Source organism: Oncorhynchus clarkii, chromosome 8 (genome assembly GCF_045791955.1).
Source record: "Oncorhynchus clarkii lewisi isolate Uvic-CL-2024 chromosome 8, UVic_Ocla_1.0, whole genome shotgun sequence".
Classification (NCBI taxonomy): domain Eukaryota; kingdom Metazoa; phylum Chordata; class Actinopteri; order Salmoniformes; family Salmonidae; genus Oncorhynchus; species Oncorhynchus clarkii.
This window is the reverse complement of record NC_092154.1, coordinates 17,400,802-17,530,754: the sequence shown is the minus strand read 5'-3', so window position 1 is coordinate 17,530,754 and position 129,953 is coordinate 17,400,802. Positions and strand designations below refer to the sequence as shown.

The 129,953-nt window shown below is 42.3% G+C and overlaps 4 protein-coding genes, 1 long non-coding RNA gene and 27 other non-coding genes across 39 annotated transcripts; 30 read left to right on the top strand and 2 right to left on the bottom strand.

Annotated features, from left to right (window-relative positions):
• Window positions 1-33,701: 33,701 nt before the first annotated feature.
• LOC139415034 (mitotic checkpoint serine/threonine-protein kinase BUB1-like) lies at window positions 33,702-41,691 on the bottom strand. Its single transcript, XM_071162791.1, has 23 exons — window positions 41,669-41,691; window positions 41,410-41,469; window positions 40,697-41,035; window positions 40,581-40,624; window positions 40,395-40,474; window positions 40,236-40,282; window positions 39,958-40,142; window positions 39,591-39,727; window positions 38,958-39,487; window positions 38,711-38,757; window positions 38,479-38,598; window positions 38,135-38,251; window positions 37,815-37,896; window positions 37,630-37,705; window positions 37,316-37,484; window positions 37,035-37,104; window positions 35,953-36,872; window positions 35,744-35,844; window positions 35,380-35,541; window positions 34,904-35,061; window positions 34,511-34,688; window positions 34,315-34,421; window positions 33,702-34,189 (listed from the first exon to the last, which is right to left on the bottom strand). Exons 1-23 carry the CDS (start codon window positions 41,689-41,691, stop codon window positions 33,994-33,996), a joined length of 3,948 nt encoding a protein of 1,315 aa, XP_071018892.1. The 3' UTR covers window positions 33,702-33,993.
• Window positions 41,692-41,967: 276 nt separating this feature from the next.
• LOC139415035 (uncharacterized) lies at window positions 41,968-51,071 on the top strand. The gene is made up of 4 exons (XR_011634928.1): window positions 41,968-42,079; window positions 42,482-42,517; window positions 50,768-50,819; window positions 51,012-51,071. It is a non-coding gene; the product is annotated as an uncharacterized lncRNA (long non-coding RNA).
• Window positions 50,361-50,432, top strand: LOC139415728 (small nucleolar RNA SNORD50). Its single transcript, XR_011635003.1, has one exon. It is a non-coding gene; the product is annotated as a small nucleolar RNA SNORD50 (small nucleolar RNA).
• LOC139415714 (small nucleolar RNA SNORD50) lies at window positions 50,609-50,680 on the top strand. Its single transcript, XR_011634990.1, has one exon. It is a non-coding gene; the product is annotated as a small nucleolar RNA SNORD50 (small nucleolar RNA).
• LOC139415726 (small nucleolar RNA SNORD50) lies at window positions 50,861-50,932 on the top strand. The gene has a single exon (XR_011635001.1). It is a non-coding gene; the product is annotated as a small nucleolar RNA SNORD50 (small nucleolar RNA).
• A 37-nt stretch (window positions 51,072-51,108) lies between the features above and the next one.
• LOC139415725 (small nucleolar RNA SNORD50) lies at window positions 51,109-51,180 on the top strand. The gene has a single exon (XR_011635000.1). It is a non-coding gene; the product is annotated as a small nucleolar RNA SNORD50 (small nucleolar RNA).
• Window positions 51,181-51,356: 176 nt separating this feature from the next.
• Window positions 51,357-51,428, top strand: LOC139415713 (small nucleolar RNA SNORD50). Its single transcript, XR_011634989.1, has one exon. It is a non-coding gene; the product is annotated as a small nucleolar RNA SNORD50 (small nucleolar RNA).
• Window positions 51,429-51,603: 175 nt separating this feature from the next.
• Window positions 51,604-51,675, top strand: LOC139415724 (small nucleolar RNA SNORD50). Its single transcript, XR_011634999.1, has one exon. It is a non-coding gene; the product is annotated as a small nucleolar RNA SNORD50 (small nucleolar RNA).
• A 176-nt stretch (window positions 51,676-51,851) lies between these two features.
• LOC139415712 (small nucleolar RNA SNORD50) lies at window positions 51,852-51,923 on the top strand. Its single transcript, XR_011634988.1, has one exon. It is a non-coding gene; the product is annotated as a small nucleolar RNA SNORD50 (small nucleolar RNA).
• Window positions 51,924-52,103: 180 nt separating this feature from the next.
• LOC139415723 (small nucleolar RNA SNORD50) lies at window positions 52,104-52,175 on the top strand. Its single transcript, XR_011634998.1, has one exon. It is a non-coding gene; the product is annotated as a small nucleolar RNA SNORD50 (small nucleolar RNA).
• A 176-nt stretch (window positions 52,176-52,351) lies between these two features.
• LOC139415711 (small nucleolar RNA SNORD50) lies at window positions 52,352-52,423 on the top strand. The gene has a single exon (XR_011634987.1). It is a non-coding gene; the product is annotated as a small nucleolar RNA SNORD50 (small nucleolar RNA).
• Window positions 52,424-52,603: 180 nt separating this feature from the next.
• LOC139415710 (small nucleolar RNA SNORD50) lies at window positions 52,604-52,675 on the top strand. Its single transcript, XR_011634986.1, has one exon. It is a non-coding gene; the product is annotated as a small nucleolar RNA SNORD50 (small nucleolar RNA).
• Window positions 52,676-52,850: 175 nt separating this feature from the next.
• On the top strand, window positions 52,851-52,922 carry LOC139415722 (small nucleolar RNA SNORD50). Its single transcript, XR_011634997.1, has one exon. It is a non-coding gene; the product is annotated as a small nucleolar RNA SNORD50 (small nucleolar RNA).
• A 176-nt stretch (window positions 52,923-53,098) lies between these two features.
• On the top strand, window positions 53,099-53,170 carry LOC139415709 (small nucleolar RNA SNORD50). Its single transcript, XR_011634985.1, has one exon. It is a non-coding gene; the product is annotated as a small nucleolar RNA SNORD50 (small nucleolar RNA).
• A 175-nt stretch (window positions 53,171-53,345) lies between these two features.
• Window positions 53,346-53,417, top strand: LOC139415721 (small nucleolar RNA SNORD50). The gene has a single exon (XR_011634996.1). It is a non-coding gene; the product is annotated as a small nucleolar RNA SNORD50 (small nucleolar RNA).
• Window positions 53,418-53,593: 176 nt separating this feature from the next.
• Window positions 53,594-53,665, top strand: LOC139415708 (small nucleolar RNA SNORD50). The gene has a single exon (XR_011634984.1). It is a non-coding gene; the product is annotated as a small nucleolar RNA SNORD50 (small nucleolar RNA).
• A 180-nt stretch (window positions 53,666-53,845) lies between these two features.
• LOC139415707 (small nucleolar RNA SNORD50) lies at window positions 53,846-53,917 on the top strand. Its single transcript, XR_011634983.1, has one exon. It is a non-coding gene; the product is annotated as a small nucleolar RNA SNORD50 (small nucleolar RNA).
• Window positions 53,918-54,081: 164 nt separating this feature from the next.
• On the top strand, window positions 54,082-54,153 carry LOC139415720 (small nucleolar RNA SNORD50). The gene has a single exon (XR_011634995.1). It is a non-coding gene; the product is annotated as a small nucleolar RNA SNORD50 (small nucleolar RNA).
• Window positions 54,154-54,326: 173 nt separating this feature from the next.
• Window positions 54,327-54,398, top strand: LOC139415719 (small nucleolar RNA SNORD50). Its single transcript, XR_011634994.1, has one exon. It is a non-coding gene; the product is annotated as a small nucleolar RNA SNORD50 (small nucleolar RNA).
• Window positions 54,399-54,574: 176 nt separating this feature from the next.
• Window positions 54,575-54,646, top strand: LOC139415705 (small nucleolar RNA SNORD50). The gene has a single exon (XR_011634981.1). It is a non-coding gene; the product is annotated as a small nucleolar RNA SNORD50 (small nucleolar RNA).
• Window positions 54,647-54,826: 180 nt separating this feature from the next.
• On the top strand, window positions 54,827-54,898 carry LOC139415704 (small nucleolar RNA SNORD50). Its single transcript, XR_011634980.1, has one exon. It is a non-coding gene; the product is annotated as a small nucleolar RNA SNORD50 (small nucleolar RNA).
• A 175-nt stretch (window positions 54,899-55,073) lies between these two features.
• LOC139415730 (small nucleolar RNA SNORD50) lies at window positions 55,074-55,145 on the top strand. Its single transcript, XR_011635005.1, has one exon. It is a non-coding gene; the product is annotated as a small nucleolar RNA SNORD50 (small nucleolar RNA).
• Window positions 55,146-55,321: 176 nt separating this feature from the next.
• LOC139415703 (small nucleolar RNA SNORD50) lies at window positions 55,322-55,393 on the top strand. Its single transcript, XR_011634979.1, has one exon. It is a non-coding gene; the product is annotated as a small nucleolar RNA SNORD50 (small nucleolar RNA).
• Window positions 55,394-55,568: 175 nt separating this feature from the next.
• On the top strand, window positions 55,569-55,640 carry LOC139415717 (small nucleolar RNA SNORD50). The gene has a single exon (XR_011634992.1). It is a non-coding gene; the product is annotated as a small nucleolar RNA SNORD50 (small nucleolar RNA).
• Window positions 55,641-55,813: 173 nt separating this feature from the next.
• LOC139415702 (small nucleolar RNA SNORD50) lies at window positions 55,814-55,885 on the top strand. The gene has a single exon (XR_011634978.1). It is a non-coding gene; the product is annotated as a small nucleolar RNA SNORD50 (small nucleolar RNA).
• A 178-nt stretch (window positions 55,886-56,063) lies between these two features.
• LOC139415701 (small nucleolar RNA SNORD50) lies at window positions 56,064-56,135 on the top strand. The gene has a single exon (XR_011634977.1). It is a non-coding gene; the product is annotated as a small nucleolar RNA SNORD50 (small nucleolar RNA).
• Window positions 56,136-56,310: 175 nt separating this feature from the next.
• On the top strand, window positions 56,311-56,382 carry LOC139415715 (small nucleolar RNA SNORD50). The gene has a single exon (XR_011634991.1). It is a non-coding gene; the product is annotated as a small nucleolar RNA SNORD50 (small nucleolar RNA).
• Window positions 56,383-56,558: 176 nt separating this feature from the next.
• On the top strand, window positions 56,559-56,630 carry LOC139415699 (small nucleolar RNA SNORD50). Its single transcript, XR_011634976.1, has one exon. It is a non-coding gene; the product is annotated as a small nucleolar RNA SNORD50 (small nucleolar RNA).
• Window positions 56,631-56,810: 180 nt separating this feature from the next.
• LOC139415727 (small nucleolar RNA SNORD50) lies at window positions 56,811-56,882 on the top strand. The gene has a single exon (XR_011635002.1). It is a non-coding gene; the product is annotated as a small nucleolar RNA SNORD50 (small nucleolar RNA).
• A 4,198-nt stretch (window positions 56,883-61,080) lies between these two features.
• LOC139415033 (heterogeneous nuclear ribonucleoprotein Q) lies at window positions 61,081-71,056 on the top strand. Of its 7 annotated transcripts, none has more exons than XM_071162790.1 (12): window positions 61,081-61,256; window positions 61,998-62,175; window positions 62,927-63,045; window positions 63,137-63,244; window positions 63,495-63,608; window positions 63,885-64,061; window positions 65,321-65,456; window positions 65,629-65,834; window positions 66,260-66,409; window positions 66,516-66,637; window positions 66,814-67,195; window positions 68,778-71,056. In XM_071162790.1, exons 1-12 carry the CDS (start codon window positions 61,254-61,256, stop codon window positions 68,808-68,810), a joined length of 1,728 nt encoding a protein of 575 aa, XP_071018891.1. In that variant the 5' UTR covers window positions 61,081-61,253; the 3' UTR covers window positions 68,811-71,056. The 7 variants fall into 7 exon arrangements, with proteins under 7 accessions (XP_071018891.1, XP_071018890.1, XP_071018889.1 ...); XM_071162789.1 differs by having other exon boundaries at window positions 68,775-71,056; XM_071162788.1 differs by having other exon boundaries at window positions 66,814-67,337.
• Window positions 71,057-71,340: 284 nt separating this feature from the next.
• LOC139415030 (sorting nexin-14-like) lies at window positions 71,341-93,540 on the top strand. 2 transcript variants are annotated; one of them, XM_071162780.1, is made up of 30 exons: window positions 71,341-71,552; window positions 71,734-71,884; window positions 72,105-72,225; window positions 72,535-72,608; window positions 72,840-72,918; window positions 73,045-73,088; window positions 73,211-73,298; window positions 73,492-73,576; window positions 73,710-73,866; window positions 74,086-74,161; window positions 74,445-74,489; window positions 74,578-74,658; window positions 75,017-75,131; window positions 75,408-75,563; window positions 75,684-75,808; window positions 77,656-77,714; window positions 78,073-78,099; window positions 79,100-79,229; window positions 79,572-79,758; window positions 80,010-80,093; window positions 80,262-80,362; window positions 80,887-80,998; window positions 81,294-81,334; window positions 81,521-81,637; window positions 86,108-86,228; window positions 88,543-88,707; window positions 89,016-89,111; window positions 89,395-89,486; window positions 89,599-89,655; window positions 93,372-93,540. In XM_071162780.1, the coding sequence occupies exons 2-30, from the start codon at window positions 71,748-71,750 to the stop codon at window positions 93,408-93,410; spliced, it is 2,811 nt and encodes a 936-aa protein (XP_071018881.1). In that variant the 5' UTR covers window positions 71,341-71,552; window positions 71,734-71,747; the 3' UTR covers window positions 93,411-93,540. The 2 variants fall into 2 exon arrangements, with proteins under 2 accessions (XP_071018881.1, XP_071018882.1); XM_071162781.1 differs by lacking the exon at window positions 78,073-78,099.
• Window positions 93,541-94,300: 760 nt separating this feature from the next.
• Window positions 94,301-103,312, bottom strand: LOC139415032 (5'-nucleotidase-like). Its single transcript, XM_071162782.1, has 9 exons — window positions 102,918-103,312; window positions 101,593-101,815; window positions 101,100-101,288; window positions 99,870-100,067; window positions 98,730-98,884; window positions 98,529-98,637; window positions 98,192-98,341; window positions 96,063-96,263; window positions 94,301-95,725 (listed from the first exon to the last, which is right to left on the bottom strand). Exons 1-9 carry the CDS (start codon window positions 103,245-103,247, stop codon window positions 95,559-95,561), a joined length of 1,722 nt encoding a protein of 573 aa, XP_071018883.1. The 5' UTR covers window positions 103,248-103,312; the 3' UTR covers window positions 94,301-95,558.
• Between the last annotated feature and the right edge of the window lie 26,641 nt (window positions 103,313-129,953).

Below are 129,953 nucleotides of genomic sequence, written 5' to 3'. Positions count from 1 at the left end.
CATGACAACAACACGGTAGCAACACAACATGGCAGCAGAACAACATGTTAGCAGCATGGTACAATCATGGTATAGCAGCATGGTACAAACATGGTACAATCATTGTCAGGCACAGACAACAGCACAAAGGGCAAAAAGGTAGAGACAACAATACCACATGCTAAGCGTCGTCGGAGTTTGGAGTCGTATGCGACCACGCTGTCGTGGGTGAACAAGAAGTACTGGAGGGGACTAAGCACGCACCCGTGAGGGGCCTTCGTGTTGAGGATCAGCATGGCGGATGTGTATTGGCTTACCCTCACCACTTGTGGGCGGCCCGTCAGGAAGTCCAGGATACAGTTTCAGAGGGAGGTGTTCTGTCTCACGGTCCTTAGCTTAGTGATGAGCTTGAAGGGCACTATGGTGTTGAAAGCTGAGCTGTAGTAAATTAACAACATTCTCCCATACACTATATATACGAAAGTATTATTTTATTTTTTTACTAGGCAAGTCAGTTAAGAACAAATTCTTATTTTCAATGACGGCCTAGGAACAGTGGGTTAACTGCCTGTTCAGGGGTAGAACGACAGATTTGTACCTTGTCAGCTCGGGGATTCGAACTTGCAACCTTTCAGTTACTAGTCCAACGCTCTAACCACTAGGCTACCGTGGACACCCCTTCAAAGTAATGGCTCAGACGTGAAGTGGTAGGCTACACAAGCTGACCAGACGGGACCGTGGAGTGCTGAAGCGCATAGTGCGTAGAACTTGTCTGTCCTCGGTTGCATCACTCAGTACCGAGTTCCAATCTGCCCCTGGAAGCAAAGTTAGCACAATAACTGTTCATCAAGAGCTTCATGTAATGGGTTCTCATGGCCGAGGAGCTGCAAACAAGCCTAATATCACCATGCGTACTGCCAAGCGCCGGCTGGAGTGGTGTAAAGCTCGCTGCCATTAACCTCTGTAGTGATGAATCCTGCCTAACCACCTGGCAGTCTGACGGACGAATCTGGGTTTGGCGGGTGCCAGGAGAACGCTACCTTCTCCAAAGTTTGGTGGAGGAGGAATATTGGTCTGGGGCTGTTTTTCATGGTTTGGGCTATGCCCCTTTGTTCCAGTGAAGGGAAATCTTAACGCAACAGCATACAATGACATTCTAGACGATTCTGTGCTTCCAACTTTGTGGCAACAGTTTGGGGAAGGCCCTTTCCTGTTTCAGGGGGAATGCCCCCATGCACAAAGTGAGGTCTATACAGAAATGGTTTGTCAAGATTGGTGTTGAAGAACTTCATTGGCCTGCACAGATGAATTGGAATGCCGACTGCGAGCCAGGCCTAATCGCCCAACATCACTGCCCAACCTCTCTTGTGGCTGAATAGAAGCAAGTCCCCACAGCAATGTTCCAACATCTAGTGGAAAGCCTTCAGAGAAGAGTGGAGGCTGTTAAAGCAGCAAAGGGGGGACCAACTCCATATTAATGCCCATAATTTTGGAATGAGATGTTCGACGAGCAGGTGTCCACATACCTTTGGTCATGTAGTGTAGGTGTTCCTCTTGTCTAGTTGGGATAGGGCAGTGTGGAGTGCAATCGAGATTGCGTCATCTGTGTATCCACTCAGGTTTCCCCTTTAATTTGTTGAAGTACTTTATAAACACTGTACATGTACAGTGACACACATTGAAAAACTGATAGAATGATGACTCACTTGCATACTTTAAATTCGCAGAAGTGCTTTATTACAGTGGTGTAGGCATTGTGGAGTGAAGGTGGAAAAACATTCCTGATGTTCAATGGACTAGACTGAGTAGATTCTCTCTCCGGCTGTAGAGATTTCAATCTAACACAATCACTCTACCTACTATGCCATCTCTTCCTCCGGAACAGCCTTGCCATTATACTTCCTGCTCCAGGTGGTATTTGCACTGCGTAAGTTATTGGTGCTCGAAACTGACATTGTACTACTACATGACTTTGATGAATGCTGTTACAGCAATGACGTCACATAAAGATGGAGGTCTGAAAGGGAGATGTACCTTGAGGTCTGAAAGGGAGGGAGCTGAGGGCGACAAGTTGTGAGTGCGTTCCAGCAGGTCGTTAAAAGCCCGGGCTTGCGTCCCAAATGGCACTCTATTACCCCTGGGCCCTGGTCAAAAGTAGTACACTATGTAGGGAATAGGGTGCCATTTGGGACACAGACCAGGGCCATTGATCAGATCAGAACACATTAATCCTACATTGGTGACCCGACCCGGTGGCGTAGCGGCTGTGTGCTGAGTGCTCCAAACAGGAAACATCCCCTTGGGAGTGCCAGGGGAGTAGGGGACTTGTCACCATTAATCGATGTTGTGTAACGTTGGATGATATGATGCTATCCAGAGTGTTTGGTGTAGTAGGATATTCATTTCAGGCTGCTACAGGTTGGAATGTGGACTGAGCTATTGTAACTCTTCACAGATTATGAAATAAGGTTAAAAGGACCCAAACGATTTGACACGGCACTAGATCCAACTCAGAATAGAAGAACTTTACTCCAGTATCTGTATTTTTCAGTTCCAATTCAGAGAGGAGATAGAAGATTACTTTATTGTCCGTTGTCCACAGAAAAAGTAAATGTTCCTCTCTGCAGTATACCATCTCCACCGAGACACACACACATACACCACCCCCACAAATAGGTTGGAGCACAAGGTCAACCACAGTGCAGCACCCCTGCAGCAGCTTACTGAATACCAAACGATTCTTGGAAGCAAACATGTCACCATTGAAGGGTAACATATCTGATGTGAGGAGACTCTATTTAATAGGTTACCCAAGGTCAAAGACACACAGCAGCAAGAGAGAGAGATGCTACGACCAAACCACTGTGGGAATGTAGAGATGAGACAGAGCTGCTGTGCAGTGCGAAGAGGAACAATTTCTAACACAATGCCTGGAGGGTGTTCAGTCATCAGAACCTCTACTCAGCACTGTTAGCAGACTACCGAGTCATCTTTAGGTGTCTGGCAGCGAGCCATCCCCCATCCAACTTAATGAAGCCATCTGGCATGTCGCCGGAGTGTGAAACAGTGAAACGGCACCCTGCACAGAGAGATAATTGGACAAATAAAGATCTGTCGTCTGCCAGCCTTTTGCACATCAGTCCTGGGTAGACTCTATGCCAGGCTAGCTGAGAAGATGTGTACTGTATGTCACATCACGGCCCTGTACATACCACAACAACAACAACACTAAGACAGTTTCAATCATTAGCAGAGCAGTAAAGCTGTGTACCGGAGACATGGATTTTGGCATTAAATAGTCTGGTTTTCTTAGAGACCGTTAGTTGGCTGTAGCTTCTGTAGTGCACCCCACTCCTGTACTAAGACAAAGCTCGCTAGGTTACTTGAGGCTGTGGAGTTGTTTCAACAAATTGGTGTCTGTGAAGCAATTTAGCTTCCCCTGAAAAAACCTGTGTGAGGAATCTGTCATTACAGAGAGCCCTCTGTCTTCTCCCTGTTTCAGGATAAGGGCTTTTATGCTGATTGCTCTACCCTCACTGCAGACAGATGGTCAAATTGGCTATGAGAAGATGAGACCCCCGTCAGCCTCATGGTAACAAATACTTTTGCAGACATCTTCAGTGACTGGGCTGGGTCACGCAGTCTTGGAGACAGGGGCATGTCGGCTTGATTGGATCAGTTGTGACTGGTATAAGAGGGATATTTCCGCTGGGTGGTGTGTGTGTGTGTGTGTGTGTGTGTGTGTGTGTGTGTGTGTGTGTGTGTGTGTGTGTGTGTGTGTGTGTGTGTGTGTGTGTGTGTGTGTGTGTGTGTGTGTGTGGCTCTCTCTGCCTCATACTGAGTAAAGATTCCTCCAGATGGTAGAGTTGTAATCTGTTATGTCTCTCTTTGCTCTGCAATAATAATTTATGTCTGAAGCTTAGCAAACAGCCATGAGGCAGGTTCAGAGTCAGATGTTCAGAATGAGACTAATGTATACTACAAGAACGTATCTCAGTTCAGACACTGCCAACACACTGCCTGCTACTGTGATTCAGCACTACAAATATAGGACTTTTGGTATGAATTCAGATTTTCACAATGTCCTTTTAAATGACCATTGCCTTTAGTCTAGTGCTGCAGGCCGGGTGTTAACAACCAATCCCCATTCACTAGCTGATAAAGTGTGACACTTTCGAGGTGGTACATCCATAGGCATTCAATATTGCCCTGTCACTGGAGGACCTTTGATAACACTTTCCTCTTTAACATGCAAATTAGACTGTCCAGGATTTATTTATTTGGCACTGGGGAACAAAAATAACACATACTGTATGTTTATTTACTGAGAAGCAAAGCTCTAGACCAAGTCTTTGAAATTAATGAATCTAGAAACACAGTAGGTTTATAGAAAATGTTAATCCGGCAACAGCCTAGTAGTTAACCAACAGCTGGTGGGAGATAGTATATTGGAGCAAAACAAGAAGACCATTATTAATGTCATGGCATCATCTCATTATTGAAAAATAATCTTTAAACAGGTCTTCACATGAGTGGGTGTTAACAGTGTGAAAATGAAATAGCTTGAGATTGTGTGAAGTGACTAAGCAAAGCTCAAATCAAATCAAAGCAAAGCTCATGTTTCCTTATTTACCAACCTTAGACAGTGAGTTAAAGTGCATCTGTGGTACTTCCTCTACCTACAGTATTACCATTAAGATACAGCCCATGTGTGGGCAGAGGATGCAGGAAAATATTCAAGCCGCAAAAAGACGAGACAGTGGGAAATGTTGGTTGAAATACTAAACAGTAAACTTTTTAATCATCTGGTTACAATTGCAAATGAGGATTTAAAGGTATTTTCAAGTGAATAAAAGAAAATGCTGCTTCCCCCTGTAATATTGAAAATCAATGGAAGAGGAGAGGAGAGGAGAGGAGAGGAGAGGAGAGGAGAGGAGAGGAGAGGAGAGGAGAGGAGAGGAGAGGAGAGGAGAGGAGAGGAGAGGAGAGGCAGAAAGCCCTCTTAGTCCATCTCTCATATGAGATTCTCATGATCATGTCTTGGTGATTATCTGAAGCAAGATTGCTTTTGCTAATGAAAAGTGCTATATTATGTCCCAATATTTCACATATTACGCAATCCAGTCAAGGAAAACAAGTTAATGGTGTTATGAATATCTTGGTTTAAAAACTCTTAAAAGCATCAGTGATCCAGCTGGTTCGATCCAGAAAATTGCTTCAGCCCCATCCAATTAAGCTTATTGAAGCACATCTTGGAGGGACTCCAGGAATCCCTATTTCCAAGTAAACCAATATCAGAGGAATGAAAAATCTGGGTTTGCATACATTACCCATGGGGCCATGTGTGTTATGTGCCACCAGCATGTGCATGGTTGAATTACCTTGGTGATAAGATCCCTTGGGAGATACTTTCATTGGAAAGCCGTATCAGGAAGTCAATTTATGGCATCTTAATTCTCTCACAGTTAAATGTATATTAACTTCCCTTTCGAAACTGGATATTAAAATTGGAACACAATATGCTGCAAAGTATTCAATAACAGTCGTCTAAGAAGTCACTGTCCATCTTGAAATAGTTCACATGGGGACAGAGTAAGCGAGGAGTTAGTTGTCCACATTGGGACCAGACTGCAGTGATGCCTTTGATCCCTTATTAAGAAATAATATAAGCCAGTGAGCAGACACTTTATCCAAAGCAACTTGCAGTCATAAGTGCATGCATTTTACATATGGATGGTCGCGGGAATTGAACCCACTGCCCTGATGTGAGCAACATGTTCTACCAACTGAGCTACAAAAGACTGATCATAGCATGTTCTAGTTGACGTGGACCAGATGGAATGGAGAGATGTTGCAGTGGAGCAGACAGTCACCTTTAGTGCTCCATCTGGTCTAGTGGGTGTATGACGAGCTTGGGCTTGGAATGGGCTTGTGCTTCATAGCGATAGCTTTGACAAAGAGCGAGTCTGACATTAAGAGTTTTTCTCAATTGCTAAAACACAACTTCTGAAACCTTGCTCCATTTCCTGAAAACATTTAACACAAAACCTTATCTTCAAGCACTATTTACATAACCTCTGACTCCTCTTGCAAAATGAAACATTCGCCTCAAAACACAAAACATACAATTCTCAGGGAGAAGTACATTTTTAATCTAAAAAAATATTCATATTTTTCCATCATTGCCTTTTGAAGAACGAAAACATGTTCTATCATAGTAGCTCAACATTGATCAGAAATTACTACTCTGCTTTGCTCTTTGCAATTTTGTTTTTTGTTCTTCCTCCTCCTTGTACCCCTATTTTTACAGTACTGTACCCTGCATCTCACAAACTTGTCCTTTGTCTCTGTGATACTGTAATTCTTGTTCTATGTTGATATGAACCTGCAACCAGTCAAAATCTATTGAGCAGTCAGTACTGTTACAATTTTTCTCAATTGCTAAAACACTAAAACCCATTGGATGAACAAAGTTCTCAGTTGCCTGGACTCATTTAGCTAATTATACAGTCTGTTGTCAATACCTTAAACCATTTCACCATTTCCCACCTTCAACAACCTGTTTGCTCTCTGACCTGGCTTATATTGGTTATGTCGCATCATTTGAAACAGGTTAAATCAATTTTGAGTGGTTGTGTTCAATCCATGACATGTGTTTTCTATTTGTATTTGACTGTTGCCACTTGTGTTTACCAGTATGGATGACATGTGCATTAGAGTGCAGAATGTTTTTTGAGAATGAGAATGTGTTTAGAGTTTTGCTGAAAAGTTTAAGTGAGATCTGCAAATTGTGTTTTACCATGTGAAATGGTTTAAGGTATTGACAACAGACTGCATAATTAGCTAAATGAGTCGAGGCAACTGAGAACTTTGTTCAGCCAATGGGTTTTAGTGTTTTAGCAATTGAGAAAAACTGTAAGTAGACCCTCATCCATCCCTATCAAGTGAATTGATATTTTTTATGGTTCATTAGGTCAGCGACAGGTTTCCTTGCATCTAATTGGGTGCCTAGGGACAGGAGGGCCATGTGGGGATAAATGCCACCTGTCGACAGCAGGTTTCTATTAGTTATCCATGGGTCAACAATCACAAGGATTCCACAGAACCATAAACCTCTGGCAGGGCAATCAGACCACACTCTGTGCATGAGTGATTGCGTGATCTAAACCCATTTCTGGGTCCCAAAATGCACCCTATTCCCTATGCATTCCCTATAACTTCTGCCCAAGGCCCTGGTCAAAAGTAGTGCACTATGTAGGGAATAGGGTGCCATTTGGGATACAGATCTTAACTCCACATCAGGGATGGCATGCTGAAGAGAGCTCATTACATCGATTAGATTGTTTTATTATGATCTATGATGTAATGGCCATACTTTACATTGATGTGATGTAACAGAAGAGGAACATACTTAAGGCATAGACATAGAATGAGTAGAAAAGGCTTGGAACCTCTGACCATTATGGTATAGTTGACCTGAATGGGGACACCTGTTCTATTTACTCTAATTCTATGTATTTAGTAACCCTCCTCTGCTGAGGATTAATCAAAAGAAGTCACATGTAGAGCAGTGGCCACAGCTGTGTCATCATTGGTGCTGCCATGCATCATGTTTCCATGGAGATTGAATGAAACTATATTTCGAAGTTGAAACAGTAATACTGTCTGACAACATCACCAGCATTTGATGCAAATAAACTTGGGGTTTTACAAAAAGTCCACCACTAACTGAGTCATACCAAAGTAAAGGTCTCTTATCAAGCTTATTTTTTATTGGCTTTAGTCATTTTGTGCATGAAGAGCCCTTACCTAACCTATAATTATTATGTAAGATGTTCAAACATGGCTTTTCTTCACCTTTAAAAACCTCAGTTGAATTGATCCTAAATCTGATCAGCTGTTCTCTTGTTCTCTACTCTCCCTCCTCCTGTATCCTTGCATCACCCAAATCTGCAACGATCTTATTACATAGAACAGGACGTCCAGTGTAGGATAATCGATTAAGAATGACCAGGCTAAAACAAAACCACAATAATGGTAACATTATCTAAACACAACCAAAACAGCCCATTGTCTATTGCACAAGTATTGCCTTGATTATCTCTCAGGAACTAGACTAGAGCTGCTCAACTAGACTAGAGCTGCTCTACTAGACTAGAGCCCTTGAGTGCCAGGACTGCTCCACCCAGCTCCCTTAGAACTCCAACTTTGTTTTGAACAGTAGGGGTCTTTAATATAAATCACGCATTTAGATATTTTGAGTTAATTTATCTTCTGTCTTGTGGCCATCACTGATAAGCTTCTGGCTCCCCAGGGGGAATATGTCATTAGGCTACAGGTCTGTTACAGGTCTGACAGTCCCCCTTTTTCTGTCATTACCAACAAACCATGGCACTACTTGACAGTGGAATAGATCAGTGTGCGAGTAGAACATCTAACAAGTGCATCAGATGCAGATAGAAAAATAATAAGTAGGTTAGCATAGTAAATGTTGTTGCATTATTCACATGGATTCAGACCCACGACCTCTCAGTGTGTGAAAATAATATTAATTTTACTCGGGAAGTCAGTTAAGAACAAATTCTTATTTACAACGATGGCCTAGGAACAGTGGGTTAACTGCCTTGTTCAGGGACAGAACTACACATTTTTACCTTGTCAACTTGAGGATTCGATCTAGTAACCTTTCGGTACACTGGCCCAATGCTCTAACCACCAGGCTACCTGCCGCCCCAAATAGGAACCTATGTAGTTAGTAATTGTTGCTGAATTATTTGAACGGTTTTAGACCCACAACTTCTCCGAGTGTGAAATGAATATGAACCTATGACATTTCCTTACTAAAACATTTAAAGGAAAAGTTCCAAGTAGATTAGAAATGTTGTGTTATATTTTCGATAGACGGGAGGTTTGGAACTCTTGATCAGCCACCTGTTGGAAGGAAATCAGGAAAAGAGTCATGAGCACAGTACAAGGACCTCAGCAGATAACATAATGGGGAGCAGTACTCCTCTAGATATGGAAGTCTGCATCAGACAGATGCTACACTAAAAAGCATGTGGAAACCCCTGAGTGGATTCGGCTATTTCAGCCACACCTGTTGCTGACAGGTGTATAAAATCGAGCACACAGCCATGCAATCTCCATAATCAAACATTGGTAGTAGAAGGGCCTTACTGAAGAGCTCAGTGACTTTCAAAGTGGCACCGTCATAGGATGCACCTTTCCAGCAAGTCAGTTCGTCAAAAAACTGTAAGTGCTGTTTTTGTGAAGTGGAAGCATCTAGGAGCAACAATGGCGGGAAGTGGCAGGCCACACAAGCTCACAGAACGGGGCCGCCGAGTGCTGAAGCGCATAGCTCGTAAAAATCGTCTGTCCTCGGTTACAACACTCACTACCGAGTTCCAAACTGCCTCTGGAAGCAACTTCAGCACAAGAACTGTTTGTCGGGAGCTTCATGAAATGGGTTCTCATGGCCGAGGAGCCGCACACAAGCAAAAGATCATCATGCGCAGTGCCATGCATTGGCTGGAGTAGTGTGAAGCCCGCCGCCATTGGACTCTGGTGCCGTGGAAATGCATTATCTGGAGCGATGAATCACACTTCACCATCTGGCAGTCTGATGGACAAATCTGGTTTTGGCGGATGCCAGGAGAACGCTACCTGCCCTAATGCATAGTGTAACTGTAAAGTTTGGAGGAGGAGGAATAATAGTCTGGGGCTATTTTTCATGGTTCGGACTAGGCCCCTTAATTCCAGTGAAGGGAGATCTTATGATACAGCATACACTGACATTCTAGACGATTATGTGCTTCCAACTTTGTGGCAACAGTTTGGAGAAGGCCCTTTCCTGTTTCAGCATGACAATGTCCCCATACACAAAACGAGGTCTATATAGAAATTATTTCTCAAGATCGGTGTGGAAGAACTTGACTGGCCTGCACAGAGTCCTGACCTCAACCCCATCGAACACCTTTGGGATGAATTGGAACGCCAACTTCAAGCCAGGCCTAATCGCCCAACATCAGTGCCCTACCTAACTAATGCTCTTGTGGCTGAATGGAAACAAGTCCCCACCGCAATGTTCCAACATCTAGTGGAAAGCCTTCCCAGAAGAGTGGAGGCTGTTATATCAGCAAAGGGGAGGACCAACTCCATATTATTGCCCATGACTTTGGAATGAGATGTTCGACGAGCAGGTGTCCATATACTTTTGGTCATGTAGGTGCACCCTGATAGAGTAGTATGTCCTCTTCCAAGGAATGCAAAGAAGAAGATCACTACACACGCAATACACAAAATAAGCAGTAGGTCAACAATCTCCACAGACCCACTGCATTGTGGGTAAAACAATAGTTTCCTGGATATTTACTATGTATTGAATGTGCTTAAAGACAATAAGGCCCTATTCAGTCCCTGCCTGTTAAAGAAATGGAGTCTGGGAGAATTATGTCTGCCAACAGGTCAGACAAATATTTATCTGTTAACAGCTCTCTGAGCCATGCAAAACACAGTGGGGATGAAATATGATGCCGTTCTGAGATATATACCACCACAGCACAAAATATAATCCTCCTATTGTTTGGGGCACCGGGTAATGTTGTGGAAAAATCTAAAGAGAAAATGGTTGATATGTCTGCTATTGTCCTGTTCATTAGACTGTGTACAATTTATTCACTACATTAATTTATAGAAAACAAAGGTTGGTAGTGGTCAATATTAATGTAGTGTAGCAGAAGGGCAATTCATAGACGTTAAGAGAAAACATTAATCATATGAGTTCAAAATGCATCTCTATGTAAAGCAGAACAAAATCTATGAGCATAAAATAACCACTTTAAAAACCAAGCAAAGCATGACCAAAGAATTTGAATGATTCTATTCTATGATTCTAGCAATCAATTTATATGGCTTTGACACACTTCACTTTGATAAGCAACAGCATTGTCTCAGTGATGTCACCTGCTCAGTGAGTCATCGTATTTACTGTGCCCTCATATGCAGTCCATTCATTCACTGTGTAGACATATTTCATTCAGACTTGAAAGCTGAATGCTGAGGTAGGTACAGTGCCTTTAGAAAGTAGTCATACCCATTGACTTATTTAAAAAACATTTGTGTTAGCCTGAATTAAAAATGGATTAAATAAAAAAAAATCTCAACCATCTAATAATTACTAAGTGAAACATGTTTTTAGAAACTTTAGAAATTATTTTGAAAATTAAATCAAATTTAAATAAGTATTCACACTCCTTTGCTATGACACCCCAAATTGAACTAAAGTGCATCCAATTGGCTTTGATCATCCTTGAGATGTCACTACACCTTGATTGGAGTCCACCTGTGGCCAATTCAATTGTTTGAACAGTGCATGTCTTAGCAGGGACAATACCATGAAGTCCAAGGAACAGTTCGTAGAGCTCAGAGATAGAATTGTGATGAGGCATGTGAAAGTGTTAAACGTTTCCAAGAGCACAGCAGTCTCCATCATTGAAGAAGAAAAAATGGATCTAACCAGACTCTGCTTAGAGCTGACCTTCTGACCAAACTGAGCAACCGGGCAGGAAGACCTTGATCAAGGAAGTGACCAAGAACCCAATGACCACTCTGACAGAACTACAGAGTTCCTTGGCTGAGATGGGAGAACCTGCCAGAAGGACAACAGTCTCTACAGCACTTCACCAATCTGGGCTTTATGGGAGAGTGGCCAAACGGAAGCCACTCATGAGAAAAAGGCACTTGACAGCATGCCTGCAGTTTGAAAAAAGGCACGTGAAAGACGGAGAGCATAAGGCAAAAGATTCTGTGGTCTGATGAGACAAAGTGTTTACTCTTTGGCCTAAATGCAAAGCGTTATGTCTGGAGAAAACCAGGCACAGCTCATCACCCATCCCTACCATGAAGCATGGTGGTGTCAGCATCATACTATGGGGGATACTTTCAGCTGCAGGGACTGGAAGACTGGTAAACGATAGAGGGAACAATGAATGGAGCCAAATACATGCAAATCTTTGATCAGAACCTGCTTCGGAGTGCAAGCACTCTTAGACTGGGGGGCAAAGATTTTACGTTCCAACAGGACAATGACCCTAATCATACAGCCAAAGCAACGCTGGGATGGCTTCAGAACAAGAATGTGAAAGTGCTTGAGCGGACCAGCCAAAGCCCAGACTTGAATCCCATTGAAAATCTGTGGAAAGACTTGAAGACTGGTGTTCACAGCTGTTCCCCATCTACACTGAACAAAAATATAAACGCAACGTGCAACAATTTCAAAGATGTTACTGAGTTACAGTTCATATAAGGAAATTAGTCAATAAAAATAACTTAATTAGGCCCTTATCTATGGATTTCACATGAATGGGAATACAGATCCAGAGCATCCCAAACATGCTCAATGGGTGACATGTCTGGTGAGTATGCAAGCCATAGAAGACCTGGGACATTTTCAGTTTCCAGGAATTGTGTACAGATCCTTGTGAGGTGGGTCCGTGCGTTATCAGTCTATAACATGAAGTGAATGGCACGACAGGATCTTGTCACGGTATCTCTGTACATTCAAATTACCATCAATCTTTTATTTAATCTCATGAAACATGGGACCAACACTTTACATGTTGTTTTTCATTTTTTTGTTCAGTGTATCTTACAGAGTTTGAGAAGATCTGCAAGGAAGAATGGGAGAAAATCCCCAAATCCAGATATGCAAAGCTGATGCAGACATACCCAAGATGACTCAAAGCTGTAATCGCCTCCAAAGGGTCTTCTACAGAGTATTGTCTCAGGGGTGTAAATACTTATGTAAATTAGATATTTCTGTATGGGGCGGCAGGTAGCCTAGTGGTTAGAGCATTGGACTAGTAACCGAAAGGTTGCAAGATCGAATCCCCGAGCTGACAAGTTAAAAATCTTGTCCGTGAACAAGGCAGTTAACCCACTGTTTTTAGGCTGTCATTGAAAATACAAATGTGTTCTTAACTGACTTAGTTAAATGAAGGTCAAATATATATATTTTTTAATTTTCAATAAATATTCAAACATTTCTAAAAACATTTTTAATTTTAGCATTGAGGTATTGTTTGATGGTGAGAAATAGAAATGTTGAATTCAGGCTTTAACACAACAAAATGTGGAATAAGTCATTGGGTATAAATACTTCTGAAGGCACCTCACTAAAGTCGCTGACTGTGCTGTTGGATGGAAGCTCTGCAGCGATGATGAGTGAGCGAGAGCCTTGGTCAGGATGGACAGGAGGCTGAGTGCCATGACACTGGCTGAACCCCAAATGGCACCCTATTCCTTTTTTTAGTGCCCTACTTTTGACCAGGGCCCTGTCAAAAACATACTCTAGAAAAAGGGTCCTGTGGCAGTCCTCATATGAGAACCCTTTTTGGTAGAACCCCTCCTGTGGGGACAGACGAAGAACCCTTTTTGGTTCTAGATCTGCACCTTTTTTTCTTAATAGGATATAGCACCAGGAATTGGGTTCCATTTGGGATGCAACCCTCAAATGGCTACTGCTGAACAGGATGAGGTGCGGGTGAGGTCATCCTCACTGTTTATAACCAGTCCACTGTGATGTCAGATTAATTTACCTTCATGTACTGTACATGGGATTTCTAGACATCAGATTATCATGAGGAGGCATACCCTACCCTCAGAGTAATACAATAAGATTGTCAAAACAAAAGTTCTCAAACATCTATACAAGAAGTCTGTTTCACTCCAAACTTTGCCCGAGGTCATCAGATGATCAGTTGTCCAAGTTGGCAGTGTTATGAAGGCAGAGAATGTGTCCCAAATGGCACCCTATTCTTTATATAATGCACTACGTTTGACCAGGGACCAAAAGAAGTGAATTAAATAGGTCGTACTATAGTGCACTATATAGGGAATAGGTTGCCATTTGGGACGTAGCCTTGGTAGATTTGTTTTGGCAGGTTCAGCAGGTAAAACAAATCTGTCTCTGATTGCTCAGCTCAACAAACAGACAATTAGGTATTTCTTTTTTATTAAAATGTTTTTAACCTGTTTAATTTGTGCTCTAAATTATTATTGGAATGAGAAACATTGTTTTTGGCAGCCAAACATCATCTTCCAGACTTAATTTCAGAAAATCATAATTACTCACACGTTAGGCCTGAGAGTGCTACACTTTGGGAGATAAAAAATAAATAAACAGATTGCAGAGTAAAATTCAGAGTGGGTCTCTTTTTATAGCATGTTGAAACTATGTCAAAGAGAAGAAAAAAAAGCATTACACCATACGACCTCTCTGTCCTTGTTAACATATTTTGAGCAAATTGTGTATGACAGAAGCACAGTAGCTTTGCAATACAGCAGCAGTGTTTCCCCACATGTTTATCTGCAGGGGTTCTCTGGCTCTGTTTGTCCCCAAACTTTAAACCGCTGAGCTGTGCAGGGTCCTTAGACTCCAATAATCTATCCCAAAGGGCACACTATTCCCAATATAGTGCACTACTTTTGATTAGAGCCCTATAGGCCCTGGTCAAAAGTAGGGTACTACATAGGGAATAGCGAACCATTTGGGATGCATCCCAGGGCCATGCTACTGTACATCTCCACATCCCCATATCTTGCCCAGAACTCCTTAGGGCCTAGCTACGTGGAAAAATTCTACATTTTACTATAGAATACTACAGTACTTACTATAAAATGATATAGTAAACTGTTGTATACTGTAGAATACCACACTACACACTGTAGTGTCCCTCAATCATGTGTAGTACTTACTATAGAATGTTGTAGTATACTGTAAAATACTATAGTAAATACTACAGTATTATCTACACAAAAAATACTGTACACTAATGTCTGCAAAAACACTACACCCTTTTTTAACAATAGTAAATACTACAGTATTAAATTTGCATATTTTTTAATTTACCTTTATTTAACTAGGCAAGTCAGTTAAGAACAAATTCTTATTTTCAATGACGGCCTTGAAACAGTGGGTTAACTTCCTGTTCAGGGGCAGAACGACAGATTTGTACCTTGTCAGCTCAGGGGTTTGAACTTGCAATCTCCCAGTTACTAGTCCAATGCTCTAACCACTAGGCTACCCTGCCGCCCCATATACCCTTTCCCCTCCCCATATCACAATTTGTGCCACCCGTAAGCTAGAAACCTGCATGCCGAGTATAGTCCATATATTGTGTTCCTACAGCTTATAGAAAAGAGCAGAAGCTCTGAACTATCTGTTCAGATGCCAGACCTATCTACGTACAGGTTATGGAACATTTTATCTTTTAGTATTTCTCCAGTATGTTTCTATGTGAAAGATAATAAACAAAACACTACAGTAAATACTACAGTATAGTATAGTCCACAAATACACTACAGTATAGTACAGTCCACAAATACACTAAAGAAAATACTAGAGTATACTACAATCTGCAAAAACACAACATTAATTACTATAGATATAACCCCACCCACTTTGCCAAAGCACAGCCCCCACACCACTAAAGGGATATCAACAGACCACCAACTTGCTACTCTGAGACAAGGTTGAGTATAGCCCACAATTGGACAGGAATATCACGTCAGTGACTCAACCCACTCAAGTCGAGTATAGTACAAAAAATGCCAGGCACGACGTGACGCACCCCTCCTAGAGACATCATTGAAGAGCACCAGTAAGGCAGTGACTCAGCCCCCGTAATAGGGTCAGAGACAGAAAATCCCAATGGAGAGAGGGTAGCCGGCCAGACAGAGACAGTAAGGGCGGTTCGTCATTCCAATGCCTTGCCCTTTACCTTCACACACCTGGGCCAGACCTACTGAAGACATGAGTTTTCATTGAAGACTTAAAAGTCGAGAAATAATCTGCGTCTCTCACATGGATAGGCAGACCATTGCATAAAAATGTAGTTATATAGGAGAAAACCCTGCCTCCAGCTGTTTGCTTAGAAATTCTAGGAGCAATAAGGAGAACCTGCGTCTTGTGACCTAAGTGTACGTGTAGATATGTACGACAGAACCAAATCGGAGAGATAGGTAGGAGCAAGTCCATGTAATGCTTTGTAGGTTAGCAGTAACACCTTGAAATCACCAGAAGCATTAACAGGAAGCCAGTGTAGAGAGGCTAACACTGGAGTAATATGATCAGCCATATCTAGCACTAACTAAAGTTTATTTAGCGACAAAAAGTTTCAGATTTTTGCAACGTTACGAAGATGAAAAAAAGCTGCCCTTTAAATATTCTTGATACCTTCGTCAAAGAGAGATCAGGGTCTAGAGTAACGCAGAGGTCCTTCACGATTTTATTTGAGACGACTGTACAACCATCAAGTGTCACGCCCTGATCTGTTTCACCTGTTCCTGGGATTGTCTCCACCTCCTCCAGGTGTCGCTTATTTTCCCCAGTGTATTTATCACTGTGTTTCCTGTCTCTCTTGTATGTTTTGTCAAGTCAACCAGCGTGTTTTTCCCGTACTCCTTTTGCTATTCTCCTTTTTCTAGTCCTCCCGGTTTTGACCCTTGCCTGTTTCTGGACTCTGTTCCCGCCTGCCTGACCATTCTGCGTGCCTTGACCACGCCCCTGTCTTCCACTCTGTACCTCCTGGACTCTGATCTGGTTTTGACCTTTGCCTGTCCACGACTATTCTCTTGCCGACCCTTTTGGATTATTAAACATTGTAAGACTCCAATCATCTGCCTCCTGTGTCTGCATCTGGGTCTCGCCTTGTGCCTTGATATCAAGATTAATTGTCAGATCAAACAGCAGATCTTTTTGTTTTTTGGGACCTAGAACGAGCATCCCTGTTTTGTCCGAGTTTAAAAGTAAAACATTTGCCACCATCCACTTTCTTATGTCTGAAACGCAGGATTCCAGGGTAGGCATATTTTGGGACTTCAACATGTTTCATTGAAATTTAGCTGTATGTCGTCCGCATAGCAGTGACAGTAAACATTGTTTCTGAATGACATCACCAAGAGGTAGAATATATCGTGAAAATAAGTGGTCCTAAAACGTCACCTTGAGGAACATCAAAACAAACCATCCAAAGAGACTGATATATTTCCGACAGATAAGATCTAAACCAGGCACGAACTTGTCCGTGTAGACCAATTAGGGTTCCAAATTTCTCCAAAATAATGTGGTGATCAATGATGTAAAAAGCTTCACTAAGGTCTAGGAGCAGGAGGACAGATGCAGAGCCTTGGTCTGATGCCATTAAAAGGTAATTTACCACCTTCCCGAGTGCAGTCTAAGTACTATGATGGGGTCTAAAACCAGACTGAAGCGTTTCATATATAATATTTGTCTTCGGGAAGGCAGTGAGTTGCTGCATAACTTATTTTTATAACATTTTTGAGAGGAATGGGAGATTTGATATAGGCCAATAGTTTTTAACATTTCCGGATCAAGATTTAGCTTTTTCTAGAGAGGCTTTATTACTGGCACTTTTAGTGAGTTTGGTACAAATCCGGAGGATAGGGAGCCATTTATTATGTTTAACATAGGAGGGCCAAGCACAGGAAGTAACTCTTTCAGTAGCTTAGTTGGAATAGGTCCAGTATGCAGCTGGAAGGTTTAGAGTCCATCAATATTTTTGTGAATGTGTCAAGAGATACACGATTAAAAACCTAGGGTGTCTTCATTAATCCTAGGTCCTGGCAGTTCTGTGCAGACTCAGGACATCTGAGCTTTGGAGAAATATGCAGATTCCAAGAGAAGTCTTTAATTTGCTTTCTAATAATCATGATTTTTCATAACTTTCATGAATTCATCACTGCTGAAGTGAAAGCCATCCTCTCTTGGAGAATGTTGCTTTATAGTTATCTTTGCAACAGTATCAAAATGATTCTCCTCAATTAGGTTGGAAAACTAGGCTGATCGAGCAACAGTGAGGGCTCTTTGATATTGCATGGTAGTGTCTTTCGAAGCTAGTCAGAAGACTTCCAGTTTGGAAGATTTTCTGGAAGATTACTTCAGGGCTTGTGTATTTTCTGTATAACAGGGAGCTAAGTTATTGTGACAAATATATATTTTTTGTTTGGGGGGGTGCAACTATTTTTCTTAACAAAGCAGAAAAGGAAGACATTTCATCATTACTGTCTGAGCAGAATAATGGGGGATGAAATGTGGTTTCAGAAAGTGGATCCTCACATTTAGCATTTTGAAACATTCCATAGGCACAGAGCCATGAATTTAGATCTAAATATGTGGTTCTGCATAAGAATTGTTAGGCACAAACCTTTCATCTTCACTGCATTGAAGATGAAAACATTCCTTAGGGATATGTTTTCCATATTATGTTTGGATAATATGACCTCAGAGTAGAGAGGAACTTGTGACTACAGCGAGAATGTGATAACGTGCTAACAGTAACTAGCTAAGACAGCGCCCGTCAGGGAACAGCAATAGCCCCTGCTTATTAAAGGTGTTGAGTTTATGTCCACTGCAGCTAATGTTCCAAACTGGCAGCAGTCCTGTGACTGGGACTCTGTCTGCTCCAGGATCCGTCATCACTGAAAGCGGCCACAGAAGGCCAGGCAGGAGGCAGGGCAAGTTCATTTCTGAATCACATGTCTGACATACAGTATCTTAGACCTCTGGCTGTGCCCAGAGAAGGGAGTCTGCCAGGCTGCCACAGCTAAAGGTGGTCACACCCACTGTTACAGTGATGACGGGCCTAAGAAGGTAATTAGAGGCCTAGTCTGTCATCTTTGTGTAGTTTTCACACTGTGTGCGTCTCAAATGACAACTTATTCCCTATATAGTGCACTTTACGTAGTGCACATATTTTGACCAGGGCCATATGGGCTGCATCTCTGAGGAATGCTCCATCAGGCTGATTAGGCTCTGTCTCGGGGGACCTGGAGAGGGAGTCAACAGTCAGCTAAATATAGACATTTCTGTAAGTCAGCCAGCGCAAAAGAGGAAAAGTGTTGGGATTATGTTTAAGGAGTGCCAATCAGCTTGTCCATTTTCAGTTCAGTGGATTGATTTATGTAAATATTGGTAATATTTGTGTTATTTAAAAAATGAAAGGTGTGAGAGGCAATAGAACAACAAGTTCTCAGAGATCATTGTTTTAGAAGTCTCTCTTTAAAAATCTACCTACGCAGAGATGTATTCAAAAATATTCTTGAGCATTATTTTTCAGTTCACACACTAAATAATTCCTAAAAATCCAACCACAAGTAAAAAAGTGAATTTCAAAAGCTCCTTTCCCAGAATTAAACATACACTATATATATACAAAAGTATGTGAAAACCCCTTCAAATTTGTGTATTTGGCTATTTCAACCACACCCGTTGCTGACAGGTGTATAAAATCGAGCACACAGCCATGCAATCTCCATAGACAAACATTGTCAGAAAAATGGCCTTACTGAAGAGCTCAGTAACTTTCAACGTGGCACCGTCATTGGATGCCATCTTTTCAACAAGTCAGTTCATTACATTTCTGCCCCGCTAGAGCTGCACTGTAAGTGCTGTTTTTGTGAAGTGGAAATGTCTAGGAGCAACAATGGCTCAAAAGCAAAGTGGTAGGCCACAGAAGCTCACAGAACTGGACCGCCAAGTGCTGAAGCGCGTAGCATGTAAAAATCGTCTGTCCTCGGTTGCAACACTCACTACCGAGTTCCAAACTGTCTCTGGAAGCAATATCAGCACAAAAACTGTTTGTCGGGTGCTTCATGAAATGGGTTTCTATGGCCGAACAAGCATAAGATTACCATGCGCAATGTCAAGCTTTGGCTGGTGTGGTGTAAAGCCTGCCGTCATTGGACTCTGGAGCATTGGAAATTCATCTGAAGAGATGAATTACACTTCACCATCTGGCAGTCCGATGGATGAATCTGGGTTTGGCGGATACCAGAAGAATTTTACCAGCCCGAATCAATAGTGCCAACCGTAAAGTTTGGTGGAGGAGGAATAATGGACTTGGGCTGTTTTTCATGGTTCAGGCTAGGACCCTTAGTTCCAGTGAAGGGAAATCTTAACGCTACAGCATACAATGCCATTCTAGACAATTCTTTGTGCCTATAGTTTGGGGAAGCATGACAGTGTCCCTGTGCACAAAGCGAGCGTCATACAGAAATGGTTTGTCGAGATCGATCTGCACAGACTCCAACCTACACCTTGCGAGCCAATTCTAACGATGAACTTAGCTTTAAGATGCTTTTGGGCTGGTTGTGTAAACACAGCTGATGACACTGAATTGTGCGTCATCTTAGAAGAACGATTTAAGTCTCATTTAGAGGTTCAATCTATTGGCTTTACATTTGTTCTACTGGACCCTGTCCCTATAGCTTTGCACAGATATACTTTCTGTAACAATACAGAGATGTGTGGTTTGATGCATACAACACCACATGGTATTTAGAGGAAAAAGAAGCAGAGAAAGGAAGTTCTAAACAGTGGTATAGCGGTCCTCTGTAGCTCAGTAGGTAGAGCATGGCGCTTGCAATACCATGATAGTGGGTTTGATTCCTGGGACCACCCATATGTAAAATGTATGCAAGTTTAACATTTCTCATTTTCCCTCCATCTTTTTGTCTGGTTTCTGCTGGATTTTACACTCATTCTGTTTATTCAAACCCCCATGAATTATCCTTGATTCCAGAGCTTGTGAGGACAAAATGAGGCAATCACACAGAGGATTTAGATTTATGTAATAAAATACTGTCTTACAGAGCCAAATGAGTAAAGATCCTGAATTTAACAACATTGAATAATTAGCTCATCCAGATATGGGGTTTTGTCCAAAATTGAATTAGCCTGTGTTAAATTATCCATTCAGAAATTGGCAGTAGAAAAGCGTTATGGATCGATGATATTAACAGCCTCTTTGCAGCCCACTTCCATGAGTTTCCTTCCAATTCTGACAAGTTCTCCTCCAAGAGCAAAGAATAATGTCCCCAAACAGACATTAACAGTATGACCGTTTCTATGCCATTTGATGTTGTGGCTCTAAAATGTTTTACTATCTTTTGAAAAAAAATATTTGATTCAATGCAATTTCATCTTTGAGAACCGACAGTGCAGTAGCTATCACATAATCTGATAATCAAACTGTGTTGTTTATCCTCTTAAACTAGTTTGGTATCAGGATGCTGATATTCTAAATTCCGGGTGAACTTTGTCCCAAATTTCCCCTGGGATCATGGAACTTGCTTTCCCTTGGGAATTCAATGATTTGACAGGTCTAACATGAACCCTTTTTTACCCACAACATGAAGCACACTCATGTAGTAGGCCTATATCCTACACGATAAAGTCAAGTACAAGTGAGCAAAACAAACATTACAGTCACAGCAAACGAGTTGTCCTGTCTTCAAGATGTGTTCGAGCCAAGGCCCTAGCCTAGATTGAGGTAGCTCATTCCAGAGATGATGAGAGACTCAAGCAAAAACCCGGGGATATATTAAATGATCAAGGGTGTGTTTGTAAATTCAATCTGGAGTGCCAGAGTGCGCTCTGGCCGTTCGTAAATTCCTAGCGTTGTCAGATTGTCCGTTTGTAAATTATGAGCGTTTCACTCTCGGAGCGTTAAGAGCGCACATTGGACGCTCTGGCAGAGGAATATGGTTGATCTGAGCGTTCTGACAACACAACGGCCGTCAAGCACCCAAGCTAACTGGCTAATGTTGGCAAGCTTGCTATCTACTTCCAGACACAAATGAGAGAACACCTCACTCTGACAATTTTACTTCCACTAGCAGAGCTGGTTAGGCTGTTTTCATGTTATCCAGAGCGTTGGTGACTGTAACTGTGCTCCTGGCAACAATTTAATTATGCTTTTTTTCTCCGACATTAGGTCCCAACTGTCATATTCGTTTACTCTATTACTGTTTGAGACCTGCAGTGTACATTTTAAAAGTGTCCATTGTTGGTTGGGCTTTCCTCTTGGTGATCCAGTCGAGTGTGGTGACTGATGTCATGCTTTGCGTTGGTGGCTTGGGCCTTGGGGGCTAAGGAGCACGAATGGTCACGCAAGAATCATTAGCTGCTACATCCATTTTTTTTAAATAAAAAATGATGATACCCATTGATTCTTGAAGAATATCACTTATAAATGCACCATGAGCAAAGTTCAACTGTCATATCCCATCAGAATCCAAAATAGAAGCTTGTTTTAGGTTTGTAAAACAAACACTGTATAGCCTCAAACATGGTTAAAACTGTAATGATGATAGTCAGTCCTTGCATCCACTCTGTCTATGAATTTAAGAGTGGTTACATTTCTTCAGGCCTATACCTCAGCTATTTACCAAAACAGAGGCAGAGTGCCTGCTTTGTCATTGTTCCAACAATAGCTTTAAAGGGTCATGATCCATCATCCAATCATTTTACATCGAAACAAATCCCTTGTTGTATTTTAAGGCTTAGAATCAAAGTTCAATCTGCAGCTGGATTTTGTGCATGAGCACTTATTGGTTGTTAAACATAAATAATGCCATTACAACATGCCAAACCTCGAAAATATAATTAGAATTAATCAAAACAAAGTCAAACAAAGTAAAAAAACAAACATATAGCTGTAGCTAAGAAAGCTGTTGTATTTTAAAGCTTAAAATTGAAGCTGAGAGAATTTGTGGTTGGAATTGCAGTATGTATTTAGTTTGAGAAATTTGATGTGAGCTAGCAACTTATGTGAGCTAGCAACACACAGCCTACATCGTTGTTACCATATTAGCTAAAGTAACATCATAGTCAGCATAGCTAATAGAACTCACGGGTTAGTAAACCTGCTGCAATCATGCAGTACAGTGTACAGTCAGTAAGCAGTTTAGCAGTTACACCGGCGGGCCCCGGTGGCAATAAATTAGTAAAACCAAAAGCTTACATTGACTTGGAAGAGTACCAGTGTTGTGTTGGATATAGCCAGCTAGCTAACATAGCACCCCTCTGTTTGAGCATGGTGTTTGAGTAGGCTAAACTAGCTAGCTGCATTTGCTAGCTAAGTAAGTGAAAATGAAAAGAAATGACAAAAATCTCTCTCTTGCTTCTCTTTCATTTTTGAAGAAATTAATTTGTTCAAAATGTTTAAACTATTGTCTTTCTCTCTCTTTGAGTCAACTACTCACCACATCTTGTGCACTGCAGTGCTAGCTAGCTGTAGCTTATGCTTTCAGTACTAGATTCATTTTCTGATCGTTTGATTGGGTATACAACATGTGTTAATGCTGCAAGAGCTCTGATAGGTTGGAGGATGTTCTCCGGAAGTTGTCATAATTACTCTGTAAGTCTATGGAAGGGGGTGAGAACCATGAGCCTCCTAGGTTTTGTATTGAGGTCAAGTCCTCCCCTTCCTCCTCTGAGGAGCCTCCATTGCCTCAGACTCACAGGTGAAGAAGCAGAACAAGTCTGAAGACAGAAGTGCTAGGGGAATAGATATGCAAACGCTTCATGGTGCACACTAGTTCACAAACAATTTGGAAAACAGGCAAGCTGAAAAGTTCTTGCTTGACCTTAGTCAACTCATTATGACAAATAACTCACTTCCCTTCAGTGTAAAATAGAGTTCTAGATTCTCCATATGCAGAAGGCATTGCATGTAATGTACAAGAGGGAGATTTCTTTGCTGTGATTCTGCAGCTCAAACAGCCTCAGGTTTGGTTCCTGCATACAGTAGGCTTCTACTATAATCAGTCTGCATCTGCTCTTAGAGCAAAAGGTTAAAGTGAGCTTGGGAAGCATGTTTGACTTTTTGTTACATTTGCACTTTAATGTATTTATCGACATTCAACTCTATAGTCCATAAATACAATGCTAAATGTAGGTCTTCATTCTAATGGGAATGTGGAGTATTAATATTTGTTGGGAAGTGGGAAGTGCCACAGACAGTATAATGGAAAGGTCTCTCTGAGGTTTAAAAAAAAAAGTATCCTCGCAGCATGCCAGGATAAATGGAGATTTTAGTGGGTGTTACAATGATTATGGTTGCATCCCAAGTGGCACCCTATTTCCATAGGGCTCTGGTCAAAAGTAATGCACTATATAGGGAATAGTGTGCCATTTGGGATAGCATGAAATGGTTTTTTATTTAGTTTCTCCTCTGTAACACAAAACTATTAAGGTCATGACCTTTAGAACAGAATTTGACTACCCTCACCCACTTCACCCATACTTCACCTCTGACCCACTTCACCGTTTCAAGCATGATATTCCAATAACATTTATCTTGGTTAAACCTGTATCATTTGATCATTTCATGAAGGCTGTTGATAGATTAATAACACATGTGTTGCTGTGATATAAAAAGTTGTTAATCTCAAGTGATGCATTACCATTTATATATTTGAAGGGACCAATTGTATTGCATTAATACAAAACATTAGGAACACCTGCTCTTTCCATGACATACAGTAGACTGACCAGGTGAATCAAGGTGAAAGCTATGATCCCTTATTGATGTTACTTCAATCAGTGTAGATGAAGGGGAGGAGACGGGTTAAAGGATTTTTAAGCATTGATACATGGATTGTATATGTGTGCCATTCAGAGGGTGAATGAGCAAGACAAAAGATTTAAGTGGCTCTGAACGGGGTATGGTAGCAGGTATGTCAAGAACTGCAATGCTGCTGGGGTTTTCTCACTCAACAGTTTTTATTTGCATTAATTTTTTAATTTCACCTTTATTTAACCAGGTAGGCCAGTTGAGAACAAGTTATCATTTACAACTGCGACCTGGCCAAGATAAAGCAAAGCAGTGCGACAAAAAACAACAACACAGAGTTACACATGAGATAAACAAACGTACGGTCAATAACACAATGGAAAATCTGTATACAGTGTGTGCAAAGAAAGTAAGGAGGTAAGGTAGTAAATAGGCCAAATGTGGCAAAGTAATTACAATTGAGCAATTACCACTGGAGAGATATATGTGCATATGAGGATGTGCAAGTAGAAATACTGGTGTGCAAAAGAGCAGAAAAACAAAAACAAATATGGGGATGAGGTAGGTAGTTGGATGGATGGGCTATTTACAGATGGGCTTATATCTGCAGCGATCGGTAAGCTGCTCTGATAGCTGACACTTAAAGTTAGTGAGGGAGATATAAGTCTCCAACTTCAGTTATTTTTACAATAACAGCACTTGAATTAATGGTCACATTAAGCATATTTTACTGTGATTGTCAAAGGAAATTACAACATTTTAACCAGTTTTGCCCACTGAGAGGTACTGTTAGTGAGAATAAATATGTGTGTTCCTTAATGGATAAAAAATCAGTTCATATGCATTACCTTACAATTATCTCCTTTTTTAGGGGGCTCCTCTTTTTTCTTTAAATGACATTGGGGATGATATCATAACATTTAATTTATATTCTGTGGCACCTCACCTCTTTATTTACTCTTTACCCAAACAAACCCCTCAGCCCACTTAGTTTTAACAGCAGACTTTATATTCTGCATTGCAGATCAGGTGTGAGCAGCTTCTTAATCTGTTTTGTGATCGCAGCGGGGTGGTAAACAAACTATTGAAAGAGATTATTAGTTTGGAAATGAAATGCAGAGGTGGAACAAATACGATTGTGACTTAAACACACATCTCTAGTAAGTTAGGAAGCATGAATATGAAAATGTTTCTGCAGTTGTTTGAAGGGTTTTGAAAAGCAACGAGGGTTCAATAAAATAATGTGTGGCCTGTGGGAGATGACCTATATCAACAATCTTCCAAATCAGACTGGGTAGCCTAGCAAACCCCAAGCTGAAAAAAAACATTCTAGGTTGGTGATGTTTTGCTTTAACTTGTAGAATTCTCAAACCCCACGACAAAAAAATATAGACTATTGCTGTGTGTTCTTAGGGTATGACATACATTGTCCATAGGGTTAATTAGAGTGGCATATAGAGGGGCACAGCACGGGAATTTGTCTTTGAGGCATATTGGGCCATAGAGATTTCGATTAATGATGCTTCGTGGTACCTCGCAACTGTTTACTTTGATTGCGTGACGCACTACACACCATGATTGAGTCATAATAGCGTGACGCACACATGCAGCTTATATGGTTCACAACAACCTGTAACGGTCAGATACACTTTATCAATCAGGCAGAGCAGTAACATTGTAATGTGGCTTCAACCCCACGCTTGCTCTTGGAGCGCGCAACCACCAGAACAGAAATGGATCGAAGCTACATTCGTGGTTTCGCGGTAGAGCATTAAATAACGTTAGGGTGGTCATCATGGCGATATGTGACTGAAGTATGAAGATGTTAACATGTTTGCCACTGCAGTAAGTTACATGGGCCTCTGTGTGCCCAGGCTCCTACAAGTATCCGAGGAGGAGTTCGGTTCTGACGGGGTCATCGGGCTTCACCTTTTCCTGATTCTCCTCTCCATTCTCCTGCTCCTGTTCTGCGCCATCCATTTGTGTAAGGACGATGTAAGTGCGCGCCACCAGTAGGGAGGAGTTACTTCTTTATATAGTCTAATTGTGTTTGACGCGTGTGTGACAAAGTGTCAGGGTGTGACAAACTGCCCACAAACCAAGGCTATATATTTAGAGAATTTAGAATATTCTAGACATTCAGTTACACAGTTTTTTAAAAATAAATATCCCCCATATAATTTTAATGGGGAGCTAACATTGCTGCCATAGAATGTTGAAGTGTTATGTAAATGCACCATAATGCAGAAACCGCATTGGCCCAACTCTCTAAATACATGGCACTGCCACAAACTGCCCCACTTCCCACAAACATTACAACTCTATAGCTGGCTAGACAGTGGCGCTGTCCATTCAGCACTGCAGAGTGACTACCACTATTTATAAAGCAGGTGGTTGGAGCCCTGAATGCTGATTGGCTGAAAGCCGTAGTAGGTATATCAGACCATATAGACCACCATCAGACCACGGGCATTTATTTTTACTGCTCTAATTAGGTTGGTGACCAGTTTATAATAGTGATGGCACCTCTGGGGTGTGCCATCATTTGGACTCATCAGACCAAAGGACAAATTTCCACCAGTCTAATGTCCATTGCTCATGTTTCTTGGCCCAAGCAAGTCTCTTCTTATTATTGGTGTCCTTTAGTAGAGGTTTCTTTGCTGCAATTTGACCATGAAGGCCTAATTCACGCAGTCTCCTCTGAACAGTTGATGTTGAGATGTGTCTGTTACTTGTGAAACATTTATTTAGGCTGCAATCTGAGGTGCAACTAACTCTAATGAAGTTATCCTTTGCAGCAGAGGTAACTCTGGGTCTTCCCTTCCTGTGGCGGTCCACATTCACAGCCAGTTTCATCATAGCGCATTATGGTTTATACAACTCCACTTGAAGAAAGTTCTTGAAATGTTCCGGATTGACTGACCTTCATGTTTTAAAGTAATGATGGACTGTCATTTCTCTTAGCTTATTTGAGCTGTTCTTGTCATAATATGGACTTGGTATTTTACCAAATAGGGCTATCTTTTGTATAACAGCCCTACCTTGTTTAACACTTTTTTGGTTACTACATGATTCCATATGTGTTATTTAATCATTTTGATGTCTTCACTATTATTCTACAATGTAGACTTTAGTAAAAAATAAAGGTTAGGTGTGTCCAAATTTTTGGCTGGTACTGTATATACAGTATACACGAGTGCTCTCCATTCAGTGGTGCTGAAGGTCGGCCATCTTAACTTCCTAATTTTGCCATTGTTTGCAATGTGTCATTGTACAGAATTTACAATTTATATATATTTCAAAATCCTTATCGTATACACATTTTTTTTTTAACAGGATGTCTTCGGCGACATTGACCAGTAAGTTTCATCCTTCATAATTCATTGGGATTTCAAAGAGATCTTTCATGTGGTTAAAACTTTTGTAAAAATCATGAAAATGGCTTAATTTTTTGGCCTTAATTTTTACCCAGTCTTTACCCATATGTAACTTAATTTTAACCCAGTCTTAAATGTTCTTTTGCAGAGCGCTGGTCAATAACTTCACAGAGGGAGTTCATCTCTACTACAGCTACCTCCAACGACTGGAGGAACTAACGTTACATATGGAGGACCTCACCTCTGAGGTGGACCTGGAATCCTGCTCTGACCCCCAATTGTGCTTTGACTCATGCTCATCCAGATCATCTTCTAGATCACATTCTAGATCACATTCTAGATCTTCTAGATCCTCCAGATTTAGTGACTGCAGCACATGCCGAACCTGCAATAAACGGCGGAAACGGCATCCACCTGACAGGTTTAATTTCCTGAAAGGCGGTCGTCCAGATAGTCGCTGTTCTTCAAGTAGTCCCAGCCCACTGGCTAAGCCCTGCCTCAATCTACCAGGAGGTGGTGATGTTAAGGACAGTCACCATGGCTCCACACGCGCCTCCTGTAGCTCCTCTAGGTACGTGACTCCTTCTGGCTCCCCTCAACCTCTGGAATACCAGCACTGCCCTCGTCAGCGTACTGCTATTGGTTGGAGGCTAAACTGGACTCTGATGGAGGCCAAACTGGACTCTCCTGTCGCTGTGCCTGTTGCTGCTGCTTCTACTGTCACTGGCTGTAAAGACAGAGCTGCCGGCCGCACAGACCTCTCCAGGACTCCGACTGTGAGACATATTCAAATGGTGAGACAGCTGTTTGAGGTCGTGCCGAGGAATGGAGACCCGGCCGTCCTGTGCCGCTGGCACCGCAGACACTTGGAACTCAACGTGACACAGAAGGTCTGTAAAACAAAAAACATTTTTACTGACCCTATTTCCTACATAGTGCACTATATAAGATATAGAGTGCCATTTGAGACATCCACTTCTGTTAAATGTCTAGTTGATGAGTTGCTGGTTAGGTGTTTGTCTGTCTAATTTCCTCCTTTGAGTTGAATTCATCTAATTGAATCTATAATCTAAGGTGGCCCGCAAGCGCTGGAGGATTGCCATGCTGATGATCTCCATTGTTAGGTGGCTGATCCCAGAGAGACTGAAGAGGGGAGGCACCACCAGCTCAACCACCTCTGCGTCCACCCCGACCACCACCACTACCACCTCTCAGGCTAAGAAAGGATTAAAGATCACCAGGAAAACTGCCAGTGTTCCAGCTTTCTGCCCTCAGGGTGCCAGCCCTCCATCTCCCTCCAAGGCTCCATGCCAGTCTCCAGGGTTAGAGGGTAAACCCAAGTCCATCATGATGTACGCTCAGGGCACCAGGATCCCCTTCATTTGCCAGGAGGTCCGAGAGAAGCTTGAGTCTCATGTTTGCCGCAAGCAGAGCCAGCTCCTCTGGGGCTTCCCCAAGCTGGTCACCAGGTACGTGGGCAACCTTGCGCTCCAGCAGCTCCCTACCTCCGGCAGCGCAGGTGACGGGAAGATTATGGGCAATGTGACCGACCATCAGGCGGTGTTCTCTGGACGAGTGCACCGCAACACAGAGTTCAGGTTGAAGAATAAGACTACAAGGCCAGCGGAGGAGCCGCAGGCTACTGCAGCCGTATCGAAGGACAGCTTACCAGCCACCAGACCTGTGGAGAAGACTACCACCAGCACCGTGCTCCAGCCAGCCGAGACCCACGCTACCAAACCCTCCCAGACCAGACACTCTCTGAACCAGACATCCCCTGTGAGGAGCTTGACCCCGGAGAGATGCTGGCTGGAGGAGAAGGTGAGGAGTAAGTGTATGGAGGTGAAGCTCAAACACTTTCCTGGCATGGTGGCCCAGTCATACCACTCCGCCCTTGCTTCGGCAACCAGCCAGCCAACTAGGAAACCCACCCAGGTGGCAGGAGCCCCCGCTGTTGTTCTGAAACGCACTGCCCCACTCAGACGGCGGGATAAGGTGTTGTTCATGGGCCAGGAGGAGCTCAGGCACCTGGAGGACAACCTGATCATGAAACACATGGAGCACCTTCAGAGGCAGGGAGTGACGACTGCCTCGGCCCCCTCGGCCCACACTCAGGGAGTGACCACCGCCTCGGCCCCCTCGGCCCACTCCCAGGGAGTGACCACCGCCTCGGCCCCCTCGGCCCACACCCAGGGAGTGACCACCGCCTCGGCCCCCTCGGCCCACTCCCAGGGAGTGACCACCGCCTCGGCCCCCTCGGCCCACTCCCAGGGAGTGACCACCGCCTCGGCCCCCTCGGCCCACACTCAGGGAGTGACCACCGCATCGGCCCCCTCGGCCCACTCCCAGGGAGTGACCACCGCCTCGGCCCCCTCGGCCCACACCCAGGGAGTGACCACCGCCTCGTCCCCCTCGGCCCTCACCCAGGGAGTGACCACCGCCTCGGCCCACGCGCAAAGCTCACACAGCCTGGCTCTAGAGACCTCGACCCACACAGCTACTGTCTCACAACCCCATCCTGCCCTCATTAAACAGCTGGTGCTGATGAATGGTTTGGAAGGAGGCTTCGTGGAGTTCAAGACCCTGCTGGCTCCACAACAGCACGAGGTGAAACCTAGCTCAGCCACAGCCAAGGTGGTATCCGGACCAGCTGATTCTGCAGTATCATCCAACACTGAGGACCAAAGCTCCAGTGGGCTCCCTCTGCCTCCTTTGATTAGGCTTCCCTCTCATTTTATTTCTGCATATTTTACCTAAAGATGTATTCAGAAGTGAATAGTATGTATTCTTTCTACCAAATACATTGTTTTGCATTTCACATGATTTGACTCTGTTTGTTCTATGAATACAGTATGTGTCTGTTCCTAATGAATACATTTGGTATGCCTATTGGTTTGGGCTTATTAAATTTGGTTTGTTTTAAATACAACATGCATAGTTTAAGCTACAGAAAAAAGTAAATATCATGGTGCACTGTTTAAAATACACAATGTCAAAACGTGTCTTAGAACAGACACAAGCGAAACACAGCTGAATGGAGGTGAAATGGCAGCGATGTTGATGCTATAATACACTTTACAGTAACAAACTGACATGCTATTTTGGTCTGAGGTGGTGCCTCTTGAAGTATTACTGCTGCTTACATTTCCATTGCAGAGGCCTTTACCCAGTTAGCCTATGGGAATGACACTTGTAGATTCATTCCCCTGTGCTATTTTTCAGTCTATCTATGCTTGCGGATTCCTCTAGATGTCAGAAGAAAGCGAGACTACCTTGGAGACGGGGAGAGCAGAGATACAGAGCTATACTCCCATGCACTGACGCATAGCCCTACATTATACTACATGTCAGGCACATGGAGCAATACAGGAAGGAAGAGAGGAGCACATGCTAAATTATACCTGAACGCTATAATTGGGGTGTTACTATAAATAGTCAGGATGCATCCCAAAATTGCACCCTATTTATTTTATAGTGCGCTACTTTTTAACCAGGGCCCCTGGCTGCATCACCGCTTTTTATGGCAACTGCTTTGCCTCCGACCGCAAGGCGCTACAGGGGGTGGTGCGGATAGCCTAATACATCACTGGGGTGGAACACCCTGCCATCCAGGACCTCTATACCAGGCGGTGTCAGAGGAAGACCCTAAAAATGGTCAAAGACTCCAGCCACAAGTCATAGACTGTTCTCTGCTACCGCACGGCAAGCGGTACCAAATTCTGAAACCAACAGGACCCTGAACATCTTTTACTTAAGCCATAAGACAGCTAAATAGCTATTTAAATAGTTATCCAAAAAGCAACCTGGGCTGTATAAATTTACCCTTTTTTGCACTTGACACATCGCATATGCTGCTATTGTTAACTATCTCGTACCCCGTGTATATAGCCAAGTTATTGTTACTCAATGTGTACCTGTCATTATGTTTTTTACTTATCTATTATTTCTCTATTTTATTGCTCTCTCCGTTGTTGGGGAGAGTCCGTATGTAAGCATTTTACTGTTAGTCCACACCTGTTTTTTACAAAGTAGGTGACAAATACATGTTTATTTGACCTCCCCAGCTGTGTCACAGTTACAGCTTCTTCTCTGGCAGACAACGAGGCTGACACTGTCAGACAGGATGATGCCTGCTGCACTCCACAAGGTGGAGCTCTGCAGGGTTAAATGGGTGTTTAGATGGCTGCTGAGAGCCCAACTGGGACTGCTGAAGACCAGTGGTTTCTCTCACCACTGTGCATGGCACCCTATGGATGGGCTGTCACTGCTGCTGTCACAGCAATGGATGTTCAACTAACCTGAATATAAGGGGATAATGGGCTCTAGTCAAAAAGACAGACGACTGACATTGACGCTTGTAGTATGAACAGGTTTGCTGGCTGTTCTCCTCATGGAAGCTTCTTATAACAAATAATAATCACCTGCAAGCATCAGATTGGATTTGTGAAATAATCAAACTGTTGAGTCTGAATTAGTCACCTCAGAGTTATTTTTTATGTTGGATTTATGTAGGAAAGTAATGAAGTGTCCTTAATGTGACGATATACCCCATGGATATCTCACTCAATATAAAAATAAATAAAAAAGCAGATAGCAGATAGCTAGTAAATTGTGTTATCGTAAACAAACAGTGCATGTTAAGGCCACCACACAACTACAAACTCCATTTTCAGTTTGTGACATTTAATATCTCACACACCGGAATACACCAAATAAAAAAGTAATTGCCTCGATTCATATTCAATGTTACGAGGTTTATTCTATGTGTAAATCCTCCCTATTCATTAGGGTGTCTAGGTTCTCATTACAAGGTGTCAGATCAGTGGCCTGATCATGGGTCGTGTCAGCCAGGCTAGTATTGATGGTCTCTGATATCACTCTCGCCTGAGGGGATGGTAAAGGAAAAACAGATTGAGGCACGCTTCTATCACCCTTTGAGAGGTTTACTCTAGCGTCCACCCTAAAAGTCTGGTCTGTTTCAGCATCACCGTTCCAGCTGCGGGGATATCTCAAATCTCTGCTGCGCCCTGCTCTCTTTTCATATCACAGGCTTCTGATTGACAATGCTAATGTCCCAAATGGCACCCCATTCCCTCTCCTGTGCACTACTTTTGACCAGGGCCCACAAGGGAATAGGGTGCCATAGAGGGAATAGGGTACCATTGGGGACAGAAAAACTGTGACCAAACAAAGAAGCTCATTAATAATGCTGAGGACATCAGAGGGCAGAGCTGTTAAAGTGGGAGTCAAACAGGGTGCCTAGCAATGGAATAGACAGTGGCAAAACTAGAGGCACCTCTGAGGGAACTGTACTGTAGAGGCACAGATTGTGGTAATTACATATGTAGCCTGGATCCAAACTGAATTGTAAGAAAGCCTTGTCCAAACCAGAACAGATCACCTCCTGGGCAGGACACTAGCCTATCACAGGGGTTCATCACCCAATCCATGTCCTTAATGCCGAGCGCCAAGCAGAGGCATCGGGTTCCGTTTTAAGTCTTTGGTATGACTCGAAACTGAATTGCTCCGACGCTTGGAACCAGTCAAGTATTTTGTGCTAATTTCGTACATCACCTCCTTAATTTGTTTTGATCTGTTGTTCTGGATGAAAAGTCATTTTTGATTGCTATATTCTGCTGATGCATTAACCTAGCTACTATCATCAAACATCTGGCAATAGGTACTGAAACATAAATAATTGCCTCGCCTTCATTTATCTTGCATTGTAGTATCAAGGGAATACACAACTATATACTGTGTTAATATCAAATACTGTCCTTAAAATTACACACTAAATTCACAAACTAGAGCATGTTGCTCAACTTCTTGAACAAGGGTGACACCTAGTGACATATTTCTGCATGAAGTTAGAGCCAAAAGAAATTCAAAGGCCATGATAAACTACACTTGCAAGACAGAAATGTTAAATTTTTTATTTATTCTTTACAAATGTAAATACACCATAACATCGCCAACCTCACAATTTCTGTTATTTAAATGGACAAATGGTTGTCACTAAAAAAACATTAAAATGCATAAAAGGTTATCACAGTGCCTGGACCCGATTTAAGGTCAATCTTTTGTGTTTACAAATGGATTAGAAATTCGACATCGCAGTAGTATCCATCCAGGGTCGTGTTCATTAGGGTTGTTCATAAAGTCCAGATAGTATCTCCCAAGTTCCACTCAGTTTCAGACCACTTTCTTTAATTGTATACCTACTGAACAGGACCCAGGAGTAGAAATGTTCTCAGGGAGTTCTATCTCCGTGTCGTCCTGCTCTCTAACAGCTGGATAACCAGGCGGGTCTTCAGTGACAGCAGCTTGTTGCTGTAGTTCTGTTGGAGCACAGTGCTCAGTCTACTGCGCAGGCTCCGCAGGCAGGGCAGGGAGCTGCAGTCAGGTACATTCAGCAGAGTGTGGAAGAACTCTGTCCACAGATCACTGTGGGGATTTCTGGAGGAGACAGACAAGGGGAAAGGTAATATAGTGTGAATTTTAACCATTTGCGGTGGAGTGGAGAGATGTTTTCAAAATAACAACAAATGTAGTCAACGAGTTTGAGAGCAAAAAAGGGTTACCTTCTAAATACTGCATTTGTCTTCCACACGCCACCCTCCTGTGTCACTTGCATGTATGTTCCAAAAATCATGCAGTACACCGTTCCAGCTATACCAAAGTAGTCCGTCTAAAACAAAGAAACTTAATATCCTCAAAAGGTATTATCAGACATCCACCATCATTACAGGAGCACGCACACAAACAAGCAATCTTTACCTGGTAGTTCCATGGTCTCCCACTCTGCATCTCTGTACACTGGAAGCCAGAGGTCATACACTTGGCGTTGAAAGCCGTGCCCTCTGGGAACAGAGTCATGTCAATGCTCTGACCGAGGTCAATTAGGGAGAGGCCATGATCCAGATAATCTTGGTCAAAAGACTTTTTCTCCAGGAACCTAAAGAACAACAGGCAAACAATTAAAACAGTTAAGAGGAGACATTGGAAATCCCTGGTAGAGTACTGCATCCACCCACTACTAAATGATTGGAAGGAAAATACTCAAATAAAAAAAGATGTTCCTCACTGAAATGACACAGTTGAACATATTAAGTTTAGCATTTGATACAGGATTCCTATCGGTCTCCTTTACACACTCAGGGACGTCACTACCTCTCTCCCAGCAGGAAGTTGTCTGGTTTGATGTCAGCGTGAACGATGTGGATATTATGCAGCTGTTCCACCATGTGCAGGATGCAGACAGTGAAGTAGATCACCAGAGGCTGGGGAATCACCTTGTCACGAAGGTTCTTGTACAGGTTTACAGCATTCTAGAGGGGAATAATAAAACATGTTTAACTCCTTTCAGTGCTCTGCTGTGGCCTCTCCTTGGGTGCATCCCAATAAGATCGCCTTTCTCCTATAGTGTAAACTTGTTCACCACTTCCCACAAATCTAAAAGCATTAGATTGATACAGGCATGAGCTAGAGTGAGTTTCCACTATATTTTTTATACCAGTCCTTTCAAATCAGTGAATGGAAGTGAAACATTACACACTTTGGGAAGAAAGGGATATAATTGGGAAGTATCCTTGATCTTTAATTGATTGACAAAGTCTGGTGGGTGATGAAGAGGGGTTACTACCCACCAATAGGGTGCCACAGTTGTAGAGCTCGCCCAATAGCACACTACCGTTCTGGAAGAGGTGGGCAGAGTGGATGTTATTAAAGAGGTGGCGCACGCTGGGCTGCAGCCGGGCATTCAGCTGAGAGTTGATGTAAAACTCCCACGGATTGGCTGGTTTCTGCACCTATAGATCAAGAAAGACACATTCAAGCATTGAGAATCAATCACCCAATAGGAGCGCATTCATTGTGAGGGCCAGCTCCATAAAAACATGCCATGTTCTCTGGCCTTAGTAATGGCAGAGGCAAAATAATTACTACTAATTTCATTGAAGGGTCAGGGGAGTCAACTGTTTTAAATTAATATAAAGTCAAGATCCATCTTACCTTTAAAATCATCTTCTCCGAGGTGTTAAGGTCAGTTGCCTGGTAGACTGTGGCAAAGGCACCCTGTCCGAGTACACAGTCAACACGTAAGGAGCCTTCACCTGTGTGACGACCATCAAAGCCATTTTCAGATGTCTTTTTTTTTGGGGGGGGGGGGGGTTATTTTTTATGTCACTGCTTGTAAACACAAAGATAGACGACTTTCTTACCGATCTTGATGGTCATCTTGGGTGCAATGCTGGGGACTTTGCACTGCCAGGTGATGAAGTTAGGCTGCGAGGTGAGTGGTGTGGACAGCTTGGAGAGCAGGGAGGAAATCAGCTCCTCATCCCAGGGGTCGGAGACCAGCTCTACAGCCGCTGCCCCTTGAGCTGCTGGACTCATGGGAACATCCATGTTCACCTTTGAACCTTGGTCTGGGCTCATAAGAATATCCATGCCAAACCTCACCTCTGGAGTTGGGCTCATAGGAATATCCATTCTGAACTTTGATGACGACTGGAATGGACTCATGGTCACATCCGAGCCAAATTTAGGTGGATCTGGATTCATGGGGATGTCCACGGTCTCCAGAAGGATGCCGACTGTTCTCTGACCCTGACGGGCACTCATGAAGGCATCCAAGTCAGGTTCAACCACAACCTCTGGGCTTTTGACCACTAACCAGTCTGACTTGGGTGCACACTCCGGACTCATGGGGATATCGAAGGCAGCCGTTGGGGCTTTCTCTGGACAAGTTGGAACATCAAAGTTGGATTTGAGGGCATAGATCTGGCTCTTTGAAATGAATGCTTCTGCCACAGGTGCACGCTGTGGGAGAGGAAAAGCTGGCTTTGAGGACTGCTCTGGGCTCACATAGACATCCCAGTCTGGCTTTGAGGCCTTGGAAGGAGGGCTTTTGGCCACTGCCACCTCAGCATGGGTCAGGGGGGCAGTCTGGTCTCTGAAGGACAGTGCGGCCAGGGCATGATGCTGCACTTCAGTCATGGAGCAGGTAGCCAGGCTTCGCTGGGCCAGGGCTAGCCCTTCTCCCACGATGGTGCCCTGCTCAGCAAAGCCCTGAGCTCTCATACAGCACTCCGTGCCAGTCTCAGGTAACCCATCAGGTGGGCTCTGCTCTATGATAGGGCTGAGGAAGGAGGTCATTATCACCGCCATGGAGGCAACTACAATGGTTTGACCCTCACTCTTGACTACACATCAAAAACGTGGACCAACAAACATTCAACGTGAACACATACAGTACACTGCAGTTACCGGTAGTCTACAATAGGGGGTTACTGTTAAGTACCTGAGTTTTGTGGGCTGTCGTAGGAAAGGGACTTCTTCCAGACCCCCAAAGCCTCTGGGCTGATCATTTTCTAGAGAAAAAAGAAAAAAAAAAGAAAAAAAAAAGTACTTGCTATAGACAGCATTGTTGTTCTGAACTACAGACACGTTTTGCCAGGTGAGGGCATTTGATTTATGAACTGCCAAATGGCACCCTATTCCCCTATATAGTGCACTACTTTTGACCAGAGCCCTATGGTACCCGTTAGGATGCATCCTGTATAAGCTCAGACAGAGGGCTACCTTGATATTGATCAAAGTCCCAGGAGTAAGGAGCTTTGTTTTGGAAGGGCGTGGAGACCAGGTGAGCCGACAGTGAAAAGTCTCTGGTGCTGTTGGGGCAGGCGGCCAGGGAGTTGTAGCGTGCTTCCCACATAGTGCTCTCATCTGGCATCAATTCCAAAGGAGATTCCTGATTTTTTTTAAATGTAAATGAGCAAACACACAAAACGATAAAGGTTTGCATTGTGTACTCAACTTAAAATAACCCAAACATCAACAACATTGAGTCCTTGTTGAATCAACATGGGTAAGTCACCATGTAATTGTGCACTTACATTTTGTTTCCCTGGTTTAGATACAGGGATTTCTGCTAGGGCCCTTGGTGGCTTTGCATTGTCCACCATAGCAGCACTAAATGGAGCAGGAGAAGAACAATAATGCATTGTTAATAAATGTCCTTTGTTGAATTAAAGAGACGGCAAAGAGAAAGGGATGCAGGCGAATAAATGCAATGCTTCACCTGCATTTCTCCTTTATGTCATTCTCATCCTGAAAGATGGCAAAAGGGACTGTATTGCGGGGCTTGCTGAATGACGCGTCGCCTCCATTACATAATACAACAAAAACATTTATAGAAAGACCATTTAATCACTGTATGTAAAATCAAAAAGGGCGACCCGCCATTATGTGTCGCTTTTATTGTCTGTTGTTGGCTTTTACCTCTTATTTTATTTATTTGTTTTACTGTAAAATGTGATGCGATTTTTTTTTACATGCACTTTGACCTACAGTCTGAAACAAAGATTTTGAGAAGTTCCAATCAGATGGGAATTGAATTACCCGTTCTCTGGTAGCCAGCATCAAAGCTGTTCTCTGTCTGATGTGGATGCATTGGCATGATGCGGAACTGGTCCTCCTGCAGGAGGGTTGGAGCCTGGAACATGTCCATGATAGCATCTGGAGGTGAGGGTAAAGAGCGGTGAGATACTAAGGACTCCATTGGTTGTAGCGTCTTTCCCATACACAGGTATGGTAAAACATTAGAATATATCCACCAAAAAAAGGGACTGGGTGTAGTAGATAGCACCACAGTGGTTTTTCTGCATTTTAGACATCTAAATCACCAATATGTAAACACAACATGGTTTATGACTGAGTCATCAATAAAAGTATGCATTTCTCACCAAGTGCCTCCCGTGTGTTGACTGTGGGGGATGGGAGCACCCTGGACGGGGTGGCTTGCCCCAGTCCCAGAGAAGTGTTAGGAGTGATATGGGACACGTTTCCAGCCCCTCCCTGTGACACTGCCAGAGAGAATAGGAGCGAGTGAGGGACGGTGTGATTAAACAATCTTTTAATTCCCATGCGGATTCCAATGAAGGGGATAATGGGCCCAGGTTACGGTCCTTTACTCACCATCTAATTTCACCTCCGACTCAGGAGCGTCAGTCACAGACACCTCACTAGAAAAAAACAAAGAAGAGATTAGCTTGGAGATGATGAGCGGCAAATTAATTAAAAACAAATTAATTAGCTTAATCGCTGAGGCGTTTCACTCTGACTAAGCAGCAGCATAAGATATGTAATTAAGTCTGGTTGGGAACAATTACACATCTGAAAAACCAGAACCAATCTGGAGACATGATGACTCATTATCACTTACTGATGATTGCTGCCGTTGTGCTGCTGGAAAATGCTGCTGAGGTGAGAGTGACCACCCTGATTTGGAACTCCACCAAGCTGCACGTCAGATCTGTAGGCTGCTGGCTTCTGTGGGGCCGACCCAAATGGCTTAGAGTTTTGTTCTGGTTGGGGCTGAACTAGAGAAGCTTGTAGAGAATATGCCTGGGAAGCGACTGCAAATGGTTTTGGAGCTTTTGTACATTCACACAAGTGACCCATTGCTGCTTCTGGCATGTGGAGGGAGCGTCTATGGGAGGTGTTTACCTCCTCCAACTGTCCAGATGAGGAAACGGATCTCTGTGAGCGCAGAGTGTCTGTAATGGGAGCCCTGAGATTGTCGCACTGAAGGTGTGTCTCAGATTCCCTAACCAAGCCTTGTCTGGGGTCCTGTCCACTGTTCAGTCTAAAGCCTGGAGTGAGTTTGATGCCGAGGTTGCTCGAGAGTAGAGGTTGCCTTAAGGAATGTTGGAGGAACTCAGGATTCAGGTCTGTTGCAGGTGTGCAGAGTGTCTGAAACAGAAGTGTATACCAATGTTTTTTTTTTTTTTTAAGTGTACGAGGAAAACTATAACAGAAACGACTAAAGATAAAAAGGCAATGTGTTTTCTCTCACCTGCTGCACTGGTAGAACACTGGCGATGCTTCCCTGGCCTGTAGAGCTCACACAGAGATTACTCTCCAGCTCATTCAACAGCCGGTTCATCCTCATTACCTCCTCCTCCTGCTCTCTAACCAAACTCTGACGTTCCTCTGGTAACAGAACACAAAGAAAACGTTGGTCAAAACCCACAATTAGCCCTGTGGTAGTGAGCTATGCAACCAGTTGTTAATGCATTTGATTTAGATGAAGGGTGTCTAAAGGATATCATGTGGCCTGTTCATATCGATGTCTTTGACTACACTAAAATCCAGCCATACATTTCTTCTCTTTAGAGGAGTGTGATGGAACAGCGCTGGCTTAAGAAGTCATATGATCCTACCAAACTCTCTCCGTTTCTTCTCTTGCTTGCATCTCACAAAGTATCGTCTGGCCCTGACCTCCTCGAAGCATAGTTCAGACCCATCGCAGACGAGGTCTTCCGTACGGTACATCGACACTGTCTGCAGGCTCACAACCGGGCCTTGATTGGGTTTATTTACCACCACATTTTCAGACCGGGAGATTCTGTGGTAGAGTAATTTCATTAGAGGTAATATAATGTAACGTTCCGAAAATAAGGGACAAGAAGAAGAATTGGTATTCTGTCTAGTGACTTACATGCAAACAGTTCTGTCTGTAGGGAGTTGGAACAGACGTTCAGGGTCCTGTGGCAAAAAAAATATATCATATTGATCACTTTCTATGAACAACACATGAGAAACGGCCACTAACCAATGTATACCAAGTTTGAAGCTACAAAAACTGTTAGTAACTCACCTTGCACTGTGGGCTGGGCACTCTGTGGGTATGCAGCTGATTTACCAAGTTGGAATTCTGAAGAGGATTCCGTACAGCTTCTGTTTTCATAAACACAGATTAGATAGTGGATACATTAGTTTCCTTTGATAATTTCCACAGCCAAAGATCCGGTCCAGAAGGAAGAAATGCACACAAAAGTCTCACCTGAAGCCCCTGCCCCACTTCCAGAAGTCCTGGTTTGGAACATTCTGTGAATACATTAAAATGTATCAACAATAGAAACATCAACATGGAAAGGTAAACACAATACTTCAAGTTACCTGTATTGCTGAAGGACAGTGTCAGTTGGCTTAGCTTGGTTTTCAATGGCTCTCTGGTACACGGCGTCAGCCTGTTGAAGCAGGCCCTGCTGCTCAAACTGTTGAGCCCACGCCACATAGAGGACTGCATCTCTGGTGCCAATGCCCTTACTGTATATGTGGCTGTATAGTTTGATGGGCTCATTGTAATAACTTGCACATTTAATGCAGTAGTTTACGTATCGGATGTCATTGGTATAACGCTCTTCTTGGAGAAATCTTTGTACTAGACGATCTAGCACAAGAGACATCGCTTTGGAGTCTTCAGCAGGTAGTCTCTTCTCTAGATATTTTATAAACCTGAAATAATGTAAATGGTAAAGAGTTATACACCAACAAATTTAAGCTGGACAAAAAAACATAGATGACTAATCACAATCAATTGCTTGCTTCATCAGTACTTCGATTTCGTTTTTTTTTTACAACGTTATATTCCTCTCAAACCAAATGCGATATGCATGTGAAAATGTCAAATCAATGCCAGATGAATAACCATTCATTGTCTACTTTTCGTTGGTGGCCCCCTCTGAAGGGCCAATAACAAAAGGTTGATGGATCGAAACCCAGAGCTGAAAAGTTAAAAATCTGTTGTTCTGTCCCTCGGCAGGCCGTCATTGTAAGTAAGAAGTTGTTCTAATTAACTAAAGGTTACACACATTGCATTGACAAGTTACCTGTCCCATGGATCGAGTGGGTCGTCTCCGGTATAGTTGTTTAAGCTTTGCTCAAAACTCCTGTAAAACCAAAACATTTGTTTATAACCCTGGTATCAAAGAAACATCTATAACTATCAAATGTAATATTATTCACACATTTTTGGGAGAAATCATTACTTAGTTAGATAGTTATCTTATTGTCAATAATTTGCGTTAGTTGGTTGGGGAAATCAACAGTTAACGCGTAGCTAGTTCGCTAACTAAAATCGGAACTTACTGTAAATGTGAACCAACATCCATGGTGTACTGAACAACAAATTTTATAACAATACAAATACGAGCAATTTACAAGCAAGTTAAATTAATTAATTGACTAAATTAATTTAAAAAAAAGGCTCCGCTAGATTCATTCACAGCTGGCTAGTTAGATTAGCTGGTACATTTCAAATTGCGCGTTTAGCTGGTACGTCATCAGTAAGCACGGCGACAAATCCGAATGGAGCCAATCAGCGCCTTTGGAGCGAGAAAAACGCGATTTCAATGGCACTTTCGCCAATGCTTGAATCGGCTGTTTTGAATCGTGTGATGAATTTGAATATAAGTACTTCACGAAACGCTTACGGAATCTCTTTTATCTGCAATTTCCAACTTGTTAACTCAGTTAGCTTGCTGGCGAAGTTCACTGGAAGTAAGACTATTAGCAATACATCTGCAGTTATAACCTAGATCGCACGACAGATAGCTATTGACATTAGTTGTCAATCATCACTTTTAAAAATGATATGTGAAATAATGTTAAGCATAAGTAGAGCACCACGTGTTAGCGAAGTTTGCTTTTGCTTGTTAGCGAAGCACCTTTTGCAACCCAGAAACATTAGCTCGAAGGAAAAACTAACGGCTGTATGAATGAACTGCTGCTAGGTTTGTGCAAAATTGTAGACACTGACGAATCTGACTTCTGAAATTCGACAACACTGTCGTATCTGACTACTGAAATACAATTTACATTACATTAGCTAGCTATGTTATATTTGAACATGCACAATAAATGTACATGTTAACAGGCTATTCTTGTCTTAATGTCTTTCAGGGGACTGCAGAAATGAAGAAAAAAAATGGAACTCCTGTAAGTCAATTTAACTGCTGCTAGTTTTGTGAAATAGTGTGGCATAACATTAAAGTCTGTATGCAAAAACAAGACAACCTGTAAGAATTTACTGTATTTTAACAGCTGCTAGTTTTGTTCAAGATTGTATTAAAAAAGAGCGACTGCTCCTAAAAGAGCAGATGTAAGATATGTAAGATATTTTGCCTTTAATGGATTGTGCTGTGACAAGAAGGGTTTCAACTTCATTCAACTGAGTTCTAAACCTCCTCTTGGAGGTAAATGAGGAAATTACATGTCTAATTTGAAGATATTTGAAAAAATGGGATCTTGGCACATCGAATTCACTGCAGAGCTCTTGAAAGGATTTCAGTGTAGTGGTTTTCTGATGAAATAGGTCTGAAAAGGTCCTGATTCCTAGAGTATGCCAAAGATTAAAGTTGGCCTCCCTCAGGGCTTTTGGCAAGTCTGGGTTGCCCACTATAGGCGAGTGAGAACATATTTGGGAGGAAATGCCCAGGTATTTCTTACAGTCCCTCCACGCTAGTAGGGTGCTGTAAATCACAAAGGTTTTGGCTATGTTGCCCATTTCACTAAAGTTATTAATGAATATAATTGAGCTTAAGGGCAATGAACCACAGGATTGGGCTTCTATCTGAATCCACGTTGACTCTTGTCTGTTTGTGATCCATGTTAGCATGTTGCGGATTTGGGCAGACCAGTAGTACAATTGAAGGGCAAGACCACCCTTAGATTCAGGTTTCGATAGAGTGGAAAACTTGATCCTAGGTTTTTTATTGCCCCATATAAATTTGGTGATGCTTTGGTTAGTTGTTTTGAAGAAGGAAACTGGGAGATAGCATGGGAGCATCTGAAATAAGTAGTTCAGTCTAGGGAGGACGTTCATACGGATTACATTAATTCTTCCTACTAAGCTAATTGGGAGGGAGATCCAGGTTTGGAGATCGTTCTTGATTCGGTCCAGGAGTGGAAGATAATTTTCCTTAAAAAGGCTATTCAGATCTGGTGTTATGAAGATCCCGAGGTATTAAAACCCCTGTGTTTTCCATTGGAAAGGACAAAGTGTCTTCATAGAGCTGGTGAATGTAATATTGAGAGGGCAGGCAGTGGATTTGTCAAAATTGATCTTATAACCTGAAAACTTGCCATACTGAGCAATTGTGTCTAAAATGAGAGGGAGGGATTTCTCAGGGTTGGATATGTAGAGCAAGACATCATCCGCGTAAAGCGAAATCTTGTGCTGCAGGCCGCCTGCAGAAACACCCATAATACTTGGATTGCTCCTTATCAGCTCTGCCAGAGGCTCCGCCCCCAACAAGTAGAGCAGCGGGGACAGCGAGCACCCTTGTCTTGTGCCCCGTTCCAGAGGGAATCTGTCAGAGTTCAGTCCATTAGTAGTCACCATGGCATTTGGATGAGAGTATAGTGATTTGATCCATTTAATAAAATTTGGGCCCATATTGAACTTTTCTAAGACTGAAAACAGAAAGCTCCACTCCATCCTGTCAAACGCCTTCTCGGCATCCAGTGAAGCCAGCAGGACAGGGGTCTTCTGTGCGTTTACTTGATCAATAATATCAAAAAGACGGCGAATGTTATCAGAAGAGTATCTGTCTCTAATAAATCCAGTTTGGTCCGCTTTTATTATTTTGGGAAGAAGAGTGTTTAGTCTTTTGGCGAGCAATTTGGTAATTATTTTATAGTCGAAATCCAACAAGCTTATGGGCCGGAAGGACGAGCAGGATAGGGGGTCCTTGTCTCTTTTCAGCAACACTGTAATGCGAGCTGTGTGCATTGAGTTCTCCCAGACTCCGTTTTTACAAAAATCCTCCAGCATTGGCATGAAGATAGGGCTGAGCTGGGACCAAAAAGCTTTGTAGAACTCTCTGGGGAATCCATCTGGGCCTGGGGACTTATTAGGTGGCATGGAGGTAATTGCCTCCAGGATCTATCTATGCTATACTCATGGTATTTCTGTTTAGTAAAGATTTTAAAAAAAGTTATCTCCCGAGTGTAGTCCAAATTCAGTTTGGCTTTGGATGCTTTAAGATGGCTCCAGGAAGTGCTGTCTAGGGATTATTTATGTATTTTTTCACAGCATTCCAGCTCCCTCTCAAGATCTAGCCTGTGTGCCTCCATTGCTTTTTTCTTAGAGGAAGCATATGCAATTAGATGACCTCTTAGTGTGGCTTTAGCAGTGTCCCACATTGTGGCCGGAGAAACAGGATAATCTTTATTGTCTTGTGTGTAGTTGTCTATCCATGTAGTTACCAATGTATGGAACGCTTCGTTTGATAGCATGGAGGTGTTGAATTTCCAGCTCTTTGACCTCGGGATGTTTTTACAGAGGTCAAAGCGGAGGTGGACGAAGGCGTGGTCTGAAAGTGCTATGGGTCCGATTGTACAAGTGGCTGAATTTATGAAACTCTTTGGGATAAAAATGTAATTATACGGGAGTAGGTGTTATGGACATTAGAGTAGTATGTATAGTCCATAGATTAGCTATTAGTCTCTCTCCAGATATCTATCAGTCCCATCTCTTTAGTAAGAGAGCAACATCTTTGCAGATCTAGGATTTGTGGTGGGGACTTGAGATGATTTGTCTAGGGTTGGGTTAAGGGTACAATTAAAATCTCCGGCCACCACGCCAAAGGAGACACAATGCTCATTGAACAGGGTTATAATTTTTGACATGAAGGCAGGAGTATCTGTGTTAGGGGCGTATATGTTTAATATAGTAATTGGTTGACCATATAGTGACCCAGTTATCAAAATAAATCTCCCCTCCGGATCAGATATGTTTTTGTCAATTATGAATGGAACATTTTTATGGATAAGTATGGCTGTGCCTCTACTGTTTGATTTGAAAGATGAGAAATACACCTGTCCCACCCAAGCTCTGCGGAGTTTGGCATGTTCAGCATCACAGAGGTGTGTCTCTTGTAATAGCGCGATGTCTGCTTTTTCCTTTTTTAGAGCACATAGTATCTTTTTTCGTTTTATTGCATGCCCTAGACCATGGCAGTTCCATGTCAATAGATTCAAGGTACTAGTCATCGTCATCGAGCAGTAATCGAACTTTAGTGCAAGTCATCGCTGGGTAAAAATGGATAGTAATTACAGCTGGGTTCACATAAAAGGAAAATAAATGGTGTACATAAAATAATCTCTGAACACCCCAGCCGAGTTCCAAAACAACTCGACACATCCCGTTGGATCTTTTACCCCCCCCCCCCCCCCCCACTCAGTCTCAATTCTGTGTTCCGAATAAAACAAAAACCGGGAACAGTTAGCAACGCACAACGTCTCCCTCTCCCCACCAAATAAATGCCTCATCCTCTCCACCCCGCATTGAGTAAATAACATAGTTGCCCTCGTCCAGACCACAGTAAAAGAGGGGAGAAAAATTAAATCAATAGCCAAGCCTACATATACCTCCCCCGAGGGACATAGGGAACCCCAAGTAATAATAGCAACAACAACAAAAAAAAAAAACAGGGAAATAAAAGTAGGCTGAAACATTAGTAGGCCTAGGTTAGGCTATACAGCCCATCCCGCTCAGTTAAAGGAAAATAAATATAAATTGGACGGCTATAATGACCTTTAGGGGGTGGGTCTCTGGATATCGGCTATATGTCGTCTTACCTCCTTTAGTAATGGCATTAATCGCATTTAGTCATTGGTCTGTTTCTCATTGGCCAGGATTGTCTTTCAAAAAACGTTTTGCCTCTTCGGGAGTTTTGAAGTGTCGCAAGGCTCCTTGGTGAAGAATCCTGAGCTCGTTTGGGTATTTGAATCCCCTGAAGATGCCTCGGTCAATGGAGTATTTCTTCACTTCGTCAAATTCTCGGCGCTTTCGGCGTATTCCAGCTGACAGGTCCTGGTGTAAAGCGAGTTTGGCGTTTCCCACTGTGATGGTGTTGTTTTTCGCTGCCTGTAGGACTCGTTCCTTGTCGGTGAATCTCAGGAAACGTATGGTGATTGGACGCGGTGGTTGTCTGGCTGCTGGTGGGGGCCTCAGTGCTCGGTGAGCTCTCTCGAGTTCTATGGGCCTGTCGGTGGACATGTGGAGCCACTCGGGAAGTTTGTCTTGCAGCTAGCGGATCAGTGGCATGTTTCCCTCTTCTTTTTCGCCCAGATTGAATAGAACACAATTATTCCTTCGTCCTCTGTTTTCTCTTCCAGATGCTCGATTTTCTTTTTAGCATATGCTATTGTTTCCATGGCATCTGTCAATAAGTTTTCCATGGATAGGATTCGCCCCTCTGCCTCGTCCAGGCGCCCCGCGTTTATGGTTATCTTGTTGTTGATGTCAGGCAAAGCGTTTTCCAGGATTGTCACCTTGCCCCCTATCGCACTGAGCTGAGAGTTAATGGCATCTAATTTAGTGTTTAGTTCTGTACGTTGGGATCTCAACTCAGAAAGGATGTCTTCGACAGAGTGCGAGGTTGGCATTCGTTGTGCCTCGTGGGGGAGCGGGTTCTCTTGCTCCTGGCTAATGGCGCTAGTTTTTTCTGAAGCTAGCTTCTTCTTGGAGGCTTTTTCCGTCGCTAATACTCGAGTCCGGGTAAAAATGTCACCTGTAGTGTCGCCTTTTGTAGCCGCCATGACTTTTTCTTACTAAAGCTAAATGAGTTTGAACTTGGAGTGGAGGTAAGATTAGGAATTGGAAACTACTTGTGCGGAGCTCTTAGTACATGCGGCCATCTCGTCCAAGGGTCACGTGATCCCCCTTTACCTGTCTTTTTTAAAACTTTGTCAACCTTCAGTTTGTAAAATATGAAAATAGAGTATTTATATATTGTTGCTAGCTAATATTATTACTAATTGCAATTATATATGCATTACAATTACGTACAGTGCATTCCCGGAAAGTGTTCAGACCCCTTTGTTTTCCCCCCATTTTGTTACGTTACAGTCTTATTCTAAAATGGATTTAAAAAATGAATAAAACTCAATCTACACACACTACCCCATAATGACAAAGCATGAACAGGTTTTTTGACATTTTTGCAAATGTATCAATTTTAAAAATGAAATTGTTTACATAAGTATTCAGACCCTTTGCTATGAGACTTGAAATTGAGCTCCGGTGCATCCTGTATAATGTCCCACAGTTGACAGTGCATGTCAGAGTAAAAACAAGCCGTGAGGTTGGAAGAATTGTCTGTAGAGCTGGAAGACAGGATTGTGTCGAGGCACAGATCTGGGGAAGGGTACCAAAAAATGTATTCAGCATTGAAGGTCCCCAAGAACACAGTGGCCTCCATCATTCTTAAATGGAAGAAGTTTGAAACCGCCAAGACTCTTCCTCGAGCTGGCTGCCCGGCCAAACAGCAATCGTGGGAGAATGGCCTTGGTCAGGGAGGTGAGTAAGAACCTTATGGTCACTCTGACAGAGCTCCAGAGTTCCTCTGGAGATATGGGAGAACCTTCCAGAAGGACAACCTCTGCAGCACTCCACCAATCAGGCCTTTGTTGTAGAGTGGCCAGATGGAAGCCCATCCTCAGTAAAAGGCACATGACAGCCAGTTTGGAGTTTGCCAAAAGGCACCTAAAGGACTATCAGACCACAAGAAACAAGATTATTTGGTCTGATGAAACCAAGATTGAACTCTTTGCCCTGAATGCCAAGCGTCATGTCTGGAGGAAACCTGGCATCATCCCTACGGTGAAGCATGGTGGTGGCAGCAACATGTTGTGGGGAAGTTTTTCAGCGGCAGGGACTGGGAGACTAGTCAGGATCAAGGGAAAGATGAGCAGAACAAAGTACAGAGAGATACTTGATGACAACCTGCTTCAGAGCGCTCAGGAGCTCAGACTGAGGCATAGGTTCACCTTCTAACAGGACAACAACCATAAGCAAACAGCCAAGACAACGCAGCAGTGGCTTCAGGATAAGTTTCTGAATGTCCTTGAGTGGCCCAGCCAGAGTCCGGACATGAACCCGATCGAACATCTCTGGAAAGACCCGAAAATAGCTGTGCAGCGATGCTCCCCATCCAACCTGACAGAGCTTGAGATGATCTGCAGAGAAGAATGGGAAAACTCTCCAAATACAAGTGCCAAGCTTGTAGCATTATACCCAAGAAGACTCTAGGCTGTAATTGCTGCCAAAGGTTCTTCAAAGTACAATACTGTTCAGCTGTATTCATCGACCTGGCCAACGCTTTCGACTCAGTCAATCAACACATTCTTATCGGATGATTCAACAGCCTTGGTTTCTCAAATGACTGCCTCGCCTGGTTCACCAACTACTTCTCAGACAGAGTTCAGTGTGTCAAATCGGAGGACCTGTTGTCCGGACCTCTGGCAGTCTCTCTATGGGGGTGCCACAGGGTTGAATTATCAACTCTCTTCTCTGTATACATCAATGATGTCGCTCTTGCAGCTGGTGATTCTCTGATCCACCTCTACGCGGACGACACCATTCTGTATTACTTCTGGCCCTTCTTTGGACACTGTGTTACCTAACCTCCAGACGAGCTTCAACGCCATACAACTCTCCTTCCGTGGCCTCCAATGGTTCTGAAATGCAAGTAAAACTAAATACATGCTCTTCAACCGATCGCTACCAGCATCACTACTCTGGACGTTTCTGACTTAGAATATGTGGACATCTACAAATACCTAGGCGTCTGGTTAGACTGTAAACTCTCCTTCCAGACTCACATTACGCATCTCCAATCCAAAATTAAATCTAGAATCGGCTCCCTATTTCGCAACAAAGCATCCTTCACTCATGCTGGCAAACACCCTCATAAAACTGACTATCCTACCGATCCTTGACTTCGGCGACGTCATTTACAAAATAGCCTCCAATACCCTACTCAACAAATTGGATGCAGTCTATCACAGTGCCGTCCGTTTTGTCACCAAAGCCCCATATACTACCCACCACTGCGACCTGTATGCTCTCACTGGCTGGCCCTCACTTTATATTCGATGCCAAACCCACTGGCTCCAGGTCATCTATAAGTCTTTGCTAGGTAAAGCCCTGCCTTATCTCAGCTCACTTGTCACCATAGCAGCACCCCACCCATAGCACATGCTCCAGTAGGTATATTTCACCAGTCACCCCCAAAGCCAATTCCTCATTTGGCTGCCTTTCCTTCCAGTTCTCTGCTGCCAATGACTGGAAAATGCAAAAATCACTGAAGCTGGAGACTCATATCTGCCTCACAAAATTTAAGCACCAGCTGTCAGAGCAGCTCACAGATCACTGCAACTGTACATAGCCCATCTGTAAATAGCCCATCCAAGCTACCTCATCCCCATAATGTTGTTTATTTATTTATTTAGCTCCTTTGCACCCCAGTATCTCCACTTGCACATTCATCTTCTGCACATCTATCACTCGTGTTTAATTGCTATATTGTAATAATTTCGCCACAACGGACTATTTTTTGCCTAACTCCCTTATCCTACCTCATTTGCCCACAATGTATATAGACTTTTTCTATTGTATGTTTGTTTATTCCATGTGTAACTCTTGTGGTGTTTGTGTAGCGCTGCTTTGTTTTATCTTGGCCAGGTCGCAGTTGTAAATGAGAACTTGTTCTCAACTAGCCTACCTGCTTAAATAAAGGTGAAATAAAATAAACTGAGTAAGGGTTGGATTACTTATGTAAATGAGATTTCAGGGTGTTTTAATTTTTTACCAAATTAAAATTAAACCTGTTTTTGCTTTGTCATTATGGGGTATTGTGTGTAGATGAGGATTTCTTTTATTTTATGCATTTTAGAATAATGCTAGACCGTAACCGAATGCAGAAAAAGTCACTGTCTGAATACTTAACAATTGCACTACACATCCATGCACAATAAAGTTGTTGCAAGATTGTATTAAGGATGAACCTACCCCGAACCTGATTCCTGTAAGATTGACAACCCTATTGGATCTGACTTCTGAAATACCATTTGCAGATTTCTGATACCACAGTTGAACATGCACCAGGGTTTAATGTGAAACTGTTCCTCTTACCGTTTTTCAGATATGCAGACCAGAAATGGAATCCTCTACACCAGAACATGGCTTCCTGTAACACCTGTAAGAATCTGTTGTCTACTCCTAGTTTTTTGCAAAGATTGTATTAAGGATGAACCTATCCCGAACCTGATTCCTGTAAGATTGACAACCCTGTCGGATCTGACTTCTGAAATACAATTAGCATAATTGATCATGATGCATTTGAACATCCATGCACAATAAAGTTAATGGTAATATTGTTTTACCATACTGTCTTTCAGGGAACTGCAGACCAGACATTGATGGGAAAATTACAGTCTGTAGCTAACAACTGTAAGTATCTGTTAGTTTTGTGCAAACTCGTTGCAAGATTGTATTAAGGATGAACCTATCCCGAACCTGATTCCTGTAAGATTGACAACCCTATTGGATCTGACTTCTGAAATACCATTTGCCGATTTCTGATACCACAGTTGAACATGCACCAGGGTTTAATGTGAAACTGTTCCTCTTACCGTTTTTCAGATATGCAGACCAGAAATGGAATCCTCTACACCAGAACATGGCTTCCTGTAACACCTGTAAGAATCTGTTGTCTACTCCTAGTTTTTTTCAAAGATTGTATTAAGGATGAACCTATCCCGAACCTGATTCCTGTAAGATTGACAACCCTATTGGATCTGACTTCTGAAATACCATTTGCAGATTTCTGATACCACAGTTGAACATGCACCAGGGTTTAATGTGAAACTGTTCCTCTTACCGTTTTTCAGATATGCAGACCAGAAATGGAATCCTCTACACCAGAACATGGCTTCCTGTAACACCTGTAAGAATCTGTTGTCTACTCCTAGTTTTTTTCAAAGATTGTATTAAGGATGAACCTATCCCGAACCTGATTCCTGTAAGATTGACAACCCTGTCGGATCTGACTTCTGAAATACAATTAGCATAATTGATCATGATGCATTTTAACATGCATGCTCAAACTTCATGTTAATATTTTGACTGTTCTGTCTTTCAGGGAACTGCAGACCAGACATTGATGGGAAAATTACAGTCTGTAGCTAACAACTGTAAGTATCTGTTAGTTTTGTGCAAACTCGTTGCAAGATTGTATTAAGGATGAACCTATCCCGAACCTGATTCCTGTAAGATTGACAACCCTATTGGATCTGACTTCTGAAATACCATTTGCAGATTTCTGATACCACAGTTGAACATGCACCAGGGTTTAATGTGAAACTGTTCCTCTTACCGTTTTTCAGATATGCAGACCAGAAATGGAATCCTCTACACCAGAACATGGCTTCCTGTAACACCTGTAAGAATCTGTTGTCTACTCCTAGTTTTTTGCAAAGATTGTATTAAGGATGAACCTATCCCGAACCTGATTCCTGTAAGATTGACAACCCTGTCGGATCTGACTTCTGAAATACAATTAGCATAATTGATCATGATGCATTTGAACATCCATGCACAATAAAGTTAATGGTAATATTGTTTTACCATACTGTCTTTCAGGGAACTGCAGACCAGACATTGATGGGAAAATTACAGTCTGTAGCTAACAACTGTAAGTATCTGTTAGTTTTGTGCAAACTCGTTGCAAGATTGTATTAAGGATGAACCTATCCCGAACCTGATTCCTGTAAGATTGACAACCCTATTGGATCTGACTTCTGAAATACCATTTGCCGATTTCTGATACCACAGTTGAACATGCACCAGGGTTTAATGTGAAACTGTTCCTCTTACCGTTTTTCAGATATGCAGACCAGAAATGGAATCCTCTACACCAGAACATGGCTTCCTGTAACACCTGTAAGAATCTGTTGTCTACTCCTAGTTTTTTTCAAAGATTGTATTAAGGATGAACCTATCCCGAACCTGATTCCTGTAAGATTGACAACCCTGTCGGATCTGACTTCTGAAATACAATTAGCATAATTGATCATGATGCATTTGAACATCCATGCACAATAAAGTTAATTGTAATATTGTTTTACCATACTGTCTTTCAGGGAACTGCAGACCAGACATTGATGGGAAAATTACAGTCTGTAGCTAACAACTGTAAGTATCTGTTAGTTTTGTGCAAACTCGTTGCAATATTGTATTAAGGATGAACCTATCCCGAACCTGATTCCTGTAAGATTGACAACCCTGTCGGATCTGACTTCTGAAATACAATTAGCATAATTGATCATGATGCATTTGAACATGCATGCTCAAACTTCATGTTAATAATTTGACTGTTCTGTCTTTCAGGGAACTGCAGACCAGACATTGATGGGAAAATTACAGTCTGTAGCTAACAACTGTAAGTATCTGTTAGTTTTGTGCAAACTCGTTGCAAGATTGTATTAAGGATGAACCTATCCCGAACCTGATTCCTGTAAGATTGACAACCCTATTGGATCTGACTTCTGAAATACCATTTGCAGATTTCTGATACCACAGTTGAACATGCACCAGGGTTTAATGTGAAACTGTTCCTCTTACCGTTTTTCAGATATGCAGACCAGAAATGGAATCCTCTACACCAGAACATGGCTTCCTGTAACACCTGTAAGAATCTGTTGTCTACTCCTAGTTTTTTGCAAAGATTGTATTAAGGATGAACCTATCCCGAACCTGATTCCTGTAAGATTGACAACCCTGTCGGATCTGACTTCTGAAATACAATTAGCATAATTGATCATGATGCATTTGAACATGCATGCTCAAACTTCATGTTAATATTTTGACTGTTCTGTCTTTCAGGGAACTGCAGACCAGACATTGATGGGAAAATTACAGTCTGTAGCTAACAACTGTAAGTATCTGTTAGTTTTGTGCAAACTCGTTGCAAGATTGTATTAAGGATGAACCTATCCCGAACCTGATTCCTGTAAGATTGACAACCCTATTGGATCTGACTTCTGAAATACCATTTGCCGATTTCTGATACCACAGTTGAACATGCACCAGGGTTTAATGTGAAACTGTTCCTCTTACCGTTTTTCAGATATGCAGACCAGAAATGGAATCCTCTACACCAGAACATGGCTTCCTGTAACACCTGTAAGAATCTGTTGTCTACTCCTAGTTTTTTGCAAAGATTGTATTAAGGATGAACCTATCCCGAACCTGATTCCTGTAAGATTGACAACCCTGTCGGATCTGACTTCTGAAATACAATTAGCATAATTGATCATGATGCATTTGAACATCCATGCACAATAAAGTTAATGGTAATATTGTTTTACCATACTGTCTTTCAGGGAACTGCAGACCAGACATTGATGGGAAAATTACAGTCTGTAGCTAACAACTGTAAGTATCTGTTAGTTTTGTGCAAACTCGTTGCAATATTGTATTAAGGATGAACCTATCCCGAACCTGATTCCTGTAAGATTGACAACCCTGTCGGATCTGACTTCTGAAATACAATTAGCATAATTGATCATGATGCATTTGAACATGCATGCTCAAACTTCATGACTGTTCTGTCTTTCAGGGAACTGCAGACCAGACATTGATGGGAAAATTACAGTCTGTAGCTAACAACTGTAAGTATCTGTTAGTTTTGTGCAAACTCGTTGCAAGATTGTATTAAGGATGAACCTATCCCGAACCTGATTCCTGTAAGATTGACAACCCTATTGGATCTGACTTCTGAAATACCAATTGCCGATTTCTGATACCACAGTTCAACATGCACCAGGGTTTAATGTGAAACTGTTCATCTTACCGTTTTTCAGATATGCAGACCAGAAATTGAATCCTCTACACCAGAACATGGCTTCCTGTAACACCTGTAAGAATCTGTCTACTCCTAGTTTTTTTCAAAGATTGTATTAAGGATGAACCTATCCCGAACCTGATTCCTGTAAGATTGACAACCCTATTGGATCTGACTTCTGAAATACCATTTGCAGATTTCTGATACCACAGTTGAACATGCACCAGGGTTTAATGTGAAACTGTTCCTCTTACCGTTTTTCAGATATGCAGACCAGAAATGGAATCCTCTACACCAGAACATGGCTTCCTGTAACACCTGTAAGAATCTGTTGTCTACTCCTAGTTTTTTGCAAAGATTGTATTAAGGATGAACCTATCCCGAACCTGATTCCTGTAAGATTGACAACCCTGTCGGATCTGACTTCTGAAATACAATTAGCATAATTGATCATGATGCATTTGAACATCCATGCACAATAAAGTTAATTGTAATATTGTTTTACCATACTGTCTTTCAGGGAACTGCAGACCAGACATTGATGGGAAAATTACAGTCTGTAGCTAACAACTGTAAGTATCTGTTAGTTTTGTGCAAACTCGTTGCAATATTGTATTAAGGATGAACCTATCCCGAACCTGATTCCTGTAAGATTGACAACCCTGTCGGATCTGACTTCTGAAATACAATTAGCATAATTGATCATGATGCATTTGAACATGCATGCTCAAACTTCATGTTAATAATTTGACTGTTCTGTCTTTCAGGGAACTGCAGACCAGACATTGATGGGAAAATTACAGTCTGTAGCTAACAACTGTAAGTATCTGTTAGTTTTGTGCAAACTCGTTGCAAGATTGTATTAAGGATGGACCTATCCCGAACCTGATTCCTGTAAGATTGACAACCCTATTGGATCTGACTTCTGAAATACCCTTTGCCGATTTCTGATACCACAGTTGAACATGCACCAGGGTTTAATGTGAAACTGTTCATCTTACCGTTTTTCAGATATGCAGACCAGAAATGGAATCCTCTACACCAGAACATGGCTTCCTGTAACACCTGTAAGAATCTGTTGTCTACTCCTAGTTTTTTGCAAAGATTGTATTAAGGATGAACCTATCCCGAACCTGATTCCTGTAAGATTGACAACCCTGTCGGATCTGACTTCTGAAATACAATTAGCATAATTGATCATGATGCATTTGAACATGCATGCTCAAACTTCATGTTAATAATTTGACTGTTCTGTCTTTCAGGGAACTGCAGACCAGACATTGATGGGAAAATTACAGTCTGTAGCTAACAACTGTAAGTATCTGTTAGTTTTGTGCAAACTCGTTGCAAGATTGTATTAAGGATGAACCTATCCCGAACCTGATTCCTGTAAGATTGACAACCCTATTGGATCTGACTTCTGAAATACCAATTGCCGATTTCTGATACCACAGTTCAACATGCACCAGGGTTTAATGTGAAACTGTTCATCTTACCGTTTTTCAGATATGCAGACCAGAAATTGAATCCTCTACACCAGAACATGGCTTCCTGTAACACCTGTAAGAATCTGTCTACTCCTAGTTTTTTGCAAAGATTGTATTAAGGATGAACCTATCCCGAACCTGATTCCTGTAAGATTGACAACCCTGTCGGATCTGACTTCTGAAATACAATTAGCATAATTGATCATGATGCATTTGAACATCCATGCACAATAAAGTTAATTGTAATATTGTTTTACCATACTGTCTTTCAGGGAACTGCAGACCAGACATTGATGGGAAAATTAGTCTGTAGCTAACAACTGTAAGTATCTGTTAGTTTTGTGCAAACTCGTTGCAATATTGTATTAAGGATGAACCTATCCCGAACCTGATTCCTGTAAGATTGACAACCCTGTCGGATCTGACTTCTGAAATACAATTAGCATAATTGATCATGATGCATTTGAACATGCATGCTCAAACTTCATGTTAATAATTTGACTGTTCTGTCTTTCAGGGAACTGCAGACCAGACATTGATGGGAAAATTACAGTCTGTAGCTAACAACTGTAAGTATCTGTTAGTTTTGTGCAAACTCGTTGCAAGATTGTATTAAGGATGAACCTATCCCGAACCTGATTCCTGTAAGATTGACAACCCTATTGGATCTGACTTCTGAAATACCCTTTGCCGATTTCTGATACCACAGTTGAACATGCACCAGGGTTTAATGTGAAACTGTTCATCTTACCGTTTTTCAGATATGCAGACCAGAAATGGAATCCTCTACACCAGAACATGGCTTCCTGTAACACCTGTAAGAATCTGTTGTTTACTCCTAGTTTTTTGCAAAGATTGTATTAAGGATGAACCTATCCCGAACCTGATTCCTGTAAGATTGACAACCCTGTCGGATCTGACTTCTGAAATACAATTAGCATAATTGATCATGATGCATTTGAACATCCATGCACAATAAAGTTAATTGTAATATTGCTTTACCATACTGTCTTTCAGGGAACTGCAGACCAGACATTGATGGGAAAATTACAGTCTGTAGCTAACAACTGTAAGTATCTGTTAGTTTTGTGCAAACTCGTTGCAATATTGTATTAAGGATGAACCTATCCCAAACCTGATTCCTGTAAGATTGACAACCCTGTCGGATCTGACTTCTGAAATACAATTAGCATAATTGATCATGATGCATTTGAACATGATGCCTCCTTCCCCAACCGCACTTCTTAACACCTGCCTGCTTAACCCGTATGCCAGCCGCACCAATGTTTCGGAGGGAATATCGTTCAACTGATGACCGTGGTCAGCCTGCAGGCGCCAGGCCCACCACAAGGAGTCGCTAGAGTGCAATGAGCCAAGTAAAGCTCCCCCGGCCAAACCCTGCCCTAACCCCGAAGATGTTTTGCCCTTTGTGCACAGCCCTATGGGATTCCCTGTCATGGCCGGTTGTGACACAGCCTGGGATCGAACCCCTGTCTGTAGTGACTCCTCAAGCACTGCGATGCGGTGCCTTAGACTGCTGCGCCACTCAGGAGTCCCCAATTTGCAGATTTCTGGTGTCACATTTTATCATGCAAAAAGGTGTATCGTTAAATCATTTTCCTGGTTGTCTTTCAGGGCACTGCTAGTCGTGACTCCATCCTTCCAAATTGTCTCGTTGACTAGCGACGCCTGGGCTTCAAGGTTGGGGGACAGCAGACTAGAAAAGGACACAGTGTTACACTGAATGCATTTTGTGAAGTTGTTGCAAGATTGTATTTAGGATGACACTATCCCGAACATGATTGACAACACTGTCAGACCTGACTTCTGAAATGCAATTTGCAACCAAATGTGTCAGCAGGATTATGGGGAGAATAGCTTTATAAAGGTTGTAACAAGGTGTTTTCTTTCATTTATTTAATTCCTAGTGACTGTCTTTGCAAGGGTCATTGTGATCTTTATCATACAATGGAGCTGGCCATCACTAGCAATGTGGAGACCGCATTATTGCCTTTTCATTTACAAAGCTCTAAATTGGAACTGAGCTACCCTAGGACAAAGTTCGTTATATTGACTGTATTGATTTGTGGAGTAACTGGATGTTTGAATTTAATAAAGATCATTTAAATGCATTCAGTCTTTTTTGTTTTTGTTTCACTGCATATGCTTTTGTCCCAACTCATTTGGGTGTGAATGATGGCCTGTGGAATCTAATGCGTCATAATGTCAGAGCTCATAATCACAGTATCAGTATGTCATTGTTAAATATTTATTATTTAAATATCAATTATCTAAAGATTAGATCTTATTTTCTAAGAAAAGCTGCATGTTCAATTTCTTAGTGGTATGACAGCAGCTATTTAACAAAAATAATGTTTTCACTTGGCAAGTCAGTTAGGAACAAATTCTTGTTTACAATGACGGCCTACCCCGGCCAAACCCTACACGCACGACGCTGGGCCAATTTTGCGCCGCCCTGTGCTCTAATGAATTTGGCCTAATTTATCATTTGAGAGAACGGAGTAAGACTGTTCTGTCGAGGTAAGGTCTGACTCAACTTTGAGTAACATTAGATGTAAAATACTTTGCATGTGGCTTTCTCAACATGGACCTTATCAATCAAAACATGTTAAATGGGTGAAAGTTTCCCACAGCATGGCTTACTGACCACAACATGGAGATCCACAAGACAGACTATTATTTGTTATGGGTGCATTTGTCCTATCACCTCCACCGAGGACCTTACCATTAGCGACTGGAACGAGCTGCAACAAACACTCAAACTGGACAGTTTTATCTCAATCTCTTCAAAGACTCAATCATGGACACTCTTACTGACAGTTGTGGCTGCTTGGTGTGATGTATATTTGTCTCTACCTTTTTGCCGTTGTCTGTGCTCAATGTTTGTACCCTGTTTTGTGCTGCTACCATGCTATGTTGTCGTCTTAGGTCTCTCTTTTATGTAGTGTTGTCGTGATGTGTTGTCTTATTTTTATTTAATTCATTTTTATTTTTAATCCCAGCCCCAGTCCCCGCTGGAGGCTTTTTGCCTGGCCGTCATTGTAAATAAGAATTTGTTCTTAACTGACTTGCCTAGTTAATTAATTAACTTTGGAGGAGATGGTGTTGCACTTGGAGCAAGTGGTCATGAAGTGCAGGAATGATGTGATGGTGGGTTCAAAGAGTTCCCATGGACCTAGAGGAGAGATGTAACAAAGGTAATACCTTTGCCCCATTCTCAATTAATCTTTCCTCAATATGTCCAATCCTCAAAAGCCATAGGAAAAGGTCTGAGTGGAGGGACCGTTGAGATGAGACAAATGGAAATGGAGCCTCTGATTCTTTGCAATGTATGTTTTTCCTTGTATTGCAACACAACTGAAGCAATGCAATGCTCATACCTGAGTAGTGGCATGCAGAGGGTGTGTGACTGAAGTCACCCAGAGTGTGCAAGACCTGCATCAGGCAGAACCTACTCAGGAACAACCTGATGATGTTGGTCTGTTTTTCACCACAGCTTCCAATTTAAAATAAATACATTTTTGCTTTATTAGCTTCCAATTTTAAGGACTGGTTTTCTGGACAAAGATTAATTCTAATCCCGGACTATAAAACACCCCAACGTGTTTCTCAAATTGTATAATTTAGGTGCTGGTAAAATGGAATTGATGCCCTGAAGGGGTGAAAGTAGCATACTGGTAATTTACTAGGTATTTATCTTGAAAGACTGGTGCAAATTGTAAAGGAGGATGCACCTGAACATGCTTCTAGAACTGCACTGGCTGTCAGAATCCTAGAGGACCACCATCGAACAGAAGACAGTCCCCATCAAGGGCCAGGATCTCTTTATCTGGGACAGTCTGAAAGTGTTTTGGATTCCGAATTGGATACATTGTTGGCTTTGCTTGACTCTTCGTCTGACTAGACTAACATAACTGAATCTCCATCTGAATTTTATGACTCATCTGAATCCGATTAATCTGAACCAGAGCCTGATTCATAAACTTGAAACACATTCATAGAAATGACTGCTAAAGATCAGTCCTAGCACTGCAAAATGTAATAACAAATTATGGTCGTCATCCAGGATAATATACATTTCTTCCTGAAATGATGCATAAAATACTGTGAAGCCTTGGAAAATATTGCTTTTGAAATTATTATTTACCTGGCTGTTCTAAAGATTACAGGTCCACATGCACTTTTATTTGGGTCCATAGTTAGCGGTGGTGCGAGCTAAATAGCGTTTCAATCGGTGACGTCACTTGCTCTGAGATCTTGAAGTAGTAGTTCCCCTTGCTCTGCATGGGCCGCGGCTTTGTGGAGCGATGGGTAACGATGCTTCGTCGGTGACTGTTGTTAATGTGTGCAGAGGGTCCCTGGTTTGTGCCCGGGTATGGGCGAGGGGACGGTCTAAAGTTATACATTGTTACATTGGTGCCGTGACCCGGATCACTGGTTGCTGTGGAAAAGGAGGAGGTCAAAAGAGGGGTGAGTGTAACGGATGTGAAACGGCTAGCTTAGTTAGCGGTGGTGCGAGCTAAATAGCGTTTCAATCGGTGACGTCACTTGCTCTGAGATCTTGAAGTAGTAGTTCCCCTTGCTTTGCAAGGGCCGTGGCTTTTGTGGAACGATGCTTCGTGGGTGACAGTTGTTGATGTGTGCAGAGGGTCCCTGGTTCGCGCCCAGGTATGGGCGAGGGGACTGTCTAAAGTTATACTGTTACACTTCCAGAGGCACTTTGGAACTCTGTAGTGACTGTTGCAACCGAGGACAGAATTTTTTACACTTTACGCCTTCAGCACACATTCTGTGAGCTTATGTGGCCTACCACTTCGTGGTTGAGCCGTTTTTGCTTCTAAATGTTTTCACTTCACAATAACAGCACTTACAGTTGACCAGAGCAGAAATTTGACCAGCTGACTTCTGGGAAAGGTGGCATCCTATGACAGTACCACATCGAAAGTCACTGAGCTCTTCAGTAAGGACATTCTACTACCAGTGTTTGTCTATGGAGATTGCATGGCTATGTGCTCGATTTTATACGCCTATCATCAATGGGTGTGATTGAAAAAGCAGAATCCACTAATTTGAAGGGGTGTCCTACTTTTGCATATATAGTGTATATCATTACACTCTTAAGAACTTAAGCATTACAAAACGTATATTCGATCAAGTAAACTTCACGTTACAAATAAGCCATTAATTTGCTTGTTGACCAATTTCGACACTGACCATACAAAAGTCATTGCTTTGGTTGGCGAAAGAACGACAAATCATCGCCATCTGCTGGAGGGAGACAGAGTTCCCACCGAGTTGGCCCACTCTCTTCCTTTTCGAGTCTACATCGTCAAAATGCACCTGCCCGTGGTTTGCAGCTGCAGAAACCCCATAGATGTTGAAGCACTCGCGGCGTCAACTAGCCGCCATTTTACATTATCTGGACAGGAGTGAAAACCCGACCTACCCCGGGAATCGTAGATTTTTTTCTTTTTTTTTGTAACACCCTGAAATCAGACAAAATCAACACCGTGCACCTTAGTGAACTATCAAATGGTAAATATTTGCCTGATGTGCCAACTGGTCAAGCTAGGGATAGGTGAAGATGTTTGTTCTTGTAGTGTTTTCAAACAATGTGTAACGTGGTTAACGTTAGCTAACTAGCAAGCTAGCTACTCCTACCCGGCATTTTGAAAATGGATTCCAGAGCTTATGTCGTTAGCTAGACAGCTAACTTAACTAGCTAGTTATTTGGCGGCTGGACACCAGGCCGGGGCCACGGAGTAGCTAGCTATGTTAGTTTCACTAATGTTACTAGCGAACCGGGGGAAAATATTTTAGACACATTCCTGAAGAAGGGGTTAACATTAGCTAATGTATTAGCAAATGCGTTAATTGTAGAACAATGAGGTTTAGTTATATCTGTGGTATTAGTTTACTGGCTACTTTACAATGCATTGCTAAACAAGCCTACCACAGCAGTGCCGTCAGTGCGCACAAAACACGTGTAACGCTAGTTTGCTGGTTCCTAAATGAGTCCAAAAACACACCCAAATGTTAGCTACATACTGTAACTAACGTTAGTTATATTTAACGGTTATCTTAATTTCCGAAGTTCAGTATAAAGTCGGGTACCTCTGGAATTTAGTTATTTAAGGCACTGTTTGCTTGCTAAAACAAGACCATCGTAAAACATTTATCTTCGTTGCAGGAGTTTAATGATTAGCATGATCATAAAAGGGTTGTTGCTATACTACATTTCCCCGTCTAATTTATTTGACTCATTGCATTACACAGATGTCTGGAGACATGGTGACTGATCAAGTAAATGGAAATGGTACAGAAGAACCAATGGACACAACTACAGTGGACACAACTGCAGCAGAAGTTAAACATTCAGACCATTTCCAGACTTTATTAGACGCTGGTTTACCACAGAAAATTGCTGAAAAATTAGATGCAATTTACGTAGCAGGTGAGCGCAACTACCGTAATTGTCTGCCCTTTTAGTTCTATCTATTAGCAGTTTGTATTTACCACAGAAACTTTGTCTGATATCTTTGCAAAATGGGTACAAACAAAGCTATCCTCACCATACCCAAAAAACTGTATTTCTGAGTGGGAATTTGAATTAATTGTGTCAAGACAGAGTAGAGAAGCTATTGCTTAATATGGATGGAAACCTATTGTGGATTAGTATACATTTTGAAACTGGAGTGGATGGGGGAGGGTTGTCTTGATATGGTCTCAAGGGGAATCTGAGGCCATGGCATATGCAGGAACAATGGCACCAGCTGCCTGGACTGGGACAAGTGATGTCCCCCAGAAGCACAATGTGGACAATATAAAGAAACGCATAACAGGCCTCTTAAGACATCTGTATTTACTTGTACAAGGACAGCTGACTGACTTGGGTTTTACAGTGTGATGCTTGCTTATGGGTGCAGATAGTGAAATTTTCTTCCTCTTTTGATAAGCTGCATGTTTGTTAATTTCCTTAAGTTTCTGTTATCCTTGTTCATGTTTTCACTACAAACCCAACTTTTTCTAGCAATATTGACTACTTTATGTGTTGCTTGTCCACATGATATCTATTACTCAAATCCCGGAGCAACTCAACATTGCTGTGATGTTTTACCGCTAAGATCTGATTGGACATAATGCCATGTCTTATTTTGATGTCATTGGTGAACAAAATGGTTATATTTGGAATGTCTCATCTACAGGACTGGTAGCACACAGTGACCTAGATGAAAGGGCTATTGAAGCGTTGAAAGAATTTAATGAAGAAGGTGCTCTGCAAGTCCTGCTTCAGTTTAAGGAAAGTGATCTGTCGCACGTGCAAGTAAGTGGGGCAGCATTACTCTTGTTTGAGGATGTTTTTCTGATTTAGTGAAACGCTGGGAGGACCTAAAAGCTCCAATTTTCCCATGCAGAACAAAAGTGCGTTTCTCTGTGGAGTAATGAAGACTTACAGACAGAGGGAGAAGCAAGGAACCAAAGTTTCAGATTCCACAAAGGGACCAGATGAGGCAAAAATAAAGGTATGTCAACACCAGGAAGTTTACTTTCCATGCTCTTTGTAGAAATGAAATATTTCTGTTCCAATCTCTTCCCACTGCCTTGGCATTATTGTAATAGTTGGACATTTGCTGGCAGACTAGACTCCACTTAGCTTGTCAAGAGTATTATACCAAGGTTCCAAAAGTCTGTGAATATTTTGGTTATTTGTGACAATCAAGCATTGTTTTTGTGTAGTTGCAACATTTAATCTATTTATTTTGATTATGTCAGGCTCTGCTTGATAGAACCAGCTATACACTTGATGTGACAACGGGTCAGCGCAAGTATGGAGGCCCCCCCCCAGATTCTGTGTATTCAGGTTCTCAACCCACTATTGGAACAGAGGTAAGGTCTTTACCTTTCAGTGAACAAACGCACATGAATGAGACCATCAAACATCTTCAAATTGCTGTTTGTCCTAATGATATTTGTAGTTCTGGAGAGACTGAGAGCTTACTGCTAAGATCTGACTGGGCTGAAACTTAAAACACTAAAGTGTAATAAATAAACAAAACTTCTCGTGCCTTTTGAGTTCCGTAATTTTTGTGTATTCATTTCCATAACCGGGCACTTTCGCATCTGCTCAGATGTTTCTTCATGACATGTTCCCTCCCTTTCCAGATATTTGTTGGGAAAATTCCTCGAGACTTGTTTGAGGACGAGCTGGTGCCGCTCTTTGAGAAGGCGGGACCTATCTGGGATCTACGTCTAATGATGGACCCACTTAGTGGCCTGAACAGGGGGTACGCCTTTGTCACTTTCTGCACTAAAGAGGCTGCCTCAGAGGCAGTAAACCTGGTGAGTGTGTCTTTGTGCCTTGGCGAGGGTTGCAGAATTCCAGGAACTTTAAATGAATTCCATGGTTTTCCAGAATTCCTGATTGTAGGATTCCACATTTCATAATTATTTGCTCCTGATTCCAGGAATCCTCCAACCGGGATTTCAGGAATACCCGGGAATTTTGCAACACCAACCTTGACACTCCAGTTATGGCATCCTCTACAGCAGGGATCTCCAACAGGTCGATCGCAAGCTACTAGTAACTCGCAGCCCACATATGAGTAGCTCGCCAAACAATTCTGAAAGTACATGCAATTTCCATATGTTCCACTGCAAACTGTGATAAACAAATTTCATCAGTATCCGCTACGATCTAATCAACCCAACATTGACATTATCTCAACCCCTGGTTAGCCACTATTGGCTTAAAAAGCTAAATCTAACACAATATCTGCCAGTTAATTTGCAGCAATATTGCCCCTGTCTGTGTTGTGCACACGTTTCTATCGCTCCGTGTGTAGCTAGTTGATGTGATAAGTCTTGTGGGTTGACAGAAATGCTTTCCCCAAAGCCGTCTCAATTAAATGTTAACTGCAAAGTAGGCTAACCTGGCAGAAGTATATTATTTGTATCTATTTGTTACCTGCAAACTTTGCCATGAAATCTGAGCAGCAGCCGTACAGAACCATCACTAGAACGGCACATCAGATGGCACATTCCTCATCTGCCAGATGCACAATTAAAAAAAAAAAAAAAATCAAAATGTCTTCATTTTCTTCCAGACTTATAAAAATGGTCTTCAGGTGTGATTTAAACCATTGTCATAGACTCAGAAAATCAAATGTTGTTTTTCTTTGAACAATTGTATTTTTGATTTCAAAATGAATCTTAAACCAGGAAAAATAAAATTGAGAACATAATTTTGGGAAATATACAACATCATTTGGAGAGAAAAAAATCCTTTGTTTATTAACCATGATTTTACCTGGTATATTTACTGAAAACGCAGTGCACTACTTTCTCTTGTACAGTAAGGACCTGGGGAAGAGTTGCAGGGGAGGGAGGAAAATGTGCCTATTTGAAAGCCACTCTAAAAAATGTTTTAAAAATTAGTAGCTCATGCTAGAACAGGTTGGAGAACCCTGCTCTATGGTATTCCTCAAATTTGTTTTCAGGCTTCATCGGTTTAATCAATTTGAAAATATTAACCTTCTGTGCCATGGTGGTTTCATATTTATGCTTGCCACCCTGGTTGACGAGTTCCTCTCTTTCCGTAGTGTAATAATCATGAAATACGCCCCGGCAAGCACATTGGAGTGTGTATATCTGTTGCCAATAACAGGCTGTTCGTTGGCTCCATCCCCAAGAGTAAAACGAAAGAGCAGATGGTAGAGGAGTTTGCTAAAGTCACAGGTAAGAAACATATTTGCTGCTGGGTGAGATTAGGGCTCTTCATTTTATTAAGTTAATGACATGTCATCTGGTTGTAGCTAACTACATCAAGAGCAGATTTGCTTTAGCTATGAGAATGTGATATTTAATGCACTTCAAACCTGAACTGACTTTTTAAAAAATTTTCCAACAGAGGGTCTTAATGATGTCATACTGTACCATCAGCCGGATGACAAAAAGAAGAACCGAGGTTTTTGCTTTTTGGAATACGAGGACCATAAAACTGCTGCTCAGGCCAGACGCAGGCTGATGAGTGGCAAGGTGAAAGTCTGGGGGAATGTGGTTACTGTGGAATGGGCAGACCCCATCGAGGAACCCGATTCAGAGGTCATGGCCAAGGTAGGTGATCTGATTATTACAAAGTGATGGAACACTGGATAAATGAGTGTGTATCCCTAATGATACCCTATTCCCTATATAGTGCACTACTTTTGACTAGGGGCCATTGGACCTGTGCAGAAGTAGTGCACTATATAGGGTGTCATTTGGGACGCTGCCGGGGTTTCTGAATGTTGCCTATTTAACTTTATCTCGGGTATAAAAATCCCTCTGTTGAAGGACAGGGGATGTACATTGATTGGTTTCCCACCTGAAGTCTTGCTTCATAGGCTTGCAGTTGAAAATGTATCAACCTCAAGTCTTGCATTTAACAAAACGCAACAGCTAGCTAGTCTTTAACTGGGTGGAGATCACACTGATGTCTTTGTGGAAACCATGTACTTGAAATTCATAACATGTTTCCTTTCATGCATTTCAATCCACAGGTCAAAGTTTTGTTTGTTCGAAACCTTGCGAACAGTGTAACGGAAGAAATACTGGAAAAATCATTCGGCAAGTTTGGTAGACTGGAGCGAGTGAAAAAGCTGAAAGATTACGCGTTCATTCACTTTGATGAGAGGGACAGTGCAGTCAAGGTACTGCCGTTGAGTGATAATATAATGAGAATACACTGCTGTAAGTACATGACGGTGCATAGGTGTGTAATTGTATGATGACTGTAGTTTGCCACCATCTCCACAGGCATTGGCTGAAATGAATGGCAAAGATCTAGAGGGAGAGCACATTGACATAGTCTTTGCAAAGCCCCCTGATCAGAAGAGGAAAGAACGCAAAGCTCAGAGACAAGCAGCCAAAACAAACATGTAAGAAGTCTTCCCAAATGTTACACCTCTTTACAAAAGGCTCCACTTTTCAAAGCCCAAATTGAATTGGTCATGCAACCATTTCAAAGTTCTAATCCCGTAAGAACAGTAATGAGTCGATATGTGTATAGTGCCTTGAACATTTTTGCATGGTTCTGCCTGTTTTTCCCACATAGGTATGATGATTATTATTACAACTACGGCCCCCCTCAGTTGCCCCCTCCCACAAGAGGTGGAAGAAGTAGAGGTGGTGGTAGGGGAGGGTATGCTTACCCCCCTGACTATTATGGCTATGAGGATTACTACGATTATTATGGTTATGACTACCACAATTACCGTGACGGATACGAGGACCCCTACTACGGCTATGATGACTATCAGGCTCCCGCTAGAGGAAGAGGGGGCAGAAGTGCCTGGGGGCCATCACCAGCCAGAGGCCGAGGTGGTGCAGGTGCTTTCAGGGGCAGAGGTGGCTTCTCACCGCGTGGCGGTCCAGGATCAAGCAGAGGAGGTGTACGAGGTGCCAGAGGAGGTGTGCAGCAGAGAGGCCGCGGCGGGGTACGTGGTGCAAGGGGTGGCCGCGGTGGAAATGTAGGAGGAAAGCGCAAAGCTGATGGGTACAACCAGCCAGATTCCAAGCGGCGCCAGACCAATAATCAGAACTGGGGCTCTCAACCCATTGCTCAGCAACCGCTCCAAGGTGGTGATCGTTCTGGTAACTATGGTTACAAATCTGACAACCAGGAGTTTTATCAGGATTCTTTTGGGCAACAGTGGAAGTAGAACTTTAGGGCTATGATTTCAAAGAAAAAAATTTAGAGGCTTGATCTGATTAGTTGTAAATCCATACGGTCGCCTCCCTTTTTTCCAATTTGGTAACATCTGGCAAGTTTTGTCTTGTATATATTTTAATAATCCGCTTGGATTTGAACCGTAGATACAATCCCACCTGCTTCTGGCGAACTGGTACATTTTTTTATAAAGTTGATTGTGATTTCCATAATGTTTTGACATTTTAAATTTGCAATCATGTGCTCCAGCTCTCTATTTGGCTATGGTAGTATTATGTATGTTTTTAGCAATTCTGATCTCCATGTCTTAAGTAGCTAACAGCAACAACGCTTATGTCTCTTAAATATGTAGCCTCGCTTTTTAAAACAAATGAAATTACCATTTGTATGTTACACAAGGTAATTCAAGGAAATAGCTTGTCTTGTAAAAAAAAAAAAAAAAAGAAGAAAAAAAGGGGGGGGACTAGTCCTATTTTTGCCTTTACATTTTGGCTTGTATTCTTTGCTGTTTGTCTGCTTTAATAAACATACACACACAAGTGTACAAAACTTCAAATTGTGTTGCAAATTCATGTTTCGGCAAATTCTCTCTTTAAATTGCCTTCAAATTTAAGGCTCCTTGTGGAAGAGAAGGACTAAAGGTTTGCCAATGTTAGCCACATGCTGCAACGTCACTTTTGCATGCCATCAAATTTATCACCTAGTTCAGCAGTCGGCATCTTTCCACAATTTAAGTTTTACGTATGTGTGGAGACATACCCCATCAGAGCATATTTAAAAAATGAATCGCCATATCTCAAACATTGTCTATTTGATTTCACTTTTTTTTTGTAGCCCAAATTTAAATGGATTTTCATTAAAGACATGCCCTGAAAACAAGTGTGAAATCTTTCTCTGGTGGCCACTTCAAATCTGTCCCTTCGACTATTAAGAAAGCACAATTTGTAAAGCTTTTTGTGTCTTAGATCTATATAGTCATTGGTAGCCTTCACTGATCTTGCATGTTTCTCAAATTCCTAATTGAGTAATGGTGGGCAATAATTGTCATGCATGGACTGTCTGTAGAGCTTGTAGTTTGGCCATAACCCCTAATCTTTCCACATCCCTACTACTTAACTTGTCTCCTTTTTGAAGAACACAGCAACGCCACTGTTCTGCTTGACCTTTTCCTAAAGGCATAGACTTGTTGCATGTGACGTTGAAAGGTGTGGAAGTCGATGAATGCTTATAAGAGTTTTTGTCTTTAATGTGCAGTAGCCCATTTTCTGTAGTTACATATGTGTAGATGTTATGTGGTCTTCTGTTGTGGTCTATCTTCTAATTGCATCCTTTTGTTACCTGACTAGCAGGGAAAAGAGGTCGAGGCCGGTCCTGACCTGTAACTATGAAGACTGACCTGCTACTTACTGTATGTGGGGGTTACACCAGGAAGCTGCCAATGGAAGTGATGGTAAGGTCAACTCAATGGTCCAATGATATTCCAGCCTTAAAGCAGCATATCTCCCAGAACTGCTACAGGAGAAGATGATCAAAAGAGAACTCAAATCACTTGCTTGGACTTTTTTATATTAACTTGTCACCTTCCCCCATATCCCCAAAGAAAATGCCATTTTAAATGACTGAAGATGTTGAGATTTCCCAGGGGACTCTTCATCCTGAAATGAAATGTAATTATGTATTTTGCACTTTGTCTAAGTTTGAAGTGGCTCAGAGGAGCTTGATGCTAATGTACATTTGTGTGGTTAATGCAGCTTTATGCTGGAATAGACATGTTTTGATTTGGATTGGTTTTAAGAGAATGTTCTAAGGCGTAATCACCTGGCGTAAATAGTCAGGCATTCCAGGAAGGTGGTTATTTTCAGAATTTATTTTAAAGGGTTGGTTAACTACAGTGGTGAAAAAAAGTACTGAATTGTCATACTTGAGTAAAAGTAAAGAAAGAAAATGACTCAAATAAAAGTGAGTAAAATTAAAATTCTACTTGAGTAAAAGTAAGTATTTGGTTTTTAAATATGTTTATTTATAAAAAGTAATTGATAACATGTAATTCAGTATCAAAAGTATACATTTCAAATTCCTTATTAAGCAAGCCACACGGCACCATGTTCTTGTATTTTTATTTATTTACGGATAGCCAGGGGTACACTCAGACATAATTTACAAACGAAGCATTTGTGTTTAGTGATTCCGCCAGATCAGCGGCAGTAGGGATGACCAGGGATGTTCAAGTGTGTGAATTGGACCATTTTCCTCTCCTGCTAAGCATTCAAAATGTAAGAAGTAGTTTTGGATGTCAGAGAAAATGTGTGGAGTAAAAAAGTACATTATTTTATTTAGGAATGTGAAGTAAAAGTTGTCAAATAGTAAAGTACAGATAAGTGAAAAATTGACTTAAGTAGTACTTAAAAGTATTTTTACTTAAGTACTTTACACCACTGGTTAACTACCTCTGGACAGAGGATTCAACTGCCCTGTTTGTACTGTAAATAGGAAAACTTCATTGATGAAAGAAGGGCTTGTTCACCCACTAAATATTAGGACTGTGAAGGTACCAGTATCGCACAATTTTTTTCCCATGGCAAAAATAACAACATGAAGCAGACAACTCTTTGTTACTTAAAACATCTACTGTATGTAAAGTATTGTGTGCTATAGCTTGGAAAGTAAATACATGTGACTGGATGACACCATAATGTTTTTTTTCCAACCAACATTAGGATTTTGTTTCCTTGCCACAATACGAGTATCGCGATACTGGTATCATTCCGGCCCTACTAAATATGCACAAGAGCAACAGCAGAGCACATGTAGTTTTATTATAGGTGCTGCATGCTATTTGTCTGACACTGCGAACAGTCAAACGCTGCATGTTAAATAATCTCATGTAATGAGCCTGAATGAACAAGCCTTGCTTTCACCTAGGCTGAACTGAATTTGCGGTGTGCTTCTTCAGATAATGTAGTTACTGGTTGTATTATAGTTTAGGAAAATGTTACTTTTGTAAAAGCTTGAACACCAGAAAAACAACATTTTTCAAGCTTTAAAGTGTCCCTTTCTTTGCTCAATGGGATAGGAAGTCTAACTTTTGTATATAATCGCATCCCTTTTGTAAGGTTGCATACACTGTTTGAAAGCCATCCACCTACTTTGTGTACAGATATTTGCCTAATCATGTTGTACAACTTGAGCATTGATCAGACATCCAACCAGCTGCCTTTTTGTCACATTTGACAAGTGTCTTCAATCTGCATCATGTTGAACATATGATTAGTAGCGGAGTTAGCTGGATATGACTGGTTTTATCCAGTTCAAAAAGGATGTGGCAGCTTTTTAAAAAATTGCATAAAGGATACTGAATAACTTGATCAGGTTTTGTACACAGTTGACTCCCTCAGTAAGTCCCGTGTTAAAATATTGTTGGCTGGCTAACAAGTTTTTTTTTTTTCTTTTTTTTTCCCAGTCTTGCAAATAAATTGTTTTGTACTGTAAATTGAGGTGAGTAATTTATATAAAAAAAAAAAAAAAGGTTCTTGATTTGATTGTAGTGCTCTTGCTACTGTATCCATGTGTATCCATCTAACAAGTGTATAGATGTAATGGAAATTGGTATAAAGACTGATAATCAGCATGTTTGAGTTGTTGAATTAGTACATTACATTCACTGCCCTTTTTCTGGAATTTACAGCAATAGGCAAATACAGATTTTATTTTGTTTACTGATCATGTCACTATCAAAACTACGAGTTTAATTGGAAATGCCAGAATTTTCACTATAAATAATAAGGGGATTATTAACAAACGTTACAGAAAATATGAACGCTAATACAACTAAAGACTACTGGTACTAAAGATTTCCCAGTCGCATTTCCTATCCTTCGAACCCTGTTCTGCTGCGCCTTTCTACTAGTGGCGAGGATTAGAGCCGGAAGTGACGACTGTAGGATTAAAGAAACAGTCGATCTGTCAAGGAAATAAACAACGCTTTCTGGCATAGGAAATAACACCAGCTAGCTACAATTAAAATGAAGACATAGTTAGCTATACTTTCTTCTATCTGAAACTGACACAAAATTATAACATGGTTCGCTGTCTGAAGTAGAACTAGCTGCCTGGATTACTCATTTGTAAGTAGCCAGCAAGTTAATGTCGCGTGCCCCTTGATAATTTAAGTAAATTGTAGCTGGTGTGCTGTTACTTTTTGCTGGTAACTTTATTACTTCAAATAGTAGGCTATCCATGTAACTAACTTGCTAGCTACATCTTTCACGCAAGCGTGAGTAAATACAATGTTCACGTCTTCAACAGATCACATTTGTAAAATGGAATGTATTCGAGTTTATCTGGAGAGCCTGAAGCAAGGACTGCAAATTGATGTCTTGAGGGAAGTTGGACGTCAATATCCTGTCTTTTGCTTTCTTCTGGTTTTCATGCTGTCATTAACTATACTTCTTAATAGGTAGGTTTTGTGGACAAACAAGGTCTATTTTTGAATAAATTACAAATGTTATACCTTATGCTCATGTAATCTGAAGTAGTTAAAACGGTTATCTTGCTCAATTCAGAACTGTCGGGGGAAAAGTCAGTATAGCATCCAGTCTATACTCATTCTTTCAGAATATTTCATTTTTTTTCAGTTGAGGTATTAGACATCTATGTGTCTGACCTGGTTATTCTAGGTATCTTCACATTCTGATGGTGTTTTGGTCCTTCCTGGCTGGAGTGATTACGTTCTATTGCTCCCTCGGTCCAGAATCACTCCTGCCCAACATCCTGTACACCATAAAGCCCAAGAACAAAGTAAGCACATTCCAAATACCTGAAGTACAAGGGTCATGTTCACTATGCACCAAATGGAAGAATACAGATTGAAACGGAGGGACAACCTCCTGAACTAAACACTCGTTGTAGTTTTTTGTTGTAAATGTTTTCCTTCAGTGTGCCATAATTAATATGACCCAATAGTCAGAGGGCAATGCAGTGTTTTGTAATAGAGTTGCTTATTATGTTTCTGTAAACAGTTGGTAATTTCTCATTAGTCAGTGGGATATCCAAAAGTAAGTGACAAGTGTTGTAGCTACAGGGTCTCCCTATCTATTCTTCCACCAGCAAGAGCAACAGGAGCTGTTTCCATTGGGACACAGCTGTGCAGTGTGTGGGAAAGTAAAGTGCAAACGTCACAGGTATGTCAGACCACTCAATATAAGCCTAGCACAAATGGAGAACAGACCAAATGTCATGTTTACATGTATGGCGAATGAATGGAACCTTGTATTGAGCATCAATGAACAGCAGTGGCATTGATTGATTAGTAAAAGTCAAAGAAGGATTTGGCAGAGTTAATCTGCCACCTAGTGGACACTGAGTCGGTGCTTCTTTTTCACATCACTATTGAAATATGTTGTCCTTCACAGGCCAACATTACTCCTAGAAAACTATCAGCCATGGTTGGACTTGAAAGTCTACTCTAAAGTGGATGCTTCCATGTCTGAGGTATTGCAATGGGTCATTTTAAATAGGATGTTGATTAGAAATCACAATTATAACAGATTGTCAATCAGTCAATGTCTTTATTGTCCAAATCAGGAAATCCATTTTGTATTATCGTTTGGCCCGTAGGTGCTCGAGTTGGTTCTAGAGAATTTTGTATATCCCTGGTACCGGTGAGTAGATTCTACCACAGTTTTGAACTGTGGAACAGTTGAACAATTTTGAACAGACTTCCCTGTTCTGTGGAGAGGGAAGTGTGAATGCATATTTCATTATGCTTTTCTTTACATGACAGGAACATCACAGATGATGAGGCATGTGTAGATGAACTGAGAATGACCTTTCGGTTCTTTGCATCTGTGTTAGTTCGACGCGCTCAGAAGGTGATGCATAGCTCTCAGTCGATTTAAGTTATGTATGCCTTTTTTTTTTTTTTTTGAACCTTTATTTAACCAGGAAAAGACCATTGAGACCCAGAGTCTCTCTCTTTTTCAAGGGTCCACATATTGCTGATTATGGTTAATACATTGTTAATGTACTCAGGCTTTACACTAACTGTGAAAATGTTTCATACAGGTTGATGTCCCCTCAGTTATTTCTGGCAAAATGATGAAAGCAGCCATGAAGCACGTTGAAATAATTGCAAAGGCCAAACAAAAAGGTTTATTTTCTATAGATTGGTAACACAAATTGCAGTAAGTTTCTGCACTGCAAGATGTTGTTCAGTAGAGAACTAAATGTGCACTGACTGTGCAAGGCTTAATACTGTGTGTGTGTGTTTGTGTGTGTTTCAGTGAAGAACACTGAGGGATTGCAGCAGGCTGCTCTGGTTGAGTATGGCCCTGACTTACATTTTGCCCTGCATAGTCGCAAAGATGAGCTGCGTTATCTCAGGAAGGTGACAAAGATGCTATTTGCCTATCTCATGCCTCCCAAAGCCACTGACTGCAGGTAGGCCAAATCAACCAGACAGTTACATCCCAAATGGCACCCTACCCCCTGTATTGTGCACTACTTTTGACCAGGGCCCATAGGGCAAAAGTAGTGTCGTATAAAGGGAAAAGGATGCCATTTGGAACACAGCCAGAGACCGTGTACCTGTTGAAGGGAAAGAAAAACATTTATTTTTGAACCAAGGCAATTGGAATCCTGTGTCTTACTCTTTGTCAGATCTCTAGCTGTGCTGATGCAAGAGATCCTGGTAGGCTCTGTGTTCCTCCCCATCATGGACTTCATGGCTGATCCTGTAAGTATGATGATGTATGTGTTCTTAGTGATAGAGGGTGTAGAAGCTAAAGGCCATTCACATGACTCGTGCAAGAACAGCTTTGCGCTGAGCAAGCCTTGTTTTTCAAAGGAGCAGAATCAAGTGAATGGGCCAATTATACAAACTCAGAACTCTCTGCATTAAGATTGTATCAATGAAATGCATGAACGAGCAGAACATTTTAGAACTGGAATTTTAGCAATGTAACTGTGGTGGTTGACACATTCCATCATACTGATGCATTCCTCCTGTTGCTTTTCAGGATACTGTGAACCACATGGTGCTAATATTCGTTGATGACACTCCAGTAAGTAAATTGCACATTTTACCAATCTTCTAGTGGAAGCATCATGCAGTCGTGCATTTGTGATTCATTCCTCAAATTGTTTTCCCAGTCTGAGCCGGCCATGGAGCCACCATCTAGCCTGGTTCCATTCCTGCAGAAATACGCTGACCCTCGTACCAAGAAGACATCTGTAAGTACTTAGTCTTGGGCACAGAAAGCCCTTGTTACCCACATATCCAGTCCACTGACCAATTAATTGTATGTACAGTACCCTATCAGCCATTACAAGCACAATGAGAAAGGTAGTTAATTAACTTATACAGAATACACAAAAAAGGGAAGAGATTGATAAATTAAATATTGGTAGAGTTTTGCATGGACAAACACAGGATGTGTTCCAAATGGCCTCCTATTCCCTATATAGTGCATTACTATGGGCTCTATGGGCCCTGTTCAAAAGTAGTTGACTATAAAGGGAACAGGGTGCCATTTAGGGAGCACACACAGCTGCTGAACTCTGTCTTTCCTCCTGCCATCTGGTTTCCCAGGTGCTGAAGCTGGAGCTGAAGGAGATTCGGGAGCAGCAGGACCTTCTGTTCCGCTTCATGAACTTCCTAAAGCAGGAGGGAGCCGTGCACGTGCTCCAGTTCTTACTCACCGTGGGTAAGGACAAATCTCATAGAACCTCATACGAGGCTGTAAGGTCTTTCCTGCATACTGCTCTATTGAGAGGCATTTATATAAATTCATCAAAGATCCATTTAATGTAAGTCCAGGAGGACATATATAATAACCATAGTCAAGCCAGTGATATTTAGAGAGGTACTACACAACCCCACTTATTTTCAGTTAAGTTTTTGAATTTGAAAGTTTTATAAAGCATAGATCAATCTGGTAACACTAACAGCATTCATCCACTTCTCCTTCATGGTATTACAGAGGAGTTCAATGATAAGATCCTGTGTCCAGAGCTGAGTGAAGCTGAGCTGCAGCGTCTGCATGGTGAGGTGCAGCATGTCTACGAGACCTACTGCTTGGAGGAGAGTATCGACAAGATCAGTTTTGACCGCTTCATCGTTGAGGAAATACGAAACAGTAAGCTGTGGTAGTGACTTGGTGCTCACAATTTTACCACAATCATTTAACACAGTGTGATGTGAGATGTGCTCTTTTCTGGAAGTCCATAAACCTTTAAAAACATGTATCTTGTTTTAGTTGCAGAGGGGCCGTACGAGGGAGTGGTGAAGCTGCAGACTATGCGCTGCCTGTTTGAGGCCTACGAGCATGTCCTGTCCCTGCTGGAGAATGTCTTCACCCCCATGTTCTGCCACAGCGATGGGGTGAGCCCCAGCCATGCACTGACACTACTCTCTGGTTGAATCCCAATGATCTTACCTACTTCCTGAAGTTTGCGCTCGTTCACTACTGCCCACACATTTTAAAACATTGTAATGGTCAAGTAGGCTTCGGCTAGAGGGAGTTTCCATCTCGAAAGTTTACATACACTTAGGTTGGAGTCATTAAAACTTGTTTTTTCCAAACACTGTGCCTATAAACGGCTTGGAAAATTCCAGAAAATGATCTCATGGCTTTAGCTTCTGATAGGCTAATTGACATAATTTGAGTCAATAGGAGGATATATTTCAAGAACCTGTGGATGTATATCAAGGCCTACCTTCAAACTCAGTCCCTCTTTGGTTGACATCATGGGAAAATCAAAAGAAATCAGCCAGACCTCAGAAAAAAATTGTAGACCTGCGCAAGTCTGGTTCATCCTTGAGAGCAATTTCCAAACGCCTGAAGGTTCATTTGTACAAACAATAGTATGCAAGTAATAACACCATGGGACCACGCAACCTTCATACCGCTCAGGAAGGAGACGCGTTCTGTCTCCTAGAGATGAACGTACTTTGATGCGAAAAGTGCAACTCAATCCCAGAACAACAGCAAACGACCTTGTGAAGATGCTGGAGTAAACAGGTACAAAAGTATCTTTATCCACAGTAAAACGAGTCCTATATCGACATAATCTGAAAGGCCGCTCAGCAAGGAAGAAGCCACTGCTCCAAAACCGCCATAAAAAAGCCAGACTATGGTTTGCAACTGCATATGGGGACAAAGATCGTATTTTTTGTATAAATGTCCTCTGGTCTGATGAAACAAAAGTAGAACTGTTTGGCCCAAATGACCATCGTTATATTTGGAGGAAAAAGGTGGAGGCTTGCAAGCCGAAGAACACCATCCCAACCGTGAAGCACGGGGGTGGCAGCATCGTGTTGTGGGGGTGCTTTGCTGCAGGAGGGACTGGTGCACTTCTCAAAATAGATGGCATCATGAGGAACGGAAATTATGTGGATATATTGAATCAACGTCGCAAGACACCAGTCAGTAAGTTAAAGCTTGGTTGCAAATGGGTCTTCCCAATGGACAATAACCCCAAACATACTTCCAAAGTTGTGTAAAAATGGCTTAAGGATAACAAAGTCAAAGTATTTGAGTGGCCATCACAAAGCCCTGACCTCAATCATATAGAAAATTTGTGGGTAGAACTGAAAAAGCGTGTGCGAGCAAGGATGCCTACAAACCTGACTCAGTTACACCAGCTCTGTCAGGGGGAATGGGCCAAAATTCACCCAACTTATTGTGGGAAGCTTGTGGAAGGCTACCCATAATGTTTGACCCAAGTTAAACATTTTAAAGGCAATGCTACCAAATACTAATTGAGTGTATGTAAACTTCTGACCCACTGGGAATGTGATGAAAGAAATTAAAGCTGAAATAAATCATTCTCTCTACTATTATTCTGACATTTCACATTCTTAAAACAAAGTGGTGATCCTAACTGACCTAAGACAGGGGATTTTTACTTGGATTAAATGTCAGGAATTGTGAAAAACTGAGTTTAAATGTATTTGACTGTATGTAAACTTCGGACTTCAACTGTCATTTTAATTTCTAATCCATGAAGGGAAGTGAACAAGTGCACATTTCTGGAAAAAGAGAGATTATTGGGACGCAACCTGTACTTTCTATGTGGACATAAACCATACACCCTAATCTAATCGCCTTCAATGGAATTATCCTACAACGAGCCAGAACATGATACAATGACAAAGTGAACGTTTCAATATACAAAAGCAAGTTGACTAACTGATCATATTTTTCCCATTCATAACTCTATCTGCAGTATTTCAGATACCTGCTGATGGGGGCAGTCTCTCCAAAAAGGGACTCCAGAATGAACAGGTTTGTGCTCCTGATGGCAATGACTGTGACATTAGAAAGAGGTGTAATATTCTTCTAAGCTGAAGTGTTTAGTGTTCTTTATTTTCACTCACTCATATACACACATTTTCTCTTTGCATCTAAATAGAGACTTTATTGGAGAGCTTTCATCTTCTTCATAACAGAAGTGTTAAGTGTAGTTTCAATGGCTATTTCTACACCGTGCATCTTTACTTCTCAGCCAAGACTCCACATTAGGGTGGCGTCTTGTTAACATAGGCCTGTTTACGCCCACCTCAAACGATTGCACTGAAGCTATATTGTACTATTTGAAGCCTGTAGCTGTGGGCTTATGCTGTTTATCTTGCTGTTATTCCAGGAATAGTCTGAGTGTGGATGATATGAGGTGAGTATGTGTTTGGGAAATGATGCAGACCAGGTTAATGTCCTGCTGCCGACTGCCATTGAGTTTGCTGCATGCCAGATATAATTAGCCCAGACTGTAGTGAATGGAACCAAAATGTGCTGTAGAAAAAGTATTGTGGGGCAATAAGCACTTTTCTTCAGTGGGCTTTTGCAAGCTAGCGTTTGTTGTTTTTGTTAAGACTTGCTCTTTACCTTGTATTGCTGTAACTGAACAAGAGTCGGGGTTATATGTAATTGTTTTTATTCAGTTGAATAATTGTTGAACATTCAAGGTAGCAGGTGCTTTGAATAGTATTTTAATTTCTAGTTTTGGCGTTGAACTCGAGCCACAGAATGGAGGAAGAGGAGAAATATGGGGTTTCCCATGGCCCCATAACTAATCTCCTCTCATACTGTTTCTCTAATGGTCTATCCATGTCTTGTGTGAGCGCCCATAGTTCTCTTGTGTATAATGGACGCCAGATCTCCTTGTCGGGACAGCGTTGGAGGGCCTCAATTTCACCTCTTCAACCTTCCCTTCTTGTCCCTAATATTTGGTTTGCACTAAGTTGCTCATCCAACATTCTAACCACCTTTACTGACATATGGCTAGATGTGAGCCTCAGTCTGTAAGCATGGACTCCTGTACACAACTACAAACTACCTCTCATTGCTTGAGTGCATCTGTTCTCATCTGTCTGCTTGGCATTAGTAGAATGTGTATCCTTTCATAATGTGTGCTCTCTTTGTTTGTTCATGTTTGGATTTGGAACTCAGCATGGCATTTTGTCTTTGGACTTATAGTTTCAACATCTTTGCAGCATTTTGAATTATTTTGATCTGCATAGCACCATTTGAGGCATCGCTGCATTAACAGCAGATGTTTGGATAAGTGGCATCAACTGTTGACAGCAACAACACATGCAGTTTCACACAGCTGCCTGTCTGGCATTCAATTTCCTGGTGTGTGTTCACTTCTGTGTTCGTGTGTGCCTGTGAAGGATCGTCTCAAAACGAGGGGAGACGTTTGGGATCAGCCGGATCGGCAGCAAAATCAAAGGCGTCTTCAAGAGCACCACCATGGAGGGGGCGATGCTACCGTACTCCATGGTCGACGCTGAAGATGAAGCGGTGAGAACTCCCCCAAAACGAACACTGACACCGAAACTATGATCACATCCCCATCCTCCACCATGCATATGAATGGGGGATTTCTATTCCTGCATATTGTAACCACAGGCTGGGTTTCCATAGTGATTTTGATTGAATTGTCAGTTACTTTAGTAGTAAGTACAGTTTTCAAAAAATACACTCCGGGGATAACACTTTAAAGTATCACACAACAATTATTTCCAATTCCAATATCGTTCTTGAATTTTCACACTCTAACACATCATTGAACATGCCATACAAATAAAGGAATTTTAATTAATTATATGAAGTGCCTTTTTGACATCCCATGTTGTGTTGCAGGTTGAGGAAGCGACTATGGTGATGGAGGATGACTCCCCTGTGGAGGCAGCTAGTACTCCAGGAGTCCTGAGGAACTTGTCAGCCTGGAGCATCACCATCCCCTATATTGACTTCTACGAAGACGAGGTGAAGAAGGAGAGGGTCCCCGTGTTCTGCATCGACGTGGAACGCAATGACATGAAGGAAGGTGAGGGCACGGCTAGAGCTGTTTATGTTAAAGTCCCAAATGCCACCCTATTCCCTACACAGTACACTACTTTTGATCAGATGGCCCTGGTCAAAAGTAGTGTACTTTGTACGGAATAGGGTGCTATTTAGTATGCACTAAATATGTGTTCTATGAATTATGTGTGTGGGAATTGGGGGAAATATAAAACTGCAGTATTGATGTTGGTTTTCAATTGTGTTGATTCTTGAGCGATTTTTTTTCTGTTTCAGTGGGACATGAAACAGAGGCCTGGTCCATCTTCAGACGATACATGGAATTCTACGTTCTAGAAAATAAACTCACAGAGTTCCACGGTAAGACGACATTGTGTACTTTCTCACACATTTCTTCAGGGGAAGTATACATGTTTGGCTTTGTCATCTCTGAAGTCCTGTGGTTAGTAGATGTGAGCTTCCGTTACCTTTTTTTACATTTTATATGTGTCACTGGTAGTTTTTAACTTGTTTTTTGTTGTTGCACAGGCTCATTTGCAGATGCACAGCTCCCTTCGAAAAGAATTATAGGACCAAAAAACTATGAGTTCCTATCATCAAAGAGGGAAGAATTTGAGGAGTATTTGCAGGTATTCCTACAAACATTATGAACGGCTCTTTCCATGATATAGACTGACCAGGTAAAAGCTATGATCCCTTATTGATGTCACCTGTTAAATCTACTTCGATCAGTGTAGATGAAGGGGAGGAGACCGGTTTAAGAAGGTTATAGTAGTAGGTGCCAGGTGCACCAGTTTGTGCCAAGACCTGCAACGCTGCTAGGTTTTTCAGGCACAACAGTTTCCTGTGTGTATCAAGAATGGTCCACCACCCAAAGGACATCCAGCTGACTTGACACAAATGTGGGAAGCATTGGAGTCAACATGGGCCAGCATCCCTGTGGAATGCTTTCGACACCTTGTCGAGTCCATGCCCTAATGAATTGAGGCTGTTCTGAGGGCAAAGGGGGGTGCATCTCAATATTAGGAAGGTGTTCTTAATGTTATATACACTGTGTACGTAGGCCTATTGCTCTGTAGTGTACAGTAACTGTAGTACCTATACAGTTCTATGAAATCGAAACTACTATAATACATGTCTGTGTTGTAAACAGAGACTGCTGCAGCACCCAGAGTTGAGTAACAGTCAGCTGTTGGCAGACTTCCTGTCACCTCACAGCATGGAGACTCAGTTCATGGACAAGATGATGCCTGATGTAAACCTGGGTATGGCGCATCAAATAACACTTATGTATAACACAAGGAGCACTAACAATTCATAGGTTGTATGTATCCCAAATGGCACCCTATTTCCCATATAGTGCACTACTTTTGACCAGAGCATAATAGGTATGCAATGTGTAGGGAATAGGGTGCCAATTGGGATGCATACTTAAAAACCCACACATTCATACAAGGAGGCCTAAAGATGCCATAGAGAAATATAGGAGAAATTCATTGTGGATTAGCTATGTAGCATCATGTGTAGCTGTGTTGACAAATTGATTGTATTCCTTCTCAGGTAAAATATTCAGGTCTGTCCCTGGAAAAATTATAAAAGAGGTAAGAGGCATTTATCCAATGGGATTTTAATAGTAGAATATCTCTTGGGATATACTGTAGTTAGTCACTGAAATTATTTCACTCTTAAATAAAGAATATATGATCAGACAATGGTGTTGCAGACCTCCCAGCTCAGTGGTGTGATATTAATCATGATGTTGTGTCTGTTTTTCCTCTGCCTGCCAGAAAGGACAGAACCTAGAGCCTTTCATCCAGTCCTTCTTCAACTCTTGTGAATCTCCCAAAGTCAAATCCAGCAGGCCTGAGCTGACCACCCTCAGCTCTACTGCTGAGTACAACAAGGTCAGCTACGGTTGCAAAATTCCCGAAACTTTCCCCAAATTCCCTGGTTTTACCTAAGTTAAAATCACTGTGCAAAACTCCCCATCTGTCCACTTGGCCTATACATACTTCACAGTGGAAACACTATGTACACCCCTCCCATCCAGCTTAGCTATATGTAGGGATATATCCTGCCTGAGTGGACAGCCTTAGTCACTGATTACCTCCTTACCCCTGCTCTCTGCCAGGATGTTCTCACTTTATTTGACCTTTTATTTTCACAATTCCTGACATTTAATCCTTGTAAGAATCCCTGTTTTAGGTCAGTTAGGATCACCACTTTATTTTAAGAATGTGAAATGTCAGAATAATAGTAGAGTGATTTATTTCAGCTTTAATTTCTTTCATCACATTCCCAGTGGGTCAGAAGTTTACATACTCAATTAGTATTTGGTAGCAGAACTTTTTCAGTTCTGCCCACAAATCTTCTATATGAGGTCAGGGCTTTGTGATGGCCACTCAAATACCATGACTTCGTTGTTCTTAAGCCATTTTGCCACAACTTTGGAAGTATGCTTGGGGTCATTGTCCATTTGGAAGACCCATTTGCGACCAAGTTTTAATTTACTGACTGATGTCTTGAGATGTTGCTTCAATATATCCACATAATGTTCCTCCCTCATGATGCCATCTATTTTGTGAAGTGCACCAGTCCCTCCTGTATTAAAGCACCCCCACAACATGATGCTGCCACCCCCTTACTTCACGGTTGGGATGGTGTTCTTCAGCTTGCAAGCCTCCCCCTTTTCCTCCAAACATAACAATGGTCATTATGGCCAAACAGTTCTATTTTTGTTTCATCAGACCAGAGGACATTTCTCCAAAAAGTACGATCTTTGTCCCTATGTGCAGTTGCAAACCTTAGTCTGGCTTTTTTATGGTGGTTATAGAGCAGTGGCTTTTTCCTTGCTGAGCGGCCTTTCAGGTTATGTCGATATAGGACTCGTTTTACTCTGGATATAGATACTTTTGTACCTATTTCCTCCAGCATCTTCAAGGTCCTTCGCTGTTGTTCTAGGATTGATTTGCACTTTTCACACCGAAGTACGTTCATCTCTAGGAGACAGAACACGTCTCCTTCCTGAGCAGTATGACGACTGCGTGGTCCCATGGTGTCGTGGTCCCATGGTGTTTATACTTGCGTACTATTGTTTGTACAGATGAACGTGGTACCTTCAGGCATTTGGAAATTGCTCCCAAGGATGAACCAGACTTGTGGAGGTCTACAATTTATTTTCTAAGGTCTTGGCTGATTTCTTTTGATTTCCCATGATGTCAAGCAAAGTTCGAAGATAGGCCTTGAAATACATCCACAGGTACACCTCCAATTGACTCAAATTATGTCAATTAGCCTACCAGAAGCTTCTAAAGCCATGCCATCATTTTCTGCAATTTTCCAAGCTGTTTAAAGGCACAGTCAACTTAGTGTATGTAAACTTCTGACCCACTGGAATTGTGATACAGTGAATTATACATGAAATAATCTCTGTTAAACAATTGTTGTAAAAATGACTGGTGTCATGCACAAAGTAGATGTCCTAACCGACTTGCCAAAACTATAGTTTGTTAACAAGACATTTGTGGAGTGGTTGAAAAACAAGTTTTAATGACTCTAACCTAAGTGTATGTAAACTTCCGACTTCAAATATGTCAGAACGATAAATCTTTACACACTCCTTCCCAAAAACATAAACCATGACTGTTCCGGTCATTCCAGGGTTTATCACTTTTGGAAGAAGAACAGACTTTTGATATGTACAGTCGTGGCCAAAAGTTGAGAATGACACGCAAATATTAATTTTCAAAGTCTGCTGCCTCAGTTTGTATGATGGCAAATTGCATATATTCCAGAATGTTATGAAGAGTGATAAGATGAATTGCAATTTATTGCAAAGTCCCTCTTTGCCATGCAAATGAACTGAATCCCCCAAAAAACATTTCCACTGCATTTCAGCCCTGCCACAAAAGGACCAGCTGACATCATGTCAGGGATTCTCTCGTTAGCACAGGTGTGAGTGTTGATGAGGACAAGGCTGGAGATCACTCTGTCATGCTGATTGAGTTCGAATAACAGACTGGAAGCTTCAAAAGGAGGGTGGTGTTTGGAATCATTGTTCTTCCTCTGTCAACCATGGTTACCTGCAAGGAAACACATACCGTCATCATTGCTTTGCACAAAAAGGGCTTCACAGGCAAGGATATTGCCGCCAGTAAGATTGCACCTAAATCAACCATTTATCGGATCATCAAGAACTTCAAGGAGAGCGGTTCAATTATTGTGAAGAAGGCTTCAGGGCGCCCAAGAAAGTCCAGCAAGCGCCAAGACTGTCTCCTAAAGTTGATTCCGCTGCGGGATCAGTGCACCACCAGTACAGAGCTTGCTCAGGAATGGCAGCAGGCAGGTGTGAGTGCATCTGCATGCACAGTGAGGTGAAGACTTTTGGAGGATGGCCTGGTGTCAAGAAGGGCAGCAAAGAAGCCACTTTTCTCCAGGAAAAACATCAGGGACAGACTGATATTCTGCAAAAGGTACAGGGATTTGACTGCTGAAGACTGGGGTAAAGTCATTTTCTCATTTCCTCTTTCCGATTGTTTGGGGCATCTGGAAAAAAGCTTGTCCAGAGAAGACAAGGTGAGCGCTACCATCAGTCCTGTGTCATGCCAACAGTAAAGCATCCTGAGACCATTCATGTGTGGGGTTGCTTCTCAGCCAAGGGAGTGGGCTCACTCACAATTTTGCATAAGAACACAGCCATGAATAAAGAATGGTACCAACACATCCTCCAAGAGCAACTTCTCCCAACCATCCAGGAACAGTTTGGTGACGAACAATGCCTTTTCCAGCATGATGGAGCACCTTGCCATAAGGCAAAAGTGATAACTAAGTGGCTCGGGGAACAAAACATAGATATTTTGGGTCCATTGCTAAGAAACTCCCCAGACCTTAATCCCCCAAAAATGTAAAAGTGGTGCGTGCATATGTATTCACCCCTTTGCTATGAAGCCCCTAAATAAGATCTGGTGCAACCAAGTCCACCTGTGTGCAATCTAAGTGTCACATGATCTGTCACATGATCTCAGTATACATACATCTGTTCTGAAAGTCCTGAGAGTCTACAACACCACTAAGAAAGAGGCACCACCAAGCAAGCAGCACTATAACGACCAAGGAGCTCTCCAAACAGGTCAGGGACAAAGTTGTGGAAAAGTACAGATGAGGGTTGGGTTATAAAAAAATATCAAACTTTGAACATCCCACAGAACACAATTAAATCCATTGTAGAGGGCCGCCCACCAAAACTCACAGACCAGGCAAGGAGGTCATCAATCAGAGAGACAACAAAGAGACCAAAGATAACCCTGAAGGAGCTGCAAAGCTCCACAGCGGAGATTGGAGTATCTGTCCACAGGACCAGTTTAAGCCGTACAGTCCACAGGGCTGGGCTTTACGGAAGAGTGGCCAGAAAAAAGCCATTGCTTATTTTTTTCTTTAAGCAAACACATTTGGTGTTTGCCAAAAGACATGTGGGAGACTCCCCAAATATATGGAAGAAGGTACTCTGGTCAGATGAGACTAAAATTGAGATTTTTGACCATCAAGGAAAACGCTATGTCTGGTGCAAACCCAACACCTTATCACCCCGAGAATATCATCCCCACAGTGAAGCATGGTGGTGGCAGCATCATGCTGCGAGGGTGTTTTTCATCAGCAGGGACTGGGAAACTGGTCAGCATTGAAGGAATGATGGATGGCGCTAAATACAGGGGAATTCTTGAGGGAAACTTGTTTCGGTCTTCCAGAGAGTTGAGACTTTGACGGAGGTTCGCCTTCCAGCAGGACAATGACTCAACACTTGAGTGGCCTACGGGTAAACATTTAAATGTCTTGTAATGGCCTAGCCAAAGGCCAGACCTCAATCCAATTGAGAATCTGTGGTATGACTTAAAGATTGCTGTACATTCCCATCCAACTTGAAGGAGCTGGAGCAGTTTTGCCTTGAAGAATGGGCAAAAATCCCAGTGGCTAGATGTTCCAAGCTTAGAGTCAAATACCCCAAGAGACTTGCAGCAGTATTTGCTGCAAAAGGTGGCTCTACAAAGTATTGATTTTGGGGGGGTGAATAGTTATGCACGCTTAAGTTTTTTTGTTTTTTTTGTCTCGTTTGTATCACAATAAAAACATATTTTGCTTCTACAAAGTGGTAGGTATGTTGTGTAAATCAAATGAGACAAACCCCTAACAAATCAATTTTAATACCAGCTTGTAAGGCAACAAAATAGGAAAAGTGCCAAAGGGATGAATACTTTTGCAAGCCACTAATTAAAGATGTTAGAAGATGGCTTGACTGACTGCCCTGTAGCTTAGAACTGCCTTGACAGTTGTATTTTTTCATTCTGTCAATAAAATAGTGTCCCTTCCGATCTCCCTAGCTCTCCAATGACCTCTACAAAAACAATACTAATCTGTTTGAGACCCTGGAGACACATAACCGGAACTACTTTATGGAGATGATCTCGGTAGAAGGGATGTATGACTACATGATGTTTATGGGTAAGTGACCAGGCACAAGTAGTAGTTCCCTTTCACAGAGAAGAACTGAACTATGTGGTATGTTCCCCAGCACTCAAACAGAAGGGAGAACAAACAATGAGTCACTGACAACAACCAAAACAAGTGGGGTTTTAGGAGGGGTTCTGAAAGACACTCATGGGGGTGTCCACAGAAAGTTGACTAGCAACAACAACTGGAACCTAAGAGACCCACCATGAGCGCCCACTAAATTTGCCTAAGAAAAAACTAACAAAAGAAAAACCCACACCAAACTAATGGCGCGAAACAAAATCAGATAAAGGATTGTTTGTCTAAAAATCTAAATAGAGAGCACCAACTAAAGGTGTTAACCCTCTGCATCTATCAAGACAACTGGAGCACTGGGCCAGCCACTCTTAAATAGCACTTGGGCCAGCACAGGTGAAACACCTTCCCACTAACAAGATGGAAACCAGCACAGGTGTAACACATACTGACTAACGAGGTGACAGCAATTGGTGCGCCCTACGTGATAACGAGCTAAAGACCAACCTCAAAACAAATGGAAAAGCCAAAGCTTGTAACATATTTTGTATTTATTTTATTTAACCAGGTAGGCAAGTTGAGAACAAGTTCTCATTTACAATTGCGACCTGGCCAAGATAAAGCAAAGCAGTTCGACACATACAACGACACAGAGTTACACATGGAGTAAAACAAACATACAGTCAATAATACAGTATAAACAAGTCTATATACGATGTGAGCAAATGAGGTGAGATAAGGGAGGTAATGCCAAAAAAAAAGGCCATGGTGGCAAAGTAAATACAATATAGCAAGTAAAACACTGGAATGGTAGATTTGCAAAGGAAGAATGTGCAAAGTAGAAATAAAAATAATGGGGTGCAAAGGAGCAAAATAAATGAAATACAGTAGGGAAAGAGGTAGTTGTTTGGGCTAAATTATAGGTGGGCTATGTACAGGTGCAGTAATCTGTGAGCTGCTCTGACAGTTGGTGCTTAAAGCTAGTGAGGGAGATAAGTGTTTCCAGTTGCAGAGATTTTTGTAGTTCGTTCCAGTCATTGGCAGCAGAGAACTGGAAGGAGAGGCGGCCAAAGAAAGAATCGGTTTTGGGGGTGACTAGAGAGATATACCTGCTGGAGCGTGTGCTACAGGTGGGATATGCTATGGTGACCAGCGAGCTGAGATAAGGGGGGACTTTACCTAGCAGGATCTTGTAGATGACATGGAGCCAGTGGGTTTGGCGACGAGTATGAAGCGAGGGCCAGCCAACGAGAGCGTACAGGTCGCAATGGTGGGTAGTATATGGGGCTTTGGTGACAAAACGGATTGCACTGTGATAGACTGCATCCAATTTGTTGAGTAGGGTATTGGAGGCTATTTTGTAAATGACATCGCCAAAGTCGAGGATTGGTAGGATGGTCAGTTTTACAAGGGTATGTTTGGCAGCATGAGTGAAGGATGCTTTGTTGTGAAATAGGAAGCCAATTCTAGATTTAACTTTGGATTGGAGATGTTTGATATGGGTCTGGAAGGAGAGTTTACAGTCTAACCAGACACCTAAGTATTTGTAGTTGTCCACGTATTCTAAGTCAGAGCCGTACAGAGTAGTGATGTTGGACAGGCGGGCAGGTGCAGGTAGCGATCAGTTGAGCATGCATTTAGTTTTACTTGTATTTAAGAGCAATTGGAAGCCACGGAAGGAGAGTTGTATGGCATTGAAGCTTGCCTGGAGGGTTGTTAACACAGTGTCCAAAGAAGGGCCAGAAGTATACAGAATGGTGTACTAATATGACAAACTGTTATAGGATTCAGCCAATATACTTTTTATTTTTACATTTTAGTCATTTAGCATAGTGTTTCCCAACTATAGTCCTCCAATACCCCCAACAGCACACATTTTTGTTGTAGCCTCGGACAAACTCACCTGATTCAACTTGTCAACTAATCCTCAAGCCCACAATGAGCCGAATCAGGTGTTTGTCCAGGGCTACAACAAAAATGTGTGCTGTTGGGGGTACTGGAGTTGGGAAACACTGATTTAGCAGACTCTCTTATCCAGAGTGACTTGCTCAAGGGCACATTGACATATTTTTCAACTAGTCGGCTCGGGGATTCGAACCAGTGACCTTTCGGTCCAAAGCTCATCTTGTGCAAGTTAATCCAGAGTTTTAGCACTACCAGTGATGGCCACCACAGTGTTTGTCATGATAGAAAGTGTTTAGGATGGTTTGCTTATCCTGACTGTCAGACACACACCTGTTGCCCAGTCATGATTCTTTTCATTGTGTTTGGTGTTGTGTTTGATGGACAGGTCGAGTCGTGTTCCACATGCCAGACTGGTTGCATCACATCCTGTCAGGGGGGCGGATCTTGCTCAAGAACACATTCGAGGCCTACATGGATAGCTACATTCAACACAAACTAGAGATGATCTTGCAGGAGCACAGTGTGGTGTCTCTCGTCACCATGCTCAGAGGTACTGTGTGTGTGTTGGTCTCTCTCCGTGTGTGTTTGTGCGTGCGGTTGCTTGTGTATGTTCCTTCAGTAACGCATCCTGTTTTGTTGACATTCTCCCCCAACCCCTCCTATTTCCTTCTTAAGGCTCCACCAAAGTTTAAGAGTAGCATACAATCACTGTAGATGTGCTGTTTCACTTCAGTGCTCATCCAAATCCAATCACCATGATATTGTTTGTTATCCCACGTCCATTGAGGTCTGGGATTGTCCTGCCTTACTTAATCCAGCTCTCCTAAACTCATAATTACATTTTCTGCCCAATTTTAGATGCTGTGTTCTGCGAGAACAGTGAGGAACGCACCACAGGAGACAAGCAGAGAAGAGCCAAGAAGGCATTTGAAGAGATGATGAATTATCTGCCAGGTTAGACCCAGGCTTTGGCTGACTTAATATTATCTCTACTTAGTAGTTTTCTTTTGCCATATTCACCTGCTCTGAGTGGGAAAAATTTGTTTTGAGCGATCATCCAACTCGGAATTGCAAGTCGGAAACTCTGGGATCATCCTAGAGTTTCCTCCTATCCCAGATATTTTCCATTGTAGAAACATTCCAGGTTCACCAATCAGTCCCATTAATGGCAAAGGCAGATAACATTGGCCTCAGTTCAGCTGTACAGTATTGCTGTGTCTGTCTTTTCACCTTGTAGACTTTATGGAAAAGTGCATTGGACAGGAGGCCAAGTACGAGGGCATTCGACTTCTCTTTGACGGCTTCCAGCAGCCACTTCTCAACAAGCAGGTAAAGCTAAAAGGCAAACATGAAGACAAGTAACAGCTTCTCTGCAGCCAAGGTCTCATGGCGATATTAACTGTTTTCTCTCCTCTTGTTTCTGTATTTTGGCTCCCCTAAGATGACGTACGTTCTGATGGATATTGCTGTCGAAGAACTGTTTCCAGAACTCGGCAAGGTAAACTTCTGAGAATCAGCTATACAGAGCCTTGCAAAAGTATTCATCCCCCTTGGCGTTATTCCTATTTTGTTGCATTACAACCTGTAATTTAAATAGATTTTAATTTGGATTTCATGTAATGGACAGACATAACATAGTCCAAATTGGTGAAGTGAAAAAAATGACTTATTTAAAAAAAAAAATTAAAAGTGGTGTGTGTGTGTATTCACCCCCTTTGCTATGAAGCCCCTAAATAAGACCTGGTGCAACCAATTACCTTCAGAAGTCACATGGTTAGTTAAAGTCCACCTGTGTGCAATCTGTGTCACATGATCTCAGTATACATACACCTGTTCTGAAAGGGCCCAGAGTCTGCAACACCAGTAAGCAAGAGGCACCACCAAGCAAGCAGCACTATGACGACCAAGGAGCTCTCCAAACATGTCAGGGACGAAGTTGTGGAGAAGTACAGATAAGGGTTGGGTTATAAAAAAATATCAGAAACGTTGAACATTCCACGGAGCACAATTAAATCCATTATAAAAAAATTGAAAGAATATGGCACAACAAACCTTCCAAGAGAGGGCCGCCCACCAAAACTCACAGACCAGGCAAGGAGGGCATCAATCAGAGAGTCAACAAAGAGACCAAAGATAACCCTGACGGAGCTGCAAAGCTCCACAGCGGAGATTGGTGAATTTGTTGGAGTATTGGACCGCTTTAAGCCGTACACTCCACAGAGCTGGGCTTTACGGAAGAGTGGCCAGAAAAGGCCATTGCTTAAAGAAATAAATTGGTGTTCGCCAAAGGCATGTGGGAGACTCCCCAAACATTGAAGAAGGTACTCTGATCAGATGAGACTAAAATATAGGTTTTTGGCCATCAAGGAAAACGCTATGTCTGGTGCAAACCCAACACCTCTCATCACCCGAGAACACCATCCCTACAGTGAAGTATGGTGGTGGCAACATCATGCTGTGGGGATGTTTTTCATTGGCAGGAACTGGGAAACTGGTCAGAATTGAAGGAATGATGGATGGCGCTAAATACAGGGAAATTATTGAGGGAAACCTGTTTCAGTCTTCCAGAGATTTGAGACTGGGACGGAGGTTCACTTGGGACGGAAGACAATGACCCTAAGCATACTGCCAAAGTAACACTCGAGTGGTTTAAGGGGAAACATTAACTGTATTGGAATGGCCTAGTCAAAGCCCAGACCTTAATCCAATTGAGAATCTGAAGTATGACTTAAAGATTGCTGTACACCAGCAGAACCCATCCAACTTGAAGGAGCTGGAGCTTGAAAAATGGGCAAAAATCCCAGTGGCTTGATGTTCCAAGCTTATAGAGACATACCCCAAGAGACTTGCAGCTGTAATTGCTGCATAAGGTGGCTCTACAAAGTATTGACTTTGGGGGGGGTGAAAAGTTATGCAAGCTCAAGTTTTCAGTTTTTTGTCTTATTTCTTGTTTGTTTCACAAAAAATATTTTGCATCTTCAAAGTGCTAGGCATGTTGTGTAAACCAAATGATACAACCCCCCCCCACAACATTTATTTTAATTCCAGGTTGTAAGGCAACAAAATATGAAAAATGCCAAGGGTGGTGAATACTTTTGCAAGCCACTGTATGCAGGGCAACCATTCGTAATACGTTTGTCATAATATGTATGCCTATTTACTACAATGCAATTATTGTGCTTTATACGTTAACCTTAGCTGTGTTCTTAAAAGTAAACTGGCCAGATTCTGTTTCTTAATGATGTTACTGTGTATTTGCTTGTATTACACAAATACATTTAAAGTTACCAAACACAGCTTTAGATAGTCTTGCAAAAGTATTCAGACCCCTTGGATTTCTTCACATTTTATTGCGTTACAAAGTGTGATTAAAACGGATTTAATTATATATTTTTTCAACAATCTACACAATACTCTGTCAGTGTCTGAAAAATACAACCTTTTTTTTTTATTAATAAAAATGTAATAAATAAAATATAGTAATTTCATAAGTATTCAGCTCCCTGAGTCCATACATGTTAGAAACTCTGCAGGAGCGATAACAGCTGTGAGTCTTCTTGGGTAAGTGTCTAAGAGCTTTGCACACCACGATTGTTCAATATTTGCCAATTTTATTTTTCCTTGTAAATATTCTTCATACTCTGCCAAGATGTTGGGGATCATGGCTAGGCAGCAATTCAAGTGTTGAGTGTTTCAAGCAGATTGACGTAAAAACTGTAACTTCACATTCACCGTCTTCTTGGTAATCAACTCCAGTGTAGATTTGGCTTTGTGTTGTATGTTATTGTCCTGCTGAAAGGTGAATTCATCTCCCAGTGTCTGGTGTAAAGCAGACTGAAGCAGGTTTTCCTTTAGGATTTAGCCTGTGTTTCTTTTTATCCTGATACGCATGCCATGCCGCAGCCACCACCATGCTGGACAATAAGAAGGCAATTACTCAGTGATGTGTTGTGTAGGGTTTTGCATTTATGCCAAAAAGTGTATTCTTTGCCATGTTTTTTTTTGCAGTATTACTGTAGTGCCTTGTTGCATACAAGATGCATGTTTTTTTTTTGTATATTTGTGTTCTTTTCACTCTGTCATTTAGGTCATTATTGTGGAGTCACTACAATGATCCATCCTCAGTTTCTGCCATCACAGCCAATGAACTCCATTTCTGTTTTAAAATCACTAATGGTAACATCCCTGAGCAGTTTCCTTCCTATCCTGCAGCTCAGTTCAGAAGGATGACTGCATCTTTGATGTGGCTTGCTCGTTTAATACAGCATAACTAGAGCAGGGACGGGCAACCCTGGTCCTGGAGGGCCACAGGCACTTTATGCGTTTGATTTAACCAACCTGGAAGACCAGGTGTTTTGAATTTAGGTAATCACTGAACTGATCAATTAGCTCAGTTGGTCAAGTGTGGTGCATAGTTGGAACAAAATGCTGCAGTACGTGCGGCACTCCAGGAACAGGGTTGCCGACCCCTGAACTAGTCCATGCTGTGTCTGGGTGGTTTATTAATATACTGTATAATTCACAGCATAATTATTAATTACTAGACCATGCTTAAAGAGATATTCAATGTCAGATGTTTTATTGTCATCTTCCAATCACGGCCCTTTTTATGAGGCTTTCAAAAAAGTTCCCTGGTCTTTGTAGTTGAATCTGTGCTTGAAATTCAATACTTGACTGAGGGCCCTCACAGATGTTGTATGTATGTGGGACAAAGGAAGGGTTAGTCATGTAAAAATCATGTCAACCCCTATAATTTCACAGTGAGTCGATGTAACTTTTTATTTTATTTGTTAAGCCACATTTTACTCCTGAACTAATTTAGGCTTGCCTAAACAAAGGGTCTGAATACTTATGCAACAACTTAGTTATATTTTGTATTAATAAAAAATAAAATTTTCCTTACATTTTGAGAGTATTTTGAGTATATTGTTGACAAAAATAATATAATGATATCTGTTTTAATCCCACTTTGTAACACAATGAAATCCAAGGGGTCTGAATACTTTAGCAAGGCACCGTATATTGTATTTAACTTAAGCATCTCTCTGCCATAGGGCCCCTGAAAGTAAACACTCACTTTGTGTTTCAACTAGGGGGTAATCAACCGGATGTCTTTTCCAAACTATTTAGACATTTCTAAATTAAGTGAAAGTAGAACGGTAACAGGATGTAGGTTGTGTACCTCCCTGCTGATACTGTATGTTGTCTCTTCAGAAGGGACAAGGGGAGCCGTCGGCAGACAGTAACCAGTGAATTTAGAAAACAGCTTGCTTCCTTTTCCTGGAGCCAAAGTGCAATACAGCAAATTCCAATGTCTCTGTGAGCATATATCAACATTCCAATGTATAATAATGCATGAATAAAAATATATTTATAGATTTTACTGGGTGGTCAAATATTTTACTTATTGGATATAATAATGCCTTGCTGCCTGCAAACTGGTCCATATTTATTTAGATGTGTCAATTTTAGATGTCTTCCCTTCTCCAAGTGAGATGACAGATTCAATTGGTCTTTAAACAGTCTCTGTATTTTGTATGGTAACTGTAGGTTCATTTGTGTCATTTTACAGCTGAGAAGCAGGTTGGAGCAATAAGCTGAGCACTAAGACCTGTTTTGTTTCTCATATTCAATTTGTTTGTCAGCTTCTGTTTTCTAAAATGAGGTTGTGTCCTGCATATGACCTAATGTGATTTCCATCTCCCTTCCCTCCTTGGAGTCTCATTTCTGCCCTGATAATGTTTTAGTCCACTGTGAAAAGGAGATACTTTCCATGCAGTGTTCCGTGGATGTGGTAATTGGCAACACCATGTACATTCCCACTGGTCAGAGCCAGCTGGGTCAGAGCCATCAGTGGAGACTAATAGCTGGCCCCTGTGAATAATAAAGCTTGTGTTTCTGTGAGCAATCCAGAGACAGAATGGTCCTTGTCCTCAGAATACTACTCTACACCCGTGGCCCTGACAGAGATCTGATGAATAGTGAGAGCAGCAAAGCTCAAAGTTACACCACTCACAAGTTAAAGAGTAACTGTGAGGGAAGTTATGTAATTCTTTCCTTTGAGAAATACTACATTCAATGGAATTACGCCATTTCATAGTTCATGTGTTTTTCTTTGTTTTTAACAAGTTTAAGATGAGCTCTTTTTTTTTCTTCTTTTGGTCATGACAATTTATTGGTATTTTTACTGTTGAATTGTTACAGTTGGTGACCAGTTTTTATATGCAGAAATAGCTGCTAGACGTTCAAAAAACAGTAAGGAGAACAATTTGTTCATTTACCTGTATAACCTTCAGGCTTTAGGTACATATCATCAGTATATTGTACTATTACCAACCTTGTTGCAATATCACAACACCAAATCTAAAATGTTAGATCACAATTTATCATAGGCTATTTAGAAATTACAACTCAGAGAAAAACATTCCCTCTTTTACAAAACATTAAGAACACCTGTTCTTTCCATGATCAGGTAAAAGCTAGGATCCCTTATTGATGCCACTTGTTAAATCCACTTCAATCTGAATGATCAAGACAAAATATTTCAGTGCCTTTGAACGGGGTATGGTAATAGGGTGCTGGGCGCACCAGTTTGTGTCAAGAACTGCCACGCTGCTGGGTTTTTCACTCAACAGTTTCCTGTGTGAATCAAGAATACCAAGTGTATCAGTTTCCTGCTACCTCGTTACTTTGAGTGGGTATGTCCTGTAAATAGAGTTCTCTAAATGTTTACAAAAGGTTGATCACTACTTGTTTATCCCACTTTGAGAGATTATATTTCATGTCTAAAAGACCTTCAAAATATTGACAAAACTATTCTGGAGCTCTGTGTTTGGACACCCTATCTCATAAAGTCTATTCTATCCGTAATCATGGACATTCGGTGCTACAGCGTGATTGACATTTAAAGGCAATGTCCCCCGTTAGCGGAGACTGCATATGTCGGCTCAATCGGAAATGACCCAAAACCTGTAACGCTTCAGTCCTAATGCTGGTTAAGCAGGCTCTGCCAGGGGCACACACTTAAACAAGCACCGGTCATCTGTTTCCATCTGTTTAAGAGTACATAAGCAAATGTATGTTTATGCTCAAACTGGATCGCAGACCAAGAGCTTGACCGCAGCGACTGTACACGAGACTTACCAGTGCATCATTTCTAGTTTTAGCCATAGGATAATACATTTACAGTATTTTCCCTGAAGTTTCAATAGCGAATTTCATATCAAACTGCAGTATTTAGAAAGAAAAATCTGAGAGCATTGGTGAAATATCCATTCACCATATCCCTGTTCAATTTGTACTCAATAGACTAACTAGAGTTGAGCTCTTCCCTTGAATGCTGTTGGTGAGAAGAACATATCCAATGGTGAGCTTTGCATCATGATTGCAGCCAGGGATCTCTCATAGTCTCCCAAACAGAGCCATCACTAGCCCAAGCATGATTAACAGAGCCATGTGACCAGGCCCCCCTGAAGCTGAGTTGGAAATCTTGATACGTCCCTCTATAGCCGGGTGCACCTTCTTCCTCTCAGCAATGTAGCTGGCCACCACCGATATGTCCATGTCACCTGAAAGAGAAAAAGACACAGATTGTTTGACGTCAAGAACATTTTAATTTTCAACCCTCATGCAACAGTTCACCAACATTGCTTGGTCTGTAATGGTTGTACAACAGAAAATTACCAAAGGTTTCCTGTTCATAAGGAAGTTGTGAGTCTGCAGAGAGGAGCTCACCCATAGCGATAGATTGTCTGTGTCACAAATTGTACTCTTTCCTTCCTGTGCCCTATGTAGTTCACTACCTTTGACCGGGACCCTGGTCAAAAGTAGTGCACTATACAGGGAATAGGGTACCATTTAGGACATAACCATTGTGTTGTAATCTGTTCAGTTCTGTGAGCTCACCGCTGTCATGTTTCAGGTTCTCCTCTTTAATCATGGAGAATCCGTCTCCTCCTTCCACCATGTATGAGGGCAGGACCACCTTGTATAGCCTTCTGTCGTCCAGAGGCTCATAGACTGGCACCCGGCAGTCCGTACAGAGCACACTAATACTCCTAGCGCGCTCCCCAGGGGGCCTCGACATATCATACTCTACATGAAATCCTATTGAGATTGTACAAGAGTGAAATAAAATCAGTCCAAAACACAGCGGGAGACCAAACACCTGTCCTCATTCCTCTTCCTCATGTAGGTTCCTCAATCTGTTGCTGGACCTAACTTATATGTAACCAATATGTAACAAAAACTAAATTCAATAAAGGTGCACAGGCTCTTGGGGATAGACAACTATTAGAGACACACTGAGTGTTCCACTTCAATCAGTGTAGATGAAGGGGAGGAGACAAGTTAAAGAAGGATTTTTAGGGCTTGAGACATGGATTGTGTATATGTGCCATTCAGAGGGTAAATGATCAAGACAGACTTAAGTGCCTTTGAATGGGGTATGGTAAAGTGCCAGGCACACCGGTTTGTGTCAAGAACTGCAACGCTGCTGTTTTTTTAATGTTCAACAGTTTCCTGTGTGTATCAATAGTGATCTGTGGGGGAGTCTTGGATTGTTGAGGGGTAGCTCTCACAGGGAACTGTGGGGGGGATCTTGGATGGTTCAGGTCTCCGATTCGACAAAGTGGGGGATCTGTCGATTTGCCTATGGGCGGGGCACTTGACCCTGGTTGCTCCTGTGGATTGCTCTGGATGGGAGTGTCTGCTAGATGACTGAATGTAATGTAAATGTTGAGCTGCTTCACTGCGGGTAGATTGTATGTTTTAAAAAAATCATTAAGATAAAAAAGATTGGTCCACCACCCAAAGGACATCCAGCCAACTTGACACAACTGTGAGAAGCATCCAGTTGAGTTTATTTTTACAGGGACAATGCACATTAATCAACGTTTCAGTAAAAGTGCCGGTTTTAGCCAGCCGTGCAAATTTTCAACCGCAGTCCCTGAGCAGGTTATTAAAAACAATTACAATAATACAGACAATCATTGAGCACACGCAGAGCAATATAGGACAAGCAAGATGTAGACAGAGCAAAATAGCACAAAAAGCAACAAGACAAAATCCATAAAAGCAACAAAGTGTTTCCACACCTCATAAGCTACAGACAACATGGAAAGCGGCAATACACAACTAGGGATAATGTTCACAAATCTGATTGACCTTTAGCCATGTCTTCATGTTTTTTGTGAAAGTGTGATAGGTGGTGCAGTTACGTGTGTCTGATGGCAGTGTATTCCAGACATGGGAAGCTCTCACAGAGAAAACAGATTGACTAAAGGTGCTTTTCCTTAAGGGAACTATACAGTCACCTCTCATGGCAGACCTTGTGGATCTGCTGCCATATGTTTGGGTTTTCTGTTTAACAAAAGTACTGAGTGGAGGGGGAGCCAGGTCATTTAGGATCTTGAATACAAGACATGCATCGGTATATTGCACAAGATTTTTCCAACTCAGGAGCTCATGCTTTCTGAGGATGTAATAGTGATGATGGCTATTGGGCTTCCTATCAAGCACTTTGAGAGCCTGTTTGTAGACAGACTGAATGGGTTTTAATGTTGTACAGCAAGCTCGGGCCCAACTAGTCAAGCAGTATGTTAAGTGGGGGAGTATCATAGATTTGAAGTACAGTTTTGCTACCTCTGTAGTAAAAAAAATTGTATACATCATAAATTAGCTAGGTTGAATTTGGTTATTTGAATTACCCTTTTCACCTGCTTTTTAAAAGAGAGGTTGGAATTAAGTATGAAGGTACTTAAAATCAGATACCACCTGGAGCTTCTGCCCTGACACATAGACAACTGGCTCAGTTGCATCAGTTGTTGGAGTCAACATTGGCCAGCATCCCTGTGGAATGCTTTCGACCATTTGTAGTCTATTCCCAGACGAATGAGGCTGTTCTGAGGGCAAAGGGGGGTGCAACTCAATATTAGGAAGATGTTCCTAATGTTTTGTACACTCAGCATAACTGCCCCTGCATGATGTCATATTGTGACCCTCTGTACCAATTCAAATAAAACAGTGTCTGATACCTGATACTTGAAGGAATTCCCCTGTGTTCCCTCCATATCTCCTGACGGAGTGCTCAAAAGTCTTCCTCAGAGTAGATCCCTTCAGCTGAACCAGATCATAGGTGCCTCCAAACGGCAACACAGCAATGAGGTCCTCCATCGTGATGGAACCTAACAAAAGACATTTCACTCAGTTTCCTCAGCATTTGCTGGAGTTTATTCTCTCTCTTAAACACACAGGGCCGGTTTCCTGGACACAGATTAAGACTAGTCCTGGAGAAATTGAAAATGTTTTTTTTTTAGTCCAAGATTATGCTTAATCTGTGTCCAGGAAACGGACCCATAAAGGCACACACACCGTTTCGACTCCGCTCATCTATGGATGACCGTATCGATCCCCCTTGGAGGATGCAGGAGCTAACATGGTTCCATTGAAGCTCATCTGCATATTTAATGTTGTGGTGTACCTACAGCGAAAAAACAGAGAGGATTTCAGTAGGTTACAGACTGGCCCAAAGGTACCTCCTTTGGTTAGCTTTTCTGAATACTACTAACTTACCATAGCGTCACAGATTAGGTTTCCCAGGTTGCACTCTCGGAACCTGCACTCTTCAAACGTTCCATTGAGATACACCAGGGTCTCCCCCACATACTGGGAGGAGTAATTTGCCAGGGCCTTTTTCCACTCGTTGACTTCAGCCAGAATACTGGGGTCTGACAAGACGGAATCATATACACTTACTATATACTCCATACAATATAAGAATTCTAATGCGTGTATAGATTATAATGATCCTGATAGTGATAATAACAGTGTTGACGTTTTCATGGTGAACTCATGCTTATCATTGTATTAAGATACAGTGGACAGAGAGACATACTACTGATATATTACAGTATAAATAAAATATCACCATGCACTACAAGTATACAACTACTGTATATCACCATGCACTACAAGTATACTAATACTGTATATCACCATGCACTACAAGTATACAACTACTGTATATCACCATGCACTACAAGTATACAACTACTGTATATCACCATGCACTACAAGTATACAACTACTGTATATCACCATGCACTGCAAGTATACAACTACTGTATATCACCATGCACTACAAGTATACTAATACTGTATATCACCATGCACTACAAGTATACTAATACTGTATATCACCATGCACTACAAGTATACAACTACTGTATATCACCATGCACTACAAGTATACAACTACTGTATATCACCATGCACTCACTGCTGATGCAATCGGAAGTCCATTTCACTGTTTACGTCCCAAATGGCATCCTATTCCCTATATAGTGCACTACTTTTGACCAGAACTACGTCCTTGACAGGACTAGAGGTAGAATTGATGTGCTTTGATTGGACATGAAACAGGCTACGTTGTTATAGAGTTTCTATGGTGCGGAGGCCAGAGGTTCTCTGGCGCTTTCAATTACATTTCCAGTCTGTTGTTGTTGCTTTCATGTTCAGTTCTGGAATAAATCCACTCTAGGCTCCATAATTCCTTACAAAAACATATGACAGTTTTACCAGATGCAAGTGTTCTGAAGAAAGGTTGCCTATGGGTCCTGGTCAAAAGTAGTGCACTATATAGGAAATAGGGTGCCATTTGGGATGCACTTACTGTCAACTTCCCCTCATTTTACTCAGCAGTACTGTACTCACCCTCTGGTACAGAGCTGTCCAGAAGGATGGGGTTGCCTGTGGACTGGAGCACGTTGCCAGCTTCGTCAAACGTTACCTTGAGGTAACCCAGATATTTCCCAAAGGCAAAGGCCTGCACCACAGGGACGTCACGCCCACCCTCTGACCTTACTATGACCGGGTAGGGACCTGCCGGGACCTCAGAGGAAGGCTGTTTTCCTAGAAACGGTGAATGTAAACCATTAAATTGATTAACATTGTTAATATCAGTCATCAGTTGCATTGTAGTCATGCGTACGAAAACAGCGTTGCAATTTATACAACGCCTAAATGACCGTGGGGTGAATAAAGATTCAATGCAGTCTTCTTGCATTGCTAATTTCTGTGCTTTCCCACCACACAAGTGAACTGTATAGGCCTCCGTTCAAAGGGAAACCTTATAGCAATCACTTAATCACTCTCTTAGTCCCTCCCTTAGTCACTTAGTCCTCTCTGGCTCAACTTAACCCACTCTCCCCTACAGTTTATTGAACGTGCAGGTGTGGGAACAAGACAGTTTAATGGCCCTAACAAAACATTCCAACATTAATCATGTCTGCTGCTGTGGAAAAAGCAGTTATCAGCACAGCTCAAGTTAACAAAGAGTAAGGCTATGATTGGCATCACCGGAGAACAGGTAAGGCAGGTGGCAGATACTCATCGTTTCAGCTTTTTGAAATTGCACTAAGGATGAGATGGTCACAGTCATGGGCCAAGAGCTGCTGAGGCATAAAGTACAAACATCTACTGCATGTGTAGCAGAAACAGCATGGTTAGTGTGTTGGCTGAGCTATTAGTGGACCTACTTCCTTGACAGGACTGGAAGAAGAATTTATGTTCTTTTGATTGGACATAAAACATGCTACGTTGTTTTGGACTTTCACGTTCATTTACATTTCCAGTCTGTTGTTGTTACTTGATTTCACTCTTGGATCACTTCTCTTCTTGAACTGCACTGTTGGTTAAGGGCTTGTATAAGTAAGCATTTCACGTTAAAGTCTACACTTGTTGTATTCGGCGCATGTGACAAGTAAAGTTTGATTTGAAAACTGTGAAGACAGCCAGGGACACATGTTCAGTTCTGGAATAAATCAACTGAAGGCTCCTTACAAAAACGATGACAGTTTACCAGATGGTGTTCTGAAGAATTACAGTGGCTAGCTACTATGATTGTAAATAAGAAAAGTAGCCTATAGCAAACATTATGCATACCTGTGTACAGAAAGGTGTTACTATGTCCTCCGATGACCACATCCACACCCTTTACCCTTCTGGCTATTTCTTTGTCTGTAACGAAGCCAGAGTGACCAAGGGCGATAATCTTGTTGACCCCCAAAGTGATTAGTTTGTCAACCTGGAGCTGGAGGGCATCAATCTCATCCTCAAACACTAAGTTAGGTCCTGGAACAAAAAATTGTTTTACACCAGGGTCATCCTCAAATGTAGCTACGTATGGAAAGGCATCTCAAAATCAGATTTGCTCCAAGACAAAAATAGGAAGCAAATATGAAGCAACCTGGACAAAGTGATCAATATGGATCATTGTGAGGAGACAAAGCCTGAATATGAATAACAATGTATTATATATGTATTATGTATTATATATATTAGTGAGTGAAGCTCAATAGAGGGATTGAGGAAAAGAGAAAGAGATTTTAAGAGAGGAAGACGGATGAAGAGGAGCTAGAACTTCAATCAATTGTACCTGTTTGTGACAGAGCAGGCGTCTCCTTTGATGTGTATCCCACCACGCCCACTTTCTTAGAGTCCACATCAAATACCTTATAAGGGAAATAAAGGCCACTGATGCGAGGTGCTAGTGTGTCGTCTGCTTTGATGTTAGCACTGAGGACTGTGCACTTCACCTCCTGGAGAAACGGCTTGATAAGTCCCTCCACTTTATTGTCAAACTCATGATTCCCCAGAGCCTATAAAGATAGTTCAAAACCACAGGAGGCTGCTTACGGGAGGAAGGCTCATAATATTGTCTGAAACGGAGTAAATGGAATGGCATCAAACACATGAAAACCATGTGTTTGATGTGTTTGATACCATTCCATCTATTCCGCTCCAGCCATTACCACAAGCTCATCCACCCCAATTAAGGTGCCACCAACCTCCTGTGTAATCAAAACAAAGGTAAAAGTCATCCCCAATATTTCACCTGTTAACAAAGTGTTAACAGGTGTGCTGCCAAGTTCATTTTAGAAAACAAATAAACATATTTTTAGATTAGTATATCTAATCGAATCGAATCAAAAGTAATATTTGTCTTCATCTAATGTCTACTAGCCTCTGCCCCAAGCTGTCACCTCCCCTGGTTAGTGGAGTATAGGAGTAGAGGCTACATGTCTACTAACAACTGATGGAATAAAAACATCTCTGTGATTGGACATATCCTGGGGTTGGCTTCCTAAACATAATATGAAGATGCCTGGAATTATTCCCGGGCCAGTGTCACACTGGGAATTGTAGTCCTTTGTCAGGACTAGTTTTACCCACTACCTCATTGACACCTTACTCCAGGTTACCTGTCCCTTGTACTTCACAGATGCCCCCGTTGTACCTGTATCTTTTCTTGTTGATGGGGGGGGGGGGGCTTTCAATTTAGGCTACTGCTATTGAGAGTTGTATCGTAGAATGCACAAGGTAAAATGACAAAATGTGGTAGTATATGGGCAGTTTTGTTATCTCATTCACTGATAGACCTTAGAGAGCTTTTCATAAACTATCAGCAATGTCCAGTGGATCAACTACCAGCCCATGTTAGCTAGTTAGGCTAACCAGCTATCTAAATCTTGTAGTTATCATTGCCAGATTATGTGCCCAGAGGCCTCGACTGCCAGGGGGCCCCCATTGATTCTGTCACTCAGGTATCATATGTTACTACACCGATACATCACAATATCTATCAGGACCTTTGCCACCTAGGAAATGTGTGTGACCGGACTTTCTCAAATAGTAGTTGAATACCCCAACACTAGCCCATATTTATATTAATTCTTACCCAACTAGGACTAAACGGCTTACCATTGCATCGTAGCCAAGTTTGTTCATAAAATGTGCAGCCTCTGCTCCCTTATAGACATTAAACCAAACGGTTCCTTGAAATTGATCGCCTGCGTCCAGCAGCATCACATTTTTCTCTCGGTTCCGGATCTCCTTTATTTTCGTAAATCTCCGTGCCACCCCGGCAAAACACGGAGGCTTGGTGCATTTGCCGGAGTCCTTGCTTGTCTCCTCAACCCGTGCGTGGACATCGTTGGTATGAAGCAGCGTGAGTTCCCACTCTTCAGTACAAACATGACTACAGACGCAGAGGTATAATAAAATGCTCTTCACCTGCTCACGCACTCCCATTTTATCTGCTCGTTGCCCGCGCAGTGTATTAGAACACTGAAGTTATCCCCCTACTTTCAGTGACTGCACCAGAAGGCGTGGACTGTTCTTCTCCAATCGTAGCATTTAAGAGAGAGAGAGAGAGTAATTTGGGTAAAATATTGTGCCTTCCCATGTACACATTCTATAGTTATAAAATTGTAGTGTCTTAGCTTTTACCACAGAGGTGTATACAGCATATAAATAACATTTCTCGCTATCTGAATGGTTCAATTCAATCACCACCCACACACTGAATTATGGCATAGCTGCAGGATGTAGGGGTGCTGAGGGTGCTGAAGCACCCCCTGATAGATCACAATTTAACATTAAAAAAATGTTCTCACCAAATGACTGCACTAGGCCATTATGTGCAGAGAAAAATACTAATTTACAAAAATTCCCCCCACCCCAAACAATCGACAGCACCCCCACCCCAAAACATCTTCCTGCTGCCATGCATTACAGCATAAAGATTAAGCACACTAAGCAGACATTTAGACATGCACCACTCCTCTTTGCAGTCACTCCACTCTCTCCCTCCCCTAACCAGTATATGTTTACAGTTGAAGTCAGAAGTTTACAAACACTTATGTTGGAGTCATTAAAACTCGTTTTTCAACCACTCAACAAATTTCTTGTTAACAAACTATAGTTTTGGCAAGTCGGTTAGCACATCTACTCTACAAGTAATTTTTCAGACAGATTATTTCACTTATGATTCACTGTATCATAATTCCTGTGGGTCAGAAGTTTACATACACTAAGTTGACAGTGCCTTAAACAGCTTGGAAAATTCCAGAAAATGATATCATGGCTTTAGAAGCTTCTGATAGACTAATTGACATAATTTGAGTCAATTGGAGGTGTACCTGTGGATGTATTTCAAGGCCTACCTTCTAACTCAGTGCCTCTTTGCTTGACATCATGGGAAAATCAAAATAAATCAGCCAAAACCTCAGTAAAAATAATTGTAGACCTCCACAAGTCTGGTTCATCCTTGGGAGCAATTTCCAAACGCCTGAAGGTTCCACGTTCATCTGTATAAACAATAGTATGCGAGGATAAACACCATGCAGCCGTCATACCGCTCAGGAAAGAGATGCGTTCTGCCTCCTAGAGACGAACGTACTTTGATGCGAAATGTACAAATCAATCCCAAAACAACAGCAAAGGACATTGTGAAGATGCTGTAGGAAACAAGTACAAAAGTATCTATATCCACAGTAAAAAGAGTCCTATATCGACATAACCTGAAAGGCCGCTCAGCAAGGAAAAAGCCACTGCTTCAAAACCGCCATAAAAAAGCCAGACTGGCCTCTCGGGTGGTGCAGTGGTTAAGGGCGCTGTACTGCAGCGCCAGCTGTGCCACCAGAGACTCTGGGTTCGCGCCCAGGCTCTGTCGTAACCGGCCGCAACCTGGAGGTCCTTGGGGCAACGCACAATTGGCCTAGCGTTGTCCGGGTTAGGGAGGGGTTGGCTGGTAGGGATATCCTTGTCTCATCGTGCACCAGCGACTCCTGTGGCGGGCCGGGCGCAGTGCGCTCTAACCAAGGTTGCCAGGTGCACGTGTTTCCTCCGACACATTGGTGAGGCTTGCTTCCGGGTTGGATGCGCGCTGTGTTAAGAAGCAGTGTGGCTTGGTTGGGTATCGGAGGATGCATGACTTTCAACCTTCGTCTCCCCCGAGGCCGTACGGGAGTTGTAGCGATGAGACAAGATAGTAGCTACTAAACAATTGGATACCACAAAATTGGGGAGAAAACGAGGTAAAAAAATATATATATATATATATATTTTTATATATAAAAAAAAAAAGTCAGACTACGGTTTGCAACTGCACATGGGAACAAAGATCGTACCTTTTGGAGAAATGTCCTCTGGTCTGATGAAACAAAATAGAACTGTTTGGCCATAATGACCATCGATATGTTTGGAGGAAAAAGGGGGAGGCTTGCAAGCCGAAGAACACTATCCCAACTGTGAAGCACGGGGGTGGCAGCATCATGTTGTGCCGGTGCTTTACTACAGGAGGGACTGGTGCACTTCACAAAATAGATGGCATCATAAGGGAGGAAGGAACATTATGTGGATATATTGAAGCAACATCTCAAGACATCAGTTAAAGCTTGGTTGCAAATGGGTCTTCCAAATGGACAATGACCCCAAGCATACTTCCAAAGTTGTGGCAAAATGGCTGAAGGAAAACAAAGTCAAGGTTTTGGAGTGGCCATCACAAAGCCCTGACCTCAATCCTATAGAAAATATATGGGCAGAACTGAAAAAGTGTGTGCAAGCAAGGATGCCTACAAACCTGACCCAGCTCTGTCAAGAGGAATGGGCCAAAATTCACCCAACTTATTGTGGGAAGCTTGTGGAAGGCTTCCCAAAACGTTTGACCCAAGTTTAAATTGTTTAAGGCAATGCTACCAAATACTAATTGAGTGCATGTAAACTTCTGACCCACTGGGAATGTGATGAAAGAAATTAAAGCTGAAATAAATCATTTGCTCTACTATTATTCTGACATTTCACATTCTTAAAATAGTGGTGATCCTAACTGACCTAAGACAGAATTCTTACCAGGATTAAATGTCAGGATTTATGAAAACTGAGTTAAAGGTATTTGGCTAAGGTGTATGTAAACTTCCAACTTCAACTGTATGTGTGGGCTGCTACTGGTATACTCATTTAGAATAATAGATTAAACATTATATACTGGGCGGTCGAGTTCTGAATGTTGATTGGCTGATATATGTGGTATATCAGACCAAATACCGTGTGTATTACAAAACATTTTTGCGCACTCCCGGCCGCACACCTAAACCCATAGGGGAGGGTCCGGGTGGGCGTCTGTCCACGGTAGCGGCTCCGGCGCGGGATGTGGACCCCACTCCAATAAAGTCTTAGTCCACTTGCATCGCGTCCTTTGATTGGCAACCCTCTCCGCCGACCTTGGCCTAGTAACCCTCACCAAGGGCCCCACTGGACTGAGGGGCAGCTCGGGACTGAGGGGCAGCTCGGGACTGAGGGGTAGCTCGGGACTGAGGGGTAGCTCGGGACTGAGGGGTAGCTCGCCACTGAGAGGAAGCTCGGTACTGAGAGGAAGCTCGGTACTGAGAGGAAGCTCGGTACTGAGAGGAAGCTCAGGCAGGTTAATGGCACTGGCAGATCCAGGCTGACTGGTGGTTCTGGCAGATCCTGGCTGACTGGTGGCTCTGGCAGATCCTGGCTGACTGGTGGCTCTGGCAGATCCTGGCTGACTGGCGGCTCTGGCAGATCCTGGCTGACTGGCGGATCCTGGCTGAATGGCGGATCTGGAAGATCCTGGCTGACTGGTGGATCCTGGCAGACTGGCGGCTCTGGCTGCTCCATGCTGACTGGCGGCTCTGGCTGCTCCATGCTGACTGGCGGCTCTGGCTGCTCCATGCTGACTGGCGGCTCTGGCTGCTCCATGCTGACTGGCGGCTCTGGCTGCTCCATGCTGACTGGCGGCTCTGGCTGCTCCATGCTGACTGGCGGCTCTGGCTGCTCCATGCTGACTGGCGGCTCTGGCTGCTCCATGCTGACTGGCGGCTCTGGCTGCTCCATGCTGACTGGCGGCTCTGGCTGCTCCATGCTGACTGGCGGCTCTGGCGGCTCCATGCTGACTGGCGGCTCTGGCGGCTCCTTGCAGACTGGCGGCTCCTTGCAGACTGGCAGCACTGGCGGCTCCTTGCAGACTGGCAGGTCCTTGCAAACTGGCAGCTCCTTGCAGACTGGCAGCTCCTTGCAGACTGGCAGCTCTGGCTGCTCCTTGCAGACTGGCAGCTCTGGCAGCGCTGAACAGGCGGGAGACTCCGGCAGCACTGTAGAGGAGGAAGGCTCTGGCAGCGCTAGACAGGCGGGAGACTCCGGCAGCGCTGTAGAGGAGGAAGGCTCTGACAGCGCTGGACAGGCGGGAGACTCCGGCCATGCTGAACAGGCGGGAGACTCCGGCCGCACTGAACAGGCGGGAGACTCCGGCCGCGCTGAACAGGCAGGAGACTCCGACAGCGCTGTAGAGGAGGAAGGCTCTGGCAGCGCTGGAAAGGCGAGGCGCACTGTAGGCCTGATGCGTGGTGCTGGCACTGGTGGTACTGGGCTGAGGACACGCACAGGAAGCCTGGTGCGGGGAGCTGCCACCGGAGGGCTGGTGCATGGAGGTGGTACTGGATAGACCGGACCGTGCAGGCGCACTGGAGCTCTTGAGCACCGAGCCTGCCCAACCTTACCTGGTTGAATGCTCCCGGTCACCCGGCTCCATGCTGACTGGCGGCTCTGGCGGCTCCTTGCAGACTGGCGGCACTGGCGGCTCCTTGCAGACTGGCAGCACTGGCAGCTCCTTGCAGACTGGCAGGTCCTTGCAGACTGGCAGCTCCTTGCAGACTGGCAGCTCCTTGCAGACTGGCAGCTCTGGCTGCTCCTTGCAGACTGGCAGCTCTGGCTGCTCCTTGCAGACTGGCAGCTCTGGCAGCGCTGAACAGGCGGGAGACTCCGGCAGCGCTGTAGAGGAGGAAGGCTCTGACAGCGCTAGACAGGCGGGAGACTCCGGCCATGCTGAACAGGCGGGAGACTCCGGCCGCACTGAACAGGCGGGAGACCCCGGCCGCGCTGAACAGGCAGGAGACTCCGACAGCGCTGTAGAGGAGGAAGGCTCTGGCAGCGCTGGAAAGGCGAGGCGCACTGTAGGCCTGATGCGTGGTGCTGGCACTGGTGGTACTGGGCCGAGGACACGCACAGGAAGCCTGGTGCGGGGAGCTGCCACCGGAGGGCTGGTGCGTGGAGGTGGTACTGGATAGACCGGACCGTGCAGGCGCACTGGAGCTCTTGAGCACCGAGCCTGCCCAACCTTACCTGGTTGAATGCTCCCGGTCACCCTGCCAGTGCGGCGAGGTGGTATAGCCCGCACTGAGCTATGCAGGCGAACCGGGGACACCGAGCGCAAGGCTGGTGCCATGTAAGCCGGCCCAAGGTGATGCACTGGAGACCAGATGCGTAGAGCCGGCTTCATGACACTTGGCTCGATGCTTACTCTAGCCCGGCCAATACGCGGAGCTGGTATGTACTGCACCGGGCTATGCACCCGCACTGGAGACACCGTGCGCACCACAGCATAACACTGTGCCTGCCCGGTCTCTCTAGACCCCCGGTAAGCACAGGAAGTTGGCGCAGGTCTCCTACCATACTCCCTGTGTTCCCCCTCCCAATCAATTTTTGGGGCTGACTCTCGGGCTTCCATCCACGTCGCCGTGCTGCCTCCTCATACCAGCGCCTCTCCGCCTTCGCCGCCTCCAGCTCTTCTTTGGGGCGGCGATATTCTCCAGGCTGTGCCCAGGGTCCTTTACCATCCAATATCTCCTCCCATGTCCAGAAATACGGATTTCGCTGCTCCTGCTGCCGCTGCCTGTCACCACGCCGCTTGGTCCTGTTGTGGTGGGTGATTCTGTTACGGTTTTCTTCCGATAAAGGAGAGGAGGACCAAAATGCAGCGTGGTTATTTCGATTAATGTTTAATAAAAAGATAAACACGAACAATACAAACAATAAACGTAAAAGCGTGAAAACCTAAACAGCCTATTCTGGTGCAAGCTAACACAGAGACAGGGACAATCACCCACGAAACACTCAAAGAATATGGCTGCCTAAATATGGTTCCCAATCAGAGACAATGATAAACACCTGCCTCTGATTGAGAACCACTTCAGGCAACCATAGACTTTTCTAGATAACCCCACTATACCACAATCCCGATACTTACAAAAAAAACAAGACAAAACACACCACATAATTAACCCATGTCACACCCTGGCCAAAATAATAAAGAAAACACAAAATACTAAGACCAGGGCGTGACAAACAGCCCTTAGTGGTGGTATATTGTTCATATACCACACCCCCTCAGGCCTTAATTTGTTAAATACAGCAGTGGTATTTGAAAGTCGGGGTCGTATCCCCCTAGAGGAACTGCAGTGGGGTTATTGAGTTTTTAAAAAAAATATGGTTTCTTTTAATTTTGATAAGAGATTAACATTAGATGAATTGAAGGTTATTTATTGATGTAAAAATATATATTCTGGTGGAAAAAATGTGGTCCCCGCTGAAAAAATTTGAATACCACTGCTGTACAGGGAGAGTCACTTTAAAAAAAAATTACAACTCCCAATAAATATTTATGTTTAAATACCAGATACTCAGTGCCACGTCTGTAAAAATGACAAAGTCTGCAAACTCATCACCACAAACGGCGGAGGCTATAATCATACTCCTTGCATGCTGCTGGATTGCTACAATTATTGCTCACAAACACATTTTCTCTCTTATGTCTGCTGACAGAGGCATATAATGTACATGGACCAGAACTACCAGTAATAGTTTGTCTTGGGCTTGAGGTGATATCATAACAGGAGAGTTGGCTACAGTATGCTGGTACAGTATGTGCTGATGAGTAGGGTAACACAAAAGGTTTTTTCTATCAGTGAATAAGAAGTAGCAGTGTGGATGCGTTCCAGGGCCCATTTGGGACCAATGTTCCCTCTAAGCTACGCTAGAGTTTTCCGCCTTAAATGAATGAATGAGTTTTCCACTTTAAATGAACATACCAAAATAAAATGAATTATGCAAGATTTAGTATGCAAAACTAACTATGCAAGAGATTTTGTTGTTGGCAGAACACATCGAAGGAGAATTCTATTGCATTGACACACATACACAGACCGGTGCGGCATAACCAATCAGACCTGCAGTAGACCCATATGCAAATAGACCATTGCCATATATGGATCTGTGCCATTCACTTTGAACTGGACTGTTTACAGCATGAGCGGTTGTGAGTAGATGCGCCTGTGCATATTTGTTCATATCCTTTGCTTGTTAGTGAGTTATTAGCCCAGTTATAGATCATTTGTAGTCAGCAATAGGGGAGTGATTGCTTCTTACAAGAGCACAAAATGTGTACATTTCTAGACATCTTTGAAAAGCGAGTTGGGTAGAGTTTTTTTTGTCTAAAGGGGCACTGTTGTATTTTGAGACAGGCTTGAATACGCTAAGTAGCCAATAGGCAGAGGGTAGCGTAACTTGTCAATTCTCTGTAATAATGGTATGGTAATAATAATGCATTTTATTTTGTAAAGTGGTTTCTTGCATCAAACAACACAGCAACATTTTCAGTCACCTCCTTGTCTGAAGAACTAAACCTCAGTAAAAATAATTGTAGACCTCCACAAGTCTGGTTCATCCTTGGGAGCAATTTCCAAATGCCTGAAGGTTCCACGTTCATCTGTACAAACAATAGTTAATAGCAAGTTAAAGTCAACAGGTTAATGTCAAGCCCTGCATGTTTAAAAAAAAAGGTCTAATGGAATGTAGGCATACATTGAACACCACACTTGGCTGCTACTGTAGGCTGAATGATAGAACTCACGTCTGTGCCCAGTGGAAACAACCAGCCTAGTAGGGGCTGGAAGCCATAGTGACCTTGACTGCAACCAGACACGATGTTGCAGAATATTTGAATAAAGTTCAACTTTCTCCAACCTTAGTCCCTCGCACATGCTCGCATGGCCCAACGGTCCCCCCCACCCACTTGGCTTCCTTCATTTAAAATGAATGGGCTTCTGTTGTTTCATCGCCCCCAACGTGCTATGTGGATCTCTGCTGTTAATGGTTCAAGTGGAATGGCTCTTTTTTCATGTTGTAGACCTTTAGGGTCTATTACCATGACACTTTCAATAGAGATTCTCCATTGGACATTCTTATTATTTCAGGACTAGGCTTAATCTATGTCTTGGAAACTGGAAACACATCATTGTTTCCATAATAATCTTGTGTTTTAAGATAATTTTGGTCAAATTATCCGTCACCAGTACCTCTTCTGTGGCTAGTTATTACACATTTACTAAACCTTTATTTGGTAAGTTCCAATACTATGAAAATCGTAGAGAAATTATAGTGTTATTAGTTAGACATACTGCAGGGGCACCTTTGACGCACAAGGTGGCAGTAAACATTAATTCATGGAGCTATGTTGCTTTACCCAGAAATGAGGTACGCTGCATGTGGGACTGTTTTGATGTGTTACAGGGCTAACAACCGTGTCGTACCAGCACCTTCCACCACCAGATACCACCAGATGTGGTGACCGTTCAAATAATAGAGACTACTACTTCACTGGATATTTGAAATGAAAGCCAAGCCTGATGTTAGATGACAAATGTAATGGCTGAAACAATTCACAGAACATCTGACAGCTTCTCAAGAGTCCCTGTTTTTCTATAACAGCTGCTCACCAAATGAATGATGATCTGTGTGTATGGGCTTGCACACTGACAGTCTCTCTCACCTTCCCACTTCACATTCAACACAAATGACAAATGAAAAACCCAAAGACCTGCACGAGTACGTTTCACTATAGGCTGAGACTGAGAGAGAAAGAGAGAGTGGAGGCACTATGTGGAGAGGGAGTTCTTCCATTAGAAGTAACTCTACTTCGTACTGATGGCCATTGGCCAACCCTCTCATACACCAGCCTTAATATGACTACCTATAATGATAGTGTTGGTGATAAGGGTCAGTGGTCCAATCTTACAAACAATGAATGAATGACCATGGCATTTCATACAAGGCCCTGTAGCCAATCATGAATGGGTTTACCAGTCAAGAGCAGGCCTGTTATCCTCACGTACCTGTCCATGTCCTCAGTCGAAGATGAACCCCATGTTGTTGACATGGTGTGCTTCCCAAATGGCACCATATACCTTTTTAGTGCACTACTTTTGACCAGGGCCCATAAGCCTTGTTCTGAATAGGTGAGGAAGAGGACCTGCTCGATATGAATGATGATTGATGAGACCAAAGGACGAAGAGCACTTGGTGAGGAATGAAATTGTTGCTGGGCTCCTAGGGAACTATGGGTTGAAATAGAGTGATGAAATGACCTGCTGTGCATTACTGCACGTTCTTGTTCTTGTCCCCCATCCAGACCTGGGGGGGGCGGAAAGGGAGGATGAAACAGAACTCTCCAAAAAGTAAAGGGGTTGGAGGAATGATAGAGTAATGAGGTTCTGAGACTGTCAGAAATGATAGCTGGAGGGGCTAAGGGTGTGAGATTGAGACAGGAGTTGAAAAGGAACATGTCGTCAAAGGGAAACCAAAGCTGTTATTTTACAATTTGTTCTAAGACCCTCTAAATTCAAAGAGAAAAGTCATTTTTGTATTGCTGTAATTTTCTCCATTAAAGACCTTGAACATTTTTGATGCACAGTTTTGACACAATAACTTTCTCAAAAGACTATAGCTCCCTCTCAATGAAGTCTTAAATGCCAGATGGCGTCCTTTTCTAAAGATCTGCTGTGATCTTATTTTCCGAGGTGAATTGAAATGGAGTGAATTTAGTGCCGTTTCTTCATGAAAGGCATTTGAAGATATGTTTTCAACCTGCCAGCTGTGACTTCAAGACACCTCATCACAGCTTTCCAGCTGAAGAACTTGTGTTTTGTTTGATTCCGTGATCATTCCGTGATTTAATGAACACATTTTGGGGTTAAATAACTTTTGGCCATGTGGAGAAGTTCAGTGATATCAGTTACTAGCCTAATTTGAAATGGTCACAAAATGATGGATGATATAACGGTATACAGCTTTTTATGATTTTGGATTTTGGACCTCTTAAATCACTAACTGAGTTGAGACTTTTACTGTTTGACTAAAGCAACACCTCACGGTACAACGCCTCTCCCCCATGTGACCTACTTGTTGTGTGTATGTACTGACATGTATGTGTAATTGATAGATGCACACACACGCACACCACATGCTAATGTTTTAAATGTATGTACATTTTGTCTGTAATGTCTTTTTCATTATGTGTCGGGCCCCAGTAAGACTGTCACCATGGGGATACTAATATGTTTTATATACATCAAAAAAGGGGGAGAAAGTAAGCAGTGACTTTGGCATCATCACAACTACAGAACATGGGGGTGGTGGTGTGGTAAACTAGCCCTCTTGCCTTGCCTGATCTTCTTGCCAACTATTAAGCCACTAGCACCCTCGTGGGTAGCAGCATGAATCAGTGACTGGTACACAGATGCTACTCTGAAAAATATAAAAGTTATTAGCAGAAATTGATTAGTAGAACAAAAATGATCTGAAAAACAATGTTCTCAGTGGGCTGCAAACTAACTGAGATCTCATATGCGTATTTTGTAATCAATGGAGATTTTGTTTAATTATATTTTAATTAAATGGTTGAATAGGAGATAAAAGCTGAGACTCATGAGTTCTGTGATGGAAAAGGATTCAGAACTCCAGTAGAACAGCACTATCCTATCCGCCCGGCACATATTACATATCATTATCTGAATTAAATGTGAGACAATGTCATCAAAATTTAAAACAATTCTAAGCAGAAAGCAGGACACATGAGGATTGATACAAAGTCCTATTACAATGTTGATTCATATTAATTTCTATGCGAGCATAAAACCGAACCCCCCAGAACCAAATCACAAAAGTTCATATGAAGTCGGAGGGGATCATTTCATTTCATGTTGAATGAAATGTTATCAGATATAGCCTTACCTCATTTCCTGAAAGAGAAGAGAAATGGAATTTCTCTCTCACTCTATGCATCTCATTATCAGGCTTGGGAGTTCCATATCCCCTGTCTGATTCACTTCTAAGTTCTATTCATTCTAATTCTATGGTTCTATCCACCTATTCAGCATGGTAGAGATGGTGTCACTTTAAAGTGTTTCTCCTAACCCCTGTGTCACTCTCCTTGAGAGCTTAAGTACACTGAACAAAAATATAACAACATGCAACAATTTCAAAGATTTTACTGAAACATGAGGTTATGGCGGCGGATGAATGGCATGACAATGGCCCTCAGGATCTCGTCAAGATATCTCTGTGCATTCAAATTGCCATCGATAAAATGAAATTGTGTTCATTGTCCGTAGCTTACGCCTGCATGGGGCACGCTGTTCACAACATTGACATCAGCAAACCGCTGCCTGGTACAGTTGAAACCGGGATTCATCCGTGAAGAGCACACTTCTCCAGTGTGCCAGTGGCCATCAAAGGTGAGAATTTTTCCACTGAAGTCAGTTACGACGCCACTCTGCAGTCAGGTCAAGACCCTAGTGAGGACGATGAGCTTCTGACAGGCTGCACAGAAATGATTTGGTTGTGCAAACTCACAGTTTCTTCACCTGTCCGGGTGGCTGGTCTCAGACGATCCCACAGGTGAAGAAGCCAAATGTGGTGGTCCTGGGCTGGCGTGGTTACATGTGGTCTGCTGTTGTGAGGCCGGTTGGACATACTGCCAAATTCTCTAAAATTAAGTTGTAGGCGGCTTATGGTAGAGAAATGAACATTTAATTATCTGACAACAGCTCTGGTAGACATTCCTGTAGTCAGCTTGCCAATTGCACGCTCCCTTAAAACATTTTAAGGTGGCCTTTTATTGTCCCTCGCACAAGGTGTACCTGTACCTGTGTAATAATCATGCTGTTTAATCAGCTTTTTGATATTCCACACCTGTCAGGTGGATGGATTATCTTGGCAAAGGAGAAATGCTCACTAACAGGGATGTAAACAAATTTGTGCACAACATTTGAGAGAAATACGCTTTTTGTGAGTATGGAACATTTCTGGGATCTCTGACTTCAACTCATGAAACATTGGACCAACACTTTAAATGTTGCGTTGATATTTTTGTTCAGTATATCTTTAAAGAAATAACTGTGTTTTCATCATAGCTAGTTCTAGACTCTAGGAGCTATACTACGCATTTTAAAAGGAGCAGGAAAAAGCATACACTTTTGACTGGGACCATCTGTACTTGTCTCTGCACATGTGTGGAGAACATTGATATATTTTAATTGTGAGAAGTAAGTGCTGCGGTGTCAGAGAGTCAAGATAGAAACAATTACAGAAATCCATTAACTTGTCTTTTATAGGGAGGGGCTGACTGTATGACAGGAGGTAAGATTAGCACATAGTGCCCAAATGATTCTGCATCGTTCAACATTTCAGCACTCAGCCAGGTGACTACTGATACTTAAAGAGTCAGTTGCATTAGAAACCCTCCCACATCTGACTCTTTCCTCAGACTTACTTTGACTAAATTATTATTAAATTATCAAATCAAATCAAAGCAAATGTTATTTGTCATATGCGCCGAATACAACAGTGAAATGCTTACTTACATTTGATTATTTGGCCATTTGATTATATATTCAGGAGTCTTATGGCTTCAGGATAGAAGCTGTTTAGAACCCTCTTGGACCTAGACTTGGTGCTCCGGTACTGCTTGCCTTGCGGTAGCAGAGAGAACAGTCTATGACTAGGGTGGCTGGAGTCTTTGACCATTTTCCGGTCCTTCCTCTGACACCGCCTGGAATAGAGGTCCTGGTTTGCAGGAAGCTTGGCCCCAGTGACGTACTGGGCCAAACGCACTACCCTTTGTAGTGCCTTGCGGTCTGAGGCCGAGCAGTTGCCATACCAGGCAATGATACAACTAGTCAGGATGCTCTCGATGGTGCAGCTGTAGAACCTTTTGAGGATCTGAGGACCCGACATGCCAAATATTTTCAGTCTCATGAGGGGGAATAGGTTTTGTCATGCCCTCTTCATGACTGTCTTGGCGTGCTTGGACCATGTTAGTTTGTTGGTGATGTGGACACCAAGGAACTTGAAACTCTCAACCTGCTCCACTACAGCCCAGTAGCTGAGAATGGGGGTGTGCTGGGTCCTTCTTTTCCTGCAGTCCACAATCATGTCCTTTGTCTTGATCACGTTAAGGGAGAGGTTGTTGTCCTGGCACCACACAGCCAGGTCTCTGACCCCTTCCCTATAGGCTGTCTCGTCGTAGTCGGTGATCAGGCCTACCACTGTTGTGTCATCTGCAAATTTAATGATGGTGTTGGAGTCGTGCCTGGCTGTGCAGTCATGAGTGAACATGGAGTACAGGAGGGGACTGAGCGCGCACCCCTGAGGGGCCCCTGTGTTGAGGATCAGCATGGCGGATGTGTTGTTACCTACCTTTACCACCTGGGGGCGGCCCTTCAGGAAGTCCAGGATTCAGTTGCAGAGGGAGGTGTTTAGTCCCAGGGTCCTTAGCTTAGTGATGAGCTTTGAGGGCACTATGGTGTTGAGCTGAAGTCAATGAATAGCATTCTCACATAGGTGTTCCTTTTGTCCAGGTGGGAAAGGGCAGTGTGGAGATTGCATCATCTGTGGATCTGTTGGGGTGGTATGCAAATTGGAGTGGGTCTAGGGTTTCTGGTATAATGGTGTTGATGTGATCCATGACCAGCCTTTCAAAGCACTTCAAATCAAATCAAATCAAATCAAATTTTATTTGTCACATACACATGGTTAGCAGATGTTAATGCGAGTGTAGCGAAATGCTTGTGCTTCTAGTTCCGACAATGCAGTAATAACCAACAAGTAATCTAACTAACAATTCCAAAACTACTGTCTTGTACACAGTGTGAGGGGATAAAGAATATGTACATAAGGATATATGAATGAGTGATGGTACAGAGCAGCATAGGCAAGATACAGTAGATGGTATCGAGTACAGTATATGCATATGAGATGAGTATGTAAACAAAGTGGCATAGTTAAAGTGGCTAGTGATACATGTATTACATAAGGATACAGTCGATGATATAGAGCACAGTATATACGTATGCATATGAGATGAATAATGTAGGGTAAGTAACATTATATAAGGTAGCATTGTTTAAAGTGGCTAGTGATATATTTACATCATTTTGCTGCTTCAGCAGTATGCTTAAAGTCATTGTCGTGCTGGAAGGTGAACCTCCGTCCCAGTCTCAAATCTCTGTAAGTCTGAAACTGGTTTCCCTCAAGAACTTCCCTGTATTTAGCGCCATCCATCATTCCTTCAATTCTGACGAGTTTCCCAGTCCCAGCTGATGAAAAACATCCCCAGTGAAGCATGGTGGTGGCAGTATCATGCTGTGGGGATGTTTTTCATCGGCAGGGACTGAAGTTCTCATGGTGATGAGAGGTGTTGGGTTTGCGCCAGACATAACATTTTCCTTGATGGCCAAAAAGCTAAATCTTAGTCTCATCTGACCAGAGTACCTTCTTCCTTATGTTTGGGGAGTCTCCCACATGTCTTTTGGCAAACACCAAACATTTTTTCTTTTTTTTTCTTTAAGCAATGGCTTTTTTCTGGCCACTCTTCCGTAAAGCCCAGCTCTGTGGAGTGTACAGCTTAAAGTGGTCCTATGGACAGATACTCCAATCTCCGCTGTGGAGCTTTGCAGCTCCTTCAGGGTTATCTTTGGTCTCTTTGTTGCCTCTCTGATTAATGCCCTTCTTGCCTGGTCCGTGAGTTTTGGTGGGTGGCCCTCTCTTGGCAGGTTTGTTGTGGTGCCACAACTTTGTCCCTGACCTGTTTGGCGAGCTCTTTGGACTTCATGGTGCCGCTTCCTTGGTGGTGCCCCTTGTTTAGAACACCAGTCTCAACGTCAACAGTGAAGAGGCGACTCCAGGATGCTGGCCTTCTAGGCAGAGTTCTTCTGTCCAGTGTCTGTGTTCTTTTTCCCATCTTAATCTTTTATTTTTATTGGCCAGTCTGAGATATGCCTTTTTCTTCGCAACCCTGCCTAGAAGGCCAGCATCCCGGAGCCGCCTCTTCACTGTTGACATTGAGACTGGTGTTTTGCGGGTACTATTTAACGAAGCTGACAGTTGAGGACTTGTGAGGCGTCTGTTTCTCAAACTAGACACTCTAATGCACTTGTCCTCTTGTTCAGTTCTGCACCGGGGCCTCCCATTCCTCTTTCTATTCTGGTTAGAGACCGTTTCTGTAAAGGGAGAAGTACACAGCGTTGTACAAGATCTTCAGTTTCTTGGCAATTTCTCGCATGGAATAGCCTTCATTTCTCAGAACAAAAATAGACTGACGAGTTTCAGAAAATGTTTTTTGTTTTTGGCCATTTTGAGTCTGTAATCGAAACCACAAATGCTGATGCTCCAGATACTCAACTAGTCTAAAGAGGGATGGTTTTATTGCTTCTTTAATCAGAACAACAGCTTTCAGCTGTGCTAACATAATTGCAAAATGGTTTTCTAATGATCAATTAGCCTTTTAAAATGATAAACTTGGATTAGCTAACACAACGTGCCAGTGGAACACAGGAGTGATGGTTTCTGATAATGGGCCTCTGTATGCCTATGTAGATATTCCATACAAAATATGCTGTTTCCAGCTACAATAGTAATTTACAACATTAACAATGTCTACACTGTATTTCTGATCAATTTGATGTTATTTTAATGGACAAAAAATATGTTTTTCTTTCAAAAACAAGGACATTTCTGTGACCCCAGACTTTTGAACGGTAGTGTATATGTTATTCATATCGTCGTTCAGCCACGACTCGGTGAAACATAAGATATTACAGTTTTGAATGTCCCGTTGGTAGGATATACGTGCTTGTAGTTCCTCCACTTTATTATCCAGAGATGGTACGTTGGCCAATAGCACCGATGGCAAAGGCAGATTAGCCACTCGTTGCCGGATCCTTACAAAGCACCCCGATCTCATTCCTCTATATCTCCGTTTTTTTCTGCGAATGGCAGGGTATGATGGCCTCGTCAGGTGTCTGGAGTAAATTCCTCTCGTCCAACTCATTAAAGAAAAATGATTTGTCAAATTCAAGGTGAGTAATCACTGTTCTGATGTCCAGAAGCTCTTTTCGGTCATAAGAAACAGTAGCAGCAACATTATGTATAAAATCTGTTACAAACAATGCAAAAAAACAAACAAAATAGCACGGTTTGTTAAGAGCCCATAAAATGGCAGGCATCCTCTCCGGTGCCATTACTCACTGATTAAACTATGAACCGGTGACTAGAATCTCTTAGTATGAGGAAAAACATCTAACACTTGATTGTAACTCCTTGGGTGCCTAGTGTGTATTCAGACCCCGTACAAGCCACACAGACAAGATGTCCTTACCCCCCCTCCCTCTGAGTCATCCACATCTCCTCGGCCCCAGAGACCTCCAGTCCTGTGTGATGGAAGAGCCTCTCTTCTGACTGCCTCTCTGCGTCTCTATTTATCAAGACGACTGAGTCCATCTGGAGAGTGATGGACAGAGCCATCAAAAGAGTATGGCAATCAAACACTCCCTGTTTGTGCCAGCCAGGCCTGAGCTGTCCAGATAGCCGCTCCACTCAGCCCACCACTGCGTCATTCACCACAGCACTGTTTATTGAATTTCCCTTTGCTCTGTTTGATGTTAGCTCGGGGTCGCCCATTCAATTATAAACAGGGATGGATACACGAAAGAAGGATTGTATGTTGTTTCTCCATGAAGAAGTGGGTGTACATCAACACTGAATCAAACAGAGTGTTATGCAACTGTTTCTCAATGTTTCTCAAACACTGCTACTTCAATCAACCTCTGAGGTACTAGAAGCTATTCATTTGGCAGGAGGCAATAGGGAGCACATACATACGAATCGGTAAACCCAGAACTAAAGTCTTGAGTAATTGGTTAGCTGCTCGATTATGTTCTGGGTTCCTACTTGTTAAGAGAAGGGATTAAGAGATGCGACCGTCTCGCTTTGCAAGTTACGGGCAAGTGTATCGGCCAAATGTCCCCTCCCCAAATTCGAAAGATGCTAACACCTGCTAACACGTGATTTGTCCAAATGACAAACCCAAACCTCGGAACTACTGCTGCTCATTACCCCACGCATCCCAAATTCTTTCCAGACAGATATGGTACCAGTTATGTTAACATAGATCTTCCCACGAGAGATTACATAATTACAAACTGAAAAACACAAAATAAATACAAAAACTGAAAGTATGTGGGATTCTTAGGAAAATGTATTTATTGCAGAATTGGCCTATTACCACAGTCAGAATTACATGACCAGATCCCTTTAAAGATTTCCAGAAAAACACTGTGGTTAATAAAAGAACGATGCTAAGAATAAAAGTGGAACATTTCAGAACTCCTAAAAGTCAACGTCAGGAAAAGTAGGGGAGAGATAGTTCAAAACCAAAATCATTCATGTCTCAATCTGTCTCATTTTACCTATCAGCCACTGAAAGCAGCATCCTAGTTGCATCCTTCTCCAACCTGGTCTCAGATCATTACATATTATTCTGTACGTAAATCCGAGACATTCCATTCCATTCCATATGTTACCTTTGGTATGATTACATAAGACAGATGGTTACTTAGGGTGTTTGGTTGGGGTTGATGGGTGGGCGTATAACGCGTACGTCTAGAAATCTAAAGTTTGCGAGTTTGAATCTCACGAACAACTTTAGCATTTTAGCTAATTAGCAAGTTTTCAACTACTTACTACTTTTTAGCTACTTTGAAACTACTTAGCATGTTAGTTAAACCCTCCCCTAACCCTAACATTAATTATTTTAGCTGACCCTTCATTTAAGCCTAACCTCAACCCTTTTAGCTAACCCTTTCCCTAACCTTACCCTTTAACCTAACTCCTAAACTTAACCCTAACCCAAACCTCTAGCCTTGCTAATGTTAGCGAGCTAACTAACGTTAGCACCTAGCCATCTAGCTAGAATTCGTAACATATCATACGTTTGCAAATTCATAACATATTGTACATTTAGCTAATTCATAACATATTGTACATTTTGCAAATTCGTAACATATAATAAGAATTGTAATTTGTAACATATCATACAAAATGGGTGCTGAACATCCACAAATTAATACATATCATACAAAACAAAATATATCATAGTGAATGGAGTGTCTTGGATTTACATAATGAATAATACTAAATGTTCTGAGACCAGGTTGCTTTTTCAGGTGGGCTTCAAAAATACTTGTTGTCACCAAGGCCATCCCATCCCCTGGCGAGCGACTGACCTGTGTGGAGGCCAGGAGATTTAGCCCAGATTTAAGAGTTCAGGCGCTCGGCTGAGCTCATCAGAAGAGCTTGCTGTCCTCATATGGGGGGGTGCTGGCTCTGCCTCCTCTCCTCTGGCTGGATGTGGCTGGAATACTAAGAGTCTGCTTCAATAGAGATAGTCCCCAGCCCTTTCCCCCCTCATGAATCTTTGAAGCACTCCTACAGCCAAATTAAATTCTTCACAAGACCCATCAATCTACCCATGCCAGTAATTGCATCGATTAATCAAGGATGTAATTCTTCTTCTGTTTGATGTTGGTTAGAGTGGATGAGTGACAACCCCTCACACACTCCGTGTTCCTATTCTGTATATAGGATAGTCTGGTAGTAGTAAACGTATGTTGACTTAACTTTGAGACTGATGTCAAAATAACAGTCGAAAGATAGATGCTTGAACAACAAAAAATCTAGAGAATTGTTTAACCATAGTTATATTGAAAACTGTTGATATAAGAGTAGCTCAGATCTTACATTCTGTCATGAAATTGAAACGTGCACTTCCATGACTCTCAGATCTACAGAGATGGAAATCTATAGATTTGTTGTTGAATCATCTCTTTTTACTGTTATTTTGACATCAGCTCATCTATAGTCATAAATGTAGGCTACTTCTTTAGTCCTACGAGGCATGCTTTTATGAGAGCATGGTGGATAAAAATACCTTTTCTACTGTATGTGGAGAAGACCGCAGAGTTTGGAACGCTCTAAATTCTGTCCACTCTGTCATACACACTTTGACAAACTCTCTCCATGGGCCAAATGTTTGCATTGCCATTTCCAAAGGACAAAAACCAGCAAAACAATAAACCAAATGACCAAACCAGTGAAACAATACCATCTCTGTTTCATGCCCCATTAGATGTTTTGAAGGTTTTTACAATCATTTTGCCTTGGTATGTGTGGAGTCCAAGGTGACACTACTTGACTCATTTTCTACTGGCCCACATACAGAGATTCAATAAGGAGAGAAAATGGAATGATAGAGTCCCTTAACCTTAATTATGAGCACTTCAGAATGAAATCAGTCATTTCAAACATACCACTTTGAGCCCTACTCACACCCAGAGGTACTGTATACACTGCTAGTCTGCTACTCAAAGCCTTAATGGGGAGGCACAAAACAAATGGAATGTGTCGGTTATACCGGTTATGATGTGTCGGTACCCGGTTATGATTGATGTGATACAACTATCCTCCCACCTGATTGAAAAGGTGATTTGTGGAGAAAGCCAATATCAGAGAGGAGGGTATAAAGGTCCACTACTTAATGAGGGAGCGTCCTAAAACAGGGCTGTCCCTCGGTCTTAAACAGCTTAAACGCTTGTCTCACTGCTCAGCAGACCCTGACAGCACTGGAGACCCAGTAAACACAGAGAGGGTAGGTGTCTTGTTGTGATGCCTCTATACAGTGACAGACTCTGTGCGTCCCAAATGGCATCCTATTCCCTATAAAGTGCATTACTTTTGATGAGGACACTAGTGTGCAATATAGAGGGAATGCAAAGGTGCTATTTAGGACACAGTCCAGAGAACACAGAGAGGTAAGGCCTCTAGTTGTAGTGATGCCGCTTGAACATGACAGACCGAGCCTCGTTAAATCTGAAGCCTGGGCTATGCTCTGATTGACTGCAATTTCCCGGTCCCTGCTCCTAGCTACACTAGGCAGCTCCTTCCTTCAGTCTGCTATGCCTCAGTGGCCATCTGTGTCCAACTACCCCAGTCCATATCTCCAACGGGAAATGAGAGGCTAATTAGCAGTCAGCTACTGATTCAATCCCCAATATGATGCCCGTCCGCTCACCTTATATTCCACTCAATAGAGAGCCACACCTCGGCGCTTTATTCATCACTTTGAGGAAGTTACTTTTTCTTAATGTTGTCAATATATTTGTGGCCCGTTTGGAAAACCGGAGAAAGGTCATTTCAATTTAGTCACTGCTTCAGGAGGAGGGGAAATAAGGTCACGTCCTCTCAGGCTATCAATGTTTCATGTTTACTTTTCCTTAAACACACACACCAGTAGAAATCCACTTTTTTGAGCGATGGCCAGAGCATACCCATGATGTTGCACACAATTTAAGTCATTAAGTCATCATTTTAGTCAAAGTATGACATATTTGGGCTTGAAGTGACAAATTTGAAATGCCCACTTCGTGCAAATCTGAGTGAATCTTTTCCTACATGATATGTTCAGCCTACATTTCATTTCAGGGCTAATCAGAAACAGCTGCAAAGTTATTCCTTTCTGCAAAACAGATGAGCCTTGTGTCCACTTGGTAGCCTGAGACATGGAGTAAATTAAAACAAGGGCTGCTAACGTTTTGCAACTCCACTTTTTTTTCACCTGAAAAGTATCATAATCCATTGGATAATTTAGCAATTTCCACTTGTTTTTGAGCTAGTCTGTATATATATGTATATATATATACATATATATATATATCAATTTTATAAATGGAATAATTGTGTGATATGATAGCACTTTGCAAACCCGCTCCCCCCGTCACCCCAAGATGAAGGGTTTTGACAACTAAAGTTTTGACTGGTGTAACGTTAGCTACAAACCAGATAATGAAAAGGTGAAAGAAAATTCAAGGAAGTTAGATACATGTCATTTGCGGGATGCATGATCATGAGCAAAGTTATTGTAGCCTATCATTTCACTTCCCCTGTGAGAACCACGAGCATGGGCTGACTTGGCTTTGCTGTTCCGCAGCTAAAGCATCATGTCCATTACAATGTAGAAAAACACATATCAGCTATCTTTCAATAGTTATCCATATTACCGGAGCTTCATATTTTTTCTAACTACATTGAAGAAAAATATGCAGCAATTTCAAAGATTTTACTGAGTTACAATTCATATCAGGAAATCAGTCAATTGAAATGAATAAATTAGGCCCTAATCTATGGATTTCACATGACTGGAAATACAGATACCTTAAAAAAAAAGGTAGGGGTGTGGATCAGAAAACCAGTCAGTATCTGGTGTGACCATCATTTGCATCATGCAGCGCAACACATCTCCTTTGCATAGAGTTGATCAGGCTGTGGGATGTGGTCCCACTCCTCTTCAATGGCTGTGTGAAGTTACTGAATATTGGCGGGAACTGGAACACGCTGTCGTACACGTCGATCCAGAGCATCCCACATATGCTCAATGGGTGACATGTCTGGTGAGTATGCAGGCCATGGAAGAACTGGGACATTTTCAGCTTCCAGTAATTGTGTATAAATCCTTGCGACACGGTGCCGTGCATTATCATGCTGAAACATGAGGTGATGGCGGCGGATGAATGGCACACGAATGGGCCTCAGGATCTCATCACAGTATCTCTGTGCAGTATCTCTCGAAGATGAAGATTTGCCCACTGAAGTCAGTTACGACTCCAAACTGCAGTTAGGTCAAGACCCTGGTGAGGATGAAGAGCACCCAGATGAGCTTCCCTGAGACGGTTTCTGTTTCTGTCGTGCAGAAATTCTTTGGATGTGCAAATCTACAGTTTCACCAGCTGTCCAGCTGGCTGGTCTCAGACGATCCCTTAGGTGAAGAAGCTGTTTAATCAGCTTCTTGATATGCCACACCTGTCAGGTGGATGGATTATCTTGGCAAAGAAGAAATGCTCATGGAAGTAAAAAAAAATTGTGCTGAAAGAATTGAGCGAAATAATATTATTTTGTGCATATGGAACATTTCTGGGGTCTTTTATTTCAGCTCATGAAACATGGGACCAAGACTTTCCATGTTGCGTTTATATTTTTGTTCAGTATTTTTCTATGGCGGATTTGCGGCTGCAATATATGAAAATGCCATAACTTTGGAGATAGCAATAGATGGCAAAGTCAAAGATATGCCAGTGGGTTCCATCTGTGGCAAAGTTTTCCCTAAATCAATGTTGATGACAAATCCAGCTCCAGAAACAGCTATAGAGCCAACTGACTAATCTTTTCAATACGGGGTAGTAAAAAACCCCCAGCAACAACAAATAACATTAGCTCTCTAGATAAGGTCAGAAAGATAACTAGCTAGATAAGGTTAGCAAGATAGCTAGCTAGATAATGTTAGCATGATAGCTAGCGACACTGACAGCTGTCAGTGTCTTATTTGTTGATGTTTATCAACTCCACGTGGAAATTCCCCACACCCAATTTGTGAATATGTATAAGTAGCCTTCGTCATTCTTCGGGGGTGGAACATAAACGTGAATTTCCCTTCTCGGACTAGAAAATACGTTGAAATAGTGGCGTCAACTTCCTATTGGGGGTCCTTTAAATATTTAGTGCCACCACAGCATGGCCAATCACATGTAGCAAATGAGCACAATTTCAAATGAACTTAAAACTGTGTGATAAAGCTGCAGAGAGCTCTTACTTAAATGTGACTTTTACTATTTTAATCATGATGACCTCCACAGTGAAATACGCAGCCCTATTATTTGGACAAAAGTAAACTTCTAAAGTTCACAAGGCGATTGACTAATTTGTGAAAATCAGAAGACGAGAGATGAATACATGAGAAACACTCACTCACACATAACCACACACACAAATATACTATAGGATTTAAATGTGTGGTAGGAATAAGTCGAGGCAAAGAAGAATGTTGCTAGTCAGTGAGAGTAGGCCGAGGGGAGAGACTCTGGGGAGCTGCATGACAGCATGTGATAAAGACCCTGAAGTCTGACTGTGGGACGGACACCTGCAGTGGCAACAGCATGTGCTCTTTCAAAGTGTGTTTATGTGTGTATGCGCCTCTTTTGAGTGGTGGGCTCTCCCTAACAGCCTGGGTTACAAGCTGTCATCATGGCATTTTGTCGTGCCGTGGAAGAAGCTGTATCCACAAGCAGAGGGAGAAAGACCGATTTTTTTCATTTCCTCATCAGTCACTTTGCAGACACATGGTGTGTCCCCCAAATGGTATGCTGTATGCATGAAGAAGTCCTCTAAACAGCCAGCACACATTAGGATTTCAATTCAGGAGTTTATGAAACACCTAAAAGTAACAATTGGGATGATATATAATCTGTCCTCCATAATTCGCAATTACTAGTTTGCAGTTTGCGGAATACTTTCGTTTGAGAAAAATGGACAGACACTGTACATCACTCCAACCACAAACAGAGAAAATTGGATGGAAACTTTGGAAAATAAAAAATGATGACTCATTATGTTGCATTCCAATAATTTGGTTATTTTCCACAGCTAGTCATTACGAAGGGGCAGTGCCAACAGCAGAGTAGGTGTAAATTATGTTTCATATTTTATCTCTCACCAGAGAATCAATTAGTAGTGTTGTGAAAGCCCAGTTAATATTTATGATCTGCATCCCAGATAGTACCTTATTTCCAATATATGGGCCCTGGTTGGAAGAAGTGCACTATAAAGGGAATAGGGCACCATTTAGGGCATGGTCTTGACGTAGTTAGCTGTGCTGTGTTTGTTTCCTGTGGGTTTCTGCCTTGAAGAGATTGATCCCTTGTGTGGTTCACTCCTTCATGTGACATCCCAATGCAATAACAAAGCACTTTGTTAAAAAAATATCCCCACATTACCATGGTGTTAAGAGGACAGCCAGCCAGGATGAAAGGAAAACACAGGAGTTAAAGTGGCCCTTGTCCCGGTTCTCAAAATGGCTCATCATAAAAGATTGTGATCATCTAACAGTAGCCTTTGCTCATTTGTGGTGCTGGAGGATTCAGGCGGAACAAAGAGGAAAGACACTTGTAAATAAAAACGGGGTAATGAGACAAAGAACTAATGAGGTGCCGGAGATGGGCCTCGTAGCATAGAACAAATATTCTAATGAGACAATGTGGATCTGATGCTGCTGAGCTGAGGGTCTTAAATGGAGTTCAGTGTGAGAGAGAGAGCTCACCCATCCTGAGCCTGCTTGTTCACCCCTCAAGTACAGAAAGAGAGAGAGAGCTCACACATCCTGAGCCTGCTTGTTCACCTCTCAAGCACAGAAAGAGAGAGAGACAGCTCACACATCCTGTGCCTGCTTGTTCACCTCTCAAGCACAGAAAGAGGGAGAGACAGCTCATCCATCCTGAGCCTGCTTGTTCACCCCTCAAGCACAGAAAGAGGGAGAGAGAGAGAGAGAGAGAGAGAGAGAGAGAGAGAGCTCACATCCTGTGCCTGCTTGTTCACCTCTTCAGCACAGAAAGAGAGAGAGAGAGAGGTCTTTATTATTTTGGAACTTTTGTGAGTGAAATGTTTACTGTTAATTTTTCTATTGTTTATTTCACTTTTGTTTATTATCTACTTCACTTGCTTTGGCAATGTTAACATATGTTTCCCATGCCAATAAAGCCCTTGAATTGAATTGAGAGAGAGAGAGGGAAGGAATTTGGTTGGGGGAGGAAGTGGTTGGGGGGGCCCACCCACCTCGAGGGCAATTTTCTTTAGTGGGCCCCCCTCTTGATGGTGGAGAGAAACATTTACATTTTAAAGTTCATACAATTCTACCCATTTTGCCATTGGGTGAAGAGAAATTGTTTCAGTCTTTAAGCAAATTTCCAGCAAATCTACCCATTTTGCCATGACCTATGCCATGTTAATAATATCTGAGTGAGAGTGACTAACAAAATCAATGTGGGCCTCCTGGAGGTCAGGTCCCCTGGGCACGTGTCCTGTGTGGCTGGTCGGTATTCGGCCATGATTAGTTTAGATTTCTGGCTAGACTTACTTACCAATCAAATAATTGTTAGCTGAAATGGCTACTTGAGTGACAGTCAATGACTGACATAAGAGAACAATTGCTGGTGCACAACCAAATTTCGAACATAAACCTTTTCTATTTCACAATTCTAACTCTCAACAGTAAGTTGAGACCCCAACTGAGTCCCCCCCCCCCCCCAAAAAAATACAAAAATAATATATGTATAATATATACACCACTTATGTCGCTTATGCCTGGAGCCGGCCCTGAATAGAGGACGAAATAGGTAATAGGGCGCAATTTGGGATGCAACCAACCTCTCCTCTCAGTGTGACAGCCTCAATTCCCTCAGTCATTCCAGGTAGAACACCCTTACCCAGTCATGCTGCCATTTTGATTATGCACCAGTTAGAGCTATTTACAGGTAAACAACACCTACATTTCTTTCACCTTTATTTAACCAGGTAGGCCAGTTGAGAACAAGTTCTCATTTACAACTGCGACCTGGCCAAGATAAAGCAAAGCTGTTCGACAAAAAACACAGAGTTACACATGGGATAAAGAAACTTACAGTCAATAATACAATAGAAAAATCTGTATACAGTGTGTGCAAATGAAGTAAGGAGGTAAGGCAATAAATAGGCCAATAGAGGCTGGGTAATTACAATTTAGCAATATACACTGGAGTGATATATGTGCAGATGAGGATGTGCAAGTAGAAATACTGGTTTGCAAAAGAGCAAAAAAACATCTAAAAATGCCTTTTGAAAACATCCCAAAATTCACTTTAAAAACAACAAGAAATTGAGCAATGTGTTGTTGCTACAGCAAAGATCCATGTTAGATACTGGTCGTTGGTAGGAACCCTTTCTAATTGTGGGCAGCGGCAATTTATTTGCATGTAATTACCGAGTCTTTCAATGAATTATTCTCTAAATTCACAAGACACTTTTATTGTCTATTTCCACATTGACTTTGAAATGTATTCCATTAAAAATCTTGTTCCGCTGTCTTTCATCAATATGGAATTAGATTCATGTATTTCATCTGTCATATTTGGAGTGAGTGAGAACAACCTAAATCTATGCTCTTGCTTAGCTAAGTATGCAAATGCACAAAGCACCTGTCAATCTTGATGAGGTGTAAATGATGGATTCTATTGAAGTTCCAACCACTGACTTTCATTAATGTTGTGAAGATGACAGAGAAGCAAGAGAAAAATAACTCTGCTAGATGACTAGAACAGTTTTCAGTAAAAGCGTCAGAAAATTATTGATTAACCATCCTGTTGTGTTCCGGTCGTATTGGATTAATTAATTTAATCTGATTGTCATTAGGTTCCATGACTTTGTCCACACAGGGCACCTGAACACCAAAATACATTTAGATGATTTTCATTACATTTTGGGTGTTTTATTTAACTTTTGTACTCCTGTGGTGCTCCCAGTCAAAAATGACCGGTCATTAGAAAGTAATGGGTGAGATTACAATTAGTGTATAAAAGTTCATTCCCATTCATCAGATGGACACACTTCCTCTCTCTCTCTCCCAGACCCCACATGCATGTATGTTTGAGCACACACACACACACACACACACACATACACATACACACACACACACACACACACACACACACACACACCTACCTTCTTGGATTCCATGGCAACCCCCTCAGGAACCTTTCCCCAATAGAATCTTTCTCCTACGGGAACCACACTTGTTGGCATTCTCACAAACAATCGCAACATTGTTTCAATAATATATAGAACTTTTCTCGCAGCTCTGGTATATAAAGCTTTTTTGAGGCCTTGCTCACAATTCATTCTGTGGCAGCACAATGACCAAAAAAAATACTGTATGTGAGGCGCTTGATCATATCTTTGATCATGACACTGGTGAGGAGGAGAGGCCAGCAAACTGACAGTGAAGATGCATTAGAGGAGGACGTGTCAGAAGTTGAAGACAACACAAAATATGACCCAGACCAAGAGACAACCGATGTGGAAAAATCCAGTGACGAGGAAGAGCACCCTGCTGAGGTTGTTCCGGTC

What these genes read in the sequence shown, in the direction of transcription:
- LOC139415034 (XM_071162791.1), bottom strand. Translation starts at nt 41,691, where the DNA reads ATGGATGTTGGTTCACATTTACA. An exon ending in AACTTCCTGCTGGGAGAGAG is followed by an intron (nt 34,689 to 34,903) that starts GTAGTGACGTCC and finishes GTTGTTCTTTAG; the next exon opens with GTTCCTGGAGAAAAAGTCTT. An exon ending in ACAAATGCAGTATTTAGAAG is followed by an intron (nt 34,190 to 34,314) that starts GTAACCCTTTTT and finishes TGTCTCCTCCAG; the next exon opens with AAATCCCCACAGTGATCTGT.
- LOC139415033 (XM_071162783.1), top strand. An exon ending in AACCCACTATTGGAACAGAG is followed by an intron (nt 63,609 to 63,884) that starts GTAAGGTCTTTA and finishes CTCCCTTTCCAG; the next exon opens with ATATTTGTTGGGAAAATTCC. An exon ending in CCTCAGAGGCAGTAAACCTG is followed by an intron (nt 64,062 to 65,320) that starts GTGAGTGTGTCT and finishes CTCTTTCCGTAG; the next exon opens with TGTAATAATCATGAAATACG.
- LOC139415030 (XM_071162780.1), top strand. Translation starts at nt 71,748, where the DNA reads ATGGAATGTATTCGAGTTTATCTGGAGAGCCTGAAGCAAGGACTGCAA. An exon ending in TTTGTATATCCCTGGTACCG is followed by an intron (nt 73,089 to 73,210) that starts GTGAGTAGATTC and finishes TTTACATGACAG; the next exon opens with GAACATCACAGATGATGAGG. An exon ending in CTCGTACCAAGAAGACATCT is followed by an intron (nt 74,659 to 75,016) that starts GTAAGTACTTAG and finishes CTGGTTTCCCAG; the next exon opens with GTGCTGAAGCTGGAGCTGAA.
- LOC139415032 (XM_071162782.1), bottom strand. Translation starts at nt 103,247, where the DNA reads ATGGGAGTGCGTGAGCAGGTGAAGAGCATTTTATTATACCTCTGCGTC. An exon ending in AACTTGGCTACGATGCAATG is followed by an intron (nt 101,816 to 102,917) that starts GTAAGCCGTTTA and finishes CTATCTTTATAG; the next exon opens with GCTCTGGGGAATCATGAGTT. An exon ending in ACCTAATCTGTGACGCTATG is followed by an intron (nt 98,638 to 98,729) that starts GTAAGTTAGTAG and finishes TTTTCGCTGTAG; the next exon opens with GTACACCACAACATTAAATA.